Consider the following 126768-nt stretch of genomic DNA (forward strand, 5'->3'; position numbering starts at 1 on the left):
GTTGAAATACCTCTTTGGCGTTAGCTAAGATTTTTGACAATCGTCCAGGTGTGACGTCGTCATCCTTTTTACCAGCCACCGTCAGTGCCTGAATGGAGTGTGTAATGAAATCTGTTTGTCTTGATCCTGTATTCGTTTTGCACTAATGTACATTACCCTCCCCCACTGTGTATAGTTTCACTTCCTCTTTCCCGACTAACCTGGGAGGTTCCAGGTCTTGGCTCTTGGCTCCGCCCCTGACTTCTCTTACATAAAGATCCCAGGATCTGTATGACCCATTCCTGTGAACCAGTCGGCGTGTTGAGATGTTAGCTCTGATCTTAGTGATTAAAAGCCAACTTGTTTAAGTCTATAACTTCTAGTTTTGTGGTTATTGAAGGCCCATCAATTTTAATCACTATATGACTCATTCCTGTGAACCAGTCGGCGTGTTGAGATGTTAGCTCTGATCTTAGTGATTAAAAGCCAACTTGTTTAAGTCTATAACTTCCAGTTTTGTGGTTATCTAAGGCCCATCAATTTTAATCACTAAAGAATACTAGGATGGATCGACTCCTAAAGCCAGAGCGTCTGGACTTGGATCCACATTCTGCTGAAGCATCAAATCAATTTGGACACTGGCTCAAATGCTTCGAACTCTTCGCGGGGGCCTCATCCGCTAGCGAGGTAGATAAACTGAGTCTACTGACTACTCGCGTAAGTCATCGGATTTATTTGTTCATCCGGGACGCCACCTCTTACACGGAGGCCATCACTATCCTGAAGGCCCAATACCAGAGGCCGGTAAACGAAGTGTACGCCAGACATCTGCTAGCTACACGCAGGCAGCGACCAGAGGAATCAATGGACGATTTCTTACAGGGCCTAAAGGATCTGGTCCGGGACTGTAACTGCAAGGCCGTGACGGCCAACGCGTACTCTGACGAATTGGTCCGCGATTCCTTCATCACGGGCCTCAAATCGAATTATATCCGGCAGAGACTGCTGGAGAAGGAGGTCCTGGACTTAAAAAAGGCAGTGGCCACTGCGCGATCGCTGGACGTGGCCCAGAAACACTCTGACTCTTATTCTTCCGGCCATGCGGCCCTCACCGCCTCGTGCGCGCCGAGGGGGCCGCCATCTTGGAATCAGCCATCTTCCCCATCCAGGTCTCAGACCAGCTCTACGCCGCCGGAGTCCCCACACAGAAGTTCACCCAGGAGTCCTACTACAGCGGCAATGTCTCGATTGCGAAATGCTACTTCTGCAGCCAGGCCAAGCACCCCAGACAATGATGCCCAGCGAAGGACGCTACATGCTTCAAATGTAAGAAAAAGGGGCATTTTAGCAAAGTCTGCAGGGGGAATCCGATTTCCAACTCCGTCACCACCTCGTGCGTGCCGTGCGGGCCGCCATCTTGGGATCCGCCATCTTTTCCCGACTCAACGGCCGCCCAGGGCCCAACAGTGGCTTCGATCACGGTGGATCAATCCAGGCCACACCCGTTGACAAAATCCATGATGGACATACAGGTAAACGGGAATTTAACGAAATGTTTAATTGACTGTGGGAGTACCGAGAGTTTTATCCACCCTAGCCTGGTACAGCGGCACTCATTAACGGTAACCCCTACACGGAGCAGAATTGCTATGGCTGCTAAGCCCCACACTTCGGACATTTTGGGCTACTGTGTGGTAACACTGACTGTAAAAGGCACGGACTACAAGGATTTTAAACTCCTCGTGATGCCAGAACTCTGTGTTAATGTAATCTTGGGCCTGGACTTCCAGTGCCACCACGAAAGTGTCACGCTAGCATATGGCGGGTCCCAGCCGCCACTCACAGTCCGTGGCCTATCAACCTTAAAAATCAGCCCGCCCTCTTTATTCGCTAATCTCGCTCCGAACTGTAGGCCCATAGCGACCAAAAGTAGACGGTACAGTCTGGAAGACAGACACTTTATCAAGGCGGAAGTGGACAGACTCCTGCGGGAAGGCATTATTGAATGCAGTACCAGCCCGTGGCGTGCCCAAGTAGTCATAGTTAAAAATAGCGAAAAGAAACGGATGGTAATTGACTACAGCCAGACTGTTAATATTTATACCCAGCTGGACACCTACCCTTTACCCCGCATATCAGAAATGGTCAACCAGATTGCGCAATACCGAGTCTTCTCGACTATCGACCTCAAATCCGCGTATCACCAGCTCCCCATTAGAACGGAGGACCGCCCATACACCGCCTTCGAGGCGAACGGGCGCCTCTACCATTTTCTCAGAGTGCCCTTCGGAGTAACAAATGGGGTCTCGGTCTTCCAACGTGAAATGGACCGCATGGTTGACGAGAATAAACTACAAGCTACCTACCCCTATCTGAACAATGTCACTATCTGCGGGCACAACCAGCAAGACCACGATCTAAATCTTGCGAGATTTTTAAAAACTGCCCTAAAGCTGAATCTAACCTACAACGAAGACAAATGTGTCTTCAACACAACCCGTCTCTGTATCCTCGGCTGTGTGGTGGAAGATGGGGTAATTGGACCGGACCCTGACCGATTACGCCCCCTAAAGGAACTGCCCCTGCCACACAATCCCAAAGCTTTAAAAAGGTGCCTGGGATTTTTTTCGTATTATGCCCAATGGGTGCCCAATTACTCTGATAAGGCCCGACCCCTCATTAAATCGACGTCCTTTCCACTATCAGCTGAAGCTCGGGAGGCTTTCACCAGTATTAAACAGGACATTGAAAGGGCTGCAGTGTGTGCAGTGGATGAATGCATTGCCTTTCAAGTCGAAAGCGATGCGTCAGACTTTGCCTTAGCTGCGACCCTCAATCAGGCTGGGAGACCTGTGGCCTTCTTCTCCCGAACCCTTCAGGGACCTGAAATCAGGCACTCTTCTGTCGAGAAGGAGGCACAGGCTATACTGGAGGCAGTGCGGCACTGGAGACACTACCTAGCCGGCAAACGTTTCACCCTGCTCACCGACCAGCAGTCGGTGGCCTTCATGTTTAATAACAAACAAAGGGGGAAAATCAAGAATGACAAAATACTCAGGTGGAGGATCGAACTATCCACGTTCGACTATGATATTATGTACAGGCCGGGAGCCCTTAATGAACCCCCAGACGCCCTATCGCGGGGAATGTGTGCCAGCATTCATACGGACAAATTACAGGGTTTCCACAACGACCTCTGTCACCCAGGGGTCACCCGACTATACCATTTTATAAAGTCCCGCAATCTGCCCCACTCCATCGAGGAGGTCAAGGCAATGACCAGAGCCTGCCGCATCTGTGCGGAATGCAAGCCTCGTTTCTCTACAGGCCTGACCGTGCACACCTTATCAAAGCCACACGGCCATTCGAGCGCCTAAGTCTGGACTTCAAGGGACCCCTTCCCTCTGCTGACCGTAACGTATACTTCCTCAATATCATTGATGAATATTCCCGCTTCCCCTTCGCCATTCTCTTCCCAGACATGACCAGTGCCACGGTCATCAAGTGTCTCTGTAATCTATTCTGCATGTTTGGCTTGCCGAACTACATACACAGCGATAGGGGGACGTCATTCATGAGTGACAAGCTGCGCCAGTTCTTGCTCTCGAAGGGGATAGCCACTAGCAGAACCACTAGCTGCAACCCCCGGGGTAATGGGCAAGTGGAAAGGGAGAATGCTACTGTTTGGAAGGCTGTCACGTTAGCCTTAAAGTCAAAAGGCCTTCCGACCTCCCGCTGGCAGGAAGTCCTCCCAGACGTGCTCCACTCCATAAGGTCTCTGTTATGTACTGCCACTAACGCTACCCCTCACGAAAAGATGTTCGTTTTCCCCCGGAAATCCACCTCGGGCATATCTCTACCCGCGTGGCTGACGTCTATTGCGGAAGCACGTGAGAGGCCATAAAACGGACCCCCTTGTGGAAAAGGTACAGCTCCTCCATGCAAACCCTCAGTACGCCTATATCGAATACTCTGACGGGCAAGAGGACACTGTTTCCATAAAAGACCTCGCTCCCTCGGGGAACGGAGAGAACGATGGGAGACTACCCGATGAAGACCTACACTACAGAGACAGGACGCCCAGAGGTATCAATACCCAACTTTAACCTGGAGGACACTGCAGATAACCTGGAAGACACTGCGGAGGCCCGGACAGCGGAGGAACCAGAATCCACTCCCCTAGAGGCACCCCAACCGGCTTTGCGCCGATCACTGAGAACTGCAAAACCTCCTGACAGACTCACTTATACCAACTTTTAAGAAACATCACCCCGATGGACTAAATCTATAGAAGGGGTGAATGTAATGAAATCTGTTTGTCTTGATCCTGTATTCATTTTGCACTCATGTATATTACCCTCCCCCACTGTGTATAGTTTCACTTCCTCTTTCCCGACTAACCTGGGAGGTTCCAGGTCTTGGCTCTTGGCTCCGCCCCTGACTTCTCTTACATAAAGATCCCAGGATCTGTATGACTCATTCCTGTGAACCAGTCGGCGTGTTGAGATGTTAGCTCTGATCTTAGTGATTAAAAGCCAACTTGTTTAAGTCTATAACTTCTAGTTTTGTGGTTATTGAAGGCCCATCAGAGTGCCAGTCTAAACTTATCTTTCTGATCCATTCACGTCCCAATAACGGTGGTCCACCATCTTGCAATATGTACAGATACAATTTCTGTATTTCCTTGCCGTTGTATTCGACAGGCACCCTTATTTTCCCTCTGGGGTATACTTTTTGCCCCGTATACGTCTTCAAGACAATGGATGTCTCTTTGAAGGGTATGTGTGAGAATAGCCGCTCGTAGTCTCGTCGATTCATGACGGTCAGGGCTGATCCTGTATCCAATTCCATTTTGATTTGGGACCCTGTTATCGTGAGGGTGACCCAAATGGTTCGGTGATCCTCTTTTGCGATTAAGTTGTGAAGTTTGAGACAGCTTAGTCTCTTCTTCCCGGATTCACTATCGCTCATCTGGTCTTCGGAACTACTGTCCATCATCTTTTGTACTTTCCTGTACTGTTCCTTAGTAGCCTTTTTGTTGTCGTTAGTCTTCTTCCCAGACCTGCAAACTCGTGCAATGTGTCCCATCTTTCTGCATTGCCTGCATATTTTGTCCTTGGACCAGCAGTCCTTCTGGTCATGGGTTGTTCTGCTGCAGCGATAACATTTTTCAAATCCCCGTGTCATTTCGTGAGTGCCGTATTCCTGTGGCTTTTGCTGTATTTCCGCAGCTCCCCTTGCTGCTGCTTCGTACGATACTGCCACGCTGAAAGCCTTATCTAGCGTCAGCTCTTTCTCTGAGAGTAACCTCTTCTGGGTTCCTTCACTCAGGAGTCCACAGACAAATTTGTCCCGTAGGGTATCTGCCAGTCCTGCTCTGAACTGGCAGTGCTTTGATAGCTTGCGTAGTTCCGTAAGGTAATCAGCATTGCTCTCATCTTTATGCTGATTTCTCCTGTGGAATTTAAATCTTTCTGCTATCAGCAGCGGTGTAGGATTTAGGTGTTCCTGTAGGATATCAACAATTTCGTTAAAACTCTTCGCCATCGGTTTGGCTGGAGTAATCAGGTTCCGCAATAGGTCGTATGTTCTTGCGCCCATTAAGTTTAGTAGTACCGATGCCTTTTTCTCATCGGCTACTTCGTTTGCCTCGCAATATACTTCGACTCTTTCCACATACGTGGTCCAGTCTTCTATTGCATTATCTAAGGCAGTGATATTGCCAGTCTTCGGCATCTTGGAAATCTAAGATGGCGCCTCCCGCGCTTTGCCTTCTTCCCCGATTTAACAAAATGGCCCCCCCGCGCTTTGCCTTCTTCCCCGATTTAACAAAATGGCGCCTCCCGCGCTTTCTGTCTTCTCCGCTGCTGCTAGCGCTGTTGCTGGCGTTTTATGCCTTGATGGCGACGCCCTATGGTCTTCGCGCACTTCCCCCCGCGCTGCTGCTAATGCCGCTCTCCGCGGTTCCCGTGGCAAACTGCAGCTCCTCGCGGCTTTCTGCGCTTCTAATTTCCTTTATTTCCCCGTCGTCGGAGCAACCCTGCGGGACACTTTCCTCCCTCTTCTCGGGTCTGTACGCTGCCCGGCTTCGTAGCACCGGCCGCGCCCTGTGTGCTCCACCCTCTCTCTCCTCTTCCCGACAACGCTGCTCGGCCCCGTTGAAAAGCCACCCGATCGAGCTCTAGCCCACCGCAGCCCAGGAAGGATCAGTGTACTACCTGCCACCAGCCCGATTAGCTAGAACACCATCGGCAGGATAACCAAGCCCCGCTCTCGACAGCCTCTCCTGCAAATCTTTCACTCCGATGAATCAGAGGCGGTTGCCCCCGGTCGATGCCCATTTCTTCTGATTGTTTTTTTTTTCCTTTCTTCCTTCTGGCCTCGACCTCTGACAACTTCGCTTCAGGGATGGATCCCCATGAGGTGGTGCAGACTGTAGGTAAGTTAGGATCTGCTCGTCGCCAGTATTATGTCCGTATGTAATTGAGACACGGACTGCAGGAGTTGGTTATAACAGGTCTTTACTGAGTGGAGACAAACTGGAACTAACTATGCAAAGTTACTACACAGGCTTATATACAGGGGTGGTCACTACTGGTACTGCAGTATACAGGGGCTGCAGAATATAGTTCCTTCTGCAAAGTACATACACTACAAACCCCACCTAGAGAGGTCTGTAGAGTAGAAAGATGTTCGGGTCCACACTGGAAGGGTGTAGCATCGGTGGCTCCACAATCGTGTGCCCTCACCCGATCTCTGAGACAGAGGAGGCGAAGTGCAGATTTAATACCACAGCCAATTGTACCATGGAGGCTATGCCAGCCAACATGGAATCAACTCGAGTAGCCTACGTGGGTAAAGGCCAATACTGCATCACTACATCCCAGACTTTTTTCTGGCACGGATATACCCAATGCCAGCTGGGAAACCAAACCGTGTGCTTTAAACCACAGTTGCCCTCACGGGTGGGTAGGGTAGAGCTGGTGGACATACATCAATGAGAAGTAGTTAACCTGGATGCCAAGGAGTACATTCGCGATGAGCTCGAACTGTACATTAACTAGTTCACCTACCCGATACCCCCACTGCCTGGATGAAATCAAGGCAGGGTTAAATAAGGCCTACAAGACCTATTATACCCTCAGTCAGAAGAGCGAGGATATAAAGGTCCAGGTCGAGGAAATCCAAGTCACAACTTGGTGGGAGGACTTGTGGAACTGGGGGCTTAATGTACAAATTCACCCCTGGATCAGAATAGTCTCGCATGTTTTGGTGGTGGTACAACTGGTGGTGATGATATACATGATTTGTCTCACCCGCACGCTCTGGAGAAAGGAGAAGAATAAGAACCTGCCCAAAGCCCTACGGAAGACTGAAATAGAACTGTTGAGAAATAAGGGAACAGATTGGGAGCAACTGGTGTGAAGCTACATATGAGTACAGGGAAAAGCTAGGATTAAGTTGCTATTTGCTGGCATTATACCCAGAGCTAGCGGAGGCTAGCAGAGCAAATGCAAAGTCGTTAGAGGCTTAGAGTTAGTAGAATCCAAAGCTTATGGAACCCAGAGGATCCCTAGGACACTCCCTAGGCGGAGGAACTATGGGTATGGCTGCCTTGGGCCAGTCGCTGGCCAAGGGCCAAAACGGGGGATTGTTAGGGTACCTAAACTGTTAAGCTGAGTCTTAACATTATGACCCAGATAATAGAAACCACAAAGTGTGTAGACAGCTCAGGTGACAGAAAAACCACAGACAGGTTATTGTCTAAGTAATGTGTATGTGCAAAATCAACATGTTGATCTTTGTGGTTTTCAAGTATAAAAGCAGTTGCTTTTTACTGTAAAAACAGAAATCCTCTTGACCCTTGGTGGAACAGAGATTTCTCCCGGTGCACTTGAATAAATCGATCGTTGTACCATGCCGAAGTCTCCGCTGAGTCCATTTAACCACAACACACAGCAACACTGGGGTATCGCGACACTGAGACACAGCAACACTAGGGCACGGGGACACTAGCACTGGGACACCGTGACACTGGCCCATGGCAACACTGGTGCCATGGAACACACTGACACTGGGGCACGACAACACTGAGGAACTGAGACACTTGGGAACCAAGACACTGGGGCACGGCGACACCAGGACATGGTGAACTGCGATATTGGGACACCGGAGCTCGGTGACACTAGGACACGGCAACACTGGGTACAGTGACACTGGGCCAAGGTGACGGGGGACACTGGGGCACAGTGACACCGGGGTATGGTGACACTGAGGTATCGCGACACTGGGGATATTGCGACACTGGGACACGGCAACACTGGACTCGGCAACACTGTGGCATGGCAACACTGGGACACAGCAACACCAAAGCACTGGGACACGGCGACACTAGTGTATTGCGACACTATTGCACTGGGCATGATGACACTGGGGTATTGCGGCACTGGGTACGGTGACACTGGGGCACAGTGACACTGACACAGCGATACTAGGGCATGATGACACTGGGCCACAGCGACACTGGGGCACTGGAGTATGGCAACACAGGGCCACAGCGACACTAGGGCACTGGTCACAACAACACTGGGGCACGGCGACACAGGTGCAAAGCAATACTGGGACACTGAAGCACTGAGACACTGTGACACAGCGACACTAGGCATGATGACACTGGGGTATCGTGACACTAGGGCATGATGACACTGGGGCATGACGACACTGGGGGAACCTGACACTGGGGCATAGCGACATTGGGCACAATGACATGGGAGTATCGCAACACTGGGGCACGGTGACACAGAGCCACAGCGACACTAGGGCACGACAATACTGGGGCACTAAAGCATAGCGACACAGCAACACTGGGGTATCATGACATTGGGGCATGATAACACTGGCAATGGGGACACTGGGGAACTGAGACACTGGGGCAACCTGACACTGGGGCACGGCAACACTGGGCACAATGACACTGGGGTATCGCGACATTGGGGCTCTGTGACTTTGGCAAGGTAACACTGGGGCAAGGGGACACTGGGTACGGTGATACCGGGGAACCAAGACACTTGGGCAAAGCAACACTGGAGCACAGCGACGCTGGGGCTCTTGGGCACGGCAACACAGGGCCACAACAACACTAGGACACTGGGCACGACGACACTGGGGCAAACTGACACTGGAACACGGTGACACTGGGAAACCAAGACTCCGGGGCAAAGCGACACTGGAAGACAGCGACACTAGGCACGATGACACTGGGGTACCAGGACACTGGGGCACGGTGACACTGGGGAACCATGACATTGGAGCACGGCAACTCTGGGACTCCACGACACTGGGACACCTGGACAGGGTGACACTGGAGCATGGCGATACTGGGGCAGTGAAGCACGGCGACACTGGGACACAGCGATACTAGGACACTGGGCATGGCGAAAGGGGGACACAGTGACACCGGGGCATAGCGACACTGGGGCATCGCAACACTGGAGTACTGCGACACTGGGACACAGCAAGACATAGGGCACATCGACACGGAGGTATCGCAACACTGGGGAACCGAGACACTGGGGCAACCTGTCACTGGCCACGCCGACACTGGGGCACGACGACACTGGGTACGGTGACACTGGGGAACCAAGTCACTGAGGCAAAGCGGCACTGGAGTACGGCAACATGGGGCCATAGTGGCACTAGGACACTGGGCATGACAACACTGGGGCGAAGCGATACTGGGACACTGAAGCACCAAGACACTGTGACACAGCGACACTAGGCATTATGACATTGGGGTATCGCGACACTGGGGAACTAAGGGAACCTGACACTGGGGTACTGAAGCATGGCAACACTGGGGCACAGCCACACTGGGCACGATGACACGGGGGTATCGCGACATAGGGGCACGGTGACACTGGGGCACTGAAGCACGATGACGGGGTATCACGACATTGGGGCATGATATCACTGGGAATGGAGACACTGGGGCAATCTGACACTGGGCACAATGACACTGGCGTATTGCGACACTGGGGCTCTGCAATTTTGGCACGGTGACACTGGGGCAGGCGGACACTGGCGTATTGCGACACTGGAGCACAGCAACACTGGGTACGGTGACACTGGGGAACCAAGACACTTGGGCAATGCGACACTGGTGCACAGCAATGCTGGGGCTCTTGGGCACGGTAACACAACAACACTAGGGCACTGGACACGACGACACTGGGGCACGGCGATACTGGGACACTGAAGCACTGTGACACTAGGCACGATGACACTGGGGAACCGAGATACTGTGGCAAACTGACACTGGAGCACAGTGACACTGGGGAACCAAGACTCTGGGGCAAAGCGACACTGGGCATGATGACACTGGGGCAGGGCGACACTGGGGCTCCGCAACTGGGGCATGGCGACACTGGGGCAGGGAGACACTGGGTAACCAAGACACTGGAGCAAAGTGGCACTGCGACACTAGAGCACTGGGGCAACGCGACACTAGGGCACGGTGACACTCGGGCACGGCGACACTGAAGCACAGTGACACGAACACAGCAACATTAGGCACGATGACACTGGGGTATCGGGACACTGGGGGACAGTGACACTGGGGAATCTAGACACTGGGGCAACATGACACTGGAGCACTGCGACTCTGGGACACCGGGGCATGGCGGCACTGGGACATGGCGACACCTGGACAGGGTGACACTGGAGTACAGCGAAACTGGAGCATAGCGATACTAGGACAGTGAAGCATGGCAACACTAGGACACAGCGATACTAGGGCACTGGGTATAGCGACTGGGGCACAGTGACACCGGGGCATGGCGACACTGGGGTATCACAACACCGGGACACGGCAACAATAGGGCACTGGGACACGGCAACACTGTGGCATGGCGACACTGGGGAACCAAGACACTGGGGCAAAGCGACACTGGGACACTGAAGCACGGCGACACTATTGCACTGGGCACAATGACACGGGTATCGCGACACTGGGGAACCGCAACACTGGGGAACTGAGACACTGAAGCATGGTGACACTGGGACACAGCAACATTAGGCACGATGACACTGGGGTATTGGGACACTGGGGAACCTAGACACGGGCAACATGACACTGGAGCACGGCAACACCTGGACAGGGTGATACTGGACTACGGCGACATTGGAGCATAGCGACACTGGGGCAGTGGAGCATGGCGACACTGGGACACAGCGATACTAGGGCACTGGGACACAGCGATACTAGGGCACTGGGCACGGCGACACTGGGACACAGCGATACTAGGGCACGGGGCACAGCGACACGGACACAGCGATACTAGGGCACGGCACGGCAACACTGGGACACAGCGATACTAGGGCACGGGGACACTGTGGCATAGCGACACTGGGGAACCAAGACACTGGGGCAAAGCGACACTGGGACACTGAAGCATGGCGACACTATTGCACTGGGCACAATGACACGGGTATCGCGACACTGGGGAACCGCAACACTGGGGAACTGAGACACTGAAGCATAGTGACACTGGGACACAGCAACATTAGGCACGATGACACTGGGGTATTGGGACATTGGGGAACCTAGACACGGGCAACATGACACTGGAGCACGGCAACACCTGGACAGGGTGATACTGGACTACGGCGACATTGGAGCATAGCGACACTGGGGCAGTGGAGCATGGCGACACTGGGACACAGCGATACTAGGGCACTGGGCACTGGGACACAGCGATACTAGGGCACGGGGCACAGCGACACGGACACAGCGATACTAGGGCACGGCAACACTGGGACGCAGCGATACTAGGGCACGGGGACACAGCGACACTAGGGCACTGGGCAAGGCGACCCTGGGACACAGCGACACTAGGGCACTGGGCACGGTGACACTGGGACACAGCGATACTAGGGCACTGGGCACGGCGACACTGGGACACAGCGATACTAGGGCACTAGGCAAGGCGACACTGGGGCAGGGCGACACTGAGGCACTGGAGCTGGCAACACGGGGCCACAGCGACACTCGGGCATGACGACACTGGGGCATAGCAACACTGGGGAAACGACATTGGGGCAAATCGACACTGTGGCACAGCGACACTAGGCACAATGACACTGGGGTATCGCAACACTGGGGTATCGCAACACTGGAACGGGGCCTCTGGGGAAACATAGAAACATAGAAGATAGGAGCAGGAGTAGGCCATTCAGCCCCTCGAGCCTGCTCCACCATTCAATGAGATCATGGCTGATCATCCAAACTCAGTATCCTGTCCCTGCCTTCTCCCCATATCCCTTGATCCCTTTAGCCTTAAGAAATATATCTAACTCCTTCTTGAATATATTTAATGAATTGGCCTCAACTGCCTTCTGTGGTAGAGAATTCCACAGGTTCACCACTCTCTGGGTGAAGAAATTCCTCCTCATCTCTGTCCTAAATCCCCCTTATCCTTAGACTGTGACCCTTGGTTCTGGACTCCCCCGCCATCGGGAACATCCTTCCTGCATCAAGTCTGTCTAGTCCTGTTAGAATTTTGTAAGTTTCAATGAGATCCCCTCTCATTCTTCTAAACTCCAGCGAGTATAAGCCCAATCGACCCAATCTCTCCTCATACATCATTCCTGCCATCCCAGGTATCAGTCTGGTGAATCTTCGCTGCACTCCCTCCATGGCAAGAACATCCTTCCTCAGATAAGGCAACCAAAACTGCACACAATACTCAAGGTGTGGTCTCACCAAGGCCCTGTACAACTGCAGTAAGACATCCTTGTTCCTGTACTCACACCCTCTTGCTACGAAGGCCAACATACCATTTGCCTTCTTAACCACCTGCTGCACCTGCATGCTTACCTTCAGCGACTGGTGCACAAGGACACCCAGGTCTCGTTGCACTTCCCCGTCTCCCAATCTATTGCCATTCAGATAATAATCTGCCTTCCTGTTTTTGCCACCAAAGTGGATAACCTCGCATTTATCCACATTATACTGCATCTGCCATGCATCTGCCCAATCACCCAACCTGTCCAAATCATACTGGAGTTTCTCGGCATCCTCCTCACAGCACACACGCCCACCCAGCTTTGTGTCGTCTGCAAACTTGGAGATATTACATCTAGTTCCCTCGTCTAGATCATTAATATATATTGTGAAAATAGCTGGGATCCTAGGACCGATCCCTGCGGTACCCCACTAGTCACTGCCTGCCACTCGGAAAAAGAGCTGTTTATTCCAACTCTTTGCTTCCTGTCTGCCAACCAGTTCTCTATCCAAGTCAGTACCTTGCCCCCAATCCCATGTGCCTTAACTTTACACGCTAACCTCTTATGCGGGACCTTATCGAAAGCCTTCTGAAAGTCCAAATACACCACATCCACTGGTTCTCCCTTATCTATTCTACCAGTTACATCCTCAAAAAATTCCAGTAGCCACTGGGCACGGCAACACTGGGACAGTGAAGCATGGCAACAGTGGGACACAGCGATACTAGGACACTGGGCACAGCGACACTGGGGCAGGGCAACGCTGAGCACTGGGCATAACGACACTGGGATAGGGGGAGGGGCCGGGGCGAATTTCAATCTCTGAGCGGCCTGAGGCGCTAGGCCGAGTCGACTGTCTTTTCGTTTGAGTCGGTGGGAGCGGCACTTTTACCCGGCGATGTGGAAGGAGAAGCGGAAGCAGAAACCGGAGCAGCGGAAGCAGAAACCGGAGCAGCGGCTGCTGCCGACTGAGTCGAGGGAGCCGGTGGAGGGAGCCGGAGCCGGTAGAGGGGGCTGGTCCCCGTGCTCGTTGAAGGGGCCGGTGCCGGTGCACAAGCAGCAATTGAAGATGTCTTTTGACATGGGCCTTGAATCGTTCTCTGGGAAGGTGGCGGGGATGCCGAATTGGGCTGTGGGGATGCCGAATTGGGCTGTGAGGATGCCGGAGCCGCAGGCAGCGACGGTAATGGGGCTGCAGCCGGGCCCGGACTATCACTTGTTCTCGGATTCGGATTCGGACTCGGACGCCTTGGAAGCGTCCCCGCCCTCATCCCGAACCAGGCGCGGCCCTGAGGACGGCCAAGTGCCCCCTCGCAGTAAACCAGGTGAGAGAGTGTCTCCCAGTCAGGGCCTTTAGTGATCAGGCGGGCAATGGGCTAAACAGGGGCCACTGGAATTCACAGCATGAACGGGCTGTGGGAGAGCAGCGATTTGGGGCAGAGGTTCACAGGGCAGCACCCCAGGTCGGTAAAAAAAAATAATGAAACACTAGGTTTTATTACGAGGTTTAGAATATAAAAGCCAAAAGGGATTGCTGAGCCTATACAAAAGCTAAATAAGACCTCAGTTAGAGTACAGAGTGCAGTATTGGAATAAAAATAGAAAATGCTGGTCAGGTCAGGCAGCATCTGTGAATCATAGAATGGTTACAGCACAGAAGGAGGCCATTCGGCCCGTCGAGCCGGTGCCGGCTCTCTGCAAGAGCACTTCAGTTAAACCCACTCCCCTGCCCTTTCTCATAGCCCTGAATTTTGTTTTCCTTGAGGTACTTATCCAATTCCCTTTTGAAAGCTACGATTGAGTTTGCCTCCGTCACCCTTTCAGGCAGTGCATTCCAGATCCTAACCACTCGTTGCGTAAAAAAGTTTTTCCTCATGTGACCTTTGGTTCTTCTGCCAATCACCTTAAATCTGTGTCCTCTGGTTCTCCACCCTTCCGCCTTTGGGAACAGTTTCTCTCTATCTACTCTGTGCCGCTCATGATTTTGAACACCTCTATCAAATCTCCTCTCAACCGTTTCTGCCCTAAGGAGAACAACCCCAGCTTCTCTAGTCTATCCATGTGACTGGAGTCAATCATCCCTGGGACCATTCTTGTAAATCTTTTCTGCACCCTCTCTAAGGTTCATCCTTCCTAAAGTGTGGTACCCAGAATTTGACACAATACTCCAGTTGAGGTCGGATTAATGTTTTATAAAGGTTCATCTTAACTTGCTTGCTTTTGTACTCTATACCTCTATTTATGAAGCCCAGGATCCCGTATGCTTTTTTAATCGTTTTCTGAACCTAACCTGCCCTGTCACCTTCAATGATTTGTGCACATGTACCCCTAGGTCTCTCTGTTCATGCACCTCCTTTCGAATTGTACCCATTAGTTTATATTGCCTCTCCTCATTCTCCCTACCAAAATGTATCACTTCACACTTTTCTGCATTAAATTTAATCTCCACCAGCCTGTCTATGTCCTCCTGAAGTCTATCACTGTCCTCCTCACTGTTCACTATACTTCCAAGTTTTGTGTCATCTGCAAATTCTGAAATTGTGCCTAAGTCCAAGTCATTAATACATATCAAGAAAAGCAGTGGTCCTAGTACCAACCCCTGAGGAACACCACTGTGTACCTTCCTCCAGTCCGATAAACAACCGTTCACCACTACTCTGTTTCCTGTCACTTTGCCAATTTCGTATCCATGCTGCCACTGTGCCTTTTATTCCATGGGCTTCAACTTTGCTGGCAAACCTGTTATGTGGCACTTTTATCAAGTGCCGTTCATCAGAACAACGACCTGAAATATGAACTCAGTTTCTCTCTCCACAGATGTTCTCAGACCTGCTGAGTATTTCCAGCATTTTCTGTTTTTATTTCAGATTTCCAGCATTTGCAATATTTTACTTTTGTTTTTGTTTGCAGTGTTGGGCTCCACACAAAATGATGGCTATTGAGGCGTTAGAGAGGGTACAGCGCAGATTCAGTAGGATACTGCCTGGTATAAGGAAATACAAAGATGAAGACTTGAAAAATTGTGTCCTTTTTCATTCAAACAAAGCAGTTACGGGGTGATATAGAAGTGTTTAAAATTATGAAAAGATGGGGCAGGGTAGATAGAAGCAAACTGTTTCTAATGGTTGAGGGGTCAAGAATTAGGAGCTGTAGATATGAGATTAACTAAGATTTAGAACAGAGACCAGGCGAAACTTCTTTACAAGGAGAGTTGTGAGGCTGTGGAATTCACTTCCAGGGTTAGTTGTTCAGACAGAAACTATTCAAGATTGGATAGGTGAATACAGGAAAGGGGGTTGAAGGGATATGGTGACGGTGGGTAAATGTGATTAGGAACAGGAGTAGGCTATTCAGCCCCTTGAACCTGTTCCACCATTCAGTTAGATCATGGCTGATCTGTACCTTAACTGAGATGAGGAGAAACTTCTTCACTCAGAGGGTAGTAGGTCTGTGGAATTTGCTGCCCCAGAAAGCTGTGGAAGCTACATCATTAAATAAATTAAAAACAGAAATAGAGTTTCTTAGCAGTAAAGGGAATTAGGGGTTACGGGGAGCGGGCAGGAAATTGGACACGAGTCTATGTTTGGAACGGACATGGCCCTGTGGGTAACGGAGCGGGCTCAGGGGCCGTGTAGCCTGGTTCTGCTCCTACTTCTTGTGTTCTAATTATGTGTTAGATTTCAGGAGATGGTTCTATTCCTGTTCCTGGCTGGGGTGGAGATCACCTTTTACAGAAGGTAAGTACTGTAGAAAATATAGGGACAGTGATCTCCTGGACGAGTTTCGATCGCCTAGATGGGTCGGAGAGGAATTTCCCAGATTTTTTTCTCCCAAATTGGCCATTGGGTTTTTTATCTGGTTTTTCACCTCTCCCGGGAGATCACATGGGTTCGGGAAGGATGTAGAGTGATAGTAGATTTGAGGTTAGGATCAGATCAGCCATGATCTTATTGAATGGTGGAGCAGGCTCGAGGGGCCGATTGGCCTACTCCTGCTCCTATTTCTTATGTTCTTATGTTCTACCCACCTTGGTGCAGTATCCCTTAATACCCTTGCCTAACAAAAATCTATCAATCTCAGTTTTGACATTTTTAGTTGACCCCCAGCCTCAACAGCTTTTTGGGGAAGAGAGTTTCAGATTTCCACCACCCTTTGTGTGAAGAAGTGCTTCCTGACATCACCCCTGAATGGCCTAGCTCTGTTTTTAAGATTATGTCCCCTTGTTCTGGACTCCCCCACCAGAGGAAATGGTTTATCTCTATTTACCCTATAAACCCATTTAATCATTTTAAACACCTCAATTACATTACCCATTAATCTTCTATACTCTAGGAAATACAAACCTAGTCTGCTAATTTAACCTGTTTAGCCCTGGTATCATTCTGGTGAAACTGCACTGCACCCCCTCCAAGGCCAATATATCCTTGTTGCGATGTGGTGCCCAGGACTGAATGCAGTACTCTAAATGGGTTCTAACCAGAGCTTTATACAACTGTAACACAATTTCCACCCGTTTTCAGCCCCATAAGATAAAGACCAATATTCCATTAGCCTTTTAAATTATTTTTTGTACCTGTCCACTAGTTTTTAGTGATTTCTGTTCTGGGACCCCTAAATCTCTCTCATCATCCACAGCTTCTTGCCATTTAGAAAATACCCTGATCTACCTTGGGTCAAAAGTGGATGACCTCACATTTCCCCACATTGAACTCCATCTGCCACAATTTTGCCCACTCACTTAATCTGTCAATGTCCCTTTGCAACTTTCTGCTCCCATCGACACTATTTATTGTGCCTCCTAACTTGGTGTCACCAGCAAACTTGGATGTATAGCTCTCTATTCCGTCTTCTAAGTAATTTAGACAGTCAAAAGCTGAAACCCCAGTACAGGTCCCTGGGGAACACCACTTGTCACATCCTGCCAATTGGAGAACGTACCCATTATCCCCACTCTCTGTCTCCTACCTCCTGACCAATTCCCTACCTATGTCAGTAGGTTGCCTCCAATTCGATGCGCTCTCATTTTTGTTAACTCTGCTCACATGGGGGCTAAACACCAACATGGACTGGCCGGGCTGAATGGCCTGTTTTAGAGCTTGTTACCTCCAGACTCGACACTTCCAATGTTCTCTTGGCCAGCCTCGCACCTTCCACCCTCCATAAACTTCAGCTCACCCAAAACTCTGCTGCCCGTATCCTAACTTGCAACAAGTCCTGCTCGCCCATGAACCCTGTGCTCACTGACCTACGTTGGCTCCCAGTCCAGCAATGCCTCGATTTTAATTTTCTCCTCTGTTTTCAAATCCTTCCATGACCTCGTCCCTCCCTATCTCTGTAACCTCCTCCAGCCCTACAACCCTTCGAGATCTCTGCACTCCTCCAACTCTGGCCTCTAGCGCAACCCGATATTAATCACTGCACCATTGGCAGTCGTGCCTTCAGCTGCCTATGCCTTGAGCTATAGAATTCCCTCCCTAAACCCTCTGCCTATCTACCTCTCTCTCCTATACAACGCTCCTTAAAACCTACCTCGTTGAAAAAAGCTTTTGGTCACCTGTCCTAATATCTCATGTGGTTTGGGTTCAAATTTTTTGATAATGCTTCTGTGAACTGACTTACGACATTTTACTACGTTAAAGGTGCTATATAAATGGAAGTTGTTGTTGTAACCTTTATGTATTTCTTGGTACAGGAGCCACTGTGCCTCTGTTTCTGAGTGGTTACTCGTCTGTACAGCGAAAACAGCGGATTCGTGCACTGAAACATAATCTGTCTGTCTGCTTTTCCTCAGGTAAGGTTCGTGGTGTGACGGAGTATTCAGTACACACAAGGCATTTCATTGTTACCCCACCCCATTGGGTTATGCTATGGTCTGAAGGGAAACTCCTGATTGTAGGGTACAGTAACCTAGTTGTTACCGTACTGGACTAGAGAGACCCAGAGTCCAAGGTTCAAATCCCACCATGGAAACTTGTGAAATTGAAGTTGAAAAAACTGACACCAGAAACTCACCAAATTGATGTTAAAACCCACCTGGTACAGAGAGAGACTGCCACCCTTGCCTAGTCTGGCCTACCTGTGAATCCACACTAGATGTGACCCCATACTTAGTGCTTGACCCTTAACTAGGGATGGCCAAGAAACACACACAGGAAACTCTTTGGTATCCGGGACCGGCATGTTGCCGGTTGATCAAAAATTCCAGATGATGGAGAGGGTTATCTACTGAGGCTATTTTTAACAAAGAAAAATTTAAAAAATCAAGAAATGTGCAGTATACAGTAATTGGGTACTCACCTACAGAATGTTGTGTTAAATGGATGGTGAAAGATGCTTGATTAAGTACAGTACTGCCAGTTGAGGGTAATGCAATGCAATGACTACCAGCAGCGTGGGAGACACACAGCACCCCTGTAAAATGGTGGATCAGAAGAGACTACCAGCAGCGCGGGAGAGTCAGACTCCTGTTACAGGGGTATTGAGGTGTTCCGACTTCCGACAGCACCAAGAAGCCGAGTAGTGGCAGTTTGGAGAACTACCCCCACTGACTAACTCGGCCACCGCGGGAGACTCGGGACTCGGCAACAGGTGTTGTTTTCGGAGTGAGAATTTTGCCAGTTAATAGAGAATTCCAGACATTTAGGTGCCATTCAAACGAGAGTTTCCTGTACTTGGCTTGCCAGTGTTGCCCACAACAATTAAAAGAATTATGGGAGAGATGCTGAGAATATCTCAGATCTGACATTTTTAACAGTGGGTGTACTGGAGGAGGAGAGGGGACAAATTTTAGAGCTAGCTGTAGAAAAGTAATTATTTCTGAATAAAACAGCAGAACTCAGGGTTGATACGTCACCGGGCTCTGAGGGCATGGACCCTGGGCTGTTGAAGGAAGTCAGAGCGGAGATAGCAGAGCCTCTGACCACATCTTTTCAATCATCTTTAAATATGCAAATTGTGCATGGAACTGGGGAGTCGCCAATGTAAAACCCTTGTTTAAAAAGGAAGAAAATAAACTGGGTAACTAGACCAGTTAGTCTAACATCAGTTGTGGGCAAACTGTTAAAATTCATAATTTGAGGTAAAATTAATGAGCATTTAGAAATTAATGGGTTAATCAATGACAGACAGGCCAGATTTGTTAAAACAAAGCATAGTTTGACAAATTTATTTTGTATAAGGGACTGACTATTGATAACGGTAGTTTATTTGATGCAGTTTATATGGATTTTCAGGAGGCATTTGATAAGGTGCCTCTGAAGAGGCTTGTTAGATTTGTCAAACAGAGAGGAGAATTGTAAAAGAGTTCAGGAAGATGCAGACAGGCTAGCAGAATGGGCACACCAGTGGCTGATGCAAGCTAATGTGGAGAATTTGTGGTGATGTGTTTTGGGAGGACAAAGAATAGGAGCATACGCTCGATGAAAACCGCTGACAGGTGTGTATGAACAGAGAGACCTAGGGGTTCAAATACATAACACCCTGAAAGTAAGAGTACAGGTAGATAAAGCCATAAGCCCAATAGCATTTAGGTTTTATAACTAGGGTCATAGAGTACAAGAGTGAAGAAATAATAATACAGTGGATGCTGGTAATCAGAAATAAAAACAGAAAATGCTGGAAATACTCAGCAGGTCAGGCAGCATCTGTGGAGAGAGAAACAGAGCTAACATTTCAGGTCGATGACCTTTCGTCAGAACTGGAAAAAGCTGGAGATGGAACAGGTTTTTAAGCAAGGGCAGGGAAAGGGGGGAGGGGAGGAAAGAACAAAAGGGGGAGGTCTGTGATACGATGGAAGGCAGAGAGATTAAGAGATGGTGCAAGGCAAAAGGAGATGGTACTGGGACAAGTTAAGAAACAAAAGATGGCTCCAGAGGAAGTGTAAATGGCACAGGCAGAATGAAAGATAGCTGCCATGTGGGAGAGAAAAAAATAAAAATAAAATAAAATAAGTGGAAAGAAAAAAGGATAGGGGCAGAGGTTATGATCTGAAATTGTTGAACTCTATGTTGAGTCCAGAAGTCTGTAAAGTGCCTAATCGAAAGATGAGGTGCTGTTCCTCGAGCTTACGTTGAGCTTCATTGGAACAGTGTAAGAGGCCAAGGACAGAGATCAGAGTGGGAGTGGAGCAGAGAATTAAAGTGACAGGCGACCGGAAGCTCGGGGTCACCCTTACGGACTGAACGGAGGAGTTCCGCAAAGCGGCCACCCAATCTGCGTTTGGTCTCCCCATTGTAGAGGAGACCGCATCGTTAGCAGCGAATACAGTATACGAAATTGCAAGAAGTACAAGTAAATCACTCTTTCATCTGGAAGGAGTGTTTGGGGCCCTGGACAGTGGGAAGGGTGGAGGTAAAAGGGCAGGTGTTGCATCTCCTGCGCTTGCACGGGAAGGTGCTGGGGGAAGGGGTGTTGGGGAGATAGATAAAATTTTACAAGACACTGAGAAAGATACAGGGCTTTGGGGTGCGAGCAGAGCAATGGGTTTAGTGGTGAATTACTCCAGCAAAGGGCTGGCACAGGCATGATGGATGGAATGTTGTCCTCCTGTGCTATAAACTTTGGGGCTCTGCTGCTAATGGTGCTGTCAATTTTGTCCTTGGGGCTTTCTTCAGCATTAATATAGAATGTGTAGGTTCAGAACACTGAGTTTGTTGCTGTTCTTATGTTGTTCACACAGTTCCTGGTTGTTAAGTTTCCTTTTAATAAATTTGTCAGAAGTTTCACTGATGTCAGCCATGGCTCCCTTTCAGTTCCCCATTTCTGTGTGTCACTGCTCGTCACTGAGCCCCGTTACAGTGTTAACTTGCTGCTTCCCCAAGGGTTTGAAACACTGTCCACAATGCCTGTTGACCATCGCTGATCATCACAATTCATGGTCATGATATCTTCACCCAGAATGAACACTACCATATGTCATATTTGTGAGCACCCATGGGGGACATGTGAGTTGGATACCCCATATTATACAGGGTAAAACTGCCTCTAAAAATGAATTGTAAAAGGCAAAAAAAAACTCCCATTCCAATGCCACTGAGAATCTGGTAGAACTGGTTGTTAACAACGGCCAAGATAGCTACAAGCTAAAGAATTCCCCATGTAGGAACTGCTGATGATCCATTGATACCAGTTGGTATTGAATGCCAAGGGAGCCACAGGCCAGAGAAGTCCTGTTGGAATTGGCTGTGGAATTAGAATGTGCTCTGTGGGAAAAGAAACCCAACTAGGATATTTAAAAAAAAAAAAAAAAAAAAAATAATTTTCAAGATATGGCGTTTATTGCCCATCCTTGGTTGTCCTGCGAAGGTGGTGGTGGGCCTCCTTGAACTGCTGCAATTCATGTCGTGTTTTATTATTTTTCTTTGTAGCAATTTGATGCAATGGAGTGGGTTGCTGGGTCACTTCAGAGGACAGTTAAGAATCCACCACGTTGGTGTGGGACTGGCGTCACATGTAGGTCAGACTGGGTAAGGACGGCAGGTTTCCTACCCTAAAGGATATAGTGAACCAGTTGGGTTTTTACGACAATCTGGCAGCTTCATGGCTATTTTCACTGATGCCAGCTTTTTATTTCCAGGTTTTTTAAACCTCTCCCTTTAGTTCGTACCCTGGTGTGTAGCATCTGGGGTAGGGCCTGTTGCGATTTTTGAACTCTCTAGATATTTCTCATGCTCTGTGTGAAGACCCATCCCATACGTGAGCCCTTGTTTCCAAGGAGGTTTCCTTCCCTGAAGGACATTAGTGAACCAGTTGGGTTTTTACAACCAAACTGGGGAACAAAGAAATGGCAGACCAATTAAATACATACTTAGGTTCTGTCTTCACAAAGGAGGACACAAATAACCTCCCAGAGATGTCGGGGAACATAGGGTCTAATGAGAGAGAGAAATTGAATGAAATCAGTATTTGTAGGGAAATGGTGTTAGGAAAATTGAAGGGATTGAAGGCCGATAAATCCTCAGGGCCTGATAATCTACATCCTAGGGTACTTAAGGAAGTGGCCCTAGAAGTAGTAGATGCATTGCTGGTCATCTTCCAAAATTCTATAGACCCTGGAACAGTTCCTATGGATTGGAGGGTAGCTAATGTAACCCCACTATTTAAGAAGGGTGGTAGAGAGAAAACGGGGAATTATAGACCGGTGAGCCTGACATCGGTAGTGGGGGAAATGCTAGAATCCATTATAAAAGATGTAATAGCAGCGCACTTTGAAAACAGTGACAGGATCGGACAAAGTCAACATGGATTTACAAAAGGTAAATCATGCTTGACTAATCTACTGGAATTTTTTGAGGATGTAACTGGTAGAATAGATAAGGGAGAAACAGTGGATGTGGTGTATTTGGACTTTCAGAAGGCTTTTGATAAGGTCCCGCATAAGAGATCAGCGTGTAAAGTTAAAGCACATGGGATTGGGGGTAAGGTACTGTTGTGTCTCCTTGTGTTCTTATATTACGATTGTAATACAGACATTTTTATTTTAGTTTACGACTTTCACTCAGTTGTATTCTTGCTTTTATGATGTTGCTGCCGCATGGTGCGGAGTGATACAAGATGTCCGACCTTGCACTGCGCACACCTGTCACAGTGTGCCACATAGCAATATAAATACACTAACCAAAGTAGTTCCATATAACGATGTAACAAGTAGTTCCATTTAACGATGTAATAATATAACGATGTAACAGGTACTGTCTTGGACAGAGAACTGGTTGGCAGACAGGAAGCAAAGAGTTGGAATAAACGGGTCTTTTTCCGAGTGGCAGGCAGTGACTAGTGGGGTACCGCAGGGATCGGTGCTAGGACCCCAGCTATTCACAATATATATAAATGATCTAGACGAGGGGACTAGATGTAATATCTCCAAGTTTGCAGACGACACAAAGCTGGGTGGGCGTGTGTGCTGTGAGGAGGATGCCGAGAAACTCCAGTATGATTTGGACAGATTGGGTGATTGGGCAGATGCATGGCAAATGCAGTATAATGTGGATAAATGCGAGGTTATCCACTTTGGTGGCAAAAACAGGAAGGCAGATTATTATCTGAACGGCAATAGATTGGGAAAAGGGGAAGTGCAACGAGACCTGGGTGTCCTTGTGCACCGGTCGCTGAAGGTAAGAAAGCAGGTGCAGCAGGTGGTTAAGAAGGCAAATGGTATGTTGGCCTTCGTAGCGAGAGGGTTTGAGTACAGGAGCAAGGAAGTCTTGCTACAGTTGTACAGGGCCTTGGTGAGACCACACCTTGAGTATTGTGTGCAGTTTTGGTCACCTTATCTGAGGAAGGATGTTCTTGCCATGGAGAGAGTGCAGCGAAGATTCACCAGACTGATACCTGGGATGGCAGGAATGACGTATGAGGAGAGATTGGGTCGATTAGGCTAGAGTTTAGAAGAATGAGAGGGGATCTCATTGAAACTTATAAAATTCTAACAGGACTAGACAGACTAGATGCAGGAAGGATGTTCCCGATGGCAGGGGAGTCCAGAACCAGGGGTCACAGACTAAGGATAAGGGGTAAACCAGTTAGGACTGAGATGAGGAGGAATTTCTTCACCCAGAGAGTGGTGAACCTGTGGAATTCTCTGCCACAAAGGGCAGTTGAGGCCAATTCATGAAATATATTCAAGAAGGAGATGAATATATTTCTTGAGGCTAAAGGGATATGGGGAGAAAGGAGGGACAGGGTACTGAATTTGGATGATCAGCCATGATCACATTAAATGGCGGAGCGGGCTTGAGGGGCCGAATGGCCTACTCCTGCTCCTATCTTCTATGTTTCTATGTATAACTAACATGGAGGAAGAATGCAACATAATACAAAAAGGCATTAGAAAACCTGCAGCCTCTGCAGTTAAGTGACAAATTAACTTTAACATAGATAAATGTGAGGTGATGCATTTTGGTAGGAAAAATAGAAAAATCACCTTCACCCAAAAAAATAAGAAACTGAATAGCGTAGAAGAGCAAAGGGATCTAGTGATACAGGTGAACAAATCATTAAAAACAGCATCGCAGGTCAGTAAAGCAATTAAAAATGCTAACAAAGCAATGGGATTTATTTCTTGGGGTATAGAATTCAAAAGTAATGAAGTTATGTTAAACTTGTAGAGGACCTAAATACAAGGTAGTCACTAATCCAGTAGGGAAATAAGGAGAAATTTCTTTACTCAGACAGAGTAGGTAGAATGTGGAACAAGCTACCACAGGAAGTGCTTGAGGCTAGTATCTTGGATGCTTTCAAAAGGAAATTGGACGAATACACGAGAGAAAAGGGAATAGAAAGATCGGCTGATAGGCTGTGATGAGGTAGATAGAATGGGAGGAGACTTGTGTGGAGTATAAAGACCACCACAGACTATATATAAACTAGTGCCTCTGCTATCTCCTCTCTAGTTTCCTTTTTAAAAAATTCATTCATGGGCTGTCGGGTGTCGCTGACAAGGCCAGCATTTATTGGCCATCCCTCATTGCCCTCAAGAAGATGGTGAACTTCTTGAATTGCTGCAGTCCGTGAGTTGAAGCTGCTCCCACAGTGCTGTTCGGGAGGGAGTTCCAGGATTTTGACCCAGCGACGATGAAGGAACGGTGACATATTTCGAAGTCAGGATGGTGTGTGACTTGGAGGAGAACCTGGAGGTGGTGGTGTTCCCATGCGCCTGCTGCTCTTGTCCTTCTAGGTGGTAGAGGTTGCGAGTTTGGGAGATGATGGCAAAGAAGCTTTGGCGAGTTGCTGCAGTGCATCTTATAGATGGAACACACTGCAGCCACGCTATGCCGGTGGTGGAGGGAGTGAATGTTTAAAGTGGTGGATGGGGTGCTGCTCAAGCAGTCTGCTTTGTCCTGGATGATGTTGAGCTCCTTGAGTGTTGTTGGAGCTGCACTCATCCAGGCAAGTGGAGAGTATTCCATCACAGTCCTGGCTTGTGCCTTGTAGGTGGTGGAAAGGCTTTGGGGAGTTGAGAGGCGAGACACTCGCTGCAGAAAACTCAGTGTCTGACCTCCTCCTATAGCCACAGTATGTGGCTGGTCCAGTTAAGTTTCTGGGCAGTGGTGACTCACAGAATGTTGATGGTGGGGGATTCGACAGTGGTAATGCCATTGAATGAGATGGTTAGACTCTTGTTGGAGATGGTCATTGCCTGGCCCCTGTGTGGCACAAATGTTACTTGCCACTTATCAGCCCAAGCCTGGATGTTGTCCAGGTCTTGCTGCATGTGGGCACGGACTACTTCATTATCTGAGGAATTGTGAATTGAACTGAACACTGCAATCATCAGCGAACATCCCCACTTCTGACCTTATGATGGAGGGAAGGTCATTGATGAAGCAGCTGAAGATGGTTGGGCCGAGGACACAGCCCAGAGGAACTCCCGCAACGATGGCCTGGGGCAGAGATGATTGGGTTCTAACAACCACAACCATTTTCTTTTTGTGCTAGGTATGATTCCAGCCAGTGAAGGGTTTTGCCCCTGATCCCCATTGCCTTTAATTTTACTAGGGTTCCTTGATGACACACTTGGTCAAATGCTGCCTTGATGTCAAGAACAGTCAGTCTCACCTCACCTCTGGAATTCAGCTCCTTTGTCCATGGTTGGACCAAGGCTGGAATGAGCTCTGGAGCTGAGTGGTCCTGGCGGAACCTAAACTGAGCATCGGTGAGCAGGTTATTGGTGAGTAAGTGCCGCTTGATAGCACTGTCGACGGCACCTTCCATCGCTTTGCTGATGATTGAGAGTAGACCGATGGGGCAGTAATTAGCCATATTGGATTTGTCCAGCCTTTTGTGGACAAGACATACCTGGACAATTTGTCACTGTCGGGTAGATGCCAGTTGTAGCTGTACTGGAACTGCTTGGCTAGAGGTGCAGCTAGTTCTAGAGCCAGGTCTTCAGCACTACAGTCGGGATGTTGCTAGCATTTATTGTATCCAGTACACTCAGCCATTTTCTGATATCACGTGGAGTGAATCGAATTGGCTGAAGTCTGGCACCTGCGATGCTGGGGACCTCAGGAGGAGGCCGAGATGGATCATTCACTTGTCACTTCTGGCTGAAGATAGTTGCAAACGCTTCGGCCTTGTCTTTTGCACTCACGAGCTGGGTTCCGCCATCGTTGAAGATGGGGATGTTCATGGAACTGCCTCCTCTCGTTAGTTGTTTAATTGTCCGCCACCAGTCACGACTGGATGTGGTAGGACTGCAGAGCTTTGATCTGATCTGTTGGTTGTGGGATCACTTAACGCTGCTTCTGGTGTTTTGCATGCATGTACCCGGTTTTGTAGCTTTGCCAGATTGGCACTTCATTTTCAGGTATGCCTGGTGCTGCTCCTGGCATGCTCTTCTACACTCCTCATTGAAGCAGGGTTAGTCACCTGGCTTGATGGTAATGGTAGAGTGAGGGATATTCTGGGCCATGAAGTTACAGATTGTGGTGGAATACAATTCTGCTGCTGCTGATGGCCCACAGCGTCTCATTGGTGCCCAGTTTTGGGCTTCGAGATCTGTTCTGAATCTCTCCCATTTCATACAGTGATAGTGCCACACAACATGTCTTCAGTGTGAAGACAGAACTTTGTCTCCATAAGGACTGTGCGGTGGTCACTCTTAACAATACTGTCATGGACAGATGCAGCAGGTAGATTGGTGAGGACGAGGTCAAGTAGGTTTTTCCCTCGTGTTGGTTCTCTCACCATCTGCTGCAAGCTCAGTCTGGCACCTCTGTCCTTCAGGACTCGGTCAGTAGTGACACTATCCAGCCAGAGTGCATTCATTGCTTTTCCAAGTGGTGTTCAACATGGTTGATACAACAGCTAAGGGAGGGCGGTAGATGGTAATCAGCAAGAGGTTTCCTTGCCCGTGTGGTTGTAGCTGTACCTGATGCCATGAGACCTCCATGGGGTCTGGAGTCAATGTTGAGGACTTCCAGGGCCACTCCCTCCCGACTGTATACCACTGTCCGGTGGGGCAGAACATACCCATGGTGATGGAGGAGTCTGAGACGTTGGTTGATAAATATGATTCTGTGAGTATGACTATGTCAGGCTGTCTGTAGGACAGCGCTGCCAATTTTGGCACAAGTCCGCAGATGTTAGTGAGGAGGACTTTGCAGGGTCGACTGGACTGGTTGTGCTTTGGTCGTGTCCGAATCTGATACCTAAGTCGATGTCGAGTGGTGAATCCAGTTTTACTCTTATTGTACTTTTTGTAGGGTTTTATGCAGCTGAGTAGCTTGCTAGGGCAGTTAAGAGTCAACCAAATCACTGTGGGTCTGGAGTCACGTAAAGGCCAGACCAGGTAAGGATGGCAAGTTTCGTTCCCTGAAGGCCATTAGTGAACCAGTTGGGTTTTTACAGCAATCCGATAGTTTCATGGTCACTTTTACTGGTACCAGCTTTTTATTCCAGATTTATTTAATTACCTAAATTCAGATTTACAAACTGCCATGGTGGGACTTGAACTGGCGTCTCCAGGGTTACTGGTCCAGTGACATAACCACTATGCTGCCATACCCATGAGTATGCATTGGGGCATACCACCCAGACCTGGATATCCTCGTTTAGTTTTGCTAATTTGTCGATTATTTTCTCTTTCTATCACAGCTGTATTAATTTTTAAGCTCATCCTCTACTGAATTGTCTATTTCATTATCTTCTTTAGTAAAAACTGAGGCAAAGTAGTTATTCAGTACTTCTGCCATTTCTCTATTATTACATGATTCTCTGAGTATGACTATGTCAGGCTGTTGCTTGACGAGTCTGTGGGACAGCGCTCCCAACTTTAGCACCAGTCCCCAGATCTTACTGAGGGCTTTGGAGGGTTGTCTGGACTGGGTGTGCTTTTGTGGTGTCCCGATCCGATGCCAATTCATAACAGAGTGGTCCGTCTGGTTTTATTTTGGTTTTGTGGAGTTATCTGTGTGTAAAAAAAAAACTGTTAGGTGAGAAAGTGAAACAGTGATCCTCAGAAATAGAGATTGGAGAGAGAAAGTTCGCCGACTCGAAGGAACGGAACTGGAAGAAACTTATGGGGGAAGGGGGGTCGCGTGGTTTTGGTAGGGAGATGGACACAGACACAAAGAACCCGACTGAGGGATTTTCTGGGTTGGAGGCTGCTTTTAGGAACAGGAGGAGGCCATTCAGCCCCTTGAGCTGGTTTCGCCATTCAATTAGATCATGGCTGATCAGTACCTCCACTCCATTTACCCGCCTTTGTTTGAGGATGTTTGGTTCTATTACAGTTAGTTACTGAGTTACACCTTTAATTATACAACTGTTGCATGTTACCACCCGTGTCTGTCAATGTACATTTGTTCTTTCATGTTTTGTAGTTGACATCGAAGCCCTTGTCCAGGAGCTGCAGCCGGGGACAGTGTTACACCCCACGGTCTGTACCGAGGCCTGGTGTGGGGAGAACTGGTGCTGGCTGCATGACCTGAATAATTACTGTGCAAACCTGGACTGCTCTGCAGGGCACGGACTGGAAGCCCTGGTCACTGTGGTGAAAGCGATGATTGGAGTCGGCAGGTATTGGGGCATCACACCACGCTGGAGACCTCTCTATTTCTCTGGTTTTTATTCACGTATCTCAAGCTTTCGGAACCTTTACACCTCATTATTGAAGCTGGAGCCTGCGGCAGGTAGGTGTTCCTGGGGGGGCATCACTTGCATTTACCCCCCCACTTTCAACACAGGGTAGAACAATAAAGAATCATCCAACCAATGACGGGTAGCTTCTCTCATCTTTGAATGCTGATTGGAGGAGGAAACCCGACTAGTACGGTGATTGGAAGGCTCGCGCTGTGTCCTGTCGGAGATTGGGGGGTTCACGCTGTGTCCCGTGCAGTGATTGGAGGGCTCGCGCAATGTACCTTGTAATGATTGGGGGCCTCGCCCTATGTCCCATGCGGTGATTGGAAGGCTCGCGCTGTGTCCTGTCGGAGATTGGGGGCCTCGCCCTATGTCCCGTGCAGTGATTGGGGGGCTCGCGCAATGTCCCGTGTAATGATTGGGGGCCTCGCCCTATGTCCTATGCGGTGATTGGGGGGCTCGCGCTGTGTCCCGTGCGGTGATTGGGGGGCTCGCGCTATGTCCCGTGCAGTGATTGGGGGGCTCGCGCAATGTCCCTTGTAATGATTGGGGGCCTCGCCCTATGTCCCGTGCAGTGATTGGGGGGCTCGCGCAATGTCCCGTGTAATGATTGGGGGCCTCGCCCTATGTCCCATGCAGTGATTGGGGGGCTCGCGCTATGTCCCGCAGTGTTTGTTACATTTAGCCCGGGGAGCAGCTGATTGTCGGCCGAACTGCAATACTGGGCAGTGGGTGTGAATAGGACATTACGACCGAACTAGTGGATAGAACAACAATAACTTGCATTTATACAGTGCCTTTAGCATAGTATAATGTCCCAAGGGACTGCAGAGGAGTATAATCAGACAAAAATCGACACTGAGCCAAAGGAGGAGATATTAGGACAGGTAGCCAAAGGAGGAGATATTAGGACAGGTGGCCAAAAGCTTGGTCAAAGTGTTAGGTTTTATGGGGCGTCTCAAAAGAGATGTGACGCGTGAGCGGTTTAGGGAGGGAATTCCAGAGCTTGGGGCCTAGATGGCATGACCCCCCTCAATGGTAGGGCGAAGGAAGTGGGGGATGCACAAGAGGCCAGAGTGGAGGAACGCAGAGTTCTTGGAGGGTTGTAGGGCTGGAGGCGGTTACAGAGATATGGAGGGACAAGGCCATGGAAGGATTTGAACATGAGGATGAGAATTTTAAAATTGAGGCGTTGTTGGACCAGGAGCCAATGTAGGTCAGTGAGCACAGGTGTGATGGTTGAACGGATCATGGGGCGAACATGGAACTGCACAACATTTTGGTTTGAACTGATAAGTGGCAAGTAAAATTTGTGCCACACAAGTGCCAGGCAATCACCATCTCCAGCAGGAGAGAGCCCTAACCAACTCCCCTTGATATTCAGTGGCGTTACCATCGCCAGGTCCTCCACCATCAACATACTGGGGGTCACCCCAGAATGGAAAATGTCGTCAACTTTGCTTCACCCCTCCCTCACCTTCACATGGTCCATCTCAGACTCTTCCCTTCAACTTCTCTTATCTCCATTTCTGGGTTAAGCTGTCAACCAATATCTGCTATAAGTCCACCAACTCCCACAGCTACCTTGATTACACTTCTTCGCACCCCGCCTCTTGTAAGGACTCTCTTCCATTCTCTTATGTCTCCGCCGCATCTGTTCTGACAATGCCACCTTCCACACCAGTGCTTCTAATATGTCTTCCTTTTTCCTCAACCGAGGATGCCCATCCACTGTGGCTGTCACGGCCCTTGACCGTGTCCATCCCATTTTCTGCACTTCTGCCTTCACTCCTTCACATCCCTCCCAAAACATGATAGGTTCCCCTTGTCCTCACCTTCCTCCCCACTAGCTTCCACGTTCAACGGATCATCCTCCACCATTTACGCCACCTCCAGCGCAATCCTCCCCCCTCCCCCCATAACGCATCTTCCCCTCCCCTTTCAGTATTCTGAAGGGACCGTTCCCTTCGTGACACCCTGGTCCACTCTTCAAACGCCCCCAACAGCCGCTCCCCTTCTGGCACCTTCCCATGCAAGCGCAGGAGGTACAACACTTGCCCTTTCACCACCTCCCTTCCCACCATCCAGGGCCCCAAACACTCCTTCCAGGTGGAACAGCGATTTACTTATACTTCTTTCAACTTGGTATACTGTATTCGCTGCTGACGATACGGTCTCCTCTACAGTGGGGAGACCAAACGCAGATTGAATGATCCATTCAGTCTGCAAGTGTGACCCTGAGCTTCCAGTCGCTTGCCATTTTAATTCTCCACCCCACTCCCACTCTGACTCTCTGTCCTCGGTCTCCTACACTGTTCTAATGAAGCTCGAGGAACAGCACCTCATCATTCGATTATGCACTTTACAACTTTCCAGACACAACATTGAGTTCAACAACTTCAGATCATAACCACTCCTCCCATTTTCTTGGACAGGGGATAGTAATGGTTCTGCTGTTGCCATTTACATTTCCCATCTTTTACCTCGCACCATCATCCCTTTTGCCTTTTAATCACTCCTGCCCTCCACCCTATCACAGAACTTCTCTTTTGTTCTTTGCTCACACCACAACCCTCCAAACCTCTTTTTCCTGCCTATGTACTTGCTTAAAAACTGTTAAATCTCTAACTTCTTCCAGTTCTGACGAAAGATCAACGACTTGAAAAGTTACCTCTGTTTATCTCTCCACAGATGCTGCCTGACCTACTGAGTGTTTCCAGCATTTTTTGTTTCTAGACCAGATAACTTTGTTGTGCTTCGTCTTCCAGGTCACGTCCATTAAAGACTTGGCTACGTTGCTTTGGTTGGGAAAAAATCTGAGATACTAGCTTGGCATCCAGAAAAATGCCGCACCTGTTTTTAGTTACAGTCATGTATTTCAGAAGGAAGAATGCATCTGCCATATTCCAGTATCTGGTGGCGACTGTGGATGCAGGAGCTCTCTGTTAAACTGCCTGTTAGGCCTTGGCATCCAGTGTTAGTGTTTACTGAGGTGGCCCTGGGTTAAAAACTAGAGAGGCCCATGCAAGCTCCAGTGCGGCTGTGTACTGGCCCCATCAGTGTAATGAGAAATTTTCGGGGACAGAAAAAGTTTAACAGGCAGCTTGCCAGCCACCTGTCTCTCCAGCTGTGGCACATCCCTAAAGGATGCCACAACAAGTCTCTACTGGCTGAACTGCCAGCGCAGGCTCGGGAGATGCGTCCCACATATAAAAATAACCCCGGGGCCGGAAATCTGGCCAGGTGTGGGAAGCCTGGACCAGACTGTTTTTGTTGATGTTTGTTTCTGGTTTGCTTTAAGGGAAAGTGTTACAGGAATCGGTGGCAGCTGCTGAAGATCTGGATGTGACTAAAGTAGATTTGGAGACTCTGGCTGGGCTACTCTGTATTTATCGACCCTGGAAACCTCACACTGTGCAGCACTTAACAGCACCGTTGCAGGACTTTTACACAACTGCTATCTGGATTGTACAACAGGAGAATGTTTGGTATAAAAGAAAATTTCTACATGCTGTTCTTTTATCAATGAAAACTAAAGAGGATCAAGTGGAAACTTTTCACAAGTTCAGAGGAAATGAGATCTTACTACCGACATCCATTGGTGAGAGCAACTGTTAGATGTAGGATTCTGAAACTAGGAGCACTGCCAGGGCCAGTTTCCAGGTGTCCAATACTGGATTCAGGGAGGAGTTCATAGAATCTTAGAATGGCCTTCTTCCGTGCTGTAACCATTCGGCCCGTTGAGCCCGTGCTGGCTCTCTGCAAGAGCACTTTAGCTAGTCCCACTTCCCCGCCCTTTCCCCGTAGCCCTGCAAATGTTTTTCCTTCAGGTACTTATCCAGCTCCCATTTGAAAGCTGTGATTGAGTCTGTCTCCATCACCCTTTCAGGCATTGCATCTCTGACCAATGTTTCTTCACAAATTTTAGTTTCTGCATTATTTACAAATTTTTTGTCTATTTTTTAATGTAATTTTTTTTGTCTTCTAATATTCTTGTGAAGTGCCTTGGGACGTTTTACTACGTTATAAGGGCGCTATATAAATACAAGTTGTTGTTGTTGCATTCCAGATCCTAACTGCTTGCTGAGTAAAAAAGTTTTTCCTCCTGTCACCTTCGGTTCTTTTGCCAATCATCTTAAATCTGTGTCCTCTGGTTCGCAACCCTTCACCAATGGGAACAGTTTCTCTCTATCTACTCTGTCCAGACCCCTCATGATTTTGAACACCTCTATGAAATCTCCTCTCAATCTTCTCTGCTCTGAGGAGAACAACCTCAGCTTCTCCAGTCTATCCACGTAACTGAAGTCCCTCATCCCTGGAATCATTCTCGTAAATCTTTTCTGCACCCTCTCTACGGCCTTCACATCCTTCCTAAAGTGCGGTGCCCAGAATTGATCACAATACTCCAGTTGAGGCCGAACCAAATGTGGTAAACCACTGTTATACCTGCCTGTGTGGGTGTTTGTATTCCACTGTGTACATGTCTGTACATGCCTCGGCTGACTCCTCCCACGAGTCCAGGTATAAAGGTGACTGCTCCACAGTCCCTCTGTATTCTGGACTGGTCGACCACTCGAGGCACACCTTCATTCTCTTGTTAATAAAAGCCTGTTAGTTACTCGCTTAACCTCAGTCTTTTGAGTAATTGATAGCGCATCAATTTTATTAACAAGATTTTTTTATAATGGAGAAGATCCTCACACCAGCATGCCTGGACTTAGACCATCGGGAGGCGGACGCATCCACCAAGTTTGCTCACTGGCTTAGGTGCTTTGAAAGATTCCTGATCGCCTCCGCTGCAACGGTCAAATCGGATGAGGACAAACTGGATGTCCTGACCTCCAAAGTGAACCACCGAGCGTACTCGGTCATCCAGGACGCGACCTCGTACACGGCTGCTCTCAAGCTCCTCAAGGACCAGTACACGCGCCCAGTGAACGAGGTGTACGCCAGGCACCTCCTGGGGAGTCGTAAACAACAACCTGGGGAATCGACCGAGGAATACCTTCAGGCACTGTCTGTGCTTGGCCGGGCCTGTGGTTGTAAGGATGTAAAGGCCGCCGTGTACACAGAGGAACTTATCCGGGACGCTTTTGTAGCGGGCCACAGGTCCAATTACACCCGACAGCGACTGTTGGAGCAGAGTGACTCGACCTCAACAAGGCCTCTGAACTCCCACTATCATTGGACGCAGCCTACCAGGGCATGGATGCCTACTCCTCTGCACCGTGGACGCCGCGGGGAACGACAGCCTGGGACACGGTAGGACCGTCTCATAGCGCCGTGCCACCCCAGCCACATCCCAGCAACGGCCCAACTACCGCAGCAGTGTCCCAAGGCCAGAAATGCTACTTCTGTGGCCAGGCCAAACACCCCAGAGCGCGCTGCCCGGCGAAAAATGCGATCTGCTCGGGCTGCGGGAAGAAGGGACACTACGCCAGCGTCTGCAGGGCCAAAGCCACCCCGAACCCCAGCAGCGCCGCGTGTGGGCCGTGCGGGCCGCCATCTTGGGCCTCCCCAGCCATGTGCGAACCACCGGAACAGCAGCCATTTTGGACGCCTCCAGCCACATGGGGATCATGGACGCCGCCATCTTGGACGCCAGCCGGGACGCAGCAGGCCCCCAACACCGCCTCATCTGATACCCGCAGCGACACACCGACCCCTACGCTGGCCTCCGTTACGCTGGACCAAGCGAGACCGCACCAACTGGCCCGGTCCACAATGGACATTAAGGTCAATGGTCACGAAACAACCTACCTTTTTGACTCTGGGAGCACGGAGAGCTTCATCCACCCCGACACAGTGTGGCGTTGTTCTCTCCCAGTCCTGCCTGCGCACCAGCGGATTTCTATGGCCTCCGAGTCCCAGTCGGCGGACATTGGCGGCTACTGCGTGGTGACACTCTTAGTAGACGGGACTGTGTACGATAATTTTAAAGTTCTGGTCCTGCCCCACCTCTGCGCTGCCGTTCTACTGGGGTTAGATTTTCAGTGCCACCTTAAAAGTGTTACGATGGCGTACGGTGGACCCCTCCCCCCACTCACAGTCCGCAGCCAGCCGCTTCGAAACTGCCCGCCGCGCACCAGGTGCAACCTCTCCACACTCAGTCACCCCCCCCCCCACTGTTTGCTAACCTCACCCCCGACTGTAAGCCCATCGCCACAAAGAGCAGGCGATACAGTGCCGGGGACAGGGTTTTCATTAAAACCGAAGTGGAGCGGCTCCTGAAGGAGGGGATTATTGAGGGCAGCACCAGCCCCTGGCAAGCCCAGGTTGTGGTCATTAAGACCGGCGGGAAGCAGCGCCTGGTCATCGACTACAGCCAGCCAATAAATCGCTACACCCTGCTGGACGCTTACCCACTCCCCCGCATAGCTGATATGGTCAACCAGATCGCGCAGTACCGCGTCTTCTCGACCATTGACCTGAAATCAGCATACCACCAGCTCCCTATCCGCCCTGAGGACCGCCAGTATACTGCCTTTGAGGCAAACGGCCGCCTCTATCACTTCCTTAGGGTTCCCTTTGGCGTCACCAACAGGGTCTCCGTCTTCCAAAGGGAGATGGACCTGATGGTCGATCAAAATGCGTTGCAGGCCACTTTCCCATATCTGGACAATGTGACCATCTGCGGCCATGACTTGCAGGACCATGACGCAAACCTCGAAAAATTCCTCTGCCCCGCCCAGCTCCTGAACCTGACGTATAACAAGGAGAAGTGCATATTCCGCACAACCCGCCTCGCCATCGTTGGCTGTGTTGTGGAACACGGAGTCATCGGTCCCGACCCTGACCGGATGCGCCCCCTTATGGAACTCCCACTGCCCCAAGGCCCTGAAGAGGTGCCTAGGGTTTTTCTCCTATTACGCCCAGTGGGTCCCCTACTATGCGGACAAGGCCCGTCCGCTGATCAAGTCCACCTCTTTTCCCTTGACGGCAGAGGCCCGCTTAGCCTTCCACCGTATCAAGGAAGACATTGCCAAAGCCACCATGCACGCAGTGGACGAATCCATCCCCTTCCAGGTGGAAAGCGACGCGTCCGACTTTGCCCTGGCCGCTACCTTTAATCAGGCGGGGAGACCCGTGGCCTTTTCACGAACCCTCCAGGGCCCGGAGACCAGACACTCCGCTGTTGAGAAGGAGGCCCAGGCTATTGTGGAGGCTGTGCGTCATTGGAGGCACTACCTGGCCGGAAAACGATTTACCCTGCTCACTGACCAGCGTTCAGTTGCTTTTATGCTTAACAACAAGCAGAGGGGCAAAATCAAAAACGACAAGATCTTGAGGTGGAGAATCGAACTTTCCACCTACAATTACGAGATCTTGTACCGGCCCGGGAAGCTCAATGAACCCCCGGATGCTCTATCGCGTGGCACCTGCGCCAGCGCGCAGATCGATAGACTGCGGGCCCTCCACAATGACCTCTGCCACCCGGGGGTCACCAGGTTCTTCCACTTCATCAAGGCCCGCAACCTGCCTTACTCCATTGAGGAGGTCAGGACCATGACCAGGAACTGCCAAGTCTGCGCTGAGTGCAAACCGCACTTTTATAGACCAGACAGGGCTCACCTGATAAAAGCCACTCGCCCCTTCGAGCGCCTGAGCGTTGATTTTAAAGGGCCTCTCCCCTCCTCCGACCGCAATGTGTACTTCCTCAATATTATTGATGAGTACTCCCGTTTCCCGTTCGCCATCCCCTGACCGGACATGACCAGTGCCACGGTCATTAAATGTCTGAACGACCCCTTCACCCTGTTCGGTTTCCCCAGCTATATCCATAGCGACCGGGGCTCATCGTTTATGAGCGACGAACTCCGCCAGTACCTGCTCGCGAGGGGTATTGCCACAAGCAGGGCCACCAGTTACAACCCCCGGGGGAACGGACAGGTGGAAAGAGAGAATGCGACAGTTTAGAAGGCCGCCCTGCTAGCCTTAAAGTCTAGGGGCCTTCCGACCTCCCGCTGGCAGGATGTGCTCCCCGATGCACTCCACTCTATTCGGTCACTGCTCTGCACTGCCACTAACGCCACCCCTCATGAGAAAATGTTTGTCTTCCCAAGGAAGTCCACATCGGGGACATCGCTACCGCCATGGCTGACGTCCCCAGGGCCGGTCCTACTGAGAAGACACGTGAGGACCCATAAAACGGACCCCCTGGTCGAGAGGGTCGACCTCCTCCACGCCAACCCCCAGTATGCTTACATTGCGTACCCGGAGGGGCGGGAGGACACAGCCTCCATACGAGACCTCGCACCCTCGGGGGCCCCAGTAACCCACTACCACCGCCCCCCACGATCCAATATCCAACCCCAGCAGACGGCATGCCTGGGCCCCGCGACCCGCTCGACACCCACGAGGACTACACACCAGTGCCCCAGCCTACGCGGGACTTGACGCCGGAAGCTTCATTACCCCTGCCGTCGCCACGTCGATCACAGCGGCAGACAAGACCTCCAGAGAGACTCCAATACACAAACTTTTAATACACTTCACCCCGTCGGACTCATTTTTAAACAAGGGGTGAATGTGGTAAACCACTGTTATACCTGCCTGTGTGGGTGTTTGTATTCCACTGTGTACATGTCTGTACATGCCTCGGCTGACTCCTCCCACGAGTCCAGGTATAAAGGTGACTGCTCCACAGTCCCTCTGTATTCTGGACTGGTCAACCACTCGAGGCACACCTTCATTCTCTTGTTAATAAAAGCCTGTTAGTTACTCGCTTAACCTCAGTCTTTTGAGTAATTGATAGCGCATCACCAGTGTTTTATAAAGGTTCATCATAATTTTCATGCTTTTGTACTCTATACCTCTATTCATGAGGCCCAGGATCCCGTATGCTTTTTTAACTGCTTTCTCAACCTGCCCTGCCACCTTCACCGATTTGTACACGTATACCCCTAGGTCTCTCTGTTCATGCACCCCTTTAGGATTGTACCCTTTAGTTTCTATTTCCTATCTTCATTCTTTCTACCAAAATGCATCACTTGGCACTTTCCTGCACTAAATTTCATCTGCCACATATCAACCCATTCCTCCAGCCTGTCTTTGTCCTCTTGAAGTCTTATCACTGTCCTCCTCACTGTTCACTATACTTCCAAATTTTGAAATTGTGCCCTGTACACCAACATCCAAGTCATTAATATATATCAAGAAAAGCAGTACCGACCCCCGGGGGACACCACTGTGTACCTTACTCCAGTCCGAAAACAACCGTTCACCACTACTGTCTGTTTCCTGTCACTTAGCCAATTTCGTATCCATGGTGCCACTGTCCCTTTTATTCCATGGGCTTCAACTTTGCTGGCAAGCCTATTATGTGGCACTTTGTCGAAAGCCTTTTGGAAATCCATGTACACCACGTCAACCACATTACTCTATTCAATCCTCTTTGTTACCTCATCAAAAAACTTGATCAAGTTGGTTAAACACAATTTGCTTTTAACAAATCCATGCTGGCTTTCCTTAATTAATCCACACTTGTCCAAGTGACTGTTAATTTTGTCCCTGATTATTGTTTCGAAAAGCTTCCCCACTACCGAGGTTAAACTGACTGTCCTGTAGTTGCTGGGTTTATCTTTACACCCTTTTTTGAACAAGGGTGTAACATTTGCAATTCTCCAGTCCTCTGGCACCACCTCCATTTCTAAGGAGGATTGGAAGATTATGGCCAGTACCTACGCAATTTCTTTCTTCACTTCCCTCAGCGTTCTAGGATTGTTCCCTTCTGGTTCTGGTGACTTATCTACTTTAAGTACAGCCAGCCTTTCTAATACCTCGTCTTTATCAATTTTTATTCCATCCAGTATCTCCTCTACCTCCTCCTTCACTTTGTCTATGTCTTGGTGAAGACAGATGAAAAGTACTCATTCAGCAGCTCAGCCATGCCCTCTGCCTCCATGCGTCCTTTTTGGTCCCTAATCGGCCCCACCCCTCCTCTTACTACCCATTTACTATTTATATGCCTATAGAAAACTTTTGGATTACTTTTTATGTTAGCTGCCATTCTATTCTCATACCTTCTCTTTGCCCCTCTTATTATCTTTTTCACTTCTCCTCTGAACTTTCTATATTTAGCCTAATTCTCAGATGTATTCGCAACCTGACATCTGTCATACGTGCTTTTTTTCTGCTTCACCATACTCTCTCTCTCTTTTGTCATCCAGGGAGCTCTGACTTTAGTTGCCCTACCATTCCCCCTAGTGGGAATGTACCTCGACTGTACCCAAACTATATCTTCTTTAAATTCAGCCCATTGTTCCATTACAGTTTTGCTTGCCAATCTTTGATTCCAATTTATCCGGGCCAGATTCATTCTCATCCCACTGAAAGTGGCCTTCCACCAATTAAGTATTTTTACGCCAGATTGCTCCCTATCCTTTTCCGTAGCTAATCTAAACCTTATGATACTATGATCAGTATGTTGGTGCAGTGACCACGTTGTGTTCTCTAGAGTCACTCCCATGACTTCATGGTTTTAAACAACTCGAGCAAATCACCCTGTAATTTCCTCTATTCTAACAAAAACAGACACAGACTTTCAAGTCTGTCTTTGTATTTGTATTTCTTCATACCAGGCAGCATCCTGGTGAATCTGTGCTGTACCCTCTCTAAAGCCTCAACATCCTTCTGATAGCATGGAGCCCAACACTGCACACAGTCCTCCAATTGTGGCCTTACTGAAGATTGATATAGATTCTCCATTATATCTCAACTTTTATATTCTATACCTCTTGCTATAAAACCCAATATTCAATTAACTTTTTTATGGCCTTATCCACTTCAGTTTCTGCTTTTCGTGTCTTGTGAACCTGAAGCCCAAATCCCTCTGCTTTAAAAAAAAAATGTATTTATTCATTCACGGGACAGAAGTCGTGGGTTTGGGAGCTGTTGTCAAAGAAGCCTTGTGGAGTTGCTGCAGTGCAGCTTGTAGATGGTACACACATCTTTCACACCGCTCAGCCTTCCCCCATTCAAAGTATAATTATTACTTGTATATTACTAATCAAAATGTACCACCTCACATTTACTGACATTGAATACTATCTGCCACTGTTTATGCCTGTTCCACCATCTTGTCACTACGCTCTTGTGGATTCCTTTGGTCCTCAGAATTATTTTCTGTGCCTCCTAGTATCATCTGCAAATTTGGACACCACTCCCTCTAGGCCTATATCCAAATGACTGATGTACACAGTAAATCGACACAGTCCCAGAACAGATCCCTGTGGGACACTCATTTCCAACCGCTCTGAGAAAGTGCTCTTAACTCCGACTCTCTTTTCCCGTCTTGAATCCAATTTGCTACCTTTTCCTAATACCGTACCCCTTAATCTTCTGCAATAGTCTCCTGTCTAGAACCTTGTCAGAGGCTCTCATAGTCCTGTCAATAGGCTCGGTTTCTCCAGTCTCCTTGTACCAAAAGCCTGTTATAGCTGGTATCATCTTTGTGAATCTCTTCTGCACCTCTTCCATGGCTTCCACGTCCTTCTTTAAAGTAAGGTTCTCCTATTGTAAGCAATAACAATTAAGCACTCTGCATGTTGTACAAGTCTCTATTATCTCCTTCATTTATCTAGTATGTGAATGTTTACAACTTCAGTGGGCATAGTCCCACCCCTTGGGGCTTGTGATTTGTTTCTGTACTGAGTGCTTTCCTTGTGGAGTAAGTGTTAGCTGGCTGCAGAGTGTCACTGACAACCTGTTGGAATTCTGGTGGCCCTCGACCTCTCTGGGCTATGGATTGCCCAGTCTCTGTGTGAGAGAGCCAGGTACATCTGAAAGTGTGGTGGTTGACTGTTGTCTGTTTAAGTTACCTCCTCCCATGCGTTGTGCATATGTTGCTTTGACCACCTTAAAAGTGTGTGCTTTTTCTCCCTAGCTCCCAGGAGAAGGGTTAGCAGGTCCTGGCTAATTAAACTGTTCCTCGTTCATTAAACCCAAAATCTTCAGCAATTTGATGAGTCATCTGTTGGCTTTGACGTACCAATGCTATTTCCGTTGCTTAAATGTCTCCTAGTTGCAGTGCATAGGTGATTTAGTGCTCCACCCTTCTCATTGTCTGGCCTGCTTTGTGGGAGGGACTACCCTCATTTTAGCGCTCCGAATGAAAGCACCAACCTTTTGTGTAAACTTCAGGCAAGCATTCCTCCTCAGACCTTGGCCCACAGCACCTGGTTAAAGCACTTTCCAAGCTTGTTTATCAGTGTTTCTACAGTGCAGTTCCTGTCTGCCACTTAAACAAAGGCAGTCAGTTAGAATGTTTGAAGAAAGTCCCAGTAATTGATAGTCCTTCAACTGACAAAGGGGCCAGAATGCCCGTAACCGCTGACTGATCTGACCACTTACACATTTTGGAAACAAAAAGAACAATTAAACTCACACCACCCTGTGCTATTTTATCCTAACTAGATGTTGTGGCCTAGAGGAGGATAATACAACTAGTGATGGGCAATGCAATTACTTTCGTATGACGGGAAAAGCTTATAATGCGATGTCTAGTTTGGCTAACCATTCGATGGCCTCCTGAGATGCCGAGTGGAAAAACTAGGTGTCTCCGGCAACCGATCTTAGTGGGCAGGTTGATGTGATGTGTTCAATGGTGTAGGACTCATATGGCCACAGTCGCACTTTGGGTCGTCCCTCATCTTCCACCTGTGGAGCAGGTGGCCGCATCATCCAGGCCCTGTGTAGATTGGGTTGAGCGCTGTCCACTATCTTTGAGGGAGGTCGAAGCCCGGGACCTCTGCTGTTGGGCCAGTGATGAGGTGTTGGTACTTTATGTTGCATGAGTCCCACAATTCTGTCCATCTGGATAGTGTGTTGATACCAGCTGCATGAATATTGGCTGCTATTTCCCAGAATGGCCGGCGCGATTTTAAGCACTTTTGTGGTGGGTTTATCAAGTCTTCATGAATGGGAAGGTCGTTGTTGCTTATGATTTTTTCCATCTCACAGAGCACGGTGGCGTCGCGGCAGGTGGAGCAATGCGGGAGCCACTCAGTCCCTGACACCGTCTTCATGGCGGCGTTTAACTGCACGTCCACGATCTTTGTGTGGTGCCTGCAGGACCATGAGGCAGAGCAGTAATCTGCAGCTGAGTAGACTAGAGCCACTACTGCAGTGAGAAGTGTTCTGGCTGTGCTCCCCATGACGTTCCAGCAAGTTTCCAGACCAGGTTCACCCTGGTTTTTACTTTTTGGCTGATGTTGGTGAGATGAGGCCACAGGTGAGAGTCCTGTCCAAGGTGACGCCCAGGTATTTTGGGTGGGGTTCATGTGATTGGCAATAAATGTAACCCCCCATACTGAGAAAAAATATTTTCCTGATAATATTTGTAAAACAGTGTAGCAACGGGCATACCATGAACAATGCCACAGGAGATCTGCTAATTATATTGGCCAAGATTTGCATGGCAACAAATTCAATACTGTTCTCCCTCTCCCGCCCTGACCATCTTGTAAGTATGTCTCATTTCATTCATTTCAGATTCCATGTGGGTGAAGACAGTAAAGTCAATGAGGTTCCTGTTACAGGAGCATGTACTTAAACAGGTTTGTACTCCAAAGGAATCCTCGTCGGTGTACTTTGATGCAGCTTGAAATCAGTGTTTGTAATGATCTGTGACACTGAGTGTGACATCACACAGTGTGATCAATGTCAGCGATCCCAATTGAAGCAGTACGATATCACTCAACTGGTGATGCTTGTGCTTACTGTAAATTTCAATCAGGCAGCATTAACTGGTTCAGAATAGGAGCAAACTAAAAAGGAACTGGAGTAAAGTTCCTGGGTACTGTGTCAGTGGCTGACCATCCTTCACTGTTCACAGACCGCAGAACTGGACACGGAGCCACTGGTTGAATGTGTTTGATGCTGAGGTTGCACGCAGTTTTGTTCAGTCTGAGCGAGTGGCTGGGGGAGAGGAATGGCATCAGTAGTAAGGGAGCAGAGTTTGTGGTGGACACCAAAGATGACGGCTTCAGTGTTCCCACCTTTAAGCTGAAGGAGGTTTTGGCTCATCCAGGACTTGATGTTGGAGAGTAGAGTGAGAGAAGTGGTGAAGAGATAGACGTGGGAATGTCAACATATGAGTGGAAGCTCATCCCCCGCCCCAACCACTGCCTGCGGATGATATCTCCAAGGGACAACATACAAGTGAAGAGGCGGCCAAGGCTAGATCCTTGGAAAACTCTGAAGGTGACTGCAGGGAAGAAGGAGAAACCATTGCTGGAGATGCACTGGCTTTGTCTGGACAGGTAGGAATGGTACAGATGATGTTTGACATGTCTTCAAGTTCTCGCCATGTGTTTCAGGAAGAGCTTTTACACAAGGTGATGTGGTTCAGTCCCACTGTGATAAAACAATTTCTGAAAAGTCAGGCAGCCTTCGGATATCCACATATCTCACGAGAGCTGGGAAAACACATGGACAGCAGGAATATCATCAGATTCAGCAATGGGAAACCACTAAGGGAGAAAATGAGTAAGGAAATAGACGGTGTGTAAAATGCTATTTACTGTATGTTGATGCTCAGTGTAACCTCAGCCTAGCTGGTGCTGAAACCCTCATCCCTGCCTTTGTTACTTCTGTACTGAACTGTCCCAATGTTCTCCTGGCTGACCTCCAATCTCCACCTAAAGTTCAGCACATCCTGACTCGCACCAAGCCCCGATCACACTTGTGCTCGTTGACCGACCTTGACTCTCGCTTCCCCGAACACCTCAAATTTAAAATAATCATCTTTTGTTTTTAAGAATTTTTTTTATTCATTCGTCGTATGTGGGCGTCGCCATCAAGGCCAGCATTTTTTGTCCATCCCTAATTGACCTTGAGAAGGTGGTGGTGAGCTGCCTTCTTGAACCGCTGCAGTCAGTGTGGTGAAGGTACTCTCATAATGCTGTTAGGTAGGGAGTTCAAGGAGTTTGACCCAGTGATGATGAAGGAACGGCAATATATTTCCAAGCCAGATTGGTGTATGACTTGGAATGTAATTTGGAGGTGCTCGTATTCTTGTACGCCTGCTGTCCTTGTCCTAGTTGGTAGAGGTCACGGGTTTGGGAAGTGCTGTCTAAGAAGCCTTGGTGAGTGGCTGCAGTGCATCTTGTAGCTGGAACACACTGCAGATAAGGTGCGCTGGCGGTGGAGGGATTGCATGCTTAAGGTGGTGGATGGGGTGCCAATCAAGCCGGCTGCTTTGTCCTGGATGGTGTCAAGCTTGTTGAGTGTTGTTGGAGCTGCACTCATCCAGGCAAGTGGAGAGTATTCCATTACACTCTTGACTTGTGCCGTGTAGATGGTGGAAAGGCTTTGGGGAGTCGGCAGGTGAGTCCATTGCTGCAGAATACCCAGCCTCTGACCTCCTGTAGCTACAGTATTTATGTGGTTGGTCCAGTTAAGCTTCTGGTGAATGGTGACTCTTCCGCCCCCCCCCGCCCCTGCCCCCAGAATGTTGATGGTGGGGGATTCGATGATGGTATTGCCATTGAATGTCTTGGAGAGGTGGTTAGATTTTCTCTTGTTGGAGATGGTCATTGCCTGTCATTTGTGTGGCACGAATGTTACTTGCCACTTATCAGCTCAAGCCTGAATGTTGTCCAGGTCTTGCTGCATGCGGGCACAGACTGCTACATTGTCAGAGGAGTTGCGAATGGAACTGAACACTGTGCAGTCATCAGCGAACATCTCCATTTCTGAGCTTATGATGGAGGGAAGGTCATTGATGAAGCAGCTGTGGATGGTTGGGCCTAGGACACTGCCCTGAGGAACTCTTGCAGCGATGAACTGGGGCTGAGATGATTTGGCCTCCTACAACCACAACCATCGTCATTTGTGCTCATTATGACTCCAGCCACTGGAGAGTTTTCCCCTGATTCCCATTGACTTCAATTTTATTAGGGCTCTTGGTGCCACACTCGGTCAAATGCTGCCTTGATGTCAAGGGCAGTCAGTCTCACCTCAGCTCTCGAATTCAGCTCTTTTGTCCATGTTTGTACCAAGGCTGTAATGAGTTCTGGAGCCGAGTGGTCATGGCGGAACCCAAACTGAGCATCGGTGAGCAGGTTGTTGGTGAGTAAGTGCCGCTTGATAGCACTGTCGATGACACCTTCCATCACTTTGCTGATGATTGAGAGTAGACTGATGGGGTGGTAATTGGTCAGATTGGATTTGTCCAGCTTTTTATGGACAGGACATACCTGGACAATTTTCAACTTTGCCGGGTAGATGCCAGTGTTGTAGCTGTACTGGAACAGCTTGGCTAGAAGCGCAACTAGTTTTGGAGCACAAATTTTCAGCACTACAACCAAGATGCTTTTGGGGCCCATAGCATTTGCTCTAACCAGTGCACTCAGCAGTTTCTTGCTATCACGTGGAGTGTTTAAATTCCTTCATGGTCTCGGCTCTCCCTATCTCTGCAACCTCCTCCAGGCCTACAACACCCCCCACACTCTCCCAACTCTGTTCCTCCAACTGTGGCCTCGTGCATCTCTTTCTGCCTCACTTTGCCCCTCCGTTGGTGGCCATGCCTTCAGCTGCCTAGGCCCCAAGCTCTTGAATTCGCCCCCTAAACCGCTCTGTGTCTTCACCTGCCCCCCCCTCCATGACCCTAATTAAAACCCATTTCTGACCAAGCTTTTGGTCACCCACCCCCGTCCCCATCAATATAGCCTTTAGCTCATGGTCCATTTTTTGTCTCATTACGTTTCTGTGAAGCAGCTTGGGACATATTTCTATGTTAAAAGCGCTATATAAATGCAAATTGTTATTGTTGGACCTCATAGTCATCAAACTGAACTGTAACCTGCTCTTCAGCAAGTTTCTGTGTTTGTCTCTCTTCCCCACCTCCCACCATAGTGTCTCTCTTTCCACCAGCACCCCACTCACTGCTGTTCATGCTTCCCTCTCACACTCTGTTAATTTTCAATGTTCAATTGTTAAGTTCCCTTGTTCTAATGTTATTTTTCCACAGGGGGTCGTTATGTTGATGTTGCTGATTCCTCCACTGAGAGCTGCCCACCCAAAATACAATTACACACCAAACACAGCTGTTGTACCAATCGATACGATATCTTTCATTTCTACTTTTGCACTCCCTCCTCTTCTGACCCCTGGCTGTTCCGAATGGCAGGGGCTCTGGCCTCGGAATGGAGGGCAGTAGCCAGAGATTTGGGTTTCAGTGACGCAGACATAGCGAAAACAGCCTTGGATCCTTGGTACAACCACCAGCACCGAATGTTCCACCTCCTGAAGAGACTGATGGGAGAGCAGAGTGTGAAGTTCACAGAGCTGTGCTTCCTGCTGCTGTGTAAAGGCAAAGAATATAAATGTTGCGGGTACCTCCAGGATATTATAGGTACAGCCCTACCTGATGCCGATTGTTCACCTGTTTTGAGGTAAGATGGCTCCTTTGTGAATATTTACACAGGGGATGAGCCATTGCTGCCAAAATATGTTTGGTTTAAATAAAAGATAGACGCGTAGAAAAATGTATGCACCAATAACGGATAACAAGACTGCAGAAAAGCTAAAACTCCTATCAGGCAATGGAGTCACATGATGTAATCCTGTTATATCTGCTGGAACTACAAGTGCCTTCTCTGCCTTGATAAGGAACAGTGATCTCCGCTGAGTGGCAGTAGGGTGGGAACAGAATAATCACATTTATCCTTTTGTGCAACTCCTTAATCTCTGGTTACAAAAATTGGAAACCTGACTAACACACATCTATATTAATAAACGTTAACCTGCATGTCTGATGTGTCCATATACGAAGCTCACTGACTCAAATTTCCCCTTTGCTAAAAATCAACCAATCAAAACCCTAATCTTTTACAACTATTTCACTGTCTGGAGAATCTGTTCAACAGCAGCCAGTCAAATCCCCCAACAGAAGACTGTGAAATCTGTTGGGTTACCATGACGTTTTCTCATCCAACCAATAATACATAACCCTAAAAATAATCATTCTAACATAATAACCACGAAATATTCAACAATTATAGGGGGGTGGAAATCATAAGCTTACTGACCACACCTTCCAAACCCTCCTACATGGTCGTTGTCATAGAGTCATAACGGCACAGAAGGAGGCCATTCAGACCATCGAGTCCGTGCCGGCTCTCTGTGTAGAGCAAGCCAGTCAGTCCCATTCCCCCGCTCTATCCCTGTATCCCTGCAAGTTTATTTCCCTCAAGTGCCTATCCAGTCTCCCCTTGAAAACATTGACTGTCTCCACTTCCACCACTTCCGTCGGCAGTGAATTCCAGGTCATCACCACTTGCTGTGAGAAAAGTTTTTCCTCATGTCCCCCCTGTATCTCTTGCCCAAAACCGTAAATCTGTGGCCCCTAGTCCTTGTACCATCAACTAGTGGGGACAGCCTTTCCCCGTCTAGCCTATCCAAACCCGTCATAATCTTGTACACCTCTATCAAATCACCCCTCAACCGCCTTTGCTCCAATGAAAGCAAATCCAGCTTCTCCAACCTGTCCTTGTAGCCAAGATACCCCATCCCCGGAACCATTCTGGTAAATCTCCTCTGCACCCTCTCAAGGGCCTTCACATCCTTCCTAAAGTGTGGTGACCAGAACTGGACGCAATACTTCAGTTGTGGTCTAACCAGTGCTTTATAAAGGTTCAGCATAACTTCTCAACTTTTGTACTGAATACCTCCTATTTATGAAGCCCAAGATCCCATATGCTTTGTTAACCACTCTCTCAATATGTCCAGCCACCTTCAGGGACCTATGCACATTAACTTCCAGGTCCCTCTGTCCCTGCATACTCTTTAAAACTGTACCATTAAGTGTATATTGCCTCTCCCTGTTCCTTCTGCCAGAATACATCACCTCGCACTTCTCTGTATTAAATTCCATCTGCCACTTGTCTGCCCATTCTGCTAGCCTTCGTATGTCCTGTTGCAGTTGATTGATAGCATCATCACTGTTTGCCACACCCCTAAGTTTGGTGTCATCGGCAAATTTAGAAATTTTACTCTGTATTTCAATATCCAGGTCATTTTTCAAAAAAAGCAGTGGCCCCAGCACTAACCCTCGGGGAACACCACTGTCTACCATCCTCAAGTCTGAAAAACAGCCATTTACCACAACTCGTTGTTTTCTGTCCTTAAGCCAATTCCTTATCCAAGCTGCCACTGACCCACTTATTCCATGAGCCTCAATTTTGTTAACCAGCCTTCTATGTGGTACTTTGTCAAATGCCTTCCGAAAATCCATGTAGACAACATCCATTGCATTCCCTTCATCAATCCTCTCTGTTACTTCATCAAAAAATTCAATTAGATTAGTCAAACACGATCTTCCTTTTACATCCCGTGTTGGCTCACCTTAATTAGCTTAAACCTCTGCAAGTGCCCGTGAATTTTTTCCTTGATTGTTTCTAAAACTTTCCTCACCACTGATGTTAAACTGACCGACCTGTAGTTACTCGGATTGTCCTTGCACCCTTTCGTGGACAATGGTGTCACATTTGCCACTTTCCAATCCTCAGACCCCTCCCTTGCATCTAGGGAAGATTGGAAAATTATGGCTATCTTCTCCACCAAATCCCTTAGCCATCTGGACCAGGCGACTTATCCATTCTAAGCATACCAGCCTTTCTAGTACATCCTGTCTATCAATTTTCACCACTTCCATTGCTTCTAACTTTTCCACTTCTACCGATATTTTGTCAGCATCCAACTCCTTAGTAAACACTGATGCAAAGTACTCATTGAGTATTCTAGCCTTGCCTTGTGCCTCTAAACATATATCACCTTCTTTGTCCCTAATAGGCCCCACCCCACCTCTTACTACCCGCTTATTGTTTACATGACAGTAGAAGATTTTGGGTTCCCTTTTATGTTAACCGCCATTCTACTCTCATTCTCTCTTTGCCAATCTTATTTTCATCTTCACTTCCCCTCAACTTATTGTATTTGGTCTGGATCTCCCTTGAAGAATTCACCTGACATGCATCATACAACCTCTTTTTTTGTTTCATCATCTTCTCTATCTCCCACGTCATCCAAGGAGCCCTTGATTTGGTTCCCTTACCCTTCCCTCTTGTTGGAATATAACTAGCCTGTACTTGGAACATCTCCTCCTTAAAGATCACCCATTGTTCTGTTACAGTTTTTCCTGTCAGTCTTTGGTTCCATTTTACTCTGGCTAGATCCTTTCGCGTCCTATTGAAGTTAGCCCTATTCCAGTTTAGAAGTTGCACTCTAGATTGTTCCTTGCTCCTCTCCATTGCCAATCTAAATCTTACGATACGATGATCACTTGTATCCAACCTGGCCCACCTCATTCCCCAGCACCAGATCCAGCAAAGCCTCCTGCCTAGTTGGGCCAAGAACATACTTGTCAAGGAAATTCTCAGAAATTCCTCCCCGTCCTTTCCCTTTACCCTAGCATTATCCCAATCGATATTAGGGTATTTAAAGTCTCCCAATATTACCACTCTATAGCTCGTGCATATCTCTGCGATTTCCCCGCAGATTTGCTCCTCTACACCTCTCTCACTATTTGGAGGCCTGTAGAATACCCCCAATAGCGTGATCATACCCTTTTTGCTCCTCAACTCTAACCAAATGGATTCTGTCCTTGTTCCCTCAAGAACATCCTCCCTTTCCAACACTACAATGTCTTCCTTAATCAGCACTGCCACCCCACCTCCATTTTTTCCTTCCTTATCTTTTCTGAACACCTTGTACCCTTGAATATTAAGTGCCCAGTCCTCACCGGTTTTAAGTCACGTTTCCTTTATTGCCACAACATCATATTGCCACACAGCTAATTGTGCTTGTAGCTCACCAATCTTATTCACCATACTTTGCATTTACATACATGCATTCTAAACCCATTTTTGAATTTTTCTTAGTCTGCTCCTATCTAATATGATACTACTACCGCCTCTAGTACTATCTTCTCTCGTACAATCCAACACACTCACTCTTTTATGCACCTTATTCCCCTTTTCTACTCCTATATGCTGGTGCCCAACCCCCTGCCAAGCTGATTTAAACCCTCCCCTACAGCACTAACAAACCTCCCTGCGAGAATATTGGTCCCGGCTCTGTTGAGGTGTAACCCGTCCGGCTTGTACAGGTCCCACCTTCCCCAGAAACGGTCCCAATGCCTCAGGAATCTAAAGCCCTCCCTCCTGCACCATCTCGCCAGCTATGCATTCATTTGTTCTATCCTATTCCTGTACTCACTAGCACGTGGCACCGGGAGTAATCCGGAGATTACTACCTTTGAGGTCCTGCTTTTTAATCTCTCTCCTAGTTCCCTAAACTCTGCCGGCAGGACCTCATCCCTCTTTCTGCCTATGTCGTTGGTACCGATATGGACAACGACCTCTGGCTGTTCACTCTCTTTCCCCCCCCCCCCCACCCCAAGAGTGTCCAGCAGCCGCTCAGTGACGTCCTTGGATGGATTTAACTGCTGCCGGTAGCCTCTGGCCTACATTCTGCTTTGTTCCCTGAGCTTGGGTCCGCCAGGTGAGCCGTGCTATTTTTTGGGCTTTGACACTTGGGTGATGTCAGTGCCCAAAGCAGTTTACAGTCTGACAATTGAGAAACTGCTATTTTTATACCTGGCAAAAGAAGTGAGAATGTGATCAAGCAGAATTAAATGTAATGCTGAGGGTTTCGTACTATACCACAGACACTCGATTTATGAGCATATTGTACCGTTCTGGAACTTCAGAAAATATATTTTGATGTCTGTTACCTCTGTAAATTTGCTGACTTTGAATTGCGCTGAAGCATTATGTGGCCCCCGTTTATATGTTAATGTTTGATATTTCTTTTTATTCAGATACCAGCACATTGAACAATTAAAAGTGGGTGAAACAGAATCACTTGTAGCTTTTTATAAAAAAGGACATGACTGTCCCACAATAAAAGAAATCAGCGGAAAGGAGTTTGAGAGTTTTCTTCAGGCGGTCTCGCTGCTTGGCCCAGTGTATGATGTGCACACGCCTGTCAAGGGAGCAGAAGTGCTCTTGTACCTTCCTAGCGACGCATCTGCTCGTAAGTGCTTTTATAGATGAATATTGTGTTGTTCAAAATGGGGCAGACGAGTGCTCAGAATGATCCCCATGCTGTATTTGTACCCGGTGTTTGTTCGGTGTCGAGCAATTGCATCAGCCCTGGCCTGAGTTAGATGCTTCAACCAGAATATTGATACCCACGGTTTCTGGCATTTGCACTGTTGGCACCCTAGGTATCATTATGACTTGAGTGATACGGCCGATTTTGTGATAAATGTTGACGTTTTCTGCTGTTTACTCCGATCTGCTGGGATGATAAAATAACCCTTGATGCCCTGATTCACTTTACTTAACACCTTAGGTAGCTCCCATTTTCAGCTGTTTTTATCCAAGATCTTCAACCTCCATAGACCAGCACACGAAGGCTAATCGCTGCCTCTGCTGAAATCGGCTAACTCAGCCATGCCACGCGCCCCCAATCATGCCACGCGGGTGATACCAGACGAGGGTGATACTATTGAGTCAAAGCCTGCTCCGCCTGTTCAGGTCTCCGAAGCTAAACATCCATAAAATGCTAAAATATGGGTGGAAATGCCACTCACTCTTAGATATCCAATTTTCTGGATCTGCCTTTTGAACTGCTTCGGAGATGGAAAAACTCTTTGAAACACAGCCCTGCAGTTTATATCACTAAAATTATTGCATTTGAAGTCATCCATGAGGTGCCTAACATGTCCCTTTGTCAAAGGATAAACACTAATGCTGAAGACGGGGATATACTGAAACTCCTACAGGGACAACAGCAGTAATGAGGGAACCACAAGATAAAAGGATTGGAGTAAAATGCCCGATCAATCTACGGCCACATTCAGTTTGGGCTACATTTAATCACTCTGTTAACTTCATCTAACTTCAACAGTGACTCAGTTGGTAAATGCACCACCCAGCAAGGAAGGCCCCAGTGAAGAATAATCGACAGGAACACAATCGCTGATTTATGCAAGGAGTTAATGGATTTCTTCATCAGCAAGATCTTTTTTTAATGGGCATTGCTAACCAGGCTGGCATTTATTGCCCGTCCCTGGTTGCCCTTGAGAAGATGGTGGTGAGCCATCTTCTTGAACCACCGCAGACCGTGTGGTGAAGATACTCCCACAGTGCTGTTTGGATAGCAAGCTGGCTACAAAACAGAAAAGAGAGAGTAGGGGTTAAAGGTAGTTACTCAGACTGGTAAAAGATGGGAAGCTGCGTTTCACAATTATCAGTGCTGTTGTTCACCATTTCCATAAACGATTTGGACTCTGGAATTGGAAGCACAGTTTCAAAATCTGCAGACGACACCAAATTGGGAGGTGTAGTTAATACCGAGGAAGACTGCGACAAAATATAGAAAGAAATGAATAAACTTGCAAAATGGGCATGTAATTGGCAAATGCATTTTAATGTAGATAAATGTGAGGTGGTACATTTAGGTAGGAAGTATAAGGAGGCCATATGTGCCTAAATGTAGTGGAGGAGCCAAGGGATCTGGGGGTACAGATACTCAAATCACTAAAAGTAACAATGCAGGTTAATAAGGCCATAAAAAATGCAAACAAAGCACCAGGGTTCATTTCTAGAGGGATAGAATTGAAAAGCAGAGAAGTTATTTTAAACTTGGATAGAACTTTGGTTAAACCACACTTGGGGTACTATGAACAGTTCTGGTCTCCAGATTATAAAAAGGATATAGAGGCACTGGAGAAGGCGCAAAGAAGATTTACTAGAATGATGCCAGAACGGGAAAGATTGAACAGGCTGGGGCTGTTTTCTCAAGAAAAGAGAAGGCTGAGTGAGGGGTGACCTGATAGAGGCCTTCAAGATTATGAAAGGGTTTGATAGAGTAGATGTAGAGAATAAGTTTCCACTTGTGGGCGAGTCCAAAACTAGGGGCCATAGATAGAAGATAGTCACTAATAAATCCAATAGGGAATTCAGGAGAAACTTCTTTACCCATAGAGTGGTTAGAATGTGGAACTTGCTACCACAGGGAGTAGTTGAGGCGACTAGCATAGATGCATTTCATGGGAACCTAGATAAACACGAGGGAGAAAGGAATAGAAGGATACGTTGATTGGGTTAGAAGAAGGAGGTTGGGAGGAGGCTCAGTTGGAGCATAAATACTGGCATGGTCCTGTTGGGCCGAATGGCCTGTTTTGTGCTGTAAATGCTATGTAATACTATGCAATAGTATGTAGGTCAAGATTTCCAGGATTTTGACCCAGCGTCGACGAAGGAATGGTGATATATGTACAAGTCCGGATGGTGTGTGATTTGGATACGAACTTGGAGGTGATGGTGTTCTTATGCACCTGCTGCCCTTGTCCTTCTAGGTGGGCAGCAGCTGCATGAGAATACCATCATCTCCAAGGCTGCGGGTTTGGGAGGTGCTATTAAAGCAGCCTTGGCACGTTGTTGCAGTGCATCCTGTAGATAGTGCACACTGCAGCCACAGTACACCAGTGGTGGAAGGAGTGGATGGTTAAGGTGGTGGATGGACTGTCGATTAAGCGGACTGATACTGCTCCTGGCATGCTCTTCTGCACTCCTCGTTGAACCAGGGTCAGTCCCCTGGCTTGGTGGTAATGGTAGGGTGAGGGATATGCCAGGCCATGAGGTTACAGATTGTGGTGGAATACAATTCTGCTGCTGCTGAAGGCCCACAGCACCTCATGGATGCCCAGTTTTGAGCTGCTAGATCTGTTCTGAATCTATCCCATTTAGCACGGTGGCAGTGCCACACAACACGATGGAAGGTGTCCTCAGTGTGACGACGGGACTTCGTCTCCACAAGGACTGTGCAGTGGTCACTGCTACTAAAGCTGTCATGGACAGATGCATCTGCGACAGGTAGATTGGTGAGGATGCGGTCAAAGAGGTTTTTCCCTCGTGCTGGTTCTCTCGCCACCTGCTGCAGAACCTAGGTGGTAATCGGCAGGAGGGTCCTTGCCTATGCTTGACCTGAAGCCATGAGATTTCATGGGGTCTGGAGTCAATGTTGAGGACTGGGAGCCACTTCCTCCCGACTGTATGCCACTGTGCCGCCACCTCTGGTGGGTCTGTCCTGCTGGTGAAAGGTATGATTCTGTGAGTATGACTATGTCAGGCTGTTGCTTGACTAGTCTGTGGGACACCTCCCACTTTTGGCACAAGTGCCCAGCTGTTAGTGAGGAGGACTTTGTTTGCAGGGTCAACTGGGCTGGGTGTGCCCTTGTCATGTCCAAAGTTGAGGTCGATGCCAGGTGGCCCGTCCGGTTTTATTCTTTTTATTGTGTTTCGTAGCGGTTTGGTACAACAGTTGCTTGCTGGGCCATTTCAGAGGGCAGTTAAAAGTCAACCACTTTGCTGTGGGTCTGGAGTCACATATAGGCCAGACCAGGTAAGGACGGCAGATTTTTAGTGAACCAGATGGGTTTTTAACGACAATCCGGTAGTTTCATGGTCATCATTACTGATACTAGCTTTTTATTCCAGATTTATTGAATTAACTGAATTTAAATTCCTCAGCTGCCATGGTGGGATTTGAACTCGCGTCTCTAGGTCATTAGCCCAGGCCTCTGGATTACTAGTCCAGTAACATAACCACTATGCTACCGTACCTGTGAAGTTAGAGAAGTAGAGTCCGTATTATTCATTTCCATATCTGTGCGTAAATTGATACTCCGGATGTTCCAAGATTGCGAAGATATCTGAACATGCCAACCTGTATGAGACAGAGAGGCACTTATTTGGACCCCATGCTGACGGGCAGGGGAACTTACTGTTCTAAATACTCAACTTCATGGACCTAAGGCTGTGGGTTGCAGCTACAGAGGTCTCGCATTGAAGATGGGCTGCCTGCTGCTCTTGTTCAGACATACCACCCTCTTTTCAGCAATGGATGATGAGTGACAGTCAATACGATATATAGTTGTCAAGGGCATTTCGTCTTTTCCTTCTGCTGAACTATCACCTGAAGGGTCTTCTCAGTGAAGCAGGTTTCTTTACCCCTTACTGCCTCTATTAGCACTCCAGTTTAAAGGCTCCTCAGCTGGACAGACTATGGGTTATTGATGTTTTTTTAAATTCGTATTACAATGGTTGATTTGGCTGCTCTGTATATCCTAACGCAACTTGACCCTTGCTAGATGTGCGCTGAAAGGGTTAAAAAAAACATTGACTAATTTCACCAAGTGCACCATGACGAATTGACTCGGTGAACATTTCTAGTTTTTTTATGAAGTTTGTGTTGATTGGAACTGTGGTGTTCACTGTGGCTGACCTTTTACTCCACAGAGGAATCTGTAAGTGCATCGTTCCTGGGGGAAAGTCTCCGTGCTCTCTCTGCAGTGATGTCCCTGGACTTCTTTGTTGCACAGCTGTCTAATTTTCTTCCAGAAGAAAAACAAGAGGTAGTCTTGTAAATTCTACTTTATTAATGTACTGTAATATCTGTTTGTTTATGTGTTGGCATGTGATCTGTGAAATTTTACCACATTATATATAGTGGGGTTAATTCTCTTGTACTTCGCAACTATTTCATCATTGTGTTTCCAGATTACAAAAGGAAACCCATGGAGAAAGATTGTAATTGTAACTGAACCCAGGCTTTATCCAGTGATTGTGCGCTCCCTACAGGGAGCCTCACTTGATAGGCGCGCAGGGCACAGAATCAACCCTAGGATGTGTCCCTGTCTATGACCCATCCTCTGGTCCAATCAGGCTTCCCACTGGCAGAGCAGGAGCAATGAATTTGCCCCCAATAGCTTATGTTGTCTTTGATATCAAGAGTCGAAAGATCTCAATTAAAAAAAAAAAAAAATTGATTTCAACCAAGTTGCATCCTCAATTTCTTTACGTGAAAAGATTGAATAGAATGGGAAGCCTGAATACACCATTTGCTGACGATGGGTGTAGTATTTCATTCAGACTATAAATCAGACAAATGCACAGTATTCAGTGCAAACAGGATATTTACTGTAATTACAATCCTCACTATTCTTGAAATATCAACAAACATGCTTCTTGTGCATTAATTCTCAACATAAAACTACAGGTGTGGAAAAACGCCTATTATCTCTAACTGGCTGCTGACATAAATAATATTCCTCACTTTATCAACTGACTGCATTTCACAAGAATTATTAACTGTACACTGAACCAGGAACTCTGCAATTTTCACAGATACAGGCACCAACACCCTTCTAGTGCCTCACCCATTCCTCCTGTGAGCCGGGTCAATGATTATTGGTAGGCTGTTCAACTGTGGAAGGCATCAGAACCAAGCACAATTCTGTCCTTGACTAATGCCAACAGACATGCACTTTGCAGAAGAACCCACTCAGCAGTGGTCATGAAGCTTAGAAGTTACGGCACAGACAGATCCCATTCGGCCCGTAGTGTCAGTACTGGGTCTATGCTAGAGCAATCAAAAACAAATCCCGCTGCCCCACTTTCTCACCATAGCTCTGTATCTTCCTCTGCTTCAAATATTTGTCTCGGAGTGGGACCCTGGCTGACTTTTTCCATATTCTAATTTGGGACACGTCTGTGCATTGAGCTGTCTCTACCATTTGAGAATTTAAAAATATATTTTGAACGGAGATGGACAACTTTTATTGTTATTTAATTCAGTCTTAAGTCACTTGTGTGGCACGAATTTCTAAACCTGCAAAAAAACAAATCCCTTCACTGATCTAAACAATTTTTCTGTAATGATTCTAGACGTTGTACGAGTTTCTGGTGAGGGGGGAATACGACTCTGCGGTGGATCTGATATTTACTGACTTTGCACTTGAAGCCGCGATGTTCAGCTGGGTCAAAACCAGCAGCAGCATAATCAGAGCCTGGCCACAGACGTACCGGCACCTGCTGGAGCACTCCTCAGGTATAGTGTTGTCAAACTAAAATAAAACATATGCTCTTCAACTCTGCATTTTTCCAATCTCCTTGAGGCAGGGAATGAATAGCTCCTTGAGAGCCAGCACAAGTGTGCTGGGCTGAATGGCCTTCTATCCTGTAAAGCTCTGTGATTCTATAGGGCCTGTACAGTTGAGCCCTTGGTGTGTCGGGAGTGGGAGTAGGGGCTGCGAGGCGGGCCTTGGTGTGTCGGGGGGCTGGGGGCGCGCCTTGGTGTGTCGGGGGGGGTGCGGGGCGGGCCTTGGTGTGTCGGGGGGGTTGCGGGGCTGGCCTTGGTGGGCTGGGGGGCGGGCCTTGGTGTGGTGGGGCGCGGGCCTTGGCGTGTCGGGGGGGCTGGGGGGCGGGCCTTGGTGTATCAGGAGAGGGTTGCCTTGGTGTGTCGGGACACTTGGAGCTCCCAGCATTCTGACTCAACAATATGGCCCAGCACCAACTTCATAAGAGCAAGTGCGCCTGCCGAATGCTTGGGGGACTGAGTGCCCGGTGGATATTTGTCATTTCCCAAACCAACCGTCCTGCGGTCTTTGAGTGAGACCAACTATTTACTTACAATCAATGCACAATTGGCGCAATTTTGCGCTACAAGTCCATGTCAACTGGATTAAGACATTTTTTTCCATCTAGAACCCTAAAATATTTATAGTGTAATATTTGGAAGTATGCACTAAAATGGCATGTAAATATTTACATTTTTAGACTTTATTTTGTAACAGTTCGAGTCGGACACATTGTGGATGAAAATCTGGAACTTCTTGTCCCACTTGCTGTAACTGAAAAGCACGCTGTTGTGTTAGTGAATTCCTGCTCACCCTTTGTGACTCTGGAGAAGATGCTTCGAAATCTGATATCTCATAAAGCGTATTTTCTACTCTACAAGCCAGTAGGCCGCTCTTATGTTGATTTCAGGCTAACACTCAAGGTGATACTGATTCCCAGGCGTCGATCACTGCTACAGGTACTTGTATGATGCCACCCTTTCACTTATATCTGTTCTACAGCCAGCTGTTTTAATATACATTATACTGTGGTATAATTGAACTGCACAAACACTGTTTTCAAAATGTACCTCACGTTTCATCTAAATTTCTTGATGAAAAATGTAACCAGAAATCTGAAAAAGTGTATATCTATCGATATTTTATGTTATCAAATGTTTGCAATGTCCAGTGATGGAGGAATACTTCTGCTTCCAGCCTTCAGTAACAGTTGCACGAACTGTCATGTTGTGAGGGATGGGTGCTCCTCTCCAGTGGGCAGGTCTGCAGAAATTGAGAGACCAATCCGATCTCTGTGGACCCCGCACTGCTCACCAGGATGTTGAATGCTTGTGCGTTTGTATATATTTTATTTAAATTTTATTCTTTTCTCATTAGGAATTGGACAAAATAGAGAAGGACCACAAACTAATGCTTAAGAAACAATTTGAAGTTCATCGAAATTCCTGGTACAGATTACAGATCTTTGACACTGCAGGCACCTCGCTTTCCATCGCTCCAAAGGTACTGAGAATGTTGGCTGTGGTGGGGCACTGACAGATTCATATAGAACATCGCTGCTTCAATTTAAATAGTGAACATCATTTTCTAACCAAAAAATGTGGAGTGAAAAATACAGTAAAATCCAATTCTAAAAGGTAATGAAGGATAGTAGGTTGTATCCAATCACAGCGAAGGATTTGTACAAGCACTTACCTGTGCAATGAAACCTGACCCCAGACTCTGGATCCTCCAGCCAATCCCAACCTGATCGCAAAACATCTGACACCTAATTTTTTTTCCCAGTTTTTAAAATGACCCCCAGGTGATGTTTGCTCTTTAATAATGAGGGGTAATTCCACACTCCTTATAGGATGCAAATCCTCGGGGAACACTTGTCATAGAATCAAGGCTACAATGTTGCAGCCCTATCTCCGACCCCTCTGTCAGCATTTTAGCTCTATTCCTGGCCCTCACTCCCTGTGACTGTTGTAACCCTATCCCTGACCCTCCTTCACTGTAACACAATCATGTAGTTTCCTAAAATACTTGAGGCAAAATTCCTTTTGGCCACAGAAAAGTTGTTATATGAACATTCATTCTGTGTGTTGTAACAGGTAGAATCATAGAATGATACAGCACAGAGGAGGCCATTTTGCCCATTGTGCCTGTGCCGGCTCTTTGAAAGAGCTCTCCAATTAATCTCACTCCCCTGCTCTTTCCCCATAGCCCAACAATTTTTACCCCTTCAACTATTTATCCAATTCCCTTAAAAAGATTATTATTGAAAATGCTTCCACCATTCATTCAGGCAGTGTATTCGAGATTAGAACAACTCACTGCTTAAATTTTTTCCCCCTCCTGTCGCCTCTGGTTCTTTTGCTAATGACCTTAAATCTGTGTCCTCTGGTTACTGATCCTTCAGTTGCTCCTTATTTGCTCTGTCAAATTTCCCCTTAACCTTCTCTGCTCTAAGGCGAACAACCCCAGTTTCTCTAGCCTCGCCACATAACTGAAGTCTTTCATCCCTGGTACCATTCTGGTACATTTCCTGTGCACCCTCTCTCTAAGGCCTTGACCCACTTCCTAAAGTGTGGTGCCCAGAATTGGACACAATACTCCAGCTGGGGCCTAACTAGTGATTCATAAAGGTTTACCATAACTTCCTTGCTTTTCTTTAACAAAGTCTGGTGTACATATACCCACAGGTCTCTCTGTTCCTGCACCCCCTTTAAAATGATACCATTTAGTTCATATTGACTCTCCTCATCCTACCAAAATGAATCGCTTCACACTTTTCTGCGTTAAATTTCATCTGCCAAGTGTCAGCCTATTTCACCAGACTTCCTGTAGTCTGTTACTATTCTCCTCACTGTTTACTACATCGCTAAGTTTCGTGTCATCTGCAGACTTTGAAATTATGCCCTGTGTACCCAAGTCCAGGTCATTAATATATATCAAAAAGAGCAGTGGTCCAAATACTGACCCCTGGGAAACACCACTGTATATTCCCCTCCAGTCTGGGAAAACAACTGCTCACCACTGCACTCTGCTTTCAGTCCCTTAGCCAATTTTGTAGCCACAACCCCTTTAATCCCCTGGGCTTCAATTTTGCTAAAGTCTATTATGTCGCACTTTATCAAACAGCTTTTGAAAGTCCATATACACATCAATTGCACTACCCTCATCCACCCTCTCTGTTACTTCATCAAAGAACTTAATCAAGTTAGTCAAATACAATTTGCCTTTAATACATCCATGTTGGCTTTCATTTATTAACCCATATTTTTCCAAGTGCCAGTTAATTTTGTTCCAGATTAATGTCTCTAATTTCCCTACCACCTACATTAGGCTGATTGGCCTGTAATTGCCAGGTTTCTCCCTCTACCCTTTTTTGAACAAGGGTGAAACATTTGCAATCCTCAAATCCTCTGACATCACTCCCATATTTAAGGAGGATTGGAAGATTGTGGCCAGAGCTTCCACAGTTTCCACCCTTACTTCCATCAGTAACCTAGGATACATCCCATCCGGACCGGGTGACTTTTTTCTACTTTTGAGCGCTGCCAACCTTTTAAGTACCTGGTCTATCTACATTTATCCTTTCAAATTGCTCTACTCCCAGCTACTTTACAGTGACATTGGCAGCATCCTCTTTAGTGAAGACTGGTGCAAAGTACTTATTTAGTACCTCGGCCACGCCCTCTGCCTCCATAAGATCATCTCCATTTTGCGCCCTATTCGACCCCACCCTTCCTTTGACTATTTATATGTTTATAGAAGACATTTGAGTTCTCTTTTATGTTACCCGCTAATCTATTCTCATGCATTCTCTTTGCCTCTCATTTCCTTTTTCAGTTCTCCCCTGTACTTTTTGTATTCAGCTTGGTTCTCTACAGAATTATGAGCCTGACATTTATCACAAGCCTTTTTCTGTTTCATTTTAATCTCCATATCTTTAGTCATCCAGGGAGCTCTCGGTTTGGATACATTTCCTTTCCCCCTCGTGGGAATGTGTCCTGGACAATATTTATCCCTCAATCAACATCACTAAAGAAACATTACCTGGTCATTATCACATTACTGTTTGTGGGAGCTTGCTGTGCGCAAATTGGCTGTCGCATTTCCTACATTACCACAGTGACTATACTTCAAAAGTACCTCATTGGCTGTAAAATGCTTTGGGACGTCCTGAAATCGTGAAAGGCGCTATATAAATGCAAGTCTTTTTTTCTAGTCTGTACCCGAACTATCTCCTGTTTGAAGGCCTACCATTAATCATTCTGTTTTAGCTGCCAATCTTGGATTCCAATCCACCTGAGCCAGGTGACCCACCTCACGGAGCGACACACTTGTAGAAAACATATCAGTAACTTGTAGAAGTTAGAAATGCTGAGGTTTTTTAAAAATTCAGGAATTTCCCTTTGAGTTAGGTTCAGGTTTTTCTTAGCGGTTGGTGCAAAGTGAGCCTGGAGCACACTGAGCCATGTGACTAGTATTCCGCTCTGAGCCGACTCGAATAATGTGCCGCTTTGGGCTTGTGTAGGAAGCAAGCCTGATGGGGGAAATAGGAAATCTGGCTACTGGCTCAAATTCAAAGCTAAGTGGATGCATATGGGGACAAATATTGTTTTGGCCATCAAAATGAATTTTAAATATTGATCAGCCTTAGCCAGGCTGGGCTGTGAGGCAGAAGCAAAGTGAAAGGGGACCTGATGTGGAGCCATGAAACGGGAGTCTGTGTGCAAGTGACCGAGCGGTCAGCACCAGCCCCATTTTTGATGTCTGGCAAAATGGACGTGCAGATCCATGAGGTGGGTGCAAGGAGGGTTTTCCCTGTTTGACACTTCAAGGTACAGTCACCAGAGGACAGCAGTAAACCATTCCAGGGGCAACACTGTACACCACTTCCTGGACCTGGGAACAGATGCAGAAGGTGGTGCACTTTAAGCAATCGGTGAAGGAAAGAATTCCTGACATTTCCATTTATTGGGTAGATGGCCCCAAGATTGCATGCCACAAAATGTTGCTGTCAACCAGTTCACGTACTGCCTACCACTGCCAAGACCTACACAACACTTTTTATGTTATCTCCTGCAAACCCGTACCTAAGTAGGGCACACATTTACGATGCAATATACAATTGAAATTCTTGCCACATTCACACTTTCCATGGGCATACTCCTCAAGTCATTATAACACAAACTTGGACATATGATGTGCAGTCATGTACTGACACCCAGGTTGGTCTGTGTATTGAGAAATGTCGGTAACTGACCTCCTTCAACTTCCAGCATTCAGGACAGCTTCCTCACTGTGTTATCAAGCATTTAATGAAGGATGAGTTCAAAGGCTTCATTAATTAGGCTTAGCTTTTTTATCATCCCTTGTGATAGCAGCTCACTCCAAAAGAAGACTTGTCCATTCATGGTCTTGGTTGGGGGTTCAATGTTTCTGTGAAGGCACACATTTATTTTACAATTTGATATTTTTGCAATTAGGAAGCTGAAAAATTCCAATTTGTGGACAATGCTGAAGAAACACTGACAAACTATGAGATAAAATTCAACATAGAGAAGTGGAAAATATGGCCTCTCGTGTTGGAACTGGTGGAACTGGTGGGAAATGAGGAAAACCTTAAGATAAAGGAGAGGCTTTATCAATCAATGTTGAAGGCTGAAAATAAAGGTACGCTTTGTATTTGTTCTCAATGTAAAGTCAGTTCATGTACAGAGTATGTTACAGTTTGGAGGTGCATACCCAGGGAGCTAACAGTTATCCCTCTTTCAATAATCAGGATTAATGTAATCTCACACCAAAATCTTCAAATGCTGAATATTGCCTCGCAGGTCAGATGCTTACTAACCAAACCACTAATATTTTTATTCAACAATGACAACACTTGTATTTATATAGCATCTTTAATGTAGAAAAACATCTCAAAGTGCTTCACAGAGGCGTGATTTAAAAAATGGATGGGGTGATCAAAAGCTTGGTCAAAGAGTTGGGCTTGAAGGAGGGTCTAAAAGGAGGGGAGGGAGAAAGATATGTGCAGGGATTTAGCTGGAAGTACTGCGGCCAATGGCGGGATGAAGGGGGGGTGCACAGGAGGCCCGAGTCAGTGACAAAGGCATGGATGAGGGTTTCAGTGGCAGATGGGTGAAGGCAGGGGCATAGCTGGGTGATGTTACCGAGGTGGAAGTAGGTTATCTTTGTGATGAAGAGAGTATGAGGCCAGAAGATTAGCTCAGGGTCAATTAGGATGCAGAGTTGCAAACCGTCTGGTTCAGCCTGAGACAGTGGCCAGAGAGAGGGATGGAATCGGCAAGGGTAGGGTTTGTTGACGGGGGGCTAAAGACAATGGCTTCGCTCTTCCCAATGTTTAACCGGAGGAAATTGCAGCTCATCCAGTACTGGTTGTTGGACCAACAGTCTGACAACACAGGAAGTGGAAGGGTCAAGTGAGGTGGTGGAGAGGTAGAGCTGGGTGTCATCAGCATACATGGGGAAGCTGACCCTAAATCTGTGTATTATGTCGCCAAGGGGCAGCATGTAGATAAGGAAGAGAAGAGGGTTCACAGATTCTTGGCGAATTCTGGAGATAACGGGTACGATGGCTAGAATAGAAGCCATGCTCTGCTTACGATTTGATCGGTAAGTGAGGGCAGTCTCTTGGAGGTAGACAACAGAGAGGCATTAGAGGAGGGTGGTGTGTTTGACCATGTCAAAGGCTGCAGGCAGGTTCAGGAGGAAGAAGAGGGATAATGCGCCACAGTCACAGAGGATATCATTTGTGACTGGGTAGAGCCATTTCAATCCTTTTCAAATACTTAATCCGATTCATTTTTAAATGATGTTACAGCCCGTCTCAATAGACACCTGTGGTAAAGCATTCCATGTTCTAATAACTCTCTGTATGAAAATATTTCTTCCAACTTCCCTCTTCATTCTACTGATGTTAATTATCCTGGTATCCTTCTAGCGAATGTTCATTGTCCCATTTCCGTGGCTGCAATATTCCAGAAGTGGATAAAATGCTCCAGCTGTGATGAAGCAAATATTTTGTACAAATTCTACATCAATTCTTGCTTTTATATTCAGTGCCCCCAGAATCCCATTTGCCCTTTTGTGGCCAGTTTTACCTGCACGCCTCCCCTTAAAAGGTCTAACACTTGTCTTAACCCCTTAGTTGTAGATCAAACTTCTGTCAATATATGTTTACAAACAGCAAAGGAGATGTCATAAGTACAGTGGTATGTATACTGAAAGATATGAGCATTTCACATGTCAACGATATAAATCTATATAAAGGAGCAAACCAATTCTTTCACAGAAAAGGGAGCAGGCTGCAAAGTAAATCAAGGAACAGAATTGATTTGATCCATTGATCAAAAGACACCGTCTGATTTTTCAACTAATTGATTTGTCATGATGTTGCACATGGGGAATTGAAACCAAGACAGGAGGGAGAGAAGAGGGATGAGAGCTGCAGGAGAGGAAAGGAGAGCAGAGAAGGGGGAGGGTAGAGGAGATGATAGGGTGGCACAAGTGGAGATGTGCAGAGAATGGGGAAGAATCGGTTGACAGTGAGAGAAGTGTAGAACTTGAATTGGGAGAGGAACTGGGGAGGAGGGCAGGAATGTGGTCAGAGAATGAGAGGAGGGCAGGAATGTGGTCACAGAATGAGAGGAGGGCAGGAATGGGGTCACAGAATGAGAGGAAGGCAGGAATGGGGTCACAGAATGAGAGGAGGGCAGGAATGTGGTCACAGAATGAGAGGAGGGCAGGAATGTGGTCACAGAATGAGAGGAGGGCAGGAATGGGGGCACAGAATGAGAGGAGGGCAGGAATAGTGGTCACAGAATGAGAGGAGGGCAGGAATGGGGTCACAGAATGAGAGGAGGGCAGGAATGTGGTCATAGAATGAGAGGAGGGCAGGAATGGGGTCACAGAATGAGCGGAGGACAGGAATGGGGTCACAGAATGAGCGGAGGGCAGGAATGTGGTCACAGAATGAGAGGAGGGCAGGAATGGGGGCACAGAATGAGAGGAGGGCAGGAATGGGGTCACAGAATGAGAGGAGGGCAGGAATGGGGTCACAGAATGAGCGGAGGGCAGGAATGTGGTCACAGAATGAGAGGAGGGCAGGAATGGGGTCACAGAATGAGCGGAGGGCAGGAATGTGGTCACAGAATGAGAGGAGGGCAGGAATGTGGTCATAGAATGAGAGGAGGGCAGGAATGGGGTCACAGAATGAGAGGAGGGCAGGAATGTGGTCACAGAATGAGAGGAGGGCAGGAATGTGGTCATAGAATGAGAGGAGGGCAGGAATGGGGGCACAGAATGAGAGGAGGGCAGGAATGGGGTCCCAGAATGAGAGGAGGGCAGGAATAGTGGTGTGCGAGGATGGGGTGGGAGAGAAAGAGGAGGAGCAGAGGGTTGGACTGGAGTGCTGAACGTGGGAGTGGAGGAAGGAGAGGAGCCGGGTTAGGTGAGATTGGAGAGGGTGAAGGGAGGGGCAGTTCAGTGGAAGGGAGGAGGAAAGATAGAGGAGAGTGGACAGGGCAAGAAAGAAGGGGGGAAGGGAGGACAGGAAGGGAGAGGGACAGGGGAATGAGAGTTGGGGGGGCGGAATAGGCAAAGGGAGATGAGTTGGAAAGGACAAGGAGCGGTTTGTCTCGGCAGAGGTGGGGAGATGTCTACAGCTTCTGTTTCTCTCGGGTGCTGATGGACTATTTGCCCTTCAGTTGGAGGAGTGTTCCGGCTGCTAATTTGGGCCTCACTGGGTGTGGCGGGGATGTGAAGAGAGGAGAGGAGAGGAGAAGGGTGGAGAGGGGTCAGAGGAGAATAGGAGGGAGGGAGGAAGAGAGAGAGGGAGAAGGAAAATGGAGCAGGGAGAGGGAGGGGTGGACACAGTGAGAGGAGGGGTGGGATGGAGTGTGGAATGGGGCGAAGAAGGGTGGAAGAGAGGGCTGGGGAAGCGGAGGAGTGGAACAGGGAGCAAGAGTAGAGGCATGGAGTAGGGACGGAGCGACAGCATGGAGGAAGAGGCAAAGCGAAGGGATGTGGAAATGGCAAGGGGGAGTGCTTCAATGGCAGGGAAAGGGTGCTGCTGCCTATTTTTCCATCAAAGGAGGGTTTGCTGATGGGACACTGGGGCAGAGGGGGAAAATGCAAAATCTTCACAGGCAACTTCTATTCAGAGCTAGATTGCCTGCTCCTTACACAAGGCTGCTTGGCTGGCTGGCAACACAGAGACAGGCAAGACTGTACATACAACTTATTGTACACACAGGCAGGCAGAGTGAAAGAGGCACAGAACCATACAGCACACAGGGTTACACCAAGAAGTGTCTCACAGGGCACAACATGGCCTAATCATCCTACAATACACCTTCATTACCTGGACAATCAGACACAGACACACAGTTTAAAGGTACAGAGACACTCAACAATGTCACCACAGTAGCACATCCCTGGTATCACTTTAGTGAATCTCTTCTGCACTCTTTCCACGGCCTTGACATCCTTTCTAAAGTAAGGTGCCCAAAACTGGACACACTATTCCAACTGCAATCCTGCCACTCATTTGTACAGTCAAAGCATTACCTCTTTGCTTCTATGCCCTATTTATTAAACCTAGGCTTCCACACACATTTTTACAGCTTCATCAATTTGTCCCCTCACTTTGAAAGATGTATCTCATATAACTTTATAAGTTGTGTTGTTCTACGACAGAGTACTTGTACATCAAAGTGAATGAAATGAAACACTGTGTCAAAAGAATTCACAATGAGCTCACCTACAGTGGGTTCCATGACGCTGTAGAGAAGGTGTTTCCTGATTAAACCTTCATCCTCACACACAAGCAAAATGGTGAGTGAAAACCACTACAATCTGTTATCTAAACCACCCTGAGAACGTGAGCATAAAGTTCTTATTAATGGCCATTATCCACCGTTACAAATACCAGCTGTTTATCATACACATCCCTTTATTTTTGCAGATTCACCACTTGTAATTGATGGAGACTTGAGTTTACAAAGCATCCTTCAGGAAAAAGGAAACATCATTCTGGAAGCTAATGGTATTGGTTCAAACAACTCGTTTATATAAGTAATATATGTAACTTCATGAGCTTTTTTGGATAATAAATTAATGGGTTTTGCTCATTCAATCAGTCTCAAGCAGGTAGGAGTTGAGTTTGTGACCCTGGAGAGTTTATCATAGTCTAGTGCCATGTTAACTTCCTTCTCTTTCCCCAACTCCACATCACATGGGCTTCCCACGCAGGAACGAACTAAAATCTTCCAGGATAGTTTCAGTTCTGATTTTCCCAGCATTGGTCGTTTATTTGCTTCAGTTGGTAGCTGCAGGTACACTTTGCTTTCCTCCAGTTTTCTATCCCCTCCCGGAAGGTCGTGGCTTCTTGATGAGGTACGGTTTTCACTCCTAGATCTTGGTTTGTGGTCGTTGCTTTTGTGTGAGCCTAGATGGTGAATGTTGGCAGACTTCCACCAGAAAGGGTGAATGATAGCCGTGCTCAATCCTGTGCACACTTTGGAAATGTGCCCTTCCAACAGGGGACACTGGATAGCGATGAGCAGTGGAAACCCTAACACAGGGGCGCGGAGTCCAATTGTAGCACCCGTACTGCCGTCCAGCGGACATCAGTTCACTCAGCACAGCCAGGAAATTAAACTTGGATCCCTGTAGTCTCTTACTCGGCCTGCAGCTGTGTTTACCAACTGAGCCAACAAGGGGAGCTCTAGTCAAATTTTTAACATCTAAATGTGACCTATTGTGCAACAGCATCAGTAGAGTGTAAAACTGTACAATGTGAATCGAGGATTGTTTTCTGCAAGATAAAAGTTATTTTATCCACATCAGTTGTGCCCTTGGCAGAGCAACGAGTGGCGATGGTTCACCAGTCTCGTGACTCCTCTACTTGTCTGAGGATTATATCTAGGGTCCACCAGTTAGATCAGACTTGATGTATCCACCACAACAACTCGCTGAGCACTTTGCAGAGTAACGGGCAGAGGTTATACACCGCATGAGGCCGAAGGGACCAAGATAGAAAGTATCCAATTAATTAGCAAACTAGTTACCCTAATTAGCATTTTCTAACTTAACGAGCCATAGTGACAGCAGTTCTTATTAGGAATGGAATAAGAAATGATGAAGATTTATTAAAAGCACAGAACTATTGTACTAAAATATCAAGTTAGCAGCAGAAGATATTTCCTGACTTGGAACCAGATTCAAATGTCTGAGGACGAGTACAGTGTGGGGGAATGAATTGCCTTTTTTTCCCCATGTTAAAACCTACCCAGAATGTGAAAATATCCCTCATCATAATCATAAAACCAAACTGTTTATTTTGCAAAAAACATTAACTTCACATTTTCTTGTTTTTTTCACGCAATGTGCTCTCACCCGGTGTTGGGATAACAGACTTACGACAACCTCATCAAGGGAGACCAGGTTAGTAAAACTCTTTCAGTGAAAGGGTGTTTTGCCAATTTCAGTGAGATTCCTCTCAAAAGATTTCCTTTGTGTCTGTATCATCTCGTCCACCATCATTGCCGGATATCGAGCTATTCTCTCACTCGCTTCCTCTCTCTCCACTGTGATTATTTGCACGGTTCATGCGTGTGGCTCCTGGGCTCCGCTGTTACCAATCACTTGTTGCAACCGCACTTATGCTCAAAACACCCGCACACCACACACACGGACCCCACAAACTGTCCCTTCATTCAGAATTAAAGAATTTTATCACTTGCAAAAGGAAAAAGAAACATAAAACTCCAAAGCATTAACTGCCCACTAATTATAAAGAGCTAAAAATTCGGGGGCTTTACGTCACCCATTAACGCCAAAAGTAGCAAAAAGAGGGCAGCTGCCAGTCTCTCGCCAGCTAGTGGCAGGTCCCGCGGCGTCCGCCATTTTCCAAGGTCTGGTTGTGCTGCCAATAATTGTGATGGCCCTGCAATTTTAAATGAGGGAGAGGTGACCCACGCCACCATAACCTCATCTCGGCAAACTTCGACCTTAGAACTGAGTTCAGCACTGGGTCCTAAGCTCGCCATGAAAACGCAGCGTTCAGCAGACTCAGGCGCTGTCAGCGCCTCTTAAAGGAACACACGCATCTTTCAGGTAAGTTTGGACTAGATTTTTTTGATATTGTAGTGGCTTGCTGCAATACATATTAAACATTTTTTAGTGTGTTGGGAGTACTGCTGGACGCTTGCAAGGCCTCGGATGGTAAAGGAAGGCCTCTGAGAAGACCGAAAATGCTGCAAATACTGAGCAGGTCAGGCAATATCTGTGGAGAGAGAAACAGAGTGGACGCCTCAGGTCAAGATGGTGCCTGACCTGCTGAGTATTTCCAGCATTTTATGCTGTCAGTTTAGATTTACAACATCCGCTCGCAGAGGGAAGAGGAGGACACAGAAGAGGAGGAAGACGCAGAAGAGAAGGTTGCCGAAGAGGAGGAAACAGAAGGAAAGATGCAGCCCAAACAGCCCCTTTCTGGACAGGATATTCGGGATGGAATGATCTTCCTGTGGTACCAGTGACCACAACCCCAATTTCAGCATTTATCCCACACCTTACCATCCCTCAGTTACTGACCATCACAGCGTTCTCTTGTTCACAATGCTGAAATAAAATGCTGTGATTATCTGCATGAACATCTTTGCGGCCTTCTGCGCATGCGTACGGTATCCCGCAGCCATGCATGCGCACCCGAGCCCCTTCTGTGCATGCGCGCTGTTTACCGACGCTGCATATGCGCAGTACCCAACAGCTGCGGCCTGCACCGTGGGACACGCTTTCCTCCACTCCATAAGGAGAAGGTCACTGGATCCGTTGATGGGAGGGGGAAGACAGAGAGAGAGAGAAATCTGAGGGAGGAAGAGAGAGAAAGAGGAGAAGGCGGCGAGGGAATCGGAGAGGCAGAGAGGTAATCGGAGGCGGGGAGAGGGGACGGGGGAGAGCGGTGGGATCAGAGTGGGGAGAGAGAGAGGGAATCGGGGCGAGAGGATCGAAGGGGGAAGAGGGAGGAGAGACGTGGAGAGGAGATCAGGAACTTGGAGGGGAGTAAAGAGCATGGAGAGCACAGCGGGGATGGGGGAAGAATGTGACAAGAAGTTAAAGATAATATTAGATCAAAGGAAGAGGCTTATAATACAGCCAAAAAGAGTAGTAAGATTGAGAATTGGGAGGATTTTAGAATTCAGCAAAGGGGGTCCAAGAAATTGATGAAGAAAGGGAATATAGAATATGAGAGTAAACTAGCGAGAGACATAAAAACAGAGTGTAAAAGCTTCTATAGGTATGTAAAAACGAAAAGATTAGCAAAAGTAAATGTGGGTCCCTTACAGGCTGAGACAGGAGAAATTATAATGGGGAATGAGGAAATGGCAAAGAAATTAAGCAAGTACTTTGTGTCTGTCTTCACGGAAGAAGACGCAAAGAAACTTCCCGGAAATAGTGGCCAACCAAGGGTCTAGTGAGAATGAGGAACTGAAAGAAATTAGTATTAGTAAAAAGTAAAGGACCCCAACTCTTTACAATCTATATTAACGATTTGGAGGAAGGGACCGAGTGCAACATATCCAAGTTTGCCGACGATACAAAGATGGGAGGGAAAGCAGTCAGTGAAGAGGACATAAAAAACCTGCAAAAGGACATAGACAGGCTAAGTGAGTGGGCAGAGATTTGGCAGATGCAATATAATGTTGGAAAGTGTGAGGTTATGCACTTTGGCAGAAAAAATCAAAGAGCAAGTTATTATTTAAATGGAGAGAAACTGCAAAGTGCTACAGTACAAAGGGATCTGGGGGTCCTGGTACATGAAACACAAAAAGTTAGTATGCAGGTGCAGCAGGTGATCAGGAAGGCCAATGGAATCTTGGCTTTTATTGCAAGGGGGATGGAGTATAAAAACAGGGAAGTCTTGCTGCAGTTATACAGGGTATTGGTGAGGCCACACCTGGAATACTGCGTGCAGTTTTGGTTTCCATATTTAAGAAAAGATATACTTGCTCTCGAGGCGGTTCAGAGAAGGTTCACTCGGTTGATTCCAGAGATGAGGGGGTTGACGTATGAGGAAAGGTTGAATAGGTTGGGACTCTACTCATTGGAGTTCAGAAGAATGAAAGGCGATCTTATCGAAACATATAAGATTGTGAGGGGGCTTGATCGGGTGGATGCGGTGAGGATGTTTCCACTGATGGGTGAGACTAGAACTAGGGGGCATAATCTTAGAATAAGGGGCTGCCCTTTCAAAACTGAGATGAGGAGAAACTTCTTCACTCAGAGGGTAGTAAATCTATGGAATTTGCTACCCCAGAGAGCTGTGGAAGCTGCAACATTAAATAAATTTAAAATGGAGATAGACATTGTCCTAGCAGATAAGGGAATTAGGGGTTACGGGGAGAGGGCAGGGCAGTGGACGTGAGTCTAGATTCAGATCAGCCATGATCCTATTGAATGGCGGAGCAGGCCCGAGGGGCCGTATGGCCTACTCCTGCTCCTATTTCTTATGTTCTTATGTAGTACTGGAGGGAATTAATGGGACTGAGAGCCGATAAGCCCCCTGGACCTGATGGCCTACATCCTAGGGTTTTGAAAGAGGTGGCTATAGAAATAGTGGATGCACTGGTTATCATTTTCCAAAATTCCATAGATTCTAGAACAGTTCCCACGGATTGGAAGGTAGCAAATGTAACCCCACTATTTAAGAAAGGAGGGAGAGAGAAAACGGGGAACTACAGACCAGATAGCCTGACATCAGAAGTAGGGAAAATGCTAGAATCTATTAAGGACGTGGTAACAGGGCACTTAGAAAATAATAATAGAATTGGGCAGATTCAATACGGATTCATGAAAGGGAAATCGTGTTTGACAAATCTGTTACAGTTTTTTGAGGTTGTAACGAGCAGAATAGATAAGAGGGAACCAGTGGATGTGGTGTATATTTGGATTTTCAGAAGGCATTCGATAAGGTGTCACACAAGAGGTTATTAAACAAAATTAGGGCTCATGGGATTGGGGGTAATATACTAGTGTGGCGGAACCACCAGAGGATTACGGACAATTGTATATAATTCCTTTTACAGCAATGTAGTACAGCTGGGGGCTGCACCTTTAATGTATCTGTTAACTGTACTAGGGCTTCTTTCCTGTGCTCCGCGTGATGACGTCATGCTGTCCGTCACGTGATCTCAACGGCAGGAAGAACGTCATGACGTCAGAGCTCGGAACCTGCTAGCAGTTGAGCTCGGAACCTTCTAGCAGTTCCAGAGAGGCTTTCAAGCAGACCAGACCTATTTGCATTGTATCCTACAGTTTCCTGTACAGCTTTGTTTGTTAATTAAATTTTATTGTTTTTGATTCTCTGAGTCGATCTCAATTCTTCGGCTAGGAACATTGGTGACCCCGATTTCTTCGAACAATTTTCGTTGAAGTTACATCATGGACACGAACGCCGTCACCCTCAAACTGCCGCAATTTTGGGAGCAACAACCGGCCACGTGGTTTTTCCAGGCGGAAGCCCAATTTACAATCCGGGGAGTAGCAGTGGATTCGACCCGTTATTATTACGTGGTCTCCGCCCTCGACAGCGCCACGGCCTCGCGGGTCGTCCGCCTCCTCGAGAGTCCACCGAACGATGGCAAGTACGAAGCTTTAAAAGCACGTTTACTGCAGATTTTCGGTCTGCCCAAGTCGGAGCGCGCTCACAGACTTATCTCCATGCCCGGCCTCGGGGACTCAAAACCCTCAGAGCTCATGAGCCAAATGGTCACGCTTTTGGGCTCGGAATCGCAATGTTTTCTGTTCCGCGAGCTGTTTCTCTGTCAACTACCAGAGCCAGTACAGACGGCCTTGGCCAATTCCGCGATCACGGATTGTGCTGAACTCGCCGCGGAAGCGGATAAAATATTCACCGTCTCACAACAATCTTGTACAGCCACGAGGTGCCAAAACTATGCTGAACTCGCCGCAGAGGCGGATAAAATATGCTCCTGCACACAGCCATTTTGTGCAGCCACGAGGCGGCCATCCCCCACAAGAGGGAATCTGACTCCTCCTCCTGCAGGCTGGTGTGCATACCATGCTCGTTTCGGCGCGAAGGCCAGAAATTGCTGTCCGCCCTGCAGTTTCTCACCAAAAAAAAACCTACCTCAAACCAGCGGTTTCTGAGAAGATCAATAAAGGCCTAAGGGATGCGCCAGAGTTGGGATGGCCGTCGGGTCCGCAGGGAAACTCCTATACATTACAGACTCCCTGTCAGGGCGACGTTTTCTCTGTGATACTGGCTACTGGCTCCCAGTGCAGTATCCTACCAGCGTCGAAGCTAGATCTTCAATCCGGCGGTCAAGGTCACCCCCTCGAGGCAGCCAATGGAGCGGCCATTCGCACGTTCGGAAAGCGTAGGGTCCAGTTGAGTTTTGGTGGCCACCGTTTTGTTTGGGAGTTCATCGCGGCGAAAGTCTCACAGGCCATCCTGGGGGCAGATTTCTTCTGCGCAAATGGGTTTCTCGTCGACGTCCGACACTGCTGGCTAATCAGTGCCTCCACTTTTCACTCGGTCCCCTGCCACCGAAGCACCGCGATGTCTTGGTCAGTTGCCTGTGCAGTCACATCTCCAAATGGGTTCTCTCGTCTTTTCAATGAGTTCCCTGAGCTCACCAGGCCCACATTTTCTTCTTCAGTTGCGAGGCACGGTGTGGCGCACCACATTACCACGACAGGATCCCCCATTTATGCGAGAGCTCGAAGGCTGGAACCTGGTAAACTCGCGGCCGCCAAGGTGGAGTTCCATATAATGGAACGCCTGGGTATTATTCGACGTTCGAATAGTCCTTGGTCCTCGCCATTACACATTGTTCCTAAGCCGGGCGGCGGATGGCGACCATGCGGCGACTACAGACGCCTGAATGAGGCTACTACACCGGATCGGTACCCAATTCCTCGCATTCAGGATTTTTCGGCCCATCTGGCAGGGAATTGCATCTTTTCCAAAGTATACCTCGTTCGAGGCTATCATCAAGTGCCCGTGCATCCTCAGGACGTCCCCAAAACTGCCGTCATTACACCTTTCGGGCTCTTTGAGTTCCTTCGTATGCCGTTTGGGCTGAAGAATGCAGCACAAGCCTTCCAACGTCTCATGGATTCCGTGTTGCGCGATCTGCCGTTCATCTTCATCTACCTAGATGACATCCTTATTGCCAGTAACAGCACGAAAGAACACATTACGCCTTTTTTCTCGTCTCAGCCAACATGGCCTTATTATCAACCCGGCCAAGTGCCAGTTTGGGTTGCACAGCATTGATTTTCTGGGACACAGAATCACCTCAGAAGGCGCCGTCCCGCTGGCCACGAAGGTGGAAGCAGTCACCTCGTTCCCTCTTCCTCAGACCGTCAGGGCCCTCCAGGAATTTCTGGGAATGGTCAATTTTTATCATCGGTTCGTCCCCAAGGCGGCATTGTTGATGCAACCTTTGTACGAGGCCCTCAGAGGTAAATCGGGCAAAGACCCGATCGATTGGACACCCCAGATGGACCCAGGCTTTCCTCGACACTAAGAACGCTTTGGCTGCTGCGACCATGTTGGCACATCCCCTTCCGGGCGCAACCATTGCCCTTACCACTGACGCATCTGATTATGCCATCGGGGCAGTACAGGAGCAGTGGGTCAACGGCACATGGCAACCACTGGCTTTCTTCAGCCGCCAATTGCGGAAGAACGAACACAAGTATAGTACTTTTGATAGGGAGTTGTTGGCATTGTTTCTGGCCCTCCGCCATTTTCGCTTCCTACTGGAAGGACGCCCATTCACGGCTTTTGTAGACCACAAGCCACGTACTTTTGCGATGGCCAAGACAGCGGAACCATGGTCGGCACGGCAACAACGTCCGCTTACGTACATATCTGAATTTACAACCGACATACAACATGTCTCGGGCAAAGACAACCTGGTGGCAGATTGTCTCTCCCGCGCCCAGCTCCACGCAGTACACCTGGGAGTCGACTGTTGGTTTGGCAAAAGAACAGAAGGCAGACCCTGAAGTGCAGACATACCGGACCGCATGTCAGTTTCCAGGCCGCAGGGACCACACTCCTGTGTGACATCTCAATGGGCGTCCCACGTCCAATCGTTCCAGTCGAATGGCGTAGGAGAATTTTCGACACTATCCACGGGTTGTCACACCCTGGCATGAGAGCGTCACAACGACTCATGGCAAAGAAATTCGTCTGGAAGGGCATGCATCTCGACGTCCGTGACTGGACCAATACCTGCGTGAGTTACCAGAAGTCCAAGATACAACGCCATGTTAAGGCCCCAGTCGCCACTTTTCCGGTTCCGGAGCGTCAATTCGACCATGTGCACGTGGACCTGGTTGGTCCTCTCCCTTCCTCTCGCGAGTACACTCACCTCCACACCGTGGTAGACCGCACCACCAGGTGGCCAGAGGCAATTCCTTTGGTTGCCACCACAGCGGCAGACGTCTCCAGAGCCTTCATCTCGTCGTGGCTAGCTCGGTTCGGGGTACCGGCTGACATCTCCTCCGACCGGGGGCCTCAATTTACCTCTGAGCTTTGGAACACCGTAGCTCAAGGTTTGGACACCAAGCTTCATCGTACCACCGCCTACCATCCACAGGCGAACGGTCTGTGTGAAAGATTCCACAGGTCCCTTAAAGCCGCACTGCGTGCTGGTCTCCGTGGGCCTAGTTGGGTGGACAGGCTCCCTTGGGTGCTGCTAGGTCTTCGCACGGCACCGAAGGACGACCTGCATTCTTCTTCAGCAGAGCTGGTTTACGGCCAACCACTGAGTGCCTGGTGATTTTCTTCCTCCTCACACGGAACCCTGGTCCCCAGCTCATCAGCCACCAGGATGCGGCTAGGAATTTCATCCCAGTGCCTACGTCGCATCATGACCTGCAGCGCTCCCATGTCCCGGTGGATCTTAAGAGCGCAGAATACGTGTTCATTCGGCAGGATGCTCGCAAAAACCCGCTCAAACCGCCTTACACAGGTCCGTTCCGCGTCATCTCGTCAGGTGACAAGTCCTTCACAGTCGACGTCGGCAGTAAGCCTGACCATATCTCCATCGACCGGTTGAAACCGGCGCATCTGGATCTGAGCGAACCAGTCGTCACCGCTCAGCCGCCTCGTCGTGGTCGACTGCCGGTCCAGTACAGCCACAGTCATCCGCCGAGTCGCCAGTACCTGCCTCACCGGGTCGACCACAGCCGGCCTCCTCTTCTCCTCCGCCTGCGGCGTCATCCCAACTACAGCCAACGGCCAGTTCGTCTTCTAGCGCTCCGTTCCAGCTGCCGGGGTATCGCAGTCGGTCGGACAGACTCGTCAGACCCCCTTCTCACCTTACCGTCTCTGTTAAAAGCAATTCTGGGGGGGGTGCATGTGGCGGAACCACCAGAGGATTGCGGACAATTGTATATAATTCCTTTTACAGCAATGTAGTACAGCTGGGGGCTGCACCTTTAATGTATCTGTTAACTGTACTAGGGCTTCTTTCCTGTACTCCGCGTGATGACGTCGTGCCGTCCGTCACGTGATCTCTCAACGGCAGGAAGAACGTGATGACGTCAGAGCTCGGAACCTTCTAGCAGTTGAGCTCGGAACCTGCTAGCAGTTGAGCTCGGAACCTGCTAGCAGTTGAGCTCGGAACCTTCTAGCAGTTTCCAGAGAGGCTTTCAAGCAGACCAGACCTATTTGCATTGTATCCTACAGTTTCCTGTACAGCTTCGTTTGTTTATTAAATTTTATTGTTTTTGATTTTCTGAGTCGATCTCAATTCTTCAGCTAGGAACCCCAGTTCCTACACTAGCATGGATTGAGGATTAGTTAACGGACAGAAAACAGAATGTAGGAATAAACGGGTCATTTTCGGGTTGGCAGGCTGTAACTATTGGGGTGCCGCAAGGATCAGTGCTTGGGCCTCAGCTATTCACAATCTACATCAATTATTTGGATGAGGGGACCAAATGTAATATATCCAAGTTTGCTGATGATACAAAGCTGGGTGGGAATATCAGTTGTGAGGAGGATGCAAGGAGGCTTCAAGGGGATATAGACAGGCTAAGTGAGTGGGCAAGAACATGGCAAATGGATGTGCAGAAATGTGAAGTTATCCACTTTGGTAGGAAAGATAGAAAATCAGAGTATTTTTTAAATGGAGAGAGATTGGGAAATGTTGGTGTTCAGAGGGACCTGGGTGTCCTTGTACACGAATCACTGAAAGTTAACATGCAGGTACAGCAAGCAATTAGGAAAAAATTTGGATCTAAAGGTGGCTCAGTTTAATGTATCAGATTATGTATTTCAAATAAAAACTCAAACTGTTTAAATGCATTTGCAAGCTGGTTCCTACTTTTGGATTTGAAGTTATTACTGGAACACATGGCCCCAATCCCCGACAGCTCTGGTGTAAACCTTTCTTTACATGAGCTTATGTTGGTTGCATGCAACAACAACAACTTGCATTAATATGGCAATGCCATTTGCTTACTACTGGTCACAGTCAAGAGAAATGAAAGGCCCCAGGCAACCGAATTGCCAGTTGTTTTCTGCGCCAGTTGGCCCTGCCCAGCCCCCACCGCCCAGCAGCAGTTCTCGTGGTTCACAGATATCACAGATACCCCACAGTGCAGATAGAGACCATTTTGGCCCATTGAGCCTGCACCGACACATATCCCACCCAATCCCCGTAACCCCTACACCAACACATATCCCACCCTATCTCCGTAACCCCACGTATTTAGTCCCCCTAACACGAAGGGTCAATTTATCATAGCCAATCAACCTAACCCGCACATCTTTGGAGGTTCTGGGAGGAAGGGGAAGGGGTGGGAGCAGAAGTGCAGGAAATGGGAAGGACATGGCCGAGGGCCCTGTCAACCCCGGTGGAGGGGAATCCTCGATTGAGAAAAAAGGAAGACATATCGGAAGCACTGGTATGGAAGGTCGCATCATCAGAACAGATGCGATGGAGGCATTAATGATAAACTTGCAGAATGGACGTGTAAATGACAAATTAATTTCAATATGATAAGTGTGAGGTGGTGCATTTTGGTAGGAAGAATAAGGAGGCCACATACTCCTTAGAAAATACGTGTCAAAATGGGGTAGAGGAGCAAAGGGATATAGGGGTACAGATACCAATCACTGAAAGTAGCAACGCAGGTTAATAAGGCCATAAAAAAGTCAATCAAAGCATTTCTAGAGGGATAGAATTGAAAAGCAGAGAAATTACGTGAAACTTGTATAGAATCCTGGTTCAACCACACTTTGAGTACTGTGCACAGTACTGATCCCCATATTATAAAATGGATATAGAGGCACTGAAGAAGGTGCAAAAGGATGATACCAGAACTGAGCAGTTGTACCGATCAGGAAAGATTGAACAGTCTGGGGCTCTTTTCTCAGGAAAAGAGAAGGCTGAGGAGTGACCTGATCGAGTTCTTTAAGATTATGACAGGGTTTGATAGGGTCGATGTAGAGAAGATGTTTCCACTTGTGGGAGAGACCAGAACTAGAGGCCATAGATAGAAGAGAGTCACTAATAAATCCCATAGCGAGTTCAGGAGAAACTTCTTCACCCAGAGAGTGCTTAGGATGTGGAACTCGCTATCACAAGGAGTAGTTGAGGTGAATATCATAGAAGCATTTAAGGGGAAGCTTGATAAGTACATGAGGGGATAAAGAAATAGAAGGATATGTTGAAAGGATTAGATGATGAGGGGTGGGAGGAGGCTCTGTGGCGCATAAACACCAACATGGACCTGTTGGGCCGAATGGCCTGTTTCTGTGCTGTACATTCTATGCAATAGTTACAGCTAATGGTCTGAGGGGTGCGGTGTTTTCCCTGTCTCTTCAAAAGCTGACTGATTATCCGACTGCAACACAAGGGCTGGACTGGAATACTGACAGAAAGTAAGCACATTCTCAAGTGGAGCAGTTAAATAATTTTAGTCTGTGGGCAAATTGTGGAAATTTGAATGTTTAACAATTGGGTGCCTACAAATTAGTTTGTTATCTTTTACAGTAACTTCACTGCCCTGGTCGCTACACTTCATCCAGAAATATGAGGCAGAGCTGATCGAGAGACTGACAGAGGTTGACTCGATCTTAAACAGCTTGAAAGCGAATTGTTTCATTAATCAATACGATGTGTCCAAAGTACTGGCTCACAGTACAATTGAGGATCAAGTAAGGGAGTTAATGACTTGTGTGATCAAGAAAGGAGATAAAGCAATGGATTATTGTCATGACCTCCTTTGCAGGTACCATAGGGATTTAGTGTCCGAGCTGAACAAAAGAGGAGCAGCAAACTAAAGCTGTGCAGCTGAGAACATACCAAGCCCGGGGTTAACCTGTGTAATCCTCCTCTCCGGGAGGTGCTGCCTATTGCTGGGGAACAGGTATCTGGGCACCAGTCTCTCTGGAAAGTGTACATTTTTCATGTGTTAAGTCTATACAGTGAAGCGACCCAATCTTGGGGATCATTTGCTAATTGCCTAAACACAGCTTTGCAAAGGGTTGCAGCTAAACTCAAAGCAGCTTCTCCTGCCTTAATTTATGTGGGCTTTCAAAAGGGGAAAAAAAGGACTTGTATTTACATACTTTGGGTAATTTGATATGTGAATTAGAGTGCGTGATGATTAGAAGTTAAAATCGCTTCTCATTAACAAAAACTGCAGTGTAACTGTAACTGGTCTATCAGAGTGCAAATTCCATAATGTTAAACTGAATGAAAAACACTCAGTGCCATCTCGCCTGCTCCAGATAGCAGGAGACAGTGCTCCTCAATCCGCTCCAGATCACAAAACACTGTGCGAGAACACTCCATTCCAGATCACAAAAGACGGTGCTAGAACACTGCATTCCAATCGCAGCCGAGTGCGAGAACACCCAGCTCCAGACAGCAGCCGAGTGCGAGAACGCTTCGCTCCAGACAGCAGCCGAGTGCAAGAACGCTTCGCTCCAGACAGCAGCCGAGTGCGAGAACGCTTCGCTCCAGACAGCAGCCGAGCGCTGGAACACTTCGCTCCAGACAGCAGCCGAGCGCTGGAACACTTCGCTCCAGACAACAGCCGAGCGCTGGAACACTTCGCTCCAGACAGCAGCCGGGCGCTGGAACACTTCGCTCCAGACAGCAGCCGAGTGCTGGAACACTTCGCTCCAGACAGCAGCCGAGTGCTGGAACACTTCGCTCCAGACAGCAACCGGGCGCTGGAGCACTTCGCTCCAGACAGCAGCCGAGTGCTGGAACACTTCGCTCCAGACAGCAGCCGAGCGCTGGAACACTTCGCTCCAGACAGCAGCCGAGCGCTGGAACACTTCGCTCCAGACAGCAGCCGAGCGCTGGAACACTTCGCTCCAGACAGCAGCCGAGCGCTGGAACACTTCGCTCCAGACAGCAGCCGAGCGCTGGAACACTTCGCTCTAGACAGCAGCCGGTCCTGTTTGCTTTTATAAAGAATTTTCCCCTTCGCACGAGTGCGGACTGATCCCACATTGAGCTACACGGTTCTAAGCCACAGGTGTTTAAACTCTCTAAAACACAGCTCCGATGTCTCGGACAGGCCTGGTATTCTTGTTACAATCTGTGCAAGGAAACTGAAGAAAATCCTGTCCTATTGGAGTGGGTGGAGTAAAACTCTGCTCGTATCAGGACTGGTGTTTATGGGGAGAAGGCTTAAGGCACGAAATGAGTCGATCTCATTAATTCAGAAGAAACCTTTTCACAAATAGGTTATAAGAATATGGAATCCATTGCTACAACGTGCTGTTGAAAGCCATTTGCAACATCTAAAGCAATTAATTCAATTCAATTTTATTTGTCATATATGCAGCAGACGTGTGTACTGCACAATGAAATGTTGATTTTTACGAGTCCTCCCAACATTGGAATAAATATGGCATAACAAAAGACTTAGACAAAAAATATTAGAGAATACCATGACAGAGTGGGGAAATGGGATTACAGTGCATAGCTCCAGTGCGGAGCTGGTTCAACAACCACTTGCATTTATATAGCACCTTTAACACAGTAAAATGTCCCAAGGCACTTTACAGGAGCATTATGAAACAAAACTTTCTCGTTTCCCAAATCCATGCCCGTCCCTCCCGCACCTCCTCCTTTGAATCTCTTCAATCAGGTTTCTGCCCCTGCCACAGCACTGAAATAGTACTAACCAAAGACACAAATGACGCCTTCTGTTACTGTCACCATGATACGTTATCCCTCATTCTCCTCAACCTCTCTGCACCCTTTGACACAGTTGTCCACACCATCCTCCTCCAAAGTCTCTCCACCGTTGTGCAACACTTTGGGGCTGGCCTCCTTTGGTTCCACATCATTACCTCCTGATGGCACCCAAATCCACCTCTCCACCACCTCTCGGTCGCTGCACTGCCTCTGTGTTGGTCGACTGCTTGTCTGAAATCAGGTCTTGGATGAGCTGTAATTTTCTCCAGCTGAACATTGTGAACATCAACGCCATAGTCTACGGTCCTCGCCAAAAGCTTTATACCCTTGCCATCAATTCCATTCCCCTCCTGGCTACTGCCGCAGGCTGAACCAAATTATTTCCAGCATTGGCATCCTATTTGACACAGAGCTGAGCTTCCAACTCCCTATCTTCTAAATCACAAAGACGCCTACTCCCACCTCCGTAACATCGCCGGTCCCTGCCCCTGCCTCAGCTCATCTGCTGATGAAACCCTCATCCCTGCCTTTGTCACCTCCAGATTCAACTATTGCAATGCTTTTCTAGCCATCCTCCCATTCTCCACCCTTCTTAAACTTCAGCACATCCAACACTCTGCTGCCGATATCCTGTCCCGTACCAAGTCCTGCTCGCCCATCATCCCATCCTCTCTGACCTATGTTGGTTTCCAGTCCCCAATGCCTCATTTAAAATTCTCATCCTTGTGTTTAAATCCCTTCCTGGCCTTGTCCCTCCCTATCTCTGTAACCTCCTACAACTCCCTCCAGATTCTTAGTGCCTCTTATGCAACCCTCTCCCTTTGCCACCCCATTAGGGGCTGTGCCTTCAGCTGCCGAGGCCCCACAAGCTCCCTCTTCTCCTTTAAGACCCTCCTTAAAACCCATCTTTTTGACCAGTTCTTTAGTCACCCCATGTAATAGCTCCTTTGGCTCAACATCCATTTTTATTGATTGCACTTCTGTGAAGCGCCTTGAGATGGTTTTCAACACCAAAGTTATTACCGTATTATACTTCTGAATTCAATTTGTAAACGGATGTATTTTTGCACATTTTTATAACTTTATAATAAACAGATTTAACCAAAGAAAATTTCAATGTTTTTTGGGAGTTGGAGTGCCTGATTCTCAGTGTAACCATCCTTGGTGTGGCACAGTCCCGAAATTGTGTGGCCTGATGAAAGGTTTATCGTCTTCCGATATGAATAGAGGACAGCAGTGGAGACAGCATTACAAACAGGGGTCATCTTTGTCGTAATAACAACAGAAAATGCTGGAAAAACTCAGCAGGTCAGGCAACATCCGTGGAGAGAAATTTGAGTTGACGTTTCGGGTCGAAACCTTCTTCAAAACGTCATCTTTGTCGTGGTGTTTTGCCCCTTTCTAGGGTAATGAGATCATCTGCAGAGGAAGAAGCAAACTTGGCAACTTTACAAATTTATATTCATTTAATGGAATAGGCTGTTCCCTCTGCACTCAGTGGGATTTACCACTGTTCCACTGCCATAGGTCCTTCAATGAGTGGAACACACCAGCCCATTCCCCCCTCTACTCAGTGAGATTGATCACCAAATTACTCAATGGATAGATGGTCCCTCCTCCAGTCTGCAAGACAGGCCATTTCCCCATCACTCAATGAGACAGACAACTCTCCATTCACTGGGATAGGCCAAAATCCCCCTCTGCTCAAAGGGATAGGCTGTTCTCTCCATTTGTTCAATGGAATAGGGCTACCCACGTTGTGGGGGGAGAAAGTGAGCTATCAATTCCTCTTCACTTAACAACAGAAACCATTCACCAACTGAACCCGACTCAATACGTAGGCTATACACCTCCCCAATCAGCCGATTAGGACACCCCTCAGTGGGACCAGGCAGTATCCCCTCTAATAAATGTAATCGGATATCCCTCCATCCAAGCTCAGCAAAGACTCTCAGACCATCCTTCCTGGATTCGGTGAGATAGATCATTGAGCCTCATGCAGTGCGATTGGCCATTCATTGGGATAGGATGTCCCACGGCTCAAGTGATGGAAGAGTGGACCGTCCTATTTCCCGCAATTGCGCCCTCACCACTTTCCCTCCCTCCCAGATCTACGATAGGGTCCTGCTTGTCCTCATCTTCCACCCTCCACATTCAACAGATCATCCACTGCTATTTCCACCACTCCAGCATCCACTGCTATTTCCACCACTCCAGCATCCACTGCTATTTCCACCACTCGATCATCCACTCCTATTTCCACCACTCGATCATCCACTGCTATTTCCAGCACTCCAGCATCCACTGCTATTTCCACCACTCCAGCATCCACTGCTATTTCCACCACTCCATCATCCACTGCTATTTCCAGCACTCCAGTATCCACTGCTATTTCCACCACTCGATCATCCACTGCTATTTCCAGCACTCCAGCATCCACTGCTATTTCCACCACTCGATCGTCCACTGATATTTCCAGCACTCCAGCATCCACTGCTATTTCCAGCACTCCATCATCCACTGCTATTTCCACCACTCCAGCATCCACTGCTATTTCCACCACTCGATCGTCCACTGCTATTTCCAGCACTCCAGCATCCACTGCTATTTCCAGCACTCCAGCATCCACTGCTATTTCCAGCACTCCAGCATCCACTGCTATTTCCAGCACTCGATCATCCACTGCTATTTCCACCACTCGATCATCCACTGATATTTCCAGCACTCCAGCATCCACTGCTATTTCCACCACTCGATCGTCCACTGCTATTTCCACCACTCCATCATCCACTGCTATTTCCAGCACTCCAGCATCCGCTGCTATTTCCAGCACTCCAGCATCCACTGCTATTTCCACCACTCGATCATCCACTGCTATTTCCACCACTCCATCATCCACTGCTATTTCCACCACTCGATCATCCACTGCTATTTCCACCACTCCATCATCCACTGCTATTTCCACCACTCCAGCATCCACTGCTATTTCCACCACTCGATCATCCACTGCTATTTCCACCACTCCAGCATCCACTGCTATTTCCACCACTCGATCATCCACTGCTATTTCCACCACTCCAGCATCCACTGCTATTTCCACCACTCGATCATCCACTGCTATTTCCACCACTCGATCATCCACTGCTATTTCCACCACTCCAGCATCCACTGCTATTTCCACCACTCCATCATCCACTGCTATTTCCACCACTCCAGCATCCACTGCTATTTCCACCACTCGATCATCCACTGCTATTTCCACCACTCCAGCATCCACTGCTATTTCCACCACTCCAGCATCCGCTGCTATTTCCAGCACTCCAGCATCCGCTGCTATTTCCACCACTCGATCATCCACTGCTATTTCCACCACTCGATCATCCACTGCTATTTCCAGCACTCCAGCATCCACTGCTATTTCCACCACTCCATCATCCACTGCTATTTCCACCACTCCAGCATCCACTGCTATTTCCACCACTCCAGCATCCACTGCTATTTCCACCACTCCAGCATCCACTGCTATTTCCAGCACTCCATCATCCGCTGCTATTTCCAGCACTCCAGCATCCGCTGCTATTTCCACCACTCGATCATCCACTGCTATTTCCACCACTCCAGCATCCGCTGCTATTTCCAGCACTCCAGCATCCGCTGCTATTTCCACCACTCGATCATCCACTGCTATTTCCACCACTCGATCATCCACTGCTATTTCCACCACTCCATCATCCACTGCTATTTCCAGCACTCCAGCATCCGCTGCTATTTCCACCACTCGATCATCCACTGCTATTTCCACCACTCGATCATCCACTGCTATTTCCAGCACTCCAGCATCCACTGCTATTTCCACCACTCCATCATCCACTGCTATTTCCACCACTCCAGCATCCGCTGCTATTTCCAGCACTCCAGCATCCGCTGCTATTTCCACCACTCGATCATCCACTGCTATTTCCACCACTCGATCATCCACTGCTATTTCCAGCACTCCAGCATCCACTGCTATTTCCACCACTCCAGCATCCACTGCTATTTCCACCACTCCATCATCCACTGCTATTTCCAGCACTCCAGCATCCACTGCTATTTCCACCACTCCAGCATCCACTGCTATTTCCACCACTCCAGCATCCACTGCTATTTCCACCACTCCATCATCCACTGCTATTTCCAGCACTCCAGCATCCACTGCTATTTCCACCACTCCATCATCCACTGCTATTTCCACCACTCCAGCATCCGCTGCTATTTCCACCACTCGATCATCCACTGCTATTTCCACCACTCGATCATCCACTGCTATTTCCAGCACTCCAGCATCCACTGCTATTTCCACCACTCCAGCATCCACTGCTATTTCCACCACTCCATCATCCACTGCTATTTCCAGCACTCCAGCATCCACTGCTATTTCCACCACTCCAGCATCCACTGCTATTTCCAGCACTCCAGCATCCACTGCTATTTCCACCACTCCAGCATCCACTGCTATTTCCACCACTCCAGCATCCACTGCTATTTCCACCACTCCATCATCCGCTGCTATTTCCAGCACTCCAGCATCCGCTGCTATTTCCACCACTCGATCATCCACTGCTATTTCCACCACTCCAGCATCCGCTGCTATTTCCAGCACTCCAGCATCCGCTGCTATTTCCACCACTCGATCATCCACTGCTATTTCCACCACTCGATCATCCACTGCTATTTCCACCACTCCATCATCCACTGCTATTTCCAGCACTCCATCATCCACTGCTATTTCCACCACTCGATCATCCACTGCTATTTCCACCACTCCATCATCCACTGCTATTTCCAGCACTCCATCATCCACTGCTATTTCCACCACTCCAGCATCCACTGCTATTTCCACCACTCCATCATCCACTGCTATTTCCAGCACTCCAGTATCCACTGCTATTTCCACCACTCGATCATCCACTGCTATTTCCACCACTCGATCATCCACTGCTATTTCCACCACTCGATCATCCACTGCTATTGCCACCACTCGATCATCCACTGCTATTTCCACCACTCCAGCATCCACTGCTATTTCCACCACTCCATCATCCACTGCTATTTCCAGCACTCCATCATCCACTGCTATTTCCACCACTCGATCATCCACTGCTATTTCCACCACTCGATCATCCACTGCTATTTCCACCACTCCATCATCCACTGCTATTTCCAGCACTCCAGCATCCACTGCTATTTCCACCACTCCATCATCCACTGCTATTTCCAGCACTCCAGCATCCGCTGCTATTTCCAGCACTCCAGCATCCGCTGCTATTTCCAGCACTCCAGCATCCGCTGCTATTTCCACCACTCCAGCATCCGCTGCTATTTCCACCACTCGATCATCCACTGCTATTTCCACCACTCCATCATCCACTGCTATTTCCAGCACTCCAGCATCCGCTGCTATTTCCACCACTCCAGCATCCGCTGCTATTTCCAGCACTCCAGCATCCACTGCTATTTCCAGCACTCCATCATCCACTGCTATTTCCACCACTCCAGCATCCGCTGCTATTTCCACCACTCCAGCATCCGCTGCTATTTCCACCACTCCAGCATCCACTGCTATTTCCAGCACTCCAGCATCCGCTGCTATTTCCACCACTCCAGCATCCACTGCTATTTCCAGCACTCCAGCATCCGCTGCTATTTCCACCACTCCAGCATCCACTGCTATTTCCACCACTCCAGCATCCACTGCTATTTCCAGCACTCCAGCATCCGCTGCTATTTCCACCACTCCAGCATCCACTGCTATTTCCACCACTCCAGCATCCACTGCTATTTCCAGCACTCCAGCATCCGCTGCTATTTCCACCACTCCAGCATCCACTGCTATTTCCAGCACTCCAGCATCCGCTGCTATTTCCACCACTCCAGCATCCACTGCTATTTCCAGCACTCCAGCATCCGCTGCTATTTCCACCACTCCAGCATCCACTGCTATTTCCAGCACTCCAGCATCCGCTGCTATTTCCACCACTCCAGCATCCACTGCTATTTCCACCACTCCAGCATCCACTGCTATTTCCACCACTCCAGCATCCGCTGCTATTTCCACCACTCCAGCATCCGCTGCTATTTCCAGCACTCCAGCATCCGCTGCTATTTCCAGCACTCCAGCATCCACTGCTATTTCCACCACTCCATCATCCACTGCTATTTCCACCACTCCATCATCCACTGCTATTTCCAGCACTCCATCATCCACTGCTATTTCCACCACTCCAGCATCCGCTGCTATTTCCAGCACTCCAGCATCCACTGCTATTTCCACCACTCCATCATCCACTGCTATTTCCAGCACTCCAGCATGATACCACCACCAAAAGGATTGTTTTGTAAAAAAGGCAAGTTTGCTTTTAAAATCGGGCCTATTTGAAGCCTGTGTGTTAATTGTGATTGAAGTTTCAGGGCTGCGATCATACGACTACAGACTCTGGATGTAAATCACACTTTGGGAGATTTCTCCCTGATTTCAGGTTCAGAGACCAGATCCCTGGAACAAATTAGAACTGGGTGTCTGGCATAATGTGAGCGGAGAGTCCGAGGACAGGTCCAACCGTGAGGAAGATGCGCTGAGCGGGAGACCTGTATTATGAGGTGTCGGTATTCCTCTGCGGGGACGGAGCTGCATTACTCGCCCATGTGATTCCCGGTCGCTGTTGGATCCTGTCCTTCAATCCTTGTTCCCTGTTGAGCTCTGGGACGTGCTGTGCAGGTGGGAACAGACGAACCTGCGGTAAGCGGCCCTCAATCTGGTCCCGTTTGTCTCCAGGCTACGCCAAGATCCTTTCACATCCTATTTACAGCATAGAAACAGGCCATTCGACCCAGCTGGTCTATGCCAGTGTTTATGCACCACATGAGCCTCCTCCCTACTTCATCACACCCTATCAGCATATCCTTCTATTCCTTTCTCCCTCTTGTTTATCTAGCTTCCCCTTAAATGCGCCTGCTATTGGCCTCAAGTACTCCTTGTGGCAGCGAATTCCACATTCTGGGTAAAGAAGTTTCTCCTGAATTCCCTTTTGGATTTATTAGTGACTATCTTATATTTTTGACGAAGGGTCATCGACCTGAAACGTTAACTCTGTTTCTCTATCTGCAGATGCTGCCTGGCCTGCTGAGTATTTCCAGCATTTTCTGTTTTTATCTTATATTTTTGGCCCCTTGTTTTGGTCTCCCCCACAAATGGAAACATCTTCTCTACGTTTACCCTATCAAACTCCTTCATAATTTTAAAGACGTCTATCAGGTCACCTCTCAGCCTTCTCTTTTCTAGAGAAAAGAGCCCCAGCCTGTTCAGTCTCTTCTGATAGTCATAACCACCCAGTTCTGGTATCTTTTGGTGTAAACGCTTCACACAGAGGGGGAGGTATTGGCCGCAGACTGCGCAGAGGGAGAGCGTCAGAAAATCCAAGAGGGAGCTGCGCAGCTTTCTGGTGAAAGATTGAGGAGCGTTAAAGGGAGAGATTGTGGTGTTCACTGAAGCTTGTGGCTGGGCAGGTGGAGTCTTCCTATCATCCTGCTGTCTCCCGCTCATCAGCTCCAGTCCAGCCTGTTTGTGTGGGTTAAGTGCAATGTGTAACATCACAGTACTGAGTGTCTACTGGGCACCCTGCACTACAATTAACAGAAGGACAGAAATGCACTGAGCAGCGTGAAGATGTCGTGCTTTATATCACTGGTACATTAAACACAGCTGACAGTAGCAAAGACTTGGCTGGGCACAGAGAGGAAATCAGAAGCACGTGACACAATTTATGTAAATTCACGTTCATTACACAGCAAGTGGCAACTTTTGACAAAATAAAGGAATCATGCAATATATAGAAAGCAACAAACCCAGCACAGGCCCGAAGCTCTGCGCTCCTGTACAGGAAGTGTATAAAAAGAAAAAAACTGCGAACAATGCAGCAGGTGTGCCAGGGAAGGCAGGTGAATGTTTAATCCAGACTCAGGCCCCGGCTCAGACCCAGCACCTTCCCGTGTTTTCCCCCTCGGATGCTGGTGAATGTTCCCTGTTTGAAATGCTTGTGAACGTTGTTGAGGTTGACGGTGAGCAGGGACTGAGCCGCGGATTTAGGGAGAACCGGCTAGTTCTTGGCTGGCTCAAGGAGCAGGCACCGAGGAGGCTGAGAACATCTCCAAGTGGGGCAGTGCCTGAATCTCCTTCGAGGGCTCCCATGCATCTGGCGCCAGTCTCGGGTCGTCAGAGTGGTCTCAAAGCCGTGAAAAGCAGTTTGGGCAGGGACACCTAAAGGAGACCAGATCATGGTGAGGTTACCCCACAATGAGGGGCTTCTGCCTCCGCCCCCTAACATCTGTCAGAGAGAGGAGACTGTCACCCTGTATGCATGTGCTGGGTTTGATACCACACCTTGCTCTATCGCCCCTCACACTGATCACTGGGACTGGTCTGTCCCACGTATTTCACTCTAATAAGTTAAAATTCTCATCGTCGCTAATTTAGTAAAAGTATTGGTGTGAGAGTAAAATGGACACTGGACAATTTACTGCTGAAATTAGTAAATATTTCATCCGTCAATCAGACTTGTAATTAAATGACACGAAGCCAAATCCTGAAATATGCTGAGAGCGCAGTGTTTAAAGGGTTACTTGGACAGTAATGAGTTCGGTGGCTCCATCTGTTCGCTGCAGTCCCACTACCATCCACCTCGAGACGACCTAAACCCCCCAGCCCAATCCCACTGCCCGTCAGCCTCAAGACCACTCGACCATCCCTATCTCTGTAACCTCCTCCAGTCCTACAACCCTCTGAGATCTCTGCGCTCCTCCAATTCTGGATTCCTTCGCTGATTTTAATCGCTCCACCATTGGTGGCTGTGCCTTCAACTGCCTCGGCCCCAAGCTCTGGAATTCCCTCCCTAAACCTCTCTCCCTCCTCCTTTAAGACACTCCTTAAAACCTACCTGTTTGACCAAGCTTTTGATCACCTGTGGTTCCTGTCAAATTTTGTTTCACTCCTGTGAAGCGCCTTAGGATATTTTACTATGTTAAAGGCGCTATATAAATGCAAGTCGATGTTTTTGAACTGACCCCCCCGCCAGCCCACAGGCTGGGGATTTATTACAATATTTGAATTGGGGACCTGCGCCCAATGTGGGACCGGAGGCAACGCACCGAAACCAGTGGGCGGAGCCTGCAGTCCTTAAAGGGACCTCTCCGCAAACATTGCAGGTAAGTTTAGAAACTGATTTTTGTGGGGCCGGGCGGGAGCAGCCTGGTTGGGGTGGGGGTGGGGGTTGGTACCTGTCGGGGGAGTGGGGAGCGGGTGTGTTATCAGCCCGCCTGTGTATCTAAAACTTGCCCCAATAACTTTATTCAACACAAAAGTTGAAAACGGCAGCCTGCGATGTCAGCCTAGAAAATCTTACAGTATTTGTGTGACATTGCTGTGTCACACCTCGATTATCCCTCGATTTAAAGAGCGGAGATTGGAGTAGAAACCAACATGTTCAGCTTTAATCTACTGACATCTCAAACAGCAGCTCCCAGGTTTTATTCACACAGTCCCCTGTTATCTTACACCAACATCTTCATCTAATGAAACTTTGGCTCGTTAATGTTGTTCTTGTTACACTTCGCTGGGTTGGAGTCTGTTCGAACGAGCCTTCGCATCCTCTGTGTGTATCTAGTTGGTTTTTTGCATACTTTTATTTTTCAGTTCCGCCAACTTGCTGGTTACAAAGTTCCACTTGAAGCCGGGGTCGCTGGGCTCCTTCAGGTTGGTATACTCGCCGGAACTGTGCGTGTTCTCTGCCCCGCCACCCTGGCTGTGCGTGGCGCTCGCCGCCTCGCCCTCGCCCTCTCCCGCGCCTGTGCCCTCGCTGCTCCTGTTGGCCTCGGCGGTCTGGTTCCACTTGGTGGCGAAGGTGTCCCAGAACCCGGTCAGTTTCTTCTCGGGGCCGGGCTCTGGTGGCGCGGGCTCTGAAAGGACACTGGAGACAAGAGGGGAAAATACAGGATCGTCAGACACTCCCCAGGACTGTCCCGGAGTCTCCCGCAATTAAACGCTAATCTCCTGAACTCTACAGCCAGGGGGAAAGTCAGAGCGGCATTAAACGTAATTGTATGTTGTTTTCATTTTATTGGAACATTTTTGTTCATGAGTTATAAACATTTTGGAGATGGGAAAAAGGCTGTTTAACGGGAATACATCCAACTAGATTTAGCAACCCGAGGGAAATAGGACAGAGCTTCGATGGGAGAACAGGGGGATGCGGGGAGCTGCTGTTCTCGAGTCTAATGGATCAGATCGGGTTTCATTTTGACATTTTAAATTAACCACATCTTACAATACCATTAAAATCTAATTTCCATCAAACTCTTGCGCACGGCTGGTTATTTTTGGAAAGTCCTTAGCTCCGCGCTTTAAATTATGTATAATTCTTAAAATGAGTTTTGATGAGAGATCAATTGAGCACTGAAACATGTCTGTGATCAGAATGATATCCAGCAACCCAGACCAGTCCACAGGACCGCACTGACCCATGGCCAGATCAGCCCAGCCCAGCCCAGGCCAAGCAGCCGGTTTTCACGTGTGAACTTAGACCAGTGTTGAACTGAGACAATCCTGTCCTCAGCTGGTGATCGGCACACTCCCATCCCAGCTGGAGTCACCGGACGGTGCTCAGGAGCAGCAACACTGCTCCCGCTGAGATCCGCTATCAGCACGGACCCGGGACCCTGGCCATTGTCCTGGTTCTTTTATTTATCCAGTTTTGTCCGTAGTTCTTGTTTAGTTTTGGGCGTGGTGCAAATTAACAACTTTTGAGGAGGACGGGAGTTCACACTTACAGTTCACACTCACTATTAACGCTAACCAGGAGTGTGTTAAACACGGGCCCAGGCTGATTCCCGTGACGTGTAACATTTAAACCAAACTTGTTTTAAATTGTGAGGTCTGGTTTGCTGAATTTGTCAGGACCAGAGGCCACTGGGATTTCGACAATATTGATAGCGAGTGATAATGAAAGAGCCGACACAGGAACGAAGGGCCCAATGGCTGATCGTTTACCTCAGCTCCACCTTCCCACACTATCCCCATATCCCTTGATTCCCTTAATATCCAAAACCTATCGATCTCCGTCTTGAATATACTCAAAGACTGAGCATCCACAGCCCTCTGGGGAACATGCCTTGCCCCGTCGCTTGTGTTTTACAATAATTAAAAAGCTCCCTCTATTATTTCCCAGTCAGTCTGATGAGAGGTCGGGCGAAGGACCTGCTCCCTCGCCTCTGTCAACAGTGCTTTGAGCAGCCGCTGGAAAGTTGGCGAGACTGGGTGACGATGGACTGTCCCTTGGAGCCGCTCTCCTGCCCTGGCTGCGTGGTTGAGTGGGTATAAGCTCGGCTTTCACTCAGTGCCCACGTCCATGGAATCATAGAATCTTACAGCATAGAAGGTGGCCATTTGGCCCATCGTGCCTGTGCCAGCTCTTCGAAAGAGTAACATGATCTGACAACGTCTCGACTATATGGAAAGGTAATCAAAGGGCTAATAAAATGCTGCCACATTCGGTCAGACAAAAGGCAGCTGTGCTCATGTGGTGCTGAGTCTGTTCCATGCACTGTCAGAACCCCCCCCCCCAACCCCTTGGAGAACTGTGTGGACTTCTGGTGCAGATGGGCTTTGATAGGAGGGCTAGGGTACTAGGTGAGGGGCATCAATGGAAGGGTTAGAGTACTAGGGGAGGGGCATCAATTGGAGAGTGAGGGTATTAGGGGAGAGGTATTAATAGGAGAGTGAGGGTACATGGTGAGGGGGATCAATGGCAGAGAGGATAATAGGGGAGGGTCATCAACGGGAGAGTGATGGTTATTGGGGAGGGTCATCAATGGGAGAGTGATGGTTATTGGGGAGGGGACACAGTGGGAGAGTGATAGTTATTGGGGAGGGTCATCAATGGGAGAGTGATGGTTATTGGGGAGGGTCATCAATGGGAGAGTGATGGTTATTGGGGAGGGGACACAGTGGGAGAGTGATAGTTATTGGGGAGGGTCATCAATGGGAGAGTGATGGTTATTGGGGAGGGGACACAGTGGGAGAGTGATAGTTATTGGGGAGGGTCATCAATGGGAGAGTGATGGTTATTGGGGAGGGGACATAGTGGGAGAGTGATAGTTATTGGGGAGGGTCATCAATGGGAGAGTGATGGTTATTGGGGAGGGGACACAGTGGGAGAGTGATAGTTATTGGGGAGGGTCATCAATGGGAGAGTGATGGTTATTGGGGAGGGTCATCAATGGGAGAGTGATGGTTATTGGGGAGGGGACACAGTGGGAGAGTGATGGTTATTGGGGAGGATCATCAATGGGAGAGTGATGGTTATTGGGGAGGGGACACAGTGGAAGAGTGATAGTTATTGGGGAGGGTCATCAATGGGAGAGTGATGGTTATTGGGGAGGGTCATCAATGGGAGAGTGATGGTTATTGGGGAGGGGACACAGTGGGAGAGTGATGGTTATTGGGGAGGGTCATCAATGGGAGAGTGATGGTTATAGGGGAGGGTCATCAATGGGAGAGTGATGGTTATTGGGGAGAGTCATCAATGGGAGAGTGATGGTTATTGGGGAGGGGACACAGTGGGAGAGTGATGGTTATTGGGGAGAGTCATCAGTGGGAGAGTGATGGTTATTGGGGAGGGGACACAGTGGGAGAGTGATGGTTATTGGGGAGGGGACTCAGTGGGAGAGTGATGGTTATTGGGGAGGGGACTCAGTGGGAGAGTAATGGTTATAGGGGAGGGTCATCAATGGGAGAGTGATGGCTATTGGGGAGGGGACTCAGTGGGAGAGTGATGGTTATTGGGGAGGGTCATCAATGGGAGAGTGATGGTTATTGGGGAGGGGACACAGTGGGAGAGTGATGGTTATTGGGGAGGGTCATCAATGGGAGAGTGATGGTTATTGGGGAGGGTCATCAATGGGAGAGTGATAGTTATTGGGGAGAGTCATCAATGGGAGAGTGATGGTTATTGGGGAGGGGACACAGTGGGAGAGTAATGGTTATTGGGGAGGGTCATCAATGGGAGAGTGATGGTTATTGGGGAGGGTCATCAATGGGAGAGTGATAGTTATTGGGGAGGGGACTCAGTGGGAGAGTAAGGGTACTGGAGGTATGCACTTCAATGGGCTGAATGGCCTTTTCTTCTCTCTGCTACCAGGCATTCCATTTTATACTGGTATATAATAAATTGAATTAGCTTGCACTTTGTGTCATTGTGAAGATGGAGTTTACTTACTGTTCGACTGGGGCGGTGTTCTCAGCCGGGAGTAACTTGTGTTCATCGTCCTTGTTGAAGAGCGAGGACATACATTTCCATCCCTTTGCACCGGCCCCTTGTACCTGCAAACAGACAAACACCATCACTAGCTCTGCTCCTGCCTGTCCATCCTTCTGTCAGGTAACGGAAATACAGACAACTAACTGGCCTGGCCCACAATTCACCTCCCTCAGCCTGAGACAGAGCGGACACAGGTGATGTTACGGAGGTGGAAGTAGGCGGTCTTGGTGATGGAGAGGCTATGGGGTTGGAAGTTCAGCTCGGTGTCAAATAGGATGCTGAGATTGCAAACAGTCTGGTTCAGCCTGAAACAGTGGCCACAGAGAGGGATGGAATCGGTGGCGAGGGAACAGAGTTTGTGGCGGGGACCAAGAAAATGGCATTGGACTTCTCAATGTTTATTTGGCTCATCCAGGACTGGATGTTGGACAATCAGTCTGACAACACAGAGACAGTGGAGGGGTTGAGAGAAGTGGTGAGTGTTGTCAGAGTACATGTGGAAACTGATGTGTTTTTGGATGATGTCGCTGAGGGGCAGCATGTAGATGAGAAATAGGAGAGGGCCAAGGATTGATCCTTGGGGGACTCCAGAGGTAATGGTGTGGGAGCGGGAAGAGAAGCCATTCCAGAAGATTCTCTGGCTACAACTGGATAGATAGAAATGGAACTAGGTGATGGCAGTCCCATCCAGCTGGACAATGGAGGAGAGGCATTGCAGGAGGATAGTGTGGTCAACCATGTCAAAGGCTGCAGACAGGTCGCGAAGGATGAGGAGAGATTGTGCACCACGGTTACAGTCACAGAGGATGTCATTTGGTCTCCTTACCTAAGGAAGGATATACTTGCCTTAGAGGGAGTGTAACAAAGGTTCACTAGACTGATTCCTGGGATGGGGAGATTGTCCTATGAGGAGAGATTGAGGAGACAAGGCCTATACCCCCTAGAATTTAGATAAATGAGAGGTGATCTCATTGAAACATATAAAATCCTTCCAGGTCTTGACAGTGTAGATGCTGGGAGGATGTTTCCCCTGGCTGGGGAGTCTACAACTCGGGGTCACAGTCTCAGAATAAAGGGTCGGCCATTTAGGACTGAGATGAGGAGGCATTTCTTCACTCAAAGGGTTGTGAATCTTTGGAATTCTCTACCCCGGAGGCCTGTGGATGCTCAGTCATTCAGTATAATCAAGACAGAGATCGATGGATTTTTGGATATTAAGGGAATCAGGGGATTATGGGGATAGTGCGGGAAGGTGGAGTTGAGGTAGAAGATCAGCCATGATCTTATTGAATGGTGGAGCAGGCTTGAAGGGCCGAATGGCCTACTCCTGCTCCTATTTCTTATGTTCTTATTTGTGCCCCAAACTGATTACCCATCTCTCAGCCATCCTCCCTCCAGAGGCTGCCTGCTGACCATGGACATCAGGCACGTCGGAAACAGATTCGTTTTGTCACGGTTAATGTTTTCACTGCTTCAAACCAAAATGTGATTGCTGTAGATGAGAATATATGTGTCTAAAAACCTGAGAAAGGAGGAACAAGGTCAGTGAGTCAGTCTTTCATCTCAGGGACCTGTGTTGACATCCAGGGGATGAAGGAGCCCTTTATCAGCTGGCTGTAAGGGTCTTGCATGATGTGAGATTGGCCCATTGATTGCCCACTTCAGCACTGACCCCGAACTCGGCATCACTCAAAGAGGCAAAAAAAAACAGCGATAGACTGACATTTCTGTAATATTATTTAAAAGTGAACTGGATAAGTTTTGGAAAAGGGAGAATAAAAAAGGAAATGGGATTAGAGTGGAGTGCTCCAGCACAGGTGTGATAGGCCAAATGGTCTCCTGCTGTGTTGGAAATTTGATAAAAACTTAGCAACACAAAATAAATTAAAGCTACTGTGGGATATGGAGCAGAGGGAGATTTAATCTCTTTCTAGCCCATGCTGTACTAACCTGGGAGTGTTTGATGGGGCAGTGTAGAGGGGGCTTTACACTGTATCTAACCCGTGCTGTACCTGTCCTGGGAGTGTTTGATGGGGCGGTGTAGAGGGAGCTTTACTCTGTATCTAACCCGTGCTGTACCTGCCCTGGGAGTGTTTGATGGGACAGTGTAGAAGGAGCTTTACTCTGTATCTAACCCGTGCTGTACCTGCCCTGGGAGTGTTTGATGGGACAGTGTAGAGGGAGCTTTACTCTGTATCTAACCCGTGCTGTACCTGCCCTGGGAGTGTTTGATGGGGCAGTGTAGAGGGGGCTTTACTCTGTATCTAACCCATGCTGTACCTGTCCTGGGAGTGTTTGATGGGGCAGTGTAGAGGGGGCTTTACTCTGTATCTAATCCGTGCTATACCTGGCCTGGGAGTGTTTGATGGGGCAGTGTAGAGGGAGCTTTACTCTGTATCTAACCCATGCTATACCTGCCCGGGGAGTGTTTGATGGGGCAGTGTAGAGGGAGCTTTACTCTGTATCTAACCCGTGCTGTACCTGCCCTGGGAGCGTTTGATGGAGCAGTGTAGAGGATGAAGACAGGATCAGTCGATCTGTGATGCTTTGCACAGTTGGATAGCTGGTATCACTTAGTGCTGAGGTTCACACATGAAGTGAACATTGAAGGAAGGTGGAAGCCCAGGGAGAGTCCCATACCCCGGGGAGAGTCTGGGTGGAGGGGGATTGGAATTTATTTTTGAAATTTTTTTTGTAAAGAAGGCGGAGACTTCCGGGGAAAAAACAGCCTAAATGTGATTGGATCTCTCCAGGTTTGGAGGGAGGGGTAACTTGTGATTGTATTCTGTTTTTGTTGTATTGAAACAGGACTCTGAGCCCATCGGACCCGCTCCTAAAACTGAGACCTGCTGCTGTTAAATATTTCAGTGAAATCTAATGGACTTTGGTGAGGGATTATATCCAATAAATTATGCAGCACCTATCTCCTTTCTTCTACTGTAACACGAATATATCATGGGACAGCGATCAGTTACTGGGCTTTTAAAGAGACACTGAGCAGTTGGTCAGTGTACAAGCCATTCACTCCCCACACTGAAGCCCCTCACACGATCGTCACACTTGTGCCCACTGTTAGGGCTCCTCACACCTGTGCCCGCACTGACAGCCCCTCACACCTGTGCCCGCACTGACAGCCCCTCACACCTGTGCCCACACTGACAGCCCCTCACACCTGTGCCCACACTGACAGCCCCTCACACCTGTGCCCGCACTGACAGCCCCTCACACCTGTGCCCGCACTGACAGTGCCTCACACCTGTGCCTGCACTGACAGCCCCTCACACCTGTGCCCGCACTGAGAGCCCCCTCACACCTGTGTCCGCACTGACAGCCGCTCACAACTGTGCCCACATTGACAGCTGCTCACAACTGTGCCCGCACTGATGGCCCCTCACACCTGTGCCCACACTGATGGCCCCTCACACCTGTGCCCACACATGGCCCCTCACACCTGTGCCCACACTGACAGTGCCTCACACCTGTGCCCACACGGACTGCCCTTCACACCTGTGCCCACACTGACGGCATCTCACATCTGTGCCCAAATTAACGGCCCCTCACACCTGTGCCCACAATGATGGCCCCTCACACCTGTGCCCACACTGACGGTGCCTCACACCTGTGCCCACATTGATGGCTCTTCACACGTGTGCCCACACTGACGGTGCCTCACATCTGTGCCCACTTTGACAGCCCCTCACACCTGTGCCCGCACTGACCGCCCCTCACACCTGTGCCCGCACTGAAAGCCACTCACACCTGTGCCCACATTGATGGCCCTTCACACCTGTGCCCGCACTGACAGCTGCTCACACCTGTGCCCACATTGATGGCTCTTCACACCTGTGCCCACACTGACGGCGCCTCACACCTGTGCCCACATTGACGGCTCTTCACACCTGTGCCCACACTGACGGTGCCTCACATCTGTGCCCACTTTGACAGCCCCTCACACCTGTGCCCGCACTGACCACCCCTCACACCTGTGCCCGCACTGAAAGCCACTCACACCTGTGCCCACATTGATGGCCCTTCACACCTGTGCCCGCACTGACAGCCGCTCACACCTGCGCCCACATTGACGGCTCTTCACACCTGTGCCCATACTGATGGCGCCTCACACCTGTGCCCACTTTGATGGCCCTTCACACCTGTGCCCACACTGGCACCTCACACCTGTACCCACTTTGATGGCCCTTCACACCTGTGCCCGCACTGACCGCCACTCACATCTGTGCCCACATTGACGGCTCTTCACACCTGTGCCCACATTGATGGCCCTTCACACCTGTGCCCACACTGAATGGCACCTCACACCTGTGCCCGCACTAACGGCCCCTCACATCTGTGCCCACATTGATGGCCCTTCACACCTGTGCCTGCACTGACGGCCCCTCACACCTGTACAGATGCTGAGGCCCCTCACACCTGTGCCCACACTGTAGCCACACTTGTACACTCACCCAATGACACTGCGATAAACTCGGTTATTGTTACAGTAAGAAGCAGCTGTCAATGGTTCTTGGCAATAATTGAATCTCAAGGTTCTGCTGATATGCTTTGGAGTTTTTTGTTGATTTAAATGGCACTTTCAGACCTGCTCTCTTAAATGACAGCCTTGTAACTTACTGCCAGCCCTCTGTTATCCTATTATTTTCTTTCTCTGACATTCCTTCTTTTCCCCCTCACCCCAGAGATGGTGACTGCCAGGGATGTGCGGGCAGGGTTGGGGGTGGAGGGAAGTAGTTGGGGGTGGGAGGATGGGGGGAGTGGAGACACACAAGCACTGGAAGTTTGCACTTTACATGTGAGTTTAGCAGTGTGTGCGTGCAGGAAGAGGGTGTTCGTCACAGCCCTGTCCTCCCAGGGGAGCTGGGGTCAGTGCACCGGGATCAAGTGCAGGAATGCTAGATGTTCTTCCCCTGTAATCCAGAGAGACTCAAGCCAAGTGTAGCTACCCCAGCCATGACTGGTCTACCTCCAACCTGTGACCCTCCTGGTCTGTGTGACTCTGTACTGTAATGGGTGGTGCATTCACCCCGTGAGCCACCTGGGCAGCTTCCCATCATCCTCCATTGAAAGACAAATAGCCAAGAAAAGTGTACAGACTGAGGATGCTGGGATGCCACTGGTCAACATTTCCTCAGTAACCAGATGTTGAGCCTTTCAGGAACCGTCACAGCTGCACAGTTGTAATATCCTCTCTAGGTCGGAGATCTCAGTGTTTACTGAACTGGTGAACTGGCAATGCCCAGAGTATACCAGTCTGGTGAAATGAATGCAGCTCATATGATGGATTAGAAATGAATAATTTGTACCTTTTTAGCCAACTGTGAGACAGAACTGGACCCTTCCTCCGCAGTCACATCCACTACTGTGTCATTGTTCTGAAAGAAATGTTAGGGTTTTATTTGACAAGTTAGATACTAAAAACCTGCTGCACAATTTCAGCATTTCAACTGATTCATTAACACCTTCGGAAATGCAGCTTAGTGTTTACATCTGCTCACAGTTTGAAGAGTTTTAATCATTGATCCAATGTTTCGTAATTTCAGTAAATCCTTCATCTTCCCGGAACAGTGCTGTGAACTCAAGAGACAAAACGCGGCAGGAAGTTCTTGAAGATTAAACAGAAAATGCTGGAAATACTCAACAGGCCAGGCAGCACTTTGCCTTTGTAAACTTTCTCGACTCTGAGCATTGCCAGTTCACCAGACTGGCAGACTCTGAGCATTGCCAGTTCACCAGGCTGGCAGGCTCTGAGCATTGCCAGTTCACCAGGCTGGCAGACTCTGGGCATTGCCGGTTCACCAGGCTGGCAAACTCTGAGCATTGCCAGTTCACCAGGCTGGATGACTCTGGGCATTGCCGGTTCACCAGGCTGGCAGACTCTGGGCATTGCCAGTTCATCAGGCTGGCAGACTCTGGGCATTGCCAGTTCACCAGATTGGCAGACTCTGAGCATTGCCAGTTCACCAGGCTGGCAGACTCTGGGCATTGCCAGTTCACCAGGCTGGCAGACTCTGAGCATTGCCAGTTCACCAGATTGGCAGACTCTGGGCATTGCTGGTTCACCAGGCTGGCAGACTCTGGGCATTGCCGGTTCACCAGGCTGGCAGACTCTGAGCATTGCCAGTTCACTAGATTGGCAGACTCTGGGCATTGCCAGTTCATCAGGCTGGCAGACTCTGGGCATTGCCAGTTCACCAGATTGGCAGACTCTGGGCATTGCCGGTTCACCAGGCTGGCAGACTCTGGGCATTGCTGGTTCACCAGGCTGGCAGACTCTGGGCATTGCCAGTTCACCAGGCTGGCAGACTCTGGGTATTGCCGGTTCACCAGGCTGGCAGACTCTGGGCATTGCCAGATGGTGCCTGGTCTGCTGAGTATTTCCAGCATTTTCTGTTACTTTAAAGAAGTGCTTGAAGAGTCGCGTCACAAACCTGCTCTTTGATTTCTTCCTCCTCGTCAGCAGTGAAACTTTTCAGCACTTTGCTCTTGTAAACTTTCCAGATTCCCTGATTCATTATTTTTGTTCTTTGATCTTTACTTAACAGAAAACTTGAGCTATGTTGTCAGGAGCCCATTAATGTGGGCAGGAGCTGAGTCTAGTACCAAACACTCAGGGCCCTGGGCATCGCAAGCTCGGCTGTGAAGATGAAGACAGTTATCCTTTCGAGCCTGCCTCCTGCCTCAGGCACCGATTCAAGGCAGACTGAGTGGGCTGTTTGACTACAGCGGGTTACATTAAAATTTCAGTGTGATGGAGACGCGCATGTGACCTGAAACTGTCGCCACCATCGCCTGTCGAATCAGAGACAGCCTAAGATTATATTTCTTTATAGCCGAGGTGTGCGGGGAGACAAGGCTGCAGTTTCACACCCGAATTAAATATAATTTTAAAAATAAGGGAACTGAGAGATGTTGGAACTTTGTGCTTTCCCGAAGTTTCCAGGTGCCTGGGTTTAATTGTTAGGCTACATGTCTATACTGGAATAAGGCAAAATTAATCCCCGCTCTCCAAACCCTGAACCCCTGGTGATCTATCCCAGAATGTTTTATTGCCTTTTTAAGTGTACGTTTGCTAACACGACAATCCCTCGTGTTCTGTGCACCACCAGAATGAGCGATGTTGACCGGAGTCTCTGTTTCGGTATCAGAGCCAGCACAAGGGGAAGGGTCTCTCGAGGCTTTCTCCTCGGCTGACCGCTTCCTATTCAGTATTAACAAGTGATGTCTGCTCAGCCAGCTCACTGACACATGCCATTGGCCACATGCAGACTTTGGGGGGGTCACGATCTGTGATTGTCGCCGCACTGCCTGAAACTGTGATGGCAACTTGAAGCTCCGTGTCGTAGGAATTCCAGGCTTCGGGGAGTGATCGCCTTGACATCTCCCTGTCCACGAAGCCCAGCTCTGTTCAGCAGCTCAAACAGATTGCTCATGAGGGCTTCCAGATTCACAGATTCCCCTTAAGTTCAGGAGCCGTGGAACCCTCGCAGTAACTTAGAAAGGCGACACGCCCATGACTAATGGACAGAAGCCCATCATGCACCTTCATCCTAGGGTCATTTGACTTCAATTCTTCGACTATCATTTCCGCCTGATTTTGAAGAGGACTGGATGAAGCCACAGTTAATGATTGTTGCATCAAACCCTGGTTCGGCAAGTCATGACATGTCCCAGCACAATCCTTGGACCAGCTCTCACGATCCAATTTCCAATGGGTTGAATGGATGGAACACTCACCTTTCTGTAAATAACAGAAAATGCTGGAAAAACTCAGCAGGCCAGGCAACATCCGTGGAGAGAAAATAGAGTCAACGTTTCGGGTCAAACCCTTTGTCAAGACCTTTCTATTATGGGATACCTCAAGCTGCACCATGTTCTAACTATAGCGTCACCTACATCTTGTACAGATTCATCACCACCTCTCGTTCTGTATTCAATGCCTCGAGATTTAAAACCCAGATTTTTCATTTTTAAAGAAATAACTTGCATTTATATAGGGCCCTTTATGGCCACGAGGTGCCGCCGACCTCACCATCTCCCACAGGAACGGCCGACTGACTGCCCACCAGCTGCATGGGCTCGTCCTCAAAGTGGGCGAGGGGTTCAAAGGTGGGGATGGCTTCCTCTTCCTTTGTCGGGTACTCTGCGCCAATTTCTCCCGCAAGAAGATAGAATGAATGAGGGTAAGGCTGGCAGTTAAGTGGCACGGGAGAGAGGTGGAGTAAGAGATGTAGAGGAAGGGGTTTTAGGGTTGTGCATGTGAGTAACTGCTGGGAGGGGAAGTGGGCAACAATAGTTCAAGATGCTGAGTTACAACCCCCCCCCCCCTTAACACGTGAGCACTGTGACGGGTTCATAGTAAAGTGTTGCTTTAGGGGGGGCGGGCGAAGAGTGTGCAGTGTGCTACCTTGCCAGCTCTGGTGGGATGTGGAGCTTTTTGAAGCTCTGTACTGCAGTCCTGGGGGGAGGAGTTGGCATTTAGTATCAGGGCTGACCCCCTCCTGGTAGCACATTCACACTCTGGGCAGAGCAGTGGTCTGGGTCTGTTGCCTTTAATTTCCTTGAGGAGATCTTGAATGTCTTAATCAATGAAGTTCTGCGTTCTTCTTCTCTGTACCTGCTGCTCTCTGGATCCCACTGGTGTCAGAATTCTGTGCAAGTGTTACTACAAATATCAGTGCAGTTACTGGAGTGTGAAGTGAGAGAGGCCAGCGCTGCTCCTCCCAGTCTGCTGCTGAAAGCTGCAAGCTCAGCTGTCTATTTGAAGGCTGTACAGAAGTTTCCAAGTAGTTCAGCTGCTTTCACCTCTTTTACACCGGTTTCACTTGGAAAACAGTGACAGGATCGGACAAAGTCAACATGGATTTACAAAAGGTAAATCATGCTTGACTAATCTACTGGAATTTTTTGAGGATGTAACTGGTAGAATAGATAAGGGAGAACCAGTGGATGTGGTGTATTTGGACTTTCAGAAGGCTTTCGATAAGGTCCCGCATAAGAGACTAGCGTGCAAAGTTAAAGCACATGGGATTGGGGGTAAGGTACTGACTTGGATAGAAAACTGGTTGGCAGACAGGAAGCAAAGAGTTGGAATAAATGGCTCTTTTTCCGAGTGGAAGGCAGTAACTAGTGGGGTACCGCAGGGATCGGTGCTAGGACCCCAGTTATTCACAATATATATTAATGATCTAGACGAGGGAACTAGATGTAATATCTCCAAGTTTGCAGAAGACATAAAGCTGGGTGGGCGTGTGTGCTGTGAGGAGGATGCAGAGAAACTCCAGTACGATTTGGACAGGTTGGGCGATTGGACAGGTGCATGGCAGATGCAGTACAATGTAGATAAATGCGAGGTTATCCACTTTGGTGGCAAAAACAGGAAGGCAGATTATTATCTGAATGGCAATAGATTGGGAAAAGGGGAAGTGCAACGAGACCTGGGTGTCCTTGTGCACCAGTCGCTGAAGGTAAGCATGCAGGTGCAGCAGACGGTTAAGAAGGCAAATGGTATGCTGGCCTTCATAGCGAGAGGATTTGAGTACAGGAGCAAGCGAGAGGATTTGAGTACAGGAGCAAGGAAGTCTTGCTGCAGTTGTACAGGGCCTTGGTGAGATCACATCTTGAGTATTGTGTGCAGTTTTGGTTGCCTTATCTGAGGAAGGATGTTCTTGCCATGGAGGGAGTGCAGCGAAGATTCACCAGACTGATACCTGGGATGGCAGGAATGACGTATGAAGAGAGATTGGGTCGATTGGCTTATATTCGCTAGAGTTTAGAAGAATGAGAGGGGATCTCATTGAAACTTATAAAGTTCTAACAGGACTAGACAGACTACATGCAGGAAGGATGTTCCCGATGGAGGGGGAGTCCAGAACCAGGGGTCACAGTCTAAGGGTAAGGGTTAAGCCATTTAGGACTGAGATGAGGAGGAATTTCTTCACCCAGAGAGTGGTGAACCTGTGGAATGCCAATTCATTAAATATATTCAAGAAGGAGTTAGGTATATTTCTTAAGGCTAAGGGGATCAAGGGATATGGGGAGAAGGCAGGGACAGGGTACTGAGTTTGGATGATCAGCCATGATCTCATTGAATGGCGGAGCAGGCTCGAGGGGCCGAATGGCCTACTCCTGCTCCTATCTTCTATTTTTCTATGATACACCAATGATGCACCAATGGGATGTAAACAAGTAGACCCAGGAAATACGCGTGTATCTCCCTCTTCAGGCCGCATTTTTAAAAAGGGGCGAAACTCAATTCGAGGAAATTCTGGGCCATGCAGTCAGACTTGGCAGGTTGGCGGGATGTACGATTGAGACACACTGGGACAAAGCAGAATCAGGTTGAGAGTTACAGGAACAGAAAGCTGCAATCTGCTCCGTGTTTGAAAGTGTGGCTCAGATTCATTTTAAAGGCGATTTGAGTTCTGTACATTTTAACGGAAGGAGTAATGTCCCAGTGTTAATCAGCAGGGCATATACGAGTAATACCACTTTAATGAAGCTTCTCTTTTGGAGCCACGCATCACTCTGAGTGTTGAGTAGATCATGTTATATGTGCCAATATCAAATTACAATCGTTTGCAGACAGCTGGGTCACAACTCCGCGCGTAACTTCAGGTCTGTATCCACTCCTGGTTAGGAAACTGACTTCAAACCAAAGTCACTAATGGTTCCTGAATCCCTCGCTGTGAGGGACTCTCGCTGCTGTCGGATAGTCACCACTGCTCGACTAGCAGTTGCTCTGCGAGCTGGTTTTGTCTGTGTTTTTACCCTCTGGTGTTCTGTTGCAGTGAGCTTTCAGCTGACACGAGTCACAGATAGTCTTACAGATTCAGAGAATCACGACAGGCGGCTTTAAATAACTCTATGAGTTACTTTGTTCCTATACTGCCAGAGCCAATTAAACTTTCATTATGTGCGAGTCTTTGGTTCAATTGCTGTTACTGAGGAAATACTTTCAAAGGTAAGATTATGTGCGGCAGTGCAGAGACGGGTTTGCATTTACACCTCATCACATCTCCCAGAAACATCTCAAAGCACTTCATATATCACGAGTAACTTTGAAAATAGGACTTGCACTTTTTTGAGAATATTTCGCATCCTCGGGACTTCCCAAAGCGCTTCACAGCTAATTAATTCGTTTTGGAGTGTCCTCACTGTTGTTATGCAGGGGAAATGCAGCAGCCAATATGCGCACAAATGTCACAAATGGCAATTGAGGTGAATGACCAGTTCATTTGTTTCTGGTGACGTTTCTTGAGGGATGATGTTGGCCAGGACACCAGGAAAACTCCCTGCTATACTTCAAATAGCATCATAAAACCGGGACCGGCAGATTGGTCCCAGGATCAACACATGTGAATGACAATAACCCCCTCAGCACTGGGGTGGGTCTCAAACCCACAAGCTTGTATTTCCGAGGCAAGAGTCTGGAATCATTTAGCGCAGGATGCCATGATGGGGACTGTAGGCTGTTTCTGAATGGACGGTCTCGGGTGGGCTGATGAGGGTCCTTATCCATGTGGTCGAGTGATCTCAATAATTGTACATTTGGAGAACATTTCAAAAATCCTCTTCAATGCGATAGGATTAAAATTCAATCACCAACCCCATTCTGGGGGATTGGGGGGGGGGCGTGGGGGGGGGGGGGCAGTACAGAACGAGGAATAATTTTTTTTTAAACCTAAAAATCAAACAACACAAACTCGTTGAATAAAGAGGCCTCCCGAGTAACCTGTTTTGTTGTCCACACTGCTGGGTATACACGGTTGTATCTACTTTACTCCTGATGAATGATTTCATGCGAAGCTGGTTTATGCTTGGGTGCACAGTTGACTTTGGACCGATGGTTCCCAAAGCTCTCCACCGCTGGGGTTTTCCTCGTCTCATGTCTGCTGTAGACCAATTGATAGAGATTGATTGCTATGGTTAGTCAACAACTCCATTATCGTTGTATCACGCGACTACCAGAATGGTAGAAGGTGAAATAGATGGACTTTATTTTGTCGAGCAATTCCTACCAGAGCAGTGAACATTTGGCACGTGAAATGAAGAAATATTTGCCTTGGGGCACCTCAGGCTACTGTCTGAATCTCTTGCAACCCAGCTGCTGTCTGTGAGCGAGTGAGTGAGTGAAGGGGAAATTATGCTATTGTCCTCGGCCCAACTATCTAGCTGCTTCATCAATGACCTTCCCTCCACCATAAGGTCAGAAGTACAAGATGTTTGCTGATGATTGCAGAATGTTCAGTTTCATTCGCAACTCCTCAGATAATGAAGAAGTCCATGCCCGCAAACAGCAAGATCTGGACAACATCTAAGGCTTGGGCTGATAACTGGCAAGTAACATTTGCACCACACAAGTGCCAGGTAATGACTATCTCCAACATGCGAGAGTTTAACCTCTGCCCCTTGACATTCAACGGCATTACCATCATCAAATCCCGGGGGGTCACCATTGACCAGAAACTTATCTGGATCAGCCACATAAATACTGTGGCAACAAGAGTGGGTCAGAGGCTGGGTATTCTGTGGCAAGTGTCTCTCCTCCTGAATCCCCAAAGCCTTTCCACCATCCACAAGGCACAAATCAGGAGTCATAGAGTCATAACGACACAGAAGGAGGCCATTCAGCCAATCGAGTCCATGCTGGCTCTCTGTAGAGCAATCCAGTCAGTCCCATTCCCCCACTCTATCGCCGTAGCCTTGCAAGTTTATTTCCCTCAAGGGCCTATCCAGTCTCCCTTTGAAAACATTGAGTGTCTCCGCTTCCACCACTTCCGTCGGCAGCGAGTTCCAGGTCCTCACCACGTGCTGCGTAAAAGGTTTTCCTCTCATCCCCCTGTATCTCTTGCCCAAAACCTTAAATCTGTGTCCCCTAGTCCTTGTATCATCAACTAGTGGGAACAGCCATTCCCCGTCTAGCCTATCCAAATCCATCATAATCTTGTACACCTCTATCAAATGTGATGGAATACTCTCCACTTGCCTGGATGAGTGCAGTTCCAACAACACTCAAGAAGCTTGACACCATCCAGGACAAAGCAGCCTGCTTGATTGGCACCCCAGCCACCACCTTAGACCTTCACTCCCTCCACCACTGGTGCACCGTGGCTGCAGTGTGTACCATCTACAAGATGCACTGCAGCAACTTGCCAAGGCTTCTTTGGCAGCACCTCCCAAACCCGCGACCTCTTCCACCTAGAAGGACAAGGGCAGCAGGCACTGGGAACACCACCACCTCCAAGATTCCCCTCCAAGTCACAAACCATCCTGACTTGGAAATATATCACCATTCCTTCATTGTTGCTGGGCCAGCGGACCGAGGGCGGGAAAAGCAGGCCCTGGAATGTCGGACACTGCGGGAGGCTCGGAGGTCAGACCGGGTGGAAGGAGAGCCAGGGAGAAGCAGGCAGGCCCCGGGACATCGGTACCACAGCGGCTGAAGATTGTCGGGCAGAGTGCGGGAAAGGCGAAGCAAGGCGAGAGCGGACCCTATTGTGATGGCGCCGATGAAGATGGTTGCTGTCCTTGCGGGCTCTGTGCGTACCAGGCAGCTAAGTGTCCTTTGCTGCTTGGTGCGCTCGGCTCGTTAAGAAAAAAGCATTTCACTGACTGGATTTCACTTGTTGTATTTGGTTATGTGACAAATAAAATTGAAATTGAAATTGAAAATCCTGGAACTCCCTCCCTAACAGCACCTTCACTACAAGGACTGCAGCGGTTCAAGAAGGCAGCTCACCACCACCACCTTCTCAAGGGCAATTAAGGATGGGCAAAAAATGCCAGCCTTGCCAGCGATGCCCACATCCCATGAATGAATTTTTAAAATGATTTGTAGCTGACAATTTCCACAAACTATTATCTCTCTAATGGATGTGTACTCAAATGGATTTCCTGCAGTTGAGAGCTGTCCTGTGATGGTACTGTGTAGTGAGCAGGAAGATCCCAGATTCAATCCCTGCTCTGGCCTGAGTTAGCTCATCTCAGCTGGGGTGGCGTAGTGGCTGAGCGGTTACAATTTGCCTCAGTCCCCCTGAGCTAAGGGGAGGTTAAAGAATCAGAGGGGTTTTGCTCCCGTTCTCTATCCATTGATTCCTGCTGGAAGGCGTGTGTGTGAGTGGAGAGTGGGCAAGGACAGAATCGATCTCAGCTGTGCTGCTCCCCCGGGCTGATCTGCCAGTGCCACGCTCGTCTTAGTACACACATGACGGGTGGCCACATGGTTGAGGTACCAGGAAGGCTCAGTACTGGGTCCTTTGCTTTTTGTGGTTTATATCAATGATTTGGACTTGAATATAGGAAGTATGATTAAGAAGTTTGCAGATGATACAAAAATTGGCCGTGTGGTTGATAATGAAAAAGAAAGTTGCAGACTGCAGGAAGATATCAATGGACTGGTCAGGTGGGCAGAACAGTGGCAAATGGAATTCAATCTGGTGAAGTGTGAGGTAACGCATTTCGGGAGGGCTAACAAGGCAAGGGAATACACAATAAATGGTAGGACACTGAGAAGTGCAGAAGATCAGCGGGACCTTGGAGTGCATGTCCACAGATCCCTGAAGGTAGCAGGACAGGTAGATAAGGTGGTTAAGATGGCATACGGGATATTTGCCTTTATTAGCCGAGGCATAGAATATAAGAGCAGGGAGGTTATGCTTGAACTGTATAAAACACTAGTTAGGCTGCAGCTAGAGTACTGCGTGCAGTTCTGATCACCACATTACAGGAAGGATGTGATTGCACTAGAGAGGGTGCAGAGGAGGTTTACGAGGATGTTGCCTGGGCTGGGGAATTTTAGCTATGAGGAAAGATTGGATAGGCTGGGGTTATTTTCTTTGGAACAGAGGAGGCTGAGGGGAGACCTAATTGAGGTGTATAAAATTATGAAGGGCCGAGATAGAGTGGATAGGAAGGACCGATTTCCCCTAGCAGAAGGGTATAACCAGGGGGCATAGATTTAAAATAATTGGTCAGAAGTTTAGAGGGTATGTGAGGAAAAAAAATTTCACCCAGAGGGTGGTGGGGGTCTGGAACTCACTGCCTGAAAGGGTGGTAGAGGCAGAGACCCTCAAAGTTAGCGGCTCGTTAGGACCTACTAACTTCACACACAAAGTGTCTGGGAAACCTTTTCTCATTTGTTTTCTAACACATAGGGGCCCCATATTTATGGAGTGGAGGCTTGAGACGTACTGAGTGCCATGTAGTGTGTGTAGGTGGAGCACCAGGGGGCCCCTAAGGCCAACTGTACAAAAGGTTTGCAACATAGGAACAGGAGGAGGCCATTCAACCTCTCGAGCCTGTTCCGCCATTCAATGAGATCATAGCTGATCTGTATCCTAACTCCATCCACCACAAGATGAAGATCCTTGTCCACCAGAGCTACATTATTCACTGTAAAACAATTACAGATGAGCTGAATAAATGAAGATCTTAAGAGGCTCAATGCATTCTCAGTCACTTCTGAACCTGGTTCTCCAATGGAAGACTTTCTGACCTTTCAACTGTACAGAAATGGCCACTAAAAAGCCTGCCTTTTCACTTCAAACGTCATTGGTCCTCGAAGGGTTATATCATCACACCGTGGATGAGTTTATTCTACAGAATAAACCAATGGGAATCAGATCCCGCTGAACGGAACAGTGAAGTCATCTTGAAAGAGACATTTGGCAATGGGCAAGTCTGGAGACAAATCGGTAAAGAAACCCACCTGCAATCTAAGTGTGAGAAGCAGAAAGACAATAGAATCAAAACACTGACGCCCCAAGCACCTGGAATAGTTTGACTCTTGGGCTGTTGGTGGAAAGACCAATGGGCTGTAAGAAGCAGTATCGTTCTTTTGGCTATGAAACACTTTAGGACATCATGGGATGTGAAAGGTGCTATATCAATGCAAGTACTTACCTTTACCTTTTTAAATAATGGTTCTACTTTTTAAACTATCAATTTAGATGACTAAGTCACAAATCAAAATCAATTGAATAAAAATTTCCCCCTTTTTAAAGGGGCACAAACAATAAATCCAAATCAATCATGAGTAAAGCCAAAGGAAACTTATCAAATCATGATATTACTTTCCTTGGCGACCATGCACTCCAGTCTCTGCGGTGCCCATCGGTCGCAGAAGGCCTCAAGCGTACTGGCGGACACCACACGCTCCCTCTCCAGGGACACCCGAACCTGGACATAGCCGCGGACAGTTCTATGTTTCTACGGTTCTGTGGTTCAATGGGGTTAATTTTGACTCCCTTCGCATGGCGTTAAGGGGTAGCAACGGCCTCAGAATAACGTCGGGAGCCTCACCATCCCGTTAACACCAGCAATGCAGCTGGCGCCATTTTGAAAGGGGGCCTCCCACCAGGTGTTCAAAGCGCCCGCCTGTTTCAGGCAATGGGCCCCTTTTAATATGGAAATCAGGGTCCTGTGATGTGCTGAACCGAGGGCTTAGTGTGGCTCAGTCCACCTTCATCCTGGCTCAGGGAGAGGTACAGCTCTAACACGTTTAAATCACAACATCCTGAGACTTTGTTAATACATTGAAGGTGGTGAAGGCCCCTTAGTTACTCACTGCCTGTTTCCCTAAACATCAATTATCGTCTTTTTCTCTGTATTGTGTCAATTAAATGTTGGCTGTTCTGTTTCCAATGGATTGCATGAGTTCTCTGATATTAGCCATGCCACTGGGACAGCAAGTTACTGCTGTCACCATGGATACTGTTGCCATGTTACAGTAGATACTCTGTGATCTGAGAGCTGCTGAGGTATTCATGGGATTTGGCCAAACCTTACATTTAATTAATTAAAATTTAATTAATAGCTTTTTAATAATTTAAAAAAACTGCTCACTGTGGGCGTGTTTTTGTTGAAGAAAGAAGCTGTATTAGGACATCATCAACATCTACATCAATACAGATTGAATATTAAAAACGTGGATTCCTGAACAAGTTCCATAAATAGTGACACGTTAGCCATAGGTTATTAGCGAGAATCCGATCTCGCTACAGTGACTCTGATGTGCACAGTCTCTGTGAAAGGAGAACAGCACAAATAGGATGTCCCACTGTTTCATTCTGAATGATTTGCATTTCTCCACCCAAGGGAATCACTTTCCCTGCGCACGGGTAAGACTGGTGTCAGCTCTACTGACCTGTACCTGATTGTCTTATCTTTCCTCTCATTCCCAGCAACATTTATTTTTGTGACTTGCTGCTGGGTCACGTCGATGCCATATTATTTCCTTAATGTTCAGCCCTTTCGCCACAATCTCTAATTTATAGCTTCATCTGATTACTGTTGAATGTTGGAGCTCTATAGATCCACCACCCTCCATTGGTTCCCTCCCTCCCCTTGCCCCGAAATCCATCCTCTGACACCTAAGGCAGTCAAAGTATTGACTGTTCCTGAGGATCACTCCCTGTCACTGTGAGCTCGCTGCCACAGGATGAGGGGACAAGGCTGCTGGATTCAAACATTCCTGCTCCCCTGGTCCCTGTTATTAACTGTTGGAGAATCCAGAGCCAAGAAACACATCCTAGTGGAGACTCTGAGCAGCGCCGCTGCGATACTGCTGGACACGTCTGAAGGAGAGAGACATCTGTTCTGGAGAATGGCCAGCACTGCCCTGCAGTTGCTTGGATACTTCATTGGGATATTAGGATGGATTATGACCTGCGGGACCATCGGAATGCCGCAGTGGAAGGTGACACCCTTCCTTGGGAATACTATTGTGACCTCTGAGATGGTGTGGGAAGGGATCTGGATGAACTGCATCTATCAAGCCACAGGGTACGTACAGTGCAAGAAGTATGAATCACAGCTGGCGCTTCCGCCAGACATCCAGCTGGCCAGAGCCCTCATGTGCATGTCCATTGTTTCAGGGATTTCAGCCATTATCGTGTCAAGTGTGGGGATGAAATGTACCAAGTGTGCGTGGGAGGATGAGCGGTTCAAGGCGAAGGTGACTGTGGTTGGTGGCACCTTCTTCATCCTCGCTGGGCTGTGTGTTCTTATCCCAGTATCCTGGACTGCAAATTCCATCATTGTTGACTTTTACAACCCCCAGGTGCCCGTCTTCTTAAAGAGGGAGCTGGGAAATGCTCTTTTCCTGGGTTGGGGAGCTGCCTGTATTCTGGTCATTGGAGGAAGTCTTCTCTGTTGCTCCTGGCCAGAAAGGAATGAATATAGACAAGACCATCAAAGGAGCCACATGTCAGATCAAACCATGTCTCGGAGTAAGCCCCCGGGTAGAGGATTTACGATGAAGGAGTATGTCTGATGAAAGAGCTTGGACTCGGAGTTTGATGTGATTTCCCAGTTTGTTTTTTAAAACACTTGCTGTTGGCTTCTGTCATGTGATTGCCTTCTCCTTTGTTGTGTTGTTGAGCCCAACTTATCTACTCTATTCCTGGTAGATGTATTGTTCCATCCCCTTGTGTTGGATAAAAAGTATTAAATGGTCCAGAGTATGGCTCTGTGTATGTTTATCTGATCTGTCCCTGGATAACACACAGGAAATAATTCAAATCCCTAACATCAGCATTTCTGAAGAAAGAATTTGAACCAATTCATCCAGCAGCATCAGTCAGGAGATCAGTTGAAACCAGATGGTACAAGGCCTGTAGCTAGAGACAGCACTCTCACTGATCCAACACTGGGCCGGGGTCAGATAGGCTCAGGGCAGCCGGTGAGATTCTGATGTTTGCTCTTGTTGGAGATTCATTGAAAATCTTAATCAGTAATGTCACCACAGTATGGGACAAAAAAATGTTGAATTTTTTTTTCTTCCAATTCAACAATCAGACTGAAACGAACAGTTCAACCCAAAAACAGATGGGTGCTGACCTGGGGAGGAGGGGGCTCAGTGGGTGCTGACCTGGGGAGGAGGGGGGTCAGTGGGTGCTGACCTGGGGAGGAGGGGGTCAGTGCGTACTGACCTGGGGAGGAGGGGGCTCAGTGGGTGCTGACCTGGGGAGGAGGGGGGTCAGTGGGTGCTGACCTGGGGAGGAGGGGGTCAGTGCGTACTGACCTGGGGAGGAGGGGGCACAGTGGGTGCTGACCTGGGGAGGAGGGGGTCAGTGGGTACTGACCTGGGGAGGAGGGGGCTCAGTGGGTGCTGACCTGGGGAGGAGGGGGTCAGTGGGTACTGACCTGGGGAGGAGGGGGCTCAGTGGGTGCTGACCTGGGGAGGAGGGGGCTCAGTGGGTGCTGACCCAGGAAGGAGGGGGGTCAGTGGGTGCTGACCCAGGGAGGAAGGGGATCAGTGGGTGTTGGCCCAGGGAGGAGGGGGCTCAGTGGGTGCTGACCCGGGAAGGAGAGGGGGGGTCAGTGGGTGCTGACCCAGGGAGGAGGGGGTCAGTGAGTGCTGACCCAGGGAGGAGGGGGGGTCAGTGGGTGCTGACCCGGGGAGGAGGGGGGGGTCAGTGGGTGCTGACCCGGGGAGGAGGTCAGTGGGTGCTGACCCGGGGAGGAGGGGGGTCAGTGGGTGCTGATCTGGGGAGGAGTGGGGTGTCAGTGGGTGCTGACCCGGGGAGGAGGGGGATCAGTGGGTGCTGACCCGGGGAGGAAGGGCGTCAGTGGGTGCTGACCCAGGGAGGAGGGGGGTCAGTGGGTGCTGACCTGGGGAGAAGGGGGGTCAGTGGGTGGGGGCTGGGGGAGGAAAGGGAGGGTCAGTGGGTGGGGGCTGGGGAGGAGGGGGGTCAGTGGGTGTTGGCCTGAGCAGGAGGGGTATCAGTGGGTGGGGGCTGGGGGAGGAAAGGGGGTGTCAGTGGGTGGGGGCTGGGAGAGGAGGGGGGTCAGTGGGTGGGGGCTGGGGGAGGAGGGGGTGGTCAGTGGGTGGGGGCTGGGGGAGGAGGGGGTGTTCAGTGGGTGGGGGCTGGGGGAGGAGGGGAGGGTCAGTGGCTGGGCGCTGGGGAAGAGGGGGGTCAGTGGGTGGGGGCTGGGGGAGGACGGGGAGGGTCAGTGGCTGGGGGCTGGGGAGGACGGGGGGGTTCAGTGGCTGGGGGAGATGGGGGGATCAGTGGGTGGGGGCTGGGGGAGGGTGAGTGGCTGGGGGCTGAAGGAGATGGGGGTCAGTGGATGGGGCTGGGGGAGGAGGGGGTGGTCAGTGGGTGGGGGCTGGGGGAGGACGGGGAGGGTCAGTGGCTGGGGGAGATGGGGGGTCAGTGGGTGGGGCTGGGGAGGAGTAGGGTCAGTGGGTGGGGGTCAGTTGGTGGGGGCCAATGGGTGGGGGTCAGTGGGTGGGGGCTGGGGATAGATGATTATGCCTGGTGAGTGATTGATTATTCTCTGTGTGTTGCTTGATGCACTGTAACACACAGAGATTCAAACTCAGTGAAACAGTAATTGCAGTGAACAACACATAATCTAGACCGATACTCCCCAAAGTTCACAAAGAGACATATATCAAGGACGCCATTCAGCCCATCTAGCTCATCCTTCTATAGCAAAATACAGACCGCCGCATCACAGCCCCAAATAACCTGCCACCTGATTAACCAACGTTTTGCTCCCATTCCCCTACCCGGAGCCAATGCCGGGTATTGATGTCAACGTGTAACAAAGTCCTGACATAACAACATAAGAACGTAAGAAATAGGAGCAGGAGTAGGCCATTTGGTCCTTTGAGACTGCTCCACCATTCAATAAGATCATGGCTGACCTTCTACCTCAACTCTACCTTCCTGCACTATCCCCATATCCCTTGATTCCATTAGTGACCAAGAATCTATCGATCTCTGTCTTGAATATACTCAACGACTGAGCCTCCACAGCCCCCCTGGGGTAGAAAATTCCAAAGATTCACCACCCTCTGAGTGAAGAAGTTTCTCCTCATCTCAGTCCTAAATGGCTGACCCCTTATTCTGAGACTGTTACCCCAATCTGTGACACCAACCCTGTCAATTTCCCAATCTTTATCTCTGTCCCTTTGTCATACAGTCATGGTTTAACTTGGGGGGATTTATGTTTTGGGCTAATCACACTATTTAAAGGCAGCCTGCAGCCCCTTAAAGGGCAGGTGGGCAGTGGAGAGTGAGTTGTGGAATCAACAGTTTGTCCAAAGCCCTCTGATTTTTTGATGCCATCGCAGAGGTGCTGATAGAGCAAGAAACCAGCAGCACGGAGCTCCTCTTCCCCATCAATGGATGATAGGTTCCTGTCCAATTAGCCAGCAGCAATGGACAGCGACAGGTGGCCAGTCCGATGCCAGCAGCATTGTTCCCCAGACCTAGCTGCTGTGAAGGATGGAATTTAATGACCTCACCAGGACTGCCAAGGTAATTCTCCTTTTCATAGGGCCGGGCAGCACTTGCCATGCTCGGTGTGCTCACCATCCTCGGTGCGCTCGCTGTGTTTGGTGTGGCAGTGGGGTGCAGGAGGTGACATAACCCTGTTGCATCCTTCTGGAGTAGAGCAGCTTCCTTATTTACAGCTGCTCAGTGCTGGTTTGTTGGCCTGAGCCTGTACTCTGTATTAGGAGGGTGGGGTTTGCCTCCTGTTGCTGATCCTCCACCTTAGAATCATAGAATCATAGAATGGTTACAGCACAGAAGGCTGCCATTCGGCCCGTCGAGCCTGTGCCAGCTCTCTGCAAGAGCACTTCAGCTAGTCCCACTCCCCCGCCCCCTTCCCGTAGCCCTGCAAATTCTTTTCCTTCAGGTACCTATCCAACTCCCTTTTCAAAGCCGTGATTGAGTCTGCCTCCACCACCCTTTCAGGCATCGCATTCCAGATCCTAACCACTCGCTGAGTAAAAAAGTTTTCCCTCATATCACCTTTGGTGCTTTTGCCAATCACCTTAAATCTGTGTCCTCTGGTTTGCGACCCTTCTGCCAATGGGAACAGTTTCTCTCTATCTACTCTGTCCCGACCCCTCATGATTTTGAACACCTCTATCAAATCTTCTCTGCTCTAAGGAGAACAACCCCAGCTTCTCCAGTCTATCCACGTAACTGAAGGCCCTCATCCCTCGAACCATTCTCGTAAATCTTTTCTGCACCCTCTCTAAGGCCTCCACATCCTTCCTAAAGTGCGGTGCCCAGAATTGATCACAATACTCCAGTTGAGGCTGGTTCGGTGTTTTATACAGGTTCATCATAATTATCACACATTTGTACTCTATACCTCTATTCATGAAGCCCAGGATCCCGTATGCTTTTTTAACGGCTTTCTCAACCTGCCCTGCCACCTTCAACAATTTGTCCACATATACCTCCAGGTCTCTCTGTTCACACACCCCCTTTAGGATTGTACCCTTTAGTTTCTATTTCCTCTCTTCATTCTTTCTACCAAAATGTATCACTTTGCACTTTTGTGCTAAATTTCATCTGCCACGTGTCCGCCCATTCCACCAGCCTGTCTATGTCTTGAAGTCTATCACTGTCCTCCTCACTGTTCACTATACTTCCAAGTTTTGTGTCATCTGCAAATTTTGAAATTGTGCCCTGTACACCCACATCCAAGTCATTAATATATATCAAGAAAAGCAGTGGTCCTAGTACCAACCCCTGGGGAACACCACTGTATACCTTCCTCCAGTCCGAAAAACAACCTTTTACCACTACTCTCTGTTTCCTGTCACTTAGCCAGTTTTGTATCTATGCTGCCACTGTCCTTTTTATTCCATGGGCTTCAACTTTGCTGGCAAGCCTATTATGTGGCATTTGTCGAACGCCATTTGGAAATCCATGTACACCATGTTAACTGCATTGCCCTCAGCAACCCTCTCTGTTACCTCATCAAAAAACTTGATCAAGTTAGTTAAACACGATTTGCCTTTAACAAATCCACGCTAGCTTTCCTTAATTAATCCACACTTATCCAAGTGACTGTTAATTTTGTCCCTGATTATTATTTCTAAAAGCTTCCCCACTACCGAGGTTAAACTGACTGGCCTGTAGTTGCTGAGCCAGAGTGAAATTACCAGATGGATTCCTATGAAGAAAAAAGTGTGTCGCCAGGAGTCCCTTAAGAGTTCAGAATATTGTCGTCTCAGTAGCAAAAACTACAACATAAAAGAAGCAAAATGCCTCCCAAACCTTTGCCATGTTTTAGCTGTGAGCAGGTGAGGATCCCTTTAAATACAGCTGGAAATGGCCTTCTCCGGCTGTGTTTCACTCACGACTGGCAGACGGGTGCAGGAACTGGCGATTCCAATGTGGGTTGGGGTGAAATGGTGTTTGGGGTTTTAACTGAATCATTTGATCATGGTTTGCATATGTTAATAAGCCCTGTCTGTTTCCAGCAGCAACGCCGGCCACCTAAACAGAGGTCCAACCAAAAATCAGACAAGACGGACCAGCAGCGAGGGTCACTCACCCCAAGCCATGTTGGTCCCACTTCCCTCCCCAATTGTAAGTGTAAACACGGCCATAGGAAGACGGAAATCGCCCCCATGTGACACAGGATTAAACTTGTCTTCTATTCCGCTCTGTACAAGGTTCCCTCTTGTTCATCTCTGTTTTCCTAACCTTTCCACAACACTCTGACACTGGCATCAGCCTCATGGCCATTCGCCGTGTCCCCTCCAGGGGTTGGCTCTTTTAACATGTAAGGACCTTGCACACTCATCTTTCTCCCGCACACTTGTAAATGTTGTCTGGGCCCTTCTGTTGCCCACTGCTGGTTCATTAGGTTTAACGATTTCCCCCTCCTCTCATCTCCCCTCCCTCCTCTCAACCCCCTCCTGCATTCCCCTCCCACCTCACATCCCCCCTCCCTCCTCTCATCCCCCTCCCTCCTCTCATCCTCCGCCTCCCTCCTCTCATCCTCCCCCTCCCTCCTCTCACCCCCCTGCTCTCATCCCCCCTCCCTCCTCTCATCCCCCCTCCCTCCTCTCATCCCCCCTCCCTCTTCTCATCCTCCCCCCTCCCTCTTCTCATCCTCCCCCCTCCCTCTTCTCATCCTCCCCCCTCCCTCTTCTCATCCTCCCCATCTCTCATTCCCCCTTCCTCCTCTCATCCCCCCCTCCTCTCATCCCCCTCCCTCCTCTCATCCCCCCTCCCTCCTCTCATCCCCCCTCCCTCTTCTCATCCTCCCCTCCCTCTTCTCATCCTCCCCGCCTCTCATCCCCCCTCCTCTCATCCCCCTCCCCATTCCCCCACCACCTCCCCCCATTCCCCCTTCACCGATTCTCCTCTTCTCCCTCACCCTCCTTTTGTTGCTGTTCCAGAAACACTGGAGCCGAACACATGTATTATTCTGCTGTTAGTATGTGGCTGTGTGTAAACTGATGCTCCTTTAAACATAATTCTAATTGTTGTCTCTTCCTAAGGTCAATTGGAGGCTAATTGCTCCTCGGCAGGCCTTGAGACTAATTAAAATTCAGAATATCAGTCTTTTCTTTAGACTTTTTTTTTTATAAGTGTGACATTGGAAGTGTTATGGATGCATCTCAAAACTTCTATGTATGTAGAGTGAGAAAGCTAGGCAAAGGGTTGAGGGCTACGGGTCAAGGGTCAAGGAGCAGGTTTGAAATATGGAGTGAATGCAGGGTGAGTCAGGCACCAGTGATTCGGCGTCTAACCAACATCCTCGCCAATCTACCTGTCGCAGATACATCTGTCCATGACAGTATTGGTAGCAGTGACCACTGCACAGACATTGAGGAGACGAAGTCCCTTCTTCACACTGAGGACACCCTCCATCGTGTTGTGTGGCACTACCACCATGCTAAATGGGATAGATTCAGAACAGATCTAGCAGCTCAAAACTGGGCATCCATGAGGCACTGTGGGCCATCAGCAGCAGCAGAATTCTATTCCACCGCAATCTGTAACCTCAAGGCCCGGCATATCCCTCACTCTACCATTACAAGCCAGGGGACCAACCCTGGTTCAATATGGAGTGTAGAAGAGCATGCCAGGAGCAGCACCAGGCATACCTAAAAATGAGGTGCCAACCTGGGGAAGCTGCAACACAGGACTACATGCATGCTAAAAAGTGGAAGCAGCATGCTATAGACAGGGCTAAGCGATCCCACAATCAATGGATCAGATCAAGGGGGCTAAATTCGGTTGATTTGCGCCTCCCATTAGCACCCTAAGAGGGCACTAACGGGGCGCAAATCAATGAGCGCCTGGGCGCGACGCCGCTAACGCCTCCTGTGAAATTCAGTGGGAGGTTAGCGGCGGCGTTAACCATTAGTACCGCGTGGTACTGCGCTGCCGGCGATGAGCAGCGCCCTGCTCACGTCCCGGCTGTAATATTGGGTGGCGCCCCCCGACTTACCGCCGGACACTATGTCCACTGGGGTCAGGGGAGCTTACCTGCGGCCGGGGCGGCGCTAGTTAAAGGGGAGGTGGCGGGCGGCCATGTTTGTTGCTGGCCGCCTGCCAGCACCTGCCCCCATTGCTCTCCCCGGCCCCCGTGAAGCCCCCCCCCCCACGGCGTGCCAGCTGCTCTCCGTGAGCCCGGCACTCCCGATCCCCGGTGGCCCAGCTGGGCGCTGGGACTGTATTAAACTCTAGTAGAATAGACACTGGATGCAAACAACAACCAAACAATATTCCATGGGGCTCCTCTTACTGTTTTCCACCTGTCTTCCCTTCCTGGAGTGACTCGCTCCATAATCACTCCCCACCAATCTGCTCTCCCTCTATTTACACTACCCTCCCTTTCTTATACTGCATATAAATGACCTCTAATCCCAATTTTGGGTGAAGTAACGCCCCATATGAGTGCATTGAGGGTGTAATGGAGCTAAATGTGGGCCGAGATCAGTTGTGCTCAATCTCTGCTCATAATACACATCGCTCAGATTTTTGGTTAGGTTAAAGTCAGGCATAGGAAGCTCCCACTGGAAATAGACAGACACTGTGACAATGCCAAGTCTGTGAATCAAGGACACTGAATTCTGTGGTGTGTTTAGTGCTTGTCGATTTGTAGTTGTGTAATTTAGTTCTCTCTCTCTCACTCTCTTTGTTATGTGCACTGTATATGTAGGAACCACCTCCCCTGTCTGCCCTACACCAGCTGCAATCCATACTAATCATATAAAATGCCCAAAGGAGCATCTTCAATAAAGCAATTCCAGCAGGTTACACATGTTACTAGCAGTGCTCTTACTGACAGAGTCTCCCCAGAATGTCAAAGCTGCAGTTTGTTAGATAAGAGAGATCAGTGTGAACCGGGGTAATTGAATTATCTTTTTTAAATTTGATTTCAATTTGTGTTTACCTTTCATTAAACTGAAACACAAATCTTGCCTTCTATCCCAGCTGGTGCTCTAACTCATCTCGTTCAGAGATCACACTCACCTGCAATGAGCTATGGGCAATGTTTGCTTCACTGGTTGGTACTTGCTATCATTTAGCTAGGAGGGATTCAATGGTGGACCCTAAGAACCATACACCAGTATCCTCTCCACTGATCCTATGAAAGCTGATGGTGAATGAGGAACTGCTGCAATCATCTCAGCCCCAGGACATCACTTTCAGTTTCCAGGTCATTCTAAAATGACAACTCTGCAGGAGTTCCTCAGGGCAGTGTCCTAGGCTCAACCATCTTCAGCTGCTTCATCAATGACCTTCCCTCCAACATAAGGGCAGAAGTGGAGCTGTTTGCTGATGATTGCAGTGTTCAGCTCCATTCATAATTCCTCAGATAATGACGCAGTCCGTGTTCACATGCAGCAAGACATGGACAACATCCAGGCTTAGGCTGATAAGTGACAAATAACATTAATGACACACAAGTGTCAGACGATGACCACCTCCAACAAAAGAGCGTCTAACCATTCCCCCTGATATTCAATGACATTTCCATTGCTGAATCCCCCACAATCAACATCCTGGGGGTCACCATTGACCAGAAACTCAACTGGATCAGCCACATAAATATTGTGGATACTAGAGCAGGTCAGAGGCTGGGTATTCTGCGGCGAGTGTCTTCACCTCCTGACTCCACAAAGCCCCTCCACTATTTACAAGGCACAAGTAAGGAGTGTGATGGAATACTCTCCACTTGCCTGGATTAGTGCAGCTACAACAACACTCAAGAAGCTCAACACCATCCAGGACAAAGCAGTCTGCTTGATTGGCACCCCATCCACCACCTTAAACATTCACTCCCTCCTCCATTGACGCACCGTGGCTGCAGTGTGGACCATCTACAAGATGCACTGCAACAACTCACCAAGGCTTCTTCGGCAGCACCTCCCAAACCCATGACCACTACCACCTAGAAGGACAAGGGCAGCAGGCGCATGGGAGCACCACCACCTCCAAGTTCCCCTCCAAGTCACACACCACCCTGACTTGGAAATATATTGTTGTTCCTTCATCTTCGCTGGGTCAAAATCCTGGAACTCTCTACCTAACAGCACTGTGGGAGCACCTTCACCACACGGACTGCAGCAGTTCAAGAAGAAGACCCACCACCACCTTCTCAAGGGCAATTAGGGGTGGGCAATAAACGCTAGCCTTGCCAGCGACGCCCACATCTCGAAAATGAATAAAAAGCATGACAGTCAGAGCACCCTGTGATCTGGGCCCCTGAGCTGTGGATCAACCTCCAGCTGCTGCAGGCTCTGCTGGTGAAGTTCAACTGGTGAGACACTGCAGGTGAGGCTCTGCTGGTGAGACACTGCAGGTGAGGCTCTGCTGGTGAGACACTGCAGGTGAGGCTCTGCTGGTGAGACACTGCAGGTGAGGCTCTGCTGGTGAGACATTGCTGGTGAGGCTCTGCTGGTGAGACTGCTGGTGAGGCTCTGCTGGTGAGACACTGCAGGTGAGGCTCTGCTGGTGAGACACTGCAGGTGATACACTGCAGGTGAGGCTCTGCTGGTGAGACTCTGCTGGTGAGGCTCTGCTGGTGAGACACTGCTGGTGAGGCTCTGCTGGTGAGACTCTGCTGGTGAGACACTGCAGGTGAGGCTCTGCAGGTGAGACACTGCAGGTGAGGCTCTGCTGGTGAGGCTCTGCTGGTGAGACTCTGCTGGTGAGACACTGCAGGTGAGGCTCTGCTGGTGAGACTCTGCTAGTGAGGCTCTGCAGGTGAGGCTCTGGTGGTGAGGCTCTGCAGGCGCAGATTCACAAAGTTGCCCCTCAGAGCTGGGCTGTTGGACCTGTACAACATTTTACTGCAAGTTAATAGGAACATTGATTTATACTTTACGTGGCTGATGAGCTTCCAAGTATGCACCTTGGCAGCCCATGAGGAACAAGTTTGGATACCCCACGCTTTATTTTTCTTCCCATTTAGCACCGGTTATGTGCAGATTTGGAGTGGCGGTTAAATAGTCCGCACTGACCACAGATCAGGTCTTACAGTGAAATGATGGCAACCTTACGATAAAGATACGATTTGTGCCATTCACTATGTAATCGATGCAATGCCATTGTGTGATACAACAGCATAAAGAGAATCGACTAATACTGTCCAATACATGGGATAATATGCACAAACAGATTTTTGTCAGTCTGTTATACCTGCACTTAATAGTTCTGTATAGGAACAGAATGTGCAAACATGTGGTGAGGACTAATGCTGATAATGTGACCCTGGCTGAGACGATTATCTTTGCAAACAATGTCTCTCTGCTGTTCCGCCAAGGTCTGTGGATCGCAAAACTGCTGCTGGTGCAGGACAATTAATGAGACTGAACCAGAAGCAAATGCGGCTCATTCCACCTGTCACCTTCCAACTCACGATAACTGCGGAAAAAGACCCAGCACTTCCTGGTCGCGAGTCTTTACTCAGTATGAATGATGAGGTCAAATTTAAAACAACGTTCTGTTCCTTTTTAAAAAAAAACAAGGATGTCCTCAACCAACAGCCCATGGTACATTGTTAGGAAGCTATGGCTGATCTGAATCTCACACTCCTGCATACAACAGCTACTGCCCGCCTCTCTTCCGTGGCTACGCTGGAGCTTGGGTGTTCCTGGAGATGGAGCACACGGTGTCCACCGGCACGCTTGAGGCCTTCCGCGACCGGTGGGCAACTGATGGACTGGAGTGCATCATCACCCCGGAAAATAGAATTTTGATTTAATTTGTTGAGTTTCCTTTAATTTTTGTTTAAGTTACAGTTTTATTAGTTGTGCCCCTTGAAGAAGGGGACATGTGCTTCCTCCTAATTGGTGAGGGCAATTGTCATCAATTACGTTTTAACTGAAAGAGCTGCACACGATGCACACAACAGCTGCACTCCAGCAAATGTATTTTTACTTTGCACAAAATAAGATGTGTGAAGGGGTTAAAAGTTAGATTAGCGGCTTAACTGACTCGCTGGCTGATGTAACAAAGAAGAAGTCTGACAGAACAAAGACAGTTGGAAAAAGCATATTACAGGATGATTGGGGGAGTGAAAGAAGGCAAGGAGGCCATACATTGAACAATGGGCCGCCAATGTGATTTGCGAAGATGTGGTCAAGTGTACGAGCTAAAGAGTAGGACAGGGCAGATGTGGAAACAGGGCAAATGAGATAAACAAGATAAACCAATTAATTGGCCAAGTCCCAAAAATGTGAAGGAAACAAGATGTAAGATTGTATATAAGCCAACTGCTCGAATATAAAAATTAGACTCCGGTCTCAGCTCAGACTGAGAGGGCCTCTCCCTGCACATGCTTGAATAAAGATCGCTTGGAACCAGTACACGCTGGTCTCCGTCTGCTTTGGGGCAGAGAAGTCCCATAACAACTTGTCATAGTCGGCAGGATTCCCAGGACGCAGTCGAACACCAACCATATGGGACCGCAAGTCGGGTGAGTACCTTATATTACCACCCATAGTTAGGTGCGGAACTCCAGAAGGCTGGACGTGAGACTGTAGGGAATCTGAACAGGAGACGAGTGGGTACTGGAGTGATCTCTGCACAGTAGAACCGCGAGCCGCTGTAGGTAACCAGAACCGTATTGTAGCGGGAAGGTCCGAGTTACCATTTGCGCAGGCCAGAGGAATAAAAAAAATAGCCGCAGGAGGGGAAGATTGGGGACCAGAAGGGTCCATAACCACATTTATAGCAGGAAAAAATAAGCAACTAATCGAGAAAATGAAAAAGACTGGAGTCCGAGCGACAGCCCAGACAGGCAAAGGGAATGGCGGGGCGCACCGTGTAAGGGTAAGGAAGAGAAGGGTAAACTTATAATTATTAGTAGCTACTTAGGACTCAGTAAACATGTACAAAGTTATATAGAAAAGGTTAAGGTCAGTGCAGTGCGGGCACCGGGACCAAGGTTTAGAGCGACAGACGATAATGACGACGTTGACTGGGGAGAATTAGAGAAGGAAGCCGCAGATTACGACAGACAGGATGATGCCGGGGGTTGGGAGCCCCCACCTAAATATGACACAGAGGGACCATCGGCCCCGCCACTGCCAGAAGGGCGTAATGGCCATGGCCCCTATTATGATGGAGATTAGACAAGTGGGAAATGGGCAGGCTCAGACTACAGTGCGATATGTCCCGTTCACCCCAGCCCAGAAACAAATGATGACGAGGGACCTCCCGACCCCTAAAACAAACCATGCAAACACTGACTTTTGGAATAAGTTGGAGGAGATGATAGATGTACACTCGCTTCACCCAGAAGATATACACGTCCTCGTAAAGTCCAAGGTACCTCGCAAACCTGGCTAGGGATGCCCAACTTAATCCTTAGTGGAAATTGGAAGGATGCACGGGATTGAATCAGCTAGGAAGATACAACCGTTTTAAGCGACTAGTAAAGGGAGGACTAGGGGAAGTCTGATCTAACTGGTCAGCGGTGGTGGGACTAACCCAGAATAAAGGCGAAAGGGCCCATGAGTACGCGGAGTGAAGATACACCACGTATTGCGACTTCTCAGGAACAGATAACCCAGGCAGAGACAATCCAGTGTTTCTAAAAATGTTGAAGGAAGGACTTAGTGCAGAACACCAGAAGATCCTTGAATTAGGAATACCGGTGGGAACTGACTTTGAGGAAGTTGTGGAGTGGGCCACCGAGGTAGATACGAGAAGCAGAAAGGTTAAGGAAGCACACGGCGGGAGGCTAGCGGCGGTGACCAGTTCTGGGAATTGTTACAACTGCGGCAAACCCAGACACAGGGCCCACGAATGTAAAATGGAGAAAGGGAACCAGGACCAGAGGTATGGTAACTGCCGTAAGACGGGTCACAGCCGAGCAGATTGCTGGGCCAGAGGAGGGGTCAAAGAGGGCCAGGGACCTAGACAGGGGTAGTACAGTCTAGCACCCCCCTGACCCCAGAAGAAGTCCGAGAATTAGCCGAAGAGAAATAGGTCGTACCGGCCCCTGGAATGACTGGAGTGGGGGACCCCCGGATGTTTATTGACGCACTGTTAAGGGGCCGGCGGTGCAGAATGTTAATAGACACCAGAGCCTCCGTATCGCACAACCGGACTAACCCCGTTTGAACTAATGACTGGGCGGACCATGAGACTGCCCCAGGGCATGATCACGGGTAGTGAAGAAGTGGGACCAACCCAGGACAGGATTAGGTGGTTTATTAAGGAACTATGCAAACAACTGCATGATCTGAAACAGGAAGTGAGGGACCAACAAATAGTCAGGGATATGGAATTGGAGGAAACGGAGGAAGAACAAAATTTACCAGTAGTCGGGGACAGGGTGATGGTAAGAGTCTTACCCGCCAGACCAGGATGGGCGCCTCGTTGGCACGGACCCTACGAGGTCCTAATGACCAGTGACACTTGCGCATGCGTAAATATGAAAGGAAAAGGTCGGTGGAAACTCTGGGTGCAACTTAAGAAATTCGAAAGCACAGTAAATAATAAGGACTAAACCAGTGACGATCGGCGTCCACTGTGTGATGAAATATATTCCATTCATCACTGCCTGTTTTCTGTGTCTTGTAACTGCCTGCTTTCTGTGTCTTTTCCCTTCCCCCAGTCCTCATGTATTATGTATTGGAATGTGCTGGAACTGGTTGTGTGCAGGGCTC

The 126768-nt window shown here is 48.5% G+C and overlaps 2 protein-coding genes and 1 pseudogene across 3 annotated transcripts; 2 read left to right on the top strand and 1 right to left on the bottom strand.

The window, feature by feature from the left end:
- Nucleotides 1-13660: 13660 nt before the first annotated feature.
- On the top strand, nucleotides 13661-79960 carry LOC147103270 (uncharacterized; annotated as a pseudogene). The gene is made up of 17 exons (XR_015073005.1): nucleotides 13661-14087; nucleotides 18455-18553; nucleotides 29085-29393; nucleotides 32645-32944; nucleotides 42835-42899; nucleotides 43662-43845; nucleotides 46316-46739; nucleotides 51167-51381; nucleotides 55656-55771; nucleotides 57084-57246; nucleotides 57992-58233; nucleotides 58652-58777; nucleotides 62755-62941; nucleotides 66992-67129; nucleotides 67260-67340; nucleotides 68711-68740; nucleotides 79339-79960. The product of XR_015073005.1 is annotated as an uncharacterized LOC147103270 (transcript).
- A 9239-nt stretch (nucleotides 79961-89199) lies between these two features.
- LOC147103271 (uncharacterized protein C1orf232) lies at nucleotides 89200-101557 on the bottom strand. The gene is made up of 4 exons (XM_085962733.1): nucleotides 101297-101557; nucleotides 100172-100240; nucleotides 94812-94915; nucleotides 89200-91505 (listed from the first exon to the last, which is right to left on the bottom strand). Exons 1-4 carry the CDS (start codon nucleotides 101378-101380, stop codon nucleotides 91199-91201), a joined length of 564 nt encoding a protein of 187 aa, XP_085818859.1. The 5' UTR covers nucleotides 101381-101557; the 3' UTR covers nucleotides 89200-91198.
- A 10329-nt stretch (nucleotides 101558-111886) lies between these two features.
- On the top strand, nucleotides 111887-113687 carry LOC147103272 (claudin-4-like). Its single transcript, XM_085962732.1, has one exon. The coding sequence runs from the start codon at nucleotides 112306-112308 to the stop codon at nucleotides 113137-113139; it is 834 nt and encodes a 277-aa protein (XP_085818858.1). The 5' UTR covers nucleotides 111887-112305; the 3' UTR covers nucleotides 113140-113687.
- Nucleotides 113688-126768: the final 13081 nt, after the last annotated feature.

Source organism: Somniosus microcephalus, chromosome 20 (assembly GCF_052327205.1).
Source record: "Somniosus microcephalus isolate GS21.2 chromosome 20, FLI_Smic_1.0, whole genome shotgun sequence".
Classification (NCBI taxonomy): Eukaryota; Metazoa; Chordata; class Chondrichthyes; order Squaliformes; family Somniosidae; genus Somniosus; species Somniosus microcephalus.

What these genes read in the sequence shown, in the direction of transcription:
- LOC147103271 (XM_085962733.1), bottom strand. Translation starts at nt 101,380, where the DNA reads ATGAATCAGGGAATCTGGAAAGTTTACAAGAGCAAAGTGCTGAAAAGT. An exon ending in AGGAAGAAATCAAAGAGCAG is followed by an intron (nt 100,241 to 101,296) that starts GTTTGTGACGCG and finishes CATTTCTTTCAG; the next exon opens with AACAATGACACAGTAGTGGA. An exon ending in AACACCGCCCCAGTCGAACA is followed by an intron (nt 91,506 to 94,811) that starts GTAAGTAAACTC and finishes TCTTGTCTCCAG; the next exon opens with TGTCCTTTCAGAGCCCGCGC.
- LOC147103272 (XM_085962732.1), top strand. Translation starts at nt 112,306, where the DNA reads ATGAGGGGACAAGGCTGCTGGATTCAAACATTCCTGCTCCCCTGGTCC.